This window comes from Nelumbo lutea, chromosome 5 (genome assembly GCF_056320005.1).
Source record: "Nelumbo lutea isolate HS-2025 chromosome 5, American lotus-T2T, whole genome shotgun sequence".
In the NCBI taxonomy this organism is placed as follows: domain Eukaryota; kingdom Viridiplantae; phylum Streptophyta; class Magnoliopsida; order Proteales; family Nelumbonaceae; genus Nelumbo; species Nelumbo lutea.
In genome coordinates, this window is record NC_142688.1 from 15581959 (window position 1) to 15704923 (window position 122965).

Here is a 122965-nt window from a genome sequence, read left to right on the forward strand (position 1 = left end):
ATATCACTGGCAATTGGTATTAGTATATCCATATTCACCCTTTCCTCTCTTTTCTTCTTTATATCCATATTCATCCTTTCCTCTCTTTTCTTCTTTCTTCCCCTCTCCCTTATCCCCGTCTTCTTCCAAAATAATGTTGATCGGTCGAGCAACGATTTGGAATCCACCTCTTTTCTTCTTTCTTCTTCTTCTTTATGCAACTGACTACAATGTTTTGTTTTGTAAATCCACCTTTGCAACCATTAATAGTGGTAAAATTCAAAATTTCAACTCATTCCAATTCTAGCTTACGTATCAAAACTCGATAAAGGGTATTGATGCTGCTCAATCTGAGGTAGTGTACGAACCAAGGAAGGTGATCAGATAGTCCTTGTTGGAAGGGCAGGGCCGAGCTATAAGGACGAGGCCGCGCTTCAAGATCAGTGATCAAGAAAACAGAAGTCAGAGACCTGAGGAGTTATCCTCGGGTAAGAACTCTAACGCTCAAGTCAATAGGTGGTGGAAGGATGGTCGAACCGAGATATGAGGATGCCGGTCCGAGCTAAGTAGTTGTGTAAGTCTTAGAAGTTCAATCCCTTACCTTGAGCATGGAGTACCTTTTTATAGCCAAAGATCCGTGTCCTAGTCGGATTGGGCTTCTAGGGTTGCCAAGATGAGGTAACCGCTGAGGTATTTGGGATAAAGTCTCATTCCCTGGTAGAGTCGTCTTCCTTATTCCTCTTTATCCGTGGTTCTGCTCGTCCACGTTACATGTAGTTGATGTGGCTGAAATGAAAAGATGGGCGGCCACCACAATAGTGTAGATCGGTCGGGCTATGCCGACGTGGCTGAGCTAGCTTAGCGTGGCCAAGTTATGCCAACATGGCCAACTTAGGAAGATGTGGCAGGGCGATAATTGGGTGGCCACATGTCTCACATGACTAACTCAGCCATGACCCGATCACCACTCCCCTAGTTCTGAAATTGAGAAATGAAGTCTCCTAGGTTCATTGCTTGGCTAAAGAACTCCCAAGCATGCGTATCATCTGTGTCATGTTGGTTGTTGCCGAAGAGTCCTCCGATCGTCAACTGCAGAACTTAAATAAGAACCAAAATTTCGATTCCCGAACCACTCCCCCAGTTCTGCTATCGAGGAGGGGGAATGCTCGGCCAGGCCATTGCGTAGCCTAGCCGAGGATTTGTGTTGGAGGCTGGATCGGTACGGCGGGTCTCTGCGACGAAGGTTAGACTGGTGCGGTAGTTGAACTGGCACAATTAATGGGTGCAATTGTTGCCTGTCGAGGGTGTCACTTCGGTTTGTGAGGCTTCCTCATGCATGTTATTGGTTGCATCAGTTGGCATTCCGAGGCATTGCTAGGAGTGCTTCATCTGTACCGTTGATCTCTCCTCGGTCCGTTACACTGATTGCTATAAAAGGGAAAAGGGGTCCCTCCCCCTTTCCATCCTTAGTGTCACTTGCAAGAGTTTGGCATCCACTTCGCGGCAGATTCGTCGGTCACATAGCTCGATAGACAGCTCGGCAAATAGCTCAGTAGTTTTTGCTCTTCAGCTCCGCAAATTGCCCGGTATGTCCTCATCTCGTCGGTCCTCTTCCTCGTCCAGGGACTCCAGTAGTTCTAGTTCCAGCTCTTTTCGTGGCTCGACTTATGAGCCTGAGCTGAGAGAGTTCATGGCTGCCAAAATCGAGGAAGCCGAGGCTGGTCCCTCTAGGGTGGAGATAGAGCTTCCTCTTCTGGTAGGTCGCCAGTTTGGTACCATGCCCAACATCTTGACGGCCAGGGATATGGCTCGGATCCGAGCTACGTATGTCATTCCCGCGGAATACCAAATGAGTTGTATGCTGCCCAGGGAGATGGCTACTAATGCTCATCCTAATGAGTTGTGCGTTTATGAGCACAGCTTGGAGGCTGGGCTGAGGTTCCCGTTGATCGAGGGGTTCGCCGAGGGGCTAAACTGGTATAGGGTGTTGTCGGTGCAGCTGATGACGAACTCCTTTAGATTTTTGCTCGGCCTGATGTCCCATTGTGCGGTCTGCGATATTGATCTGACCCTGGGGATGGTGAGCTTTATGCTTCAGGTGAAACACCACCAGCAGGGGTACTACTACTTCTCCACCCAACGGAGCATTCAGTCATTGGTCGGAGCCCCTTCTTTTGTAAAGCACCGAAAGGAGTCCTTCTTCTTTATGCGAATCTCTGGTGTCTCCCTTTTCCTGCCGAGCTACATAGACCGAGGACGTCTTTACCACAGCCCCAATGGTCAGCGCTTACTTAGGAGGAGAGGTCGGCCCTGAGCATGATCCACGAAATCGATGTTATCCCGTGTACATGCTCAGAGATGCTGATGCTCGTTGGACTGATGGAGAGGGTGGTCTGTCTGTTTCCTTTTACTTCTATTTGCTGATCTGACTTTATCTTGCCAATTTTGCATTTATCTTAGACCTTCTGTGTTGCAAGTGTGAGTATGGCTAGCGAGGATAACATTGTTCGTCAGATTAAGGTGCTCTGACAAAGGCAGGAACAAGTCGGTGTGCAACCGGAGGCTCATCCCAAGGCGGATGAGTGGCTACATCCTGTAGATAGGGCGGCCCGTTGGCAAAGAAGGGTTCAACAACGAGAGGCCGAGGAGGACGATGTTGTCATGATTAACCCTCAAGGGGTCTGTCACCTTGCTGGTACACGAGTGACTGAGGTAGGAAGCAATTCAGGTCTGCACATGCCGAGGTGGTCAGTTCGCATGGACGATAATCTAGAGACTCACAGGGTTCCCGAGCAGTTGCTGCAGGGAATCATGACCATGTCTATAGCTCGGGGATTGGCTGGGGTCGGTAGTGGAGCAGTTGCTGCAAGGAATCCCCTTCCTTTTGTTCCTTGTGCATTGCTCTCCTTTTCGATGTACTTATCATATTATATTTGTCTACAGAATGCTTGCGCGGCAGTTGCTCTGGTTGATCGCCTCCAGGATGTTCGACCAACGTACAAGCGAGAAAATTCTAAGTATCTGTGGCAAAAGGCCCAGTTGGCCAAGCTCCAGGCTGTTGGGGAGCGGTCGGCCACACTGGAGAGGGAAGTAGCTAAGCTAAAGGTGCAATTGGTTGAAAAGGTTGGTCTTTTCTGAAAGTTGAAGCGGGAGATCGCCGAGCTCAAGGCTGAATGGGACAAGCTAAGACAAGAGGCCTCCGAGGAAGCCATCACCGAGTACAAGGCGTCTGAGGAGATGCAACTGCACATGGATGAGTACGTTGAGGCTTCCTTTGCGGCTGGGTTCAACCTTTTCTTATGAAGGATCCTTCGCCGTCACCCGGAGTTGGCCAAGGAGTCGCAGGGCTGGGATGCTTTTGACCAAAATTCTCCGCAAGGGTCCACCGAGGGAGATGAGGATGAGGCCGAAGCCGCTGTTGACGCTGTTGATTTTGCCGCCAAGGACTAATCGATGGCTTCATATGTTCATTATTCATATTGTTTTGGTGCTGTGCTGCTTTTTTTTTTTTTTTGGCTTGGTATGTCGGGCTTTAAACAATTGTAATAGACCGTCTTTAAGTTGAATATAAGCTCCTCTTCATGTTGGCTACATATATGCCTCTTGTTGTTGTTGTTGTACTTGTGCATATGTTTTTTTTTTAAATGTAGTATGCCTAACCGGGCTATTATGCGTGTCGAGCCGAGCTACGCTACGGCCTCTTGTTACTTGTACCATTTTTCTTTTGTTGGCTAGGGTGAGGCCGGCTAGTCTACTCTATGGGCTGAGTCGGGCTGTGCCTCAGACGTCCTCTTCGTACTTTGCGCTTCTAGTTCGTTAGTTGAGGTATAGTCAACTGAGGTATGGCTGACTGAGGAGTAGCCGGCCAGGCTATGCCTTGGTGTCCCCAGTCTTGTGCTGATCGAGGTTGTCATTGACCGTCGTGTAGCTGGCCTGGCCATGCCTTGGCGTCCCCAATCTTGTGCTAACCGAGGTTGTCGTTGGCAGAGGTGCAACCAGCCGGGCTATGCCTTGGTGCCCCTAGTCCTGTGCTGGTCGAGGTGTCGTTAGCCTAGGTGTAGATCGACCGAGCTATGCCTCGATGCCATTGCCCAATGCTAACCGAGGTGTCGTTAGCCGAGGTGCAGCTCGGTTGGGCCATGCCTCGATGTCGTTGTCCTATGCTGACCGAGGTGCAGCTCAGTCGGGTTATGCCTCGGTGTCGTTGTCCGAGATCTTTCAGTTTCTGAGCTCTCAGCTATGGGATGCTCAGTTTCTGGTCTTGGGAGCCTTTGAGGCCCTTCTAGGGCTAGTTGTTTCTCAGCTAGCTCAGCCATTAAGTCGGTAGTAGTGCGAAGTTCCTCAACCGCCCTCAAGCCTTGGTGGGCAGGGGCGTTCTTCCTCCACGTTTAGGCTCAGCCATTGGCAGCTGAATCAGGTAGCTTGCTTGGTAATGTGTTGTCAAGCTAGGAGTAATAGGCTCAGCCATTTCGGGGATTGACGGAGTCAGTTCGGCTGGCAGTGTGACTTAGCATGTGTGTGTAGTGTGTGTGGTTGGTTGTGGGCGCGCTTCTGAATTGAAGAAGTAACGTAAAAGAAGACTTTCATTGCTTATGGGTCTACTAGTAATACATCCTGAGGTTTCCGAGTTCCAACTCCTCAGAATTGGTCAACCTTCGATGTTTTCAAGTCTATAATTGCTCGGTTCGAGGACTCTGGTGACCATATATGGCCCTTCCCTGTTCAGTTCGAGCTTCCCTTCTCCTAGCTAGTACATCTTGAGTTTCTCGAGTTATAGGTCTACTCCTGAGGTTTTCCAAGTTACATGGTTACAATGACTTTGCGCAGAACGAAGTCGCCTATCTTGAATTCACGTCTTCTTACCTTAGAATCGTAATGACGTGCCATCTTCTGTTGTTGTGCAACCATCTTCACATGTGCTCGGTCCCAAGCTTCTTCTACTAGGTCTAACTTTGCACGTAGATCTTCAACATTCTGTCCCTCATCAAAGAGCTCGGTCCAAAGAGTCAGGATACTATCTCCATGAGAATGATGGCTTTGGCCCCGTAGACCAGGCTGAAAGGGGTCTCTTCAGGGGCAGTCCGCGGGGTCGTCCTATAAGCCTAAAGAATGCTTGGCAGCTCTTCAACCCATCTTCCCTTGGCCTGATCTAGGTGTGTTTTCAGGCCATGTAGTAGGATGTGGTTGGTTACCTCGATCTACCCGTTGCTCTGAGGTCGGTGTACCGCGGTAGTCGGGTGATCGATCCTTAGGTCGGCACATAAGGCCTTGAACTTCTTGTCGGTGAACTGGGTTCTGTTGTTTGTGATGAGCATGCGCGGGATGCCGAAGCGGCAGATGATTCCCTACCAAAGGAAGTTCCATGCATTGTAGGCGGTGATGCGTGCCAAGGCTTTGGCTTCTACCCACTTCGTGAAGTAGTCCACTGCTACAAGGAGGAACTTCTTCTACACAACCACAATGGGAAAGGGGTCGAGGATGTCCACTCCCCGCAGGATAGTGATGTATATTAGAGTGATGTTGGCAACTATTGCACCTTTGGACTAGTTGGGTAGCATCCTGCTTCATCGTCGGCCAAAAATACCCCTGTCGGAGTGCCTTATGGGCCAGTGTGCATGCACCAAGGTGATCCCTACAAATGCCTTCATGTATTTCCCTTAGGGCATAGTCTGCCTTGGCTGGGGAGAGGCACCTCAAGTAGGGAAGCGTGTGGGAACGGCGGTAGAGTTGACCCTGTATCAGACAATACCTAGTTGCTCTGTGTTGGAGTCTTCTTGCTTCTACCCAATCTTCCAGGGAGGTGCCCTCTCGAAGATACTCGATTATGGGGTCCATCCAAGATGAGCCATGTTGCACTAGAAGGATGAGGACGGCTAGTGGCGCGATGCTCGGGTGGGCCAGCGTGTCTTGCCGGACAGTTGAGTCGAGGTTGGACTGCGGCGAGCTAGCGAGTTTTGAAAGGGCGTCGGCTCAAGCGTTTTCAGCCCGAGGGATCTTTTGGATGTCGAAGTGCTCAAGCCACTGAATGAGCTCCTACACCTTTTGTAGGTAGCTCGCCATAGAGGGAGTCCGAGCTCCGAACTGGCCGTGGATTTGGTTGACCACGAGCTGAGAGTCGCTGAAGGCCTCGACCCGTCGTGCCCCGAGATCTAAAGTAAGGCGGAGCCCATAAATCAGGGCCTAATACTCGGACTCATTGTTAGACGCCTTGAATTCGAATCTGAGGGTGTGTTCCAATACTACGTTGTCTGGTCCGAGGAGGATAAGGTTGGCACTGCAACCCTGCTTGTTCGATGAGCCATCAACGTGGAGGGTCCATGCTAGGGGCAGTGGAGCAGGTTCCTCCATGGTAAACGTACATTCCGTGATGAAATCTACCAAGGCATGGGCTTTGAACATCGGTCGGGGTGCATACGTGATGTCAAATTCACTCAGTCCCGCGCTCCATTTGACCAAGCGGCCCAAAACTTCTGGTCTTTGTAGCACCTACTTGAGGCACTGGCTAGTAAGTACTTGGACGCCGTGGGCCTGGAAGTAGGGTCTGAGTTTCCTAGCCGTAGTGACGAGAACTTTTCAAGATTAGAGTATCGGGTTTTTGTGCCATTGAGGACCTTACTGGTGTAATAGATCAGCTTTTGTACTATGTCTTCTTCTTTAACTAACAATGAATTGATGACCTCATCCCCAGCCGAAAGGTAGAGCAATAGATCGTCTCCCGGGCTCGGCTTAGTCAGGAGGGACGATGAGCTCAAATACTACTTTAGTTCCTAGAAAGACTACTCAAATTTCTCTATCCACTAGAAGTCCTTTAGCCGTTTAAGCGCTTTGAAAAAGGGGAGGCACCAGTCCGCGGATTTGGACATAAACATGTCAAGGGCAACTATTCTCCCAGTGAGTCGTTGCACTTCTTTGTGGGTCTGGGAGAATGGCATGTCAAGGATGGATTTTATCTTCTCTGGATTTGCTTTGATTCCTCTCTATGTTACCATCAATCCCAGAAACTTGTCGGAGCCAACCCCGAAGGCGCACTTGGTCGGGTTCAACTTCATCTTGTACTTTCTAAGTGTGTTGAAGACTTCGCGGAGGTCAGCTAGGTGGTGCTCGGCCTTTTTGCTTTTTACAAGCATATCGTCGACATACACCTCCACGTTCCTACCGAGCTGCTCTCTAAATACCTCGTTCACCAGCCGCTGATAGGTAGCGCCAGCATTTTTAAGGCCAAAGGGCATCACCTTATAGCAGTACAAGCCTTGGTCAGTGATAAAGGTCGCTCGCTCTTAGTCGTTCAGGTCCATTCAGATCTGGTTGTAGCCTGAGAAGGCATCCATGAAGCTTACCAGCTCATGTTCTGCTGTTGCGTCGACGAACTGGTCGATCCGAGGAAGGGGAAAGCTGTCTTTGGGACAAGCCTTATTTAGGTCAATGAAGCCGATGCAGATCCTCCACTTTTCGTTGGCCTTCTTCACCATCACTACATTGGCCGGCCAATCAGGGTATTTGACTTCCCTAATGAAGTCGACGTCAAGCAACTTCTGTACTTCCTCAGCGATCACTTGCCACCGCTCCAGGGTGAAGTTTCTCTAATTCTATTTCATAGGTTGGTAATGTGGGTCAACGTTCAGCAGATGTGTGATAACTTCGAGGTCGATTCCAAGCATGTCCTCTGCCGACCAAGCGAACACATCGGCATTGTTCCTCACTAATGAAACAAGTTCCTCTTGGAGTTGGTTGCCTAGCAAGGAACCAACTTGGACCGTCTTTTCGGGGTCTTCCTCAACCAAGGGGACTTGGATGAGGTATTCCACGGGTTGGTCGCGTTGTGCCTTTACCTCGTCGCGTAGGTCATATGCTTCTGCCATCAATGTCTCGGTCACTAGATGTGGTCCTCGGCAGAATAACTGATAGCAATGTCACACTATTTTTTGATCCCTACGCACCACCCCTATGCCATACTTGGTTGGAAATTTCATGGCAAGGTGGTATGTTGAGACTACTGTCTGTAGGGCGTTGAGGGTCGGCCTGCCGAGGATCACGTTGTAAGAGGGGAAGCGTACCACGATGAAATCTACCATGGCCGTCGCAGTTATGTCGTTGTCCCAAATCAAGAGGGAAGGGTTATCCTCCCAGTGAACCGGAGGGACTCTCCCGGAAATCTCATCAAGGGAGTGCTAACTGGTGCAAGCTGACCTCTGGCAATGCCGAGCTTTTCGAACGCATCTTCAAACCACATGTCAGCGGAACTCCCTGTGTCAATTAGGATCCACCGTAGCCCGAAATTGGCCACTTCGGCGGTGATGGCCAAGGCATCGTCGTGCGATGTCTGGATTCCTCAGAGGTCGTCATCAATAAAGGTAATAAATGTGTTGCGCCTCCTCCCATGACCTCGGTCATCGATCTCGCATAGTCGAGCATATCTCTTCCGTCCCGAGCTGCTTTCCCCTCCGGAGGCACTTCTGCCCAATATCAAATGGATAACGCCGGCTAGGGGGCCACAGGGCGGAGGCTGTCGAGCTTCATCTACTCTTTTTTCCTCTTGGGATGACTTCTTCGTTCTGTCTATGAAGCTGCTGAGATAACCGCGCCTAATTAGATCTTCGATATATTTTGCAAGTCGAAACAATTCTCCGTATCGTGGTCGTGGTCCTTGCGGAACTCATAATATTTGCCTCAATTCCTCTTGTTGCTTTGCTTCTTTATCTTCTCATGCCATCTGGCATAGTTGCGGTCGCGGATTTGCATAAGGACTTCAAACTACAGAACATTAAGCGGCGTGAAATTCCGATAGGTCAACAGAGGGGTGCGAGGCCTATGGTCGGTCCAGCGATCTTGCCTCTTGGGATCTCTGTCTACTTTCTTTGACTTGCGCTCGTCATTCTCTCTCCTTTTTCTGTCGGACTTCTCATCCTCGTCTTTGAGTTGCACCTGAGCCTCTTCAGCGTTGATATGCTTCTGCGTGTGGCTCATTAGTGCAACTAACGTTTGAGGATGATTCTTGGAGATGGAGAAGTTGAGCGGGGAAGGGAGAGTCCATGTTGTATGGCCATCACCGCAACTGATTGATTTAAGTCCCTAACTTGAAGTGCTTCTTTGTTAAATCTCGCCAGGTAGTCCCTAAGGGACTCCGCCTTCCTCTATCAGACTTGCATGAGGCTGGCCGAGGTTTTCCAATGCTTCCGACTTGCTATGAACTGCACTAGAAACTAGGTCTCCACTTGTGCCCATGACGCTATAGACCTCGGCGGCAAGGAGGAGTACCATGCCAAGGTCAGGCCTTGCAACGTGGTTACAAGGGCTTTGCACACCAATCCCTCCGATGCACCATGTAGCATCATCTGAGCTTGGAGCACCGCGATATGGTCGAAAGGGTCAGAGTTCTCATCGTACTTGTCGAGTTGGGGGGCTCGCCATCCGGCAAAGGGTACCTCGTCCACGATGTCTTGGACGAAGGGCGGCTCCTTGGTGATATGTGCGGTGGCCTGCACAGGTTGATCCGCGGCGGGGATTGCGCTCTTAGGGGCAGAAGTACACTCTAACTCTTCCAAATGTTGCCGTAGCTCCTTAATCTCGACGTCTCTGTTGCCTAGGGTTGTAGTGTGTGTGGCCTCCCCTTTGGGTCTTGTGGGGTGATCCTTGACTGAACTTGACTCGACGACGGAAACCACAAAGAGCGTTGTCCTTTTGCTGAGCCTTTCTTTTGCGGGGATGCGCACTGACTGGTGTGTCTAGCTATGGCAGTCCCATCCACGGGAACGGGTTGTGGCAGTGGGACTTCGGGTCTTGTTCTGCCTCATATGCTCAGATTGTTCTCCCCTTACGTCTGTCCCGTGCGCTTTGGGGCCCTCAGTCCGAGGGTCGTCCTTCGTGCGCGTCGGGGCGTGAGGGGCAGAACGGTTGAGCAGTGCAGCAGACCCTAGTGTTTGCATGAATTCGAAGATCCTGTCAACATTTTCCTACATGGCTCGGAAATGCGCTTGATCTACCACGACTGAAGGCTGCGAGACTTCTTGGTGTGGGGAGTGTTGGTTCTCCCGAGTCGGGGAATGGTCAGTTGATCGCTCAGGCTAGTTTTTAGGCATATTGATTGCTTCCTTAATTGTGCGTGGCGAGGAATGAGATTTTTGGGAAAGGCTTTTTGTGTCATTTCCACAAACCGATGAAGGTGATCATATAGTCCTTGTTGGCAGGGTGGGGCCGAGCTATAAGGACGAGGCCGCACTTCAAGATTTGTGATCTAGGAAATAGAAGTTAGAAACCCGAGGAGTTATCCCTGGTTAAGAACTTTGACACTCAAGTCACTAGATGACGGAAGGATGGTTGGGTCAAGCTATAAGGATGTTAGTCCGAACTAGGTAGTTGTGTAGGTCTCAAAAGTTTGATCCCTTACCTTGAGAATGGAATACCTTTTTATAGCCAAAGATCTGTGTCCTGATCGGATTGGGCTTCAAGATAGAGTCTCATTCCCCAGCGGAATCGTCTTCTTTATTCCTCTTTATCCATGATTGTGCTCGTCCACATGACGTGTAGTTGATGTGGCTGAAAGGAAAAGATGGGGGGCCACCACAATAGCGTAGCTCGACCGAGCTTTGCCGACATGGCTAAGCTTACCCAACATGGTCGGGCTACACCGACGTGACTGACTTAGGAAGATATGGCAGGGTAATAATTGGACAGCTACGTGTCTCGCAGGACGAGCTCACACATGACCCAATCAGGTATATCCAATATGATCCAACAAGAAATCTGATTGATCAACAATATGATAAAAATCTGTTGGATGTTTAAGAGCATGATCAGATATCCGATTCGAATCCAATTTGATTAGAGCTTAATAAAAAATATGATATAATATAAATAATATATTGTATTATATAATTGTATAAATAATACATAAAATATCCACATGTAATATATAAATAATATTAGTATATAATATTTTATAACTAATGGATCGGGTCTGATCGGGGTGGACCAGATCAGGGTATATCCGAATCCCATCCGTTGACTAAATGGGTTGAGCTTTCCGATCCAATTTATTACAACCAAGGGAGTGATCAGAATCCGATTTTTATAATCGAATCTTATCCAATTTATTTGCAGCCTTAGTTGAAGCCTTCCGAGCACCCGGCAGCCCGGCACAGTGATGGACACGTAATCAATACTTTGGATGGTTGGATTTCTTTTTAATGCTTTAGGATCCATCTTGGAAGGTAGAGTTTCAGCACACGTGACCCGAACGCCGATTTGGTCAATCTACAGTTCCACTTCCAAACACGTTCATGGAAAGACCCCAAGTAGAGGGAGCGGAAAAAGTCCACCAATTGTCCTGTTTTCGTTTCAGTCACCCTAATTGGCTGACTTTTTTGTCGGTCCAGGAGAGTTCTCAACTTTGATTGTGGGACCTCCTCACCTCCACCTCCACCTCCACACCGTCTCTGTCACCAGCTGTGCTGTCATTCAAACTTCCAAACTCACGCCGGATCCCTATGCTCTCATCCACTCAGGCTCAAACAAAAGAAGCTGAAGACCAAACATGAAACGACAACAAAGGTTTATACAAGAATAAAAGGATAATCAAATCGTACGTTGGTTTAATCTGAAGTGATCTCTCCTTCTCATTAATGAAGTTTCAACTTTCGACTGGAATACAGATTACAGAAACTAAGAAAGCTATACACCAAAAAACAGGTCGTTCATCTTTAATCTTCGATTTTCCTGTTTTGTTTTCTTTCTCTCTCTCTCTCTCTGTAAATGTAAACGAAAATACAGGATGAACTCAACTAAATTAATAAACGACGCTGGTGGCCCTCTCCCTCATCGTCCTGGAGTGCATCATCACCACATCCTTGGTTCTCTTACCAGTCGAACGAAGGAACCTGGACCAGAACCCACCTTTCTTCTTCCCGTCCGTAGCTTCTGCAATACGGTTTCGGGTAACAAAGGCCATAGACCTGCTCCTCACGAGCCCATCGTTACCACTTACCACGAAACATATCCGACCCTTCAGTTCCGAACCATTTCGTTGAGGAATTGGAGAGGAACAGGAAGAAGACCCAGAAGAATATGGTGAAGATGATAAAGAAGAAAAACAAGACGAAGCTGCGGTTGTGCTGCGTGGAGCAGTAGAGGAGAGCTGAGAGAGCCTCTCTGAAAGACAAGACGAGCATACTCCTGGGGATTGCCTGTGATTGGGATGCTTCCTGCACCGAACCCCGGCCTCAGACCAACCCATTTGATGCTTCTGTTTTCTTTGATGATCTGCTGCTGCTTCCCTTTCTTCAGTGATCGATCGATCGTTTCCTTAAACTTTATCTGTCTTTTGATATTCTTTTGGTTGTTTGCAACTTTGCACTTTGCACTTGTATATATAATATATATATATTGAGAGAGAGAGAGAGAGAGACCGTCTTGGCTTTTAATGTGCTTCCACGAGAGTTCGTGAGTCGTGACTTCGTGAACGGGTGAGCTACCGCCTTCTGGGTTTCGGTTGTGCTGTGTGTATATACTAACTAATAAATACTAAATCGCCGTTTGGGGCCACTAGTTTGAAAAGTCGTCGTTTTCAGGGACCAGTCCGGATGCACGGAAGCTCCCGTGGGACCCAACTTTTTTTGATCATTTGACCCGTAAAGGGAGAGTTTGGAAAGCGATATAAGACGAAAGAGGTTTCGACTTTCGTGAGGCGGAGATGCACGTGGAAAGTATTTCATCTCGAGCCAATCAAAAGAAGTCTTTGCACGGGTGCTTACGTTGGGGCACGAAGAAGGCTAGGTTCGTGGCACATGGGTGTGTCTCAAAAGCAGATGACCACGATGTCTTGGATAGATGAAAGTGGACCGTTGATACCGAATTTCTAGATGCACTGATCTAATGATTCTCATCCTGTTTTCATGCCTTTGTCGGTCTGTATATCTCTGTTCTTCAAAACTCAATCAAAAGTAAAGTAAATCCAAGCGCTTCGTTTGTAATTTCTATGGCGATGGAGATGGGAGAAATCCTAGCCGTGGATCCTGGAGCGCCCATCAAGGGACGGTACCGGCCCTACCAGCGAAGAAAACCACGGTGATCATTAATGACGGTGGGTGGGAATCGGGAAGACGGTGAGTGTACTATCCACAAACGGATATGTGAGTCAGACAGAGTCGGACCACGGCAATTACACGTGGAAGGTCGCACGCCACGAAATCAAAAAGACACCGACCCTGAGAAGTGAGAACAGGTTGGGTTTACTTGACACGTGTTAAATTTATAAGGTATCCCTTGACGTACGTGTAGGGAGAGGATCCAGCTTTTTACCAAAAAAAAATTGTTCACGAGCCGTGGCCCTGACAGCCCCCACCCCACCCTCCTGGATTGTACACGTAACCTCTTTCTTTACACGTGTACGTAAAATGAATAGGCAGGGAATTAAGTTGGGACAAAGCGACAAACAAACGCGAGTCTAATTGGCGATACGGATACTACATACGAGGATAGGACAAGTAGATGCCGACTTCACCAGTTCACCCTAGGCCTACGTGGATGTGAGATTGGTGAAGGATGAAAATTTGGACCGCGTCGGAGCCAATCAAGCCGGCATTTTGGCAAAGGTCCACGTACAAATTACTGAATTGGTATGTGCGGGATGAAGTTTAAAAATTATAACTTTCTGAACCAATACTATTTTTATACCAAATTGCCCTTATAAAATAAAGAAGAGAATTTTCTTTCCTTTTTCTAATACCATCTTTGAAAAAAACGAGACAATTAAGAAAAAGAAAATTTTTGAGAGTTCAATGAAAGTGATGACGAAATAAACGAATAAATTGTGCAGGAATAATTTTGTCTGAAAGAGGGTATTTTGGGGGGGTGTCTTTTTTTTCTTACAATATAAATAAAAATTGAGAATCTCAACATCTAACACAAGCTTGCAAAAAGCATGGTTCTAACAAACAACATGAAAACAGAATCGTTTTGATGACCGATTTTCGGATTGACAGTTTAATTATCCTATTGGAATGGATGGTTTATTTTAATAAAAATTTTAAAAATTAGTAATAAATAATCAAAACCGTTAAATAGATTAATGACTAATTCAATAATTTTATCAAAAATTAAATTTGAAATAAAATAGAACTAATTGATTGAATGATTCTTAAGCCGAACAGTCTGACCGTCTGAATCAAGGGTGATTCAAAAACCATGGAAAAAAGTATGACAAACAATGAAGCCATGGAAATGGGCCTGACATGGAGTGACAACTTAGTCCTTGATTACATAAGAGACGGGGCCAGCATTCCCTACATATCCGGTGATAATAAAAAGGGGTGGTGGTCTCGCACATCGCCTATTTGTTTTTGTTTGTGGGTCATTTTCATGACTAGTTGAGTTAAAGCCATTAAACCAACCATTTGTACCATCTATGATATATTAATATATTATATAATATAGTATAGATTTTTATAGTAAATTTATTGGTCCAGCAGGTCTTGACAAAGAGCTACAGCTTCCTTGCAACAAGAGATCGCCACATAAACAAACAAGGAGTTTTCCTTGTATAGTTGTCATTGCCTAATATCTGATACTAAGAGCAAGAAATTAATAAGGTGTCGATGCCCGGCTCTGCTGGGCGTAGACCAAAAGTCCAAAAGCCAGTGTTAACACTTTACAGCTTATAGACTACAAGTTCCAGGCTGCATCTGAGGTCGGAAATTCATAAAGAAGCCAATAAACCATAATCAAACATATGGCGCATTGGATCTGGTTTGAAAAAATAAAATAAAATAAGAAAGGTGGTTGTTACTTGTTAGCCAGTCGACAAGCGGTAGTGGAAAAACAGACGCATGTCCTCTGCAATCTACGAAATAAGATCCGTACCAAACGCTAGTACAACACCTCCGATCGAGGTCACAATGTACCTTTTGGCTTGACGGAAGCGCGTCGAAATTCGATTCAGCACCTTGTTTTGTTTTGTAAGAGGCAGCGGTGCATCAACTGCAGTAGTTCAGGTATCACCATTTTCACTCGATTAACACACAAATTACTCTACCTATGAAATAAGCAAGACTAGGTTGCCCTTCTATTTTCTCGATTTCTTCTTATCATGGATTGGTTTGAGGAATTGATAGGGCTCTTGTTAAAATGCTCTCTACCGAGAATTATAAATTTCATGTCAATCCGCTGAGATGCTACACCCAGTACCTGTAGCCAGTAGGGACTTCTTTGGGTCCATAAGCAAGAAAACAGAAAACATGTTAGAGTTCAGGCTCTTAACTCCCCCTCCCCCCACCCCCCACACACCCACCACCAACCTCTCATAAAAAATAAAATCACTGCTGTAACTAGGAAGGAATCGGTTTATTGGCTGTGCGATCTTCAAAGCAGTCCAGATCAGGTAGGCACAAAGTGATAAGTTCAATGAATATTTAGAAATTTTTTTGACACCCATCTCTTAATTGGGGGTGGCCACGAGTCGAGTTTTTCACGAGTTGTTTAAGCTCAACTCGTGAAAAGCTTGGCTCAGCTCCATCTGAATTGAACTTTAAGCCAAATACAAGCTTAGTATATAGGCTTATTTGTTAATCGAACTGAATTCAAGCCTAATAAAACTCAGATCATGAGGTTCGCACGCCTAATCGAGCCTTTACATATATAAATTTACATGCATATATACATACGTATATATACACACATAAAAATATTATATATATATATATATATATATATATATATATATATATATATATATATTTTTTTAATTTTATATATAATAATTATTTTTTTTGTAATTCTTAATTTTTATATGTCAAATAAAAAACAATTATATATATATATATATTATTTTTATAAAATATTTAATTCATAATCGAGCTCGAGCCAAGCCGAACTCAAACTTCTTAGCTTTTGACTCAATCCTAATAGTCTATAGCGAGTTGAGCTCGAATAGCCAAATATTCAGTTTGGATCGGCTCGAATCCACCCCTACCCTTACCCCAGCCAAAAAGATTAAAAACCACTTTTGACACTTGTCAAAATATTTATCAAGTGCTCATTGGGCATGCTTACTATATTGTGCATATTAGATCCAGTCCCCTTAGAAATACTTTTGGCCTCTTTCATTTTCTGGTAAGTCTTTATCCGTGTTCTTATGATCAAAAGTTCTCTAAGTAAGTGCTCTTTTAATCATTTTTATCCATATTTGCTCATAATGTTTTGCTAATTTTTCCCTTGGGTGGGCAAGTTGCCCACCTGAGAGATGAACATAAAAATGATAATTAGGAAAAAGAAATTTACCATAGAACCCATAGTTTATCGAAAAGTAAACATTGTTATCTACCATTAACCAACTGTCCCCCTCCATTTACCAAAAGGCCTTGATGTTTCACTAATATCCATGCATTCTTTTGTTCTAGTTATATATTGTTATATATTATTGGTGGATGTCATCGAAGAGTAAATATATTACACATACTTATATGGAGGTGTGCCCAACCCCTACCCTTGGCACTCCTCCTTATGCAGTCATGCTGGCCCATTTACATTTTACTAAACACGGAAAAGGATTCATTTATTGGCTCTTTGTGGGCCTACATAACAGCTGATTTGGGCGGCTATTGGGCTTCTGTTCCTCGTTCCATATTCCAAATTCTTGGTAAGAGAGGCTGACCCACTTTGGAGGCACCGTAGCATCTCGAGTTACCAGGCAGGTTAGACCTGTTTTTAGAAGATTGCAAAGGTCCAATCTGGACTAAATTCATTAAATTTGAATCGGCTTAGTCCAATTCTAACACAACTGTTAATTTAACAGTATATGGTATATCATCCTGAATCTCCACTTCCAAAAGAAACGAGAGCAGCATTATAAATGCTGTATTAGGACATAAAATTAATTTCAGCTTGTGGGTACAAGGGTGGGACCACATTCCTCTTAGCCTTAGCATTTTCACCAGCCATTGCAACGTATCTGAAAGTGTTGATTGTATAGATCATAATCCTTTGTCCACAATAAGGTCCTGCACCAGACTCTCTTTGTAAGAGGGCATTTAGCGCAAGGAACGCCCTTCTACATTTTGGGTAGGAGTCTGCCATGGATTCCAGTTGCTTTGTGTAACCTTACACAAGCTAAGAGAGTCTAGGATTTGGTGAGAATCCCCAAGAAGAAAAACTGAAACCCTGGATTTTCACTTGTTACAGGACAAATGAAAAAGTATGCCAATATCCAGAACAGATTGATCTTGGCACAAGTAATTTCCCACCCTTAAGTCTTTAACAAATGCAGCAAAACATTGAACCGAGGATCGCCACCCCGACTAGTTTGTAGTGGAACATTGCACATGGAGTCTTGGACATTGGTATTTTAATTGGCTCAAGGGACATCGGTATTATGATATTACTTGATTATGCAACACATTCCTCAACTACACAGCCCACAGAAAAATAAAAAAGAGTAAGAAAATAGAGTTAAAAAATGGTCCAGACGACCCTTGGATCGAGCTGCCTTGGGCTCCTGAAAATGCCAAATTGGCTCCAGTTTAGTTTTTTGAGAAAAAGGGTGTGATTCAAGTTTGCAGCCAAAAGAAAAGTTTGTAGAACTACGTGATTCAAAAATGAGTTGCAGCTAATACAAATACAAATACAAAAGAATATAAATGGGACAAGTACATGATTCACTAGTTTCTTTGGGTTTTTTTTCCAAATTACATTTAGGTTCTCCTTGTAATTTCTAAATAGAATTTGAAAATACTGGAGCAGTCACTGAAATAAAAGAGTGGGTCTTTCCTCCCTTCTTATATAGCTGTATCAGCGGCCTCAGTAGTTTTAACTTCTCTGGGACACTGAGATACATATGGCTTCAGCTGCATGACATAGAACGGATAAGCTAGCACATGCAATTATAGATGCAATAACATAATTTAGGAAGCCATTATCAGCTCCAAATATCCAAATAAGTAGAAAATTAACTTTAACTTTAAAATAAGTGAAAACTATGATCTAAGTAAAGCAAAAACCAAGTTAAACTTCCAATATTTTCTTTTTCTATTCATCTTTTTCAACAACAAAGAGATTTGTAAAAACAAGCAGATCAAAAAGAGAGAAGTAATACAAGGCTCAAGATCCATTAGAAACATGACCCAATCCCAGACCTCAGAGAGGCAAAACCAATCCACCAAAAAATAAAAGCAAAGCAACAAATGGGAAAAAGCATTTGCTACCCTAAGAGTGAAATCCCCCAATACAATTCAGGTCTCCCAAAGCTACACAGACTACCAGATTTCTTGCCTCCCTAGAATGCCTCAACCTCCAAAGACCAACAGAAAGATTTCTTATCCAATTAATAATAACCTCAGACTTCCTCTACCTGAATCATTTCAAATCCCAAAGATTACACAAGTCTAAGCCCCAATAACTTGCAATTTTCTCATTTTACACTCAAGATAGTATACAACCAAAAGCTCAAAGTTTCTCAGTATGGCTCATAATCTTTATCATAAACTCTTAGTGCTGTCCTTTTTTTTTATCAATAACAGGAAACTTTCATTAAATTATAAGAAGATTAAAATACAAAGGTGGGGGGAGGTAAACCCTCTTACCACCCTCCCCCCCAACAATAAAACTACATAGTAGCCCAAAACAAATGGCTTCTTCCCACCCCTTGTTTGGCCAAAGCATCTGCAAATGAATTAGCACATCTTTTAACCCACCGGACACGCACATCCATTTCTTGGGTTAGACACTTGAAATGCCTTCTTTCATTAATGTAAGCCCATTACCTGTCATTTGCCTTCTCTATCCAACCAATTACCACTTGCGAATCACCTTCAATAATCAACTTATTTATATTCAACTCCTTAGCCCTTTTTACCCCCCTCCAGGAAGGCCTGAATCTCTGCTCTCAAAGAATCTCCAACTCCAATTGGTCCAGAAAAAAGAGATATAACTGAACCTGCCTCTGTTCTGAACACACCACCAACCCCTGATGGCCCTGGGTTTCCTTCACTGCTCCCATCAAAGTTGAGTTTGATAAAGCCTTCCATCAGAGGGATCCACGTCGGAAGGACATTCTACTGGGAGCTGAGACTGCTATCTCCTGCCAATTATTCATGATGGTCTCTATTGAAACATCCTCAAAGAGATTCATTGTTTTTACCCATTGTGCTACCCTCAACGAAATTACTTCTATAATTGTGTCCCTACTTCTTTCTTTTTCAGCAAATATCCTTTGGTTCCTTTCCTCCCAAATCGTCCAACAAACTACTGCCTTAGTACATCTCCACAAGAATTTTCCCCTCTTTTTGATCCGGCAACCAACTGTATAGGTGAAGAGGCTACGAATGCTTGATGGAGTCCACCTGCAACCAAATAAAGAGAGAAACCACTCCCAAATAAAAGAAATAAAAGGGCAGGATATAAGTAAATGAGAACAAGACTCGCCATCAGCTTTACAAAGGGTACACCAGTGCAGGGACAAGCACCAAAAAGGCTTCTTTTTTTTGAAGAAGATCGCAGGTATTAATTCTTTCCAAAGCTATTTCCCAACAGAGTGCTCCAACCCTAGGTGGAACTGGTCTTCCCCACACTTCTTTAGAAGGAAAGGGCGAGGCAAGAGCAACAGAAGAGTAGGCCAGGGCACTGAAAAAGGAGGCACAACTGAAAGAGACAGAAGAAGAGAGGGTCCAAATTCGGGAATCCCCCTTAATCAAATCTAGAAAAAACCTTTTGGAGAACTTGAATCAAGGACCACACCAAATCCATCTCAGAATCTCTAAGACCTCATCTGAAACCCAAATCCCAATTAATCTGAAGTCCTGGGCCAACAGAATACACTAAAAAAGAGGCAGTTAAGTTTTTGTACCTAGAAAGGGAGAAAAGAGAAGGAAATTGATCTTTAAGAGGTGTCTCCCCCACCCACACTGTTAGTGCTGTCCTTTTCTAGTATATAATCTTTATAATCTTCTTGAACAGCCATAAGCCAAACATAATAATCTAATCCCTTCTCTAAATTTTTAAATTAACTATTAGAATGCAATCTGGTTTTCTCATGCAATCACTTTTATCAATTCTTCTTTAGAATCTAGACAATCTAATTCTATGAAGATGTATAATGGCATACAGGTTCATATACAGCAAATGCAAAACATAGGGATTTATTTTAGAGAGATTCAATTCAAAAATCATTATTATCTAATTCTGATAATTTCAACTACTCCCCAGAAATGAAAAGAATAGCATGTTCAGAAAGCATGGTAATTCAAATTATTCATGCAACTACTTATTCCTTTTGTGACACAGGCAGTTCAAGGTAAAATATTTTTTGTAAATGTTCACATTTTATTTATAATTAATAAAAGAATGGAGTAAAAAGATTTGTGTCAGGCACCCTTAATTGTCCATATCATGTTATATACAAAATTACGGATTGAATTCCCTTGTAATCGCCCCCAGTACAGTCTGTTTCTGTTTGCCCCTTTTTTTTATGGTAAAAGAGAGAATTCATTAAGGAGAAAAAAGAAATTCATTACAAACCCTTCTAACGTGCTAAGGTAACACCTTGAACAAAACACTCTCGACATCCAACAAGACAAAAAAAAAAGAGAAAAAAGAAAATTTCTTTCACATCCAACTTAACAAAAGCTTTCCAACAAACTATCAACTCTAACTAAAAGGCAAAATATACCATACTCCAAATTGCCAGTATTGGTCCCCCCCCCCACCCCAACCTTCTTAACCTCTTTCAACACCACCGCCGCTACTCCTCTCCATCTAACATTTCCTCTTGCCCGTCAGCAACCTTGTCCCACGATCCTCTTCTAGGCTTTTTTTTCCTTCTTTCTCCTTTCAAATTTTTTCAAAATCTCTCCTAACAATTGCCTCCCCCCCCCCCCCGCGCGTGCGCACAGGAACCATAATCGTAACTTCTTTCCAACCTCCACCTCCCTATCAACAAATTCATTTGAGCTCCACATTTTCATTTCTCTCCCCCTTTCCTACCAATGAAACCTCATCAGCCTTCTTCTCATCTCCATTTCCACCCTTCTTACCTTTCTCCTCTGTAGCTACAGAAATCTCCCGCTCCCCTACAGAACAATCCAACGACTGGTCCTCACATCTCCAGGGAACCTGAAGCTCAAAATCCACCCCATTAGAGACTGCTTGATTCAAATCCTTAAATTTCACACATTTTCTTGTATACTATTTTTTGTATTTGTTGGTAGGACCTGCTCCAACCAAACCTTCCTTTAACCTGGAAAAAAACTTTTCTTTTATACTATTTTTTTTGTTGGTAGGATCTGCTCCAACCAAACCTTCCTTTAACCTGGTAACATGCATAATATTTGTCTTGCTCGGGTTTCTGCTTGCCCCATGCTTAGCTAAGGCATCCACCATGCTATTAGCTGATCTTTGTCTACAGAGAAACTGAACTGTCGATCTTTGTATACAGAGAAACTGAATTCTGAATTCTCTAGCTAGCTGCCTTACACTTACTTCTCTCACTATGTATCTGTACTGCCACATTCCAGGGTTATTATGTCCAAACCAGCTTATCTCCTTCCAGTATGAGGTTTCCATGGTTTAATGATTTCCTCAACTTCAGTTCCTGATGTAGTGCTAATAAGTAATAACTCAACATTTATTGAGTCTTTTTATCTTCAGGGACATCTGATAAGACATTTACCAAGTCTCCTTGGCCTAAAGTCCTATAGTATAATGCCATAACCACACCATCACAGTCCTGAAGACACCACCAATACCTGGACCTTCCTAGGTTCCCAGACTGCATCTGTCATAGTTTAGTTTTATTTGGTTTAGGTTCAATGAGGACCAATAACATTGTATGGTTCAAGGTAAAAGATCAAACATATATTTATAAACAGAATGTGAAAATCTGGTACCATAAACCCATACCCAGGCAAGCAATAAAAGGTAACAATATCAATGTTGAAAACCTCACAATAGGTAGAAAAATAGATATGCATGGCGTTTTGATGTATGAACCTCTGCTCAGATTCTATGCTACTCTACTTGTGTATGCCAAAATTTTAATAATAAATTAAATTATTTGCTGTGAGAAGGAGTATGAGTACCTTGAAGTTGGTCAAATCAGGGACCACATAGTTTGGCAATTTCTCATTCATCACAACATATCCACCTGCACCAAAATGCTATAACACATTATAAACAACAAAATGATATTTACTTGCAACAATTGCTAGAAAGTCAAGAGCTAACTCAACAAACATCCAGTATCACAAGCCAAGACTTAGTGTCCATTTAATAATTGCTAAGTTTGACTAAACCGAATTACTCATTACTTTGTCTTTAGTATATACAATATCAATATAATGAAAATACGAAATAATTAATGGTAAAGTAGTTACCATGGCATGTCATTCGGCAACTAAGGAACCAACCCCCTATGTAATTGTGTATTCACTAAAAAGACAAAAATTATAAGTAATAACCCAATTGGAATGCATATGGGAATATGGGCAGGTGTGATTCCCTGGAAATGATGGGAAAGTTTCCATTACCAAGAAAAGTACCATTCAGCCCTTCGCATTACCACCTCAATGGGCAAGGTTTTGATTTCAAACACATGAGCATTCCTTTGAAATTGCTTAGTAAATAACTAGTAGAGAGGCTCCAAAGAATGTCTCTGTTCCTGATAATAGCTACAGATTTCCAAGCAGAAAGCAACCCAAATTCCATGGGTGGTAAGACTTTCCCACAGTAGTGCCAGTTGCCACCACAGTCATGGCTGCATGATTGATAACATTAAATAAAATATTCAATTCTCCCATCTGATATCCTGTGAAACCTTTTTTGACAGTGTCAACTTGTCCACCGGTTGAGGCAACTATTGGGAACATTTTGCATATGCATGTAATTGACTGAGATAACCTGGTTAGTGCGTACTTTGGATCAGCACAAAATCAAGTCCGGTTATGATCATATAGACCAGAAGAACACAGAATCCCACAAACCCCTCTAATCTTGTCAGGAAATGCCCTCTCTAATTTCTCAAACTGCTTCTGGATGGACTTTTTTCAGTCCAAGGAGTATTATGTGAAAGTTCCCTGTCATGAATCTTGGGAATTTCTGCTACTGGAACAGCTGAACATTTTCTGCTCTTTGAGTCTTCAATGAAGCTTCTATCAGGGATTTTTTTTATTTTTTGATGAATGATAATAATTTTATTAGACCAGTAAGAAATATCACAAGGTTACAGAATACATCCAGGAGAGGTGCGAGATGCAACCCCAGCTGGAAACAAGATTACAACCCCCCTCCCCCCATTTTGCAAAAAAAATCAGCCATCCCATTAGCTGAACGCCTTTCCCATTGGACTGAAATTGTCTAACAGGGATATTTTGGTCCAAAGCAACCTAGCTTCTGCTTGCCATGCTTCCTTTAGAAGGTCAGCATGCACATTACATTTGACAACAGGATATTTGACCCAGGCCAGAAAATATTCCTGGACACCAGTGCCACTGAAAAGACCAGTAATGCGACTCTTGCATATGATGTTGTCCAATTTCAGACCTCTATTACGTGAAACTAGTTCCTGCACAGAGTATGGTCTGATAGTTAAGACCACATCTAATTGCAATATTTCAGCCTTCATTTAAATAATTTTCCTCTCCTTCACAGACTTAACATGGCTCAGAGCCACTACTTCTATTTTGAGCTGGTATGATGGTAAGTAATACATACCCATGAGTCTCAACTTCTGTGATATTCATCTAAATTTTCTAGTTATGGCTTCTTAGTACTTTTGTGATTTCTTGCAGTACTAGCGAAGCAATTTAGTGGTTAATCAGAATGCATGTCAAGAAGTTTATATATTGAAAAGAAATAGTTATTGCATAAGTATAGGTCCAGATGTAAAAGGATAATATTCATTCCATGTGCTTCCAAGAGTGATATAAACAGCGCTACAAAGAAGCTACTTCAGTGCCTTCTTTTTTTTATGAATTTCAGTGCCTTCTTTTTTGATGAACAACAGCAAAAACGCCACTTATATCAGAACCAAAAGCAAAAGAAACAAGGAAAAGACAAGACCATCAGAACAAGATTGTCACAAATTGACGCCAAACATAATAGATCAAGCTCGGGCAATACAACAAAAAATCCAAGATACCCAAATAACTAAACCGGAAGGAGCAAGCTCCAAAAAAAGTTCATTCTTGTCCTTTCCATCCCCTAGCTGGGCTGTCTGTAAGGGTGTCAATTGACCGGTTTTGGACTGGACCCCATACAGTCCAAAATTAATTTGGACAGATTGGACAGACCAAAAAGACATATTGGATTGGACCAATCCGGTCCAAAATATTTATTAGATTGGACTGGATCAGGTCCGTCCGTAATAAATTTATATTGGATTGGATTGGATTAAGCCAATATCTGGTCCATTGATGTAATATAAGAATATAGGTGTTAATGGACCGGGCTTAGGTTGAAACCAATCTAAATCAAAACGAATTTGAACAGACTGGACGTTCCAGACATTGAATTGGACCAATCCAAAATGGTCCAAAATATTCAGTGGATTGGATTAGACCTGGCCCATTTATAATGGACTTACATTGGACTGGATCGGATTGGAGCAAATCCAGTCCAATTGGCACCCCTAGCTATCTGCCAGCAAATTGGCCAAGCCCTCAATAAAGCTTACTTCAGGTTCAGGATCTAGCATTGTCTGCTTGAGAAATGACTTATTATGATACGTAGATGAAAGTATAAGTCAAATATCTTTCCATAGTTGAGAAATGGCTCACTTATTAAAAAAAATAATATCAAGGAAACTCAAAAGTTTACTGCTGTATGTATTCTAGACAAATTTGTCAAATATCTCAAACAAAAATAATGATAAATTATTTAAGGATTATATTAGTAGGGAAAGTAATAAAACCTTTGCGAGTATGGAAACCAGTTGACTTGCAATTTTTCCCCTTGTAGTAATCACGTGGGCCCCGTTTTGAAGAGAGAATATCAAGGGATGATGTTCGTTTTCTTCGCATTGCCCTTCCTAACCCTAATATCAACCCCAGTGGCATCTCTGCTTCTTTTAACCAAATGAGATAATATCCAAACCTTGAAGGGGAAAGCGAAAAGGATCAACCAGCCAAACAATATATTAACTCCACAAAGTAGACAGCAAAAAAAAAGAAAAACCTTATGGCTTATATAAAGTAGACCATTCACTGAAACTAGTAAAGTGAGTATTCTTGGAATGACATTTGAACTTTGATAAACTGATTGTTGAAAGAAACTTCAAGGTGGTAATAGGATAGCTATAGGAACCGGAGGTGGCAATTTGGACTTATAAGGGAGAACTTAAAAAGGTTCAATCAAATGGTACACTAGTAACGTGACATTAAGAATTCAATGGGAGACAGGAGAGGAGGTCAGCCAATGGATTGGCAGACACTTTAGCTAAGCAGGGGGTTAATGGGGACCATTTGTTCTGGGCTCAGTTATAAGCAGCTTTTTGTTGTTTTGGGGGGTGTATGCACCTCTCAGCTCCTCCTGCTTCTTTGTAACATTACCGGCTGTTTATCTAGAATAAAATCTTTCTTTATCTATCAAAAAAAAGTGCCTTAAAAATACTACCTACAATTACCTTGTATCAGGGGAGTGGAATAAGGCTCTTGTCCTCCTCGTCAGGATGTGATTTCTGATTTGTATTAGTAAAATTTAAGTATAAATATTTGGAGTTGAAAAGAACTCTCCATTCAGTTTCCTCAATTTGTCATAGTAAAGGAGTTGGGACAGCGAATATTAAGTTGGCCCTCAAAGAGTGACCTGTAAATATCCAAATCTCCAAATAACTCGAAAAAAAAAAAGGTGGTTCTCAACTCACCCAGCCTAAAAACACATTAGCTGGACTTGTAGTATTACCGACATGGAAAAAGTAGCGTTGTTGTATCACCCTTTCCTTATTACTGATAGCAGGTGATTTTTTTTTTTATGGGAAACGGTATAACAGGTGAAATTTTATTGATCCTTTATTTTAAGTAAAGAGAAAGAGGGGAAAAAATTAAGCATTTCTATTCTCATGTTAATAAGAAAATGATCTCTACATGGGGAAAACAAGGAATTAATTAAGAAGGTACATAATAACACATTCGTGCCATTGCCATTAAAGATAGGTTTTATCCTAGGATTTTCGTAAATAGAATATATTTCGCTAGGGTGATATCAGTTCTGTGACCCAAGTTTTAGATGAAGTTTCGTCTTTTAGTTAAGTTTATCCTCGCTAAACAAGCAAAGCCGTTTAACCCTATGCAGATAAGGGATGTTAATTAGTATTTAACAGGAGCCTTCCCATGCTTGGGGTGTTCCTGAAGCACGTCGCTTTCCGTAGATGGATCTCTTCTGTTAATAATGCCACCATTGTAATGGATGATAAACAAGTAAAATACAAATTAAAGCCCAGTTATCAAAATGTGCTACTCATGGTGGCATAATGTTCACGGTGCAAGATGATATAGAATTATCAAATGAAAAGTATCACATGAAGAAGAAGAAGAAGAAGAAGAGTTTAACCAGTAAACCGCAACTACTGTTTATAAAATCTGGATACAAAAGAAGTATATATCATCTAAGTATAAAATTGAAAATCAAGCTTCAAAACACTCACAGCGTCACAGTTCTGGGTATTTTGGACTTTCTTCTTGGTTCGTTTCTCCGGTCGGCGTTTCTGCTTCTCCAAAATTCGACCCTGAGATGTAAAAAGATACATCGATGTATGGCAGATCACGCGGTCCGATGAACTCAGATTTTCTCAGGCTGCTGCATAAGTGTATATGCTACCCACTCCTACCTACAAGATACTACGGCCGTATATCGAGAACATCTCCCATGAATGCCAGTACGGGAGATGTTCCCGATGTGTGATTGCAGCGTCTCGTAGGTAGCATATCAAAGCACGTTAGCTGGGGTTACAAGTTGCAACTTCGGCGGATCCATCCTTAGCCCGGCTCGGCCGCTCGAACTGGGCATAGATTTTGGGTTCTGGAATTGGGGGTGGGGCAGAGGCAGAGCACGGTGCACGTAAGGCTCCCACGCCGGCAAGCCATGTCACAGAGTTTGCTGGTTCTGCGGGTTTGATCCCGCATCTTCAAATTGAAGAGGTGTAAGTGGACGAGCCACATCCGGTCCGAATCACCTGCCAACAAAACACCTCCCAACCCTCTACCAATTTGATCTAACACCACAAAGCACACATCTCATAGCGTGTTTCACTTTTACGGTGGATCCAGTCTCAGGGTGAGATGTGCTGTATTAGATCAAGTTTGGTTGAGGGTTATAACTATTTTGTTAGTAGAATATCCCAATTCTTCACATCCACCTCACAACATATATCAATCTCACATCAATTGCACATTGGTAACATCTTTATGGTTTCTTATATCTCTATGGGTTTCTTAAAAATAGGGTAAACTATAGTTGAATACGCTATACTTTGGGGGGAGTGATAGATCAACTTTGAACTTTTAAAAATAGACACCTGAGTCCATTTCCGCTAAGTAAAATTATTGAAATATGAACATTTTTTAATTATTAAAATCATAAAATTTAAAATGACCAAAATAGCCCTGATTAAAAGTTGAGTACCATTAGCCCATTAGGTCTGGGCACCATTTTGCTCATTGTGGGGAGAAGAAACCATTGACGCCGCTTACGAAGAAATCTTGCTGCCGTTGGAAGAAGAAACTATTAACGCCGTCTGAGAAGAAGATCAACCATTGTTGCCGCTTGAGAAAAGAAAGCAGCACCAACCATTGCTACTGCTTTTGAGAAGAAAGCAAGGTGCCCCCCTGCCCCCTTTTCGTGTTTCGTGCGAAGAAGAAAACAAAATCGTTGCATAAACAACACTGTGTTGTCGCCCCTTAACAAAATCGTTAACAAGGCTAATTGCACGTTATCCGTCCTCCATCGACTTTCACACTCCATCTCCTCTTCTACAAAGGCACCACCAACCTGACGCAACGAAGAGAGCTTCAATAATGCCATTTACATGAACAAAATCGTAGAAATAAGCCCATTTCGTCCTTTTGTTTTTTGTTTTGTACATCCAGGAGAAACCCACCTGAAATGCATCAGCCTTGTTAGATCCACAAGTGGGATAAGATCTTATAAGAGTTGAAGCTGCTGATGATGTTAGATCCAAAGGCAGTTTCATATGTACACTTCCTGGGAAGTCTGGAGCACTACGCCCATTAAAGAGTGCACTTTTTATAAAACAGGTCCCATCTCCATTTAACCTCTAAACAAAACCCTCGTAAAAATAGTTTATATTTATCAAGTTTTATTTTGTTTTGATATGGTGATTGCATAATTTAGAGGCAATTAATGTTTTTGTAAAAAAAAATAATAGTTTATTTATATATATATAATGTTGTTTAATTATGATAACATAGGTTGACCCATTTGAACTAAAAAGTTGAATTATTAACCCACTTACACTTGGGAATTAGGTTGATAGGTTAGGTTTGGGTTGGGTTAATACATTTCCGGTTAATTCCCATGTTGAGTTGAGTTTCAGGTTGGCCCGACAAATACTAAACCCTGACCTTAAATGTTCAGGTTAGAGTTGACCCATGGTCAAATTGGGTCATCCCAAAAAAAAACGAATTAAAAAACAAATAAAATAAATGAAAATGCTAAAATTAAAGAAATTAACATTAATCTTAAAACTCCAAATATAAAATAAAAACCTTGAATATTCAACAATTGTTGAATCAAGGTGTAGACCACAAAGAGTAAAGACTAAAGAATAAATATTAAAGAGTGAAAACTTCCAACAATGCATAAATACTCCTAGCTTGACATTACAATAGAGTGAGTGGAATAAAAATTTAACTTCCTTTTACAGAATTGGCTTTTTTGACATCACGCTCGAATTTGAACCCAGGAAAGGCAAGAGTTGTAAAGGGCTCGTCATCTGATCAACACTGGCAAGAAGCCGATGCTAACCATGATATAGTACTAGTAGTAGATGGTCCGGACGAAGTTGTTCATCCCATAGAATGTAACCTTGGATATACCAACGGATGTGGAGCTGTGTTGGCGACTAGCAAGGGATTGATGGATAGATGGAGAATTTGCAGTGGTGGTGAAGATGGTAACAGAGGCATTGTTTTGGCGTTTTTCCATACCATGCCTTCTTATTTCCAAAGTGTGGTTTGGTGTTTCCCCATACCATGCCTTCTCCTCATAGGCAGCAATGAGTTCCAAATTGAGAAAATGTTGAATTTGGCGTTTCCCCATACCATACCTTCTCATTTCCAAAGTGTGGTTTGGAGCATCGCTTTCTTTTTTGGAAAAATGGTTCCAAACATGTTATTGCTTTATGGAGCATCGATTTTTCCAAAGTAGCACTGATGTGTCACAATTTTATGGAGCAACGGCATTGATGCCAAACACTGCCCTAGTAAGGTCAAGGCAAAGGCGAAGCTATAACCGATAAGCTCCATGTCTGATACTTCTAGGAATGGCAATGGGACAAGTTCAGGATGGGGATCATATTCCCATCCCTGCCCCAATTCTGAAATCCCTATTGGGATAAAAGTTGTCCTCCATCTCAGATCCCTGACAAGGACGGGTTCCCCATGGGGACTCAAATCCCCGATTTTTTTTAGTCAATAATATTTTTTTGAATAAATAAATAAATAATTTAAAATATAAACAATTTTTAAATTGTTTTGATATATAGAAATAATATAAACAATATTGTATATATAATAATATATATTTAATATAAATAATATTTACTATATAATCGGGGTCGGGGTCAGGGTGGGATGGGGATCCCTGTTAATCCTGATCCCCATCCCCACCCCACCAAAGCAATCCCCATGGGGCAAGGTTTTAAAAACCAACCCGGAAGTGGAACCATTCTAGCTATTGGTTTCTAGGTTAGTGGTTCGATAGTCTAGGTCGAACAGTTTGGACAATTTGCATTATAGAGGTTGTTGGCTCATAAAGAAAAAAGAAAGAAATAAAGGAAAAAAAAATAAAAGGAGAAAAAGGAAATGAAAGAAGAAAAGAGGCAGCGACAACATATGCAAATATTAAATTTGAGATTTGAGAACTGAGATCTCAAATCTGAGATCGATTTCTCTCCAACCTCTACAATCTTCTTCTTCTTCCTTATTCTCTATCTTCTAAATTTCTGATATGAGTTTGTGCCTCGGTTTCTCTCATCTTTTTATTTTTGTTCGAGCCAGCAGTTCTCTAATAAAGTCAACAGTTTTTACTCAATAACGAATTAAGGGTAAAACGAAACTGATTGTCTAAACAATTTTCAGGCCAAATGATCTGACCGTCTATTTCAACGATCATTCAAAAAACATTGCCATGGGATCGGGGAAGTCGAATCCCCGTCAGAGACGGGGAAAATTGCTTAAAGAGTAAGAATGAGTCAACACGAAGCCAAGATCGGTAAGTCATTTGTGCTTCTCAATTCACTCACCTAGTCAAACCGAACAGCAACATCCCATTTGGCAATCATTGTCTTCGTCTATCGTCTTCTTTAGGTTGGATGACGCAACTTCTTTCGGTGCTTCCTCGATAGATTGTGCAGGAATTTAATTTCTTTGTTTTTGTCCCGCTCATTGCTTTTGCAATTAATTTCTTAATGTATCTCATTTTGTGATTTTGTCAATTTATCAAACATCCTTTATTTTTTTTAAATCCCTATTAAAAGTACATCTTATTTGTCTTATTTGATTTGATTTAAATATAATATCTTTCTCTCTCTCTATATATACATATATTAAAACATTTTTTCTTTTTTTTGAATTTTTTATTTTTTTATTTTATGTCATTTTTTTTAAACAACCAATGAGATGCACTTTCCCAATAACTTTCTTTTCCTAAACTACCTCCCCACTATCATCCACTTTCTCCAAAATTATCTATAATTCATATTTTTCTTCTAAATTATCTCTAATTCCCTTTTATCTCCAAAATTATCTCTAATTTAGTAGAGAGTTTCTCTCCTAAATTATCTCTAATTCCTATTTACCCTCTCCCATACTTTTTATCTATATCTATCTAAATAAAGTTTGGATTAAAAAATTTAAGAATTATTTAAATATTCTAACAAAACTATATAATAATTTTAAAATATTTATTAAAAACATAAAAAATAATTTTATATTTTTACAAAATATATCACAAAAGTATGTTCTAACAATTAAAATTATGTTTTTTGGATTATCAATTTAAATGTTTTTCAAATATTTAATAATATATAATAGCTTTAAATAAATAAAATTCAAATGACAAAAAAATTAAAATATTTTATAGATTATTTAAATATATAAATAACTAGATTTTAAATAGTTAAAATAACGAAATTACGTATTAAATTTAAATAATTTCCTCAGAGTAGAAAAATAATTATATCATAATATTGAAATTAATAATAATTTAATATATTACAAAATTAATAGTGAAATTATGTAATAATAGTATAAATTATGATTTTATGGATAATTAAATTCAACAAATAATTAATACTTTTAAAATATAAATAATTTACATATTATTTAAGTATTTAAATAACTAAATATTTAAATAAACAAGTATTTAATATAACTAGATTTTAAATAGTTAAAATAAATAAATTATGTAAAAAAATCTAAAAAGTTGAAAAATAATTATAACATAATATTGAAATTAATAATAATTTAATATTTTATATAATATTGTAAATAATTATTTTCACTTATGTCAAGTAATAATTCAAGAAAATAAATTTCAAAAAGTTAATATTTATTAGTAATAATTTTAAACTCTTAATCTGTATTTATTATATACTATATATACTAAAATTAATATTTATTGTATTTCAATAGTTATTTGTTGTTTTGTGATAAATGTATTTTCAATAATTATGTATAAATTTATTTTGCTTTGTTATTTAACAGAAAACTTTCAATAATTATTGGAGATTAAATTACTATTATTGAAATTTTAAATTTAATTTATTGTACTTATTGTATTTTTGTTTTGAGTTATTGATTAATATTTATTAGAAATTAAACTATTATTTGAAATTATACTATTTATTGACTAAGTTAATATATTTTTAGTACTTATTGTATTTTTGTAGTTTTTATAATTGTTGTATTTTTTATTATCAATATATTTTCAATAATTGACTTGGTCGGGTTAGGGAGTTGGTCAGCTAAAGCCGACTAACCTTTTGTGAAAACCGACCTACTCAAGTTGTATTAGTTTGAGTCAATTTTTTGGTTTAGTCAGTTGGTTCAAAAGATTTAAACTTAAAATTTTAATTTAATTTTAAAAATTAAAATAAAATTATTAAAAATTATATTTATGATATAAAATATTTTAGACTATGAAATATGAGAAATTTCCCACTTTTCCATATTAAAAGTTATATTTAAAATATAAAATATTAATAGATACCCATGGTTAGGTCATTCGATTTTGGTTGGTTTGCAACTGGCCAAAGTGAAATTGATCCAATTTGGTCTAATTGATAAATTTTTTAACCAAAGTCAACCTAAAATACTAGAATTTTGACCAACTCATGTCGAGTTAATCGGGTTGGTCGGTTTCATCAATTTAATGGATAAACCTAATTGAAATTAATTATTGTTATTTTTGTATTATAAATATTTCATTAAGAGCAGTATATAAAATATGAATGATTATTAATTATTTAAAAAGTTTAAAATATAAAACAATTGTATACTTTTGTGTGTTTCTATTGGGTAGGGTTGTTCATAAGAATGCCCAACCCGACCAAGCCAGCCAACCTGGACCGACCCAACCTGAGTCGGCTGGGTTTTCATCCGTACTGGTCGGTTTCGGGTTGGGCACATACATAAACCAAAATCTTGGGTCCATTTTGGTTTTTTTGCATGAAAACCGAAACCAACCCGACCCGAACTAAACTAGTATTCTACTAGTTTGGTAGTTCCTACTTCCTAGTTTGAGTAGTTTCTTAATTCTTAATAGTCTTCTACTTTTAGACTTCTACTAGAACTAGAACTCTAAAAGGCCCATTAGGCAATTACAATTAGAATTCAATTAGGTGTCATTTTTTAGTTTTTTACCTATATTAGAATTAGAAGGTTTCTAAATTTTTATTTTATTGATTTACCTAGTTTTTTACTCTATAAGGCCCATTATTAACACTTGTTTTTACATGAAGAATTTATTGATTTTATTCTTTACTTTAATTAAATTTAGATTTATCTTGGACTCTTGAATATTAAATTATCAACTAATTTAGATTTTATTTGGCTTTGTACAGGAGCAAAACCGAAAACCGACTCAAATCGACCAAGTCGGTTTGGCCTGTCAGTGGGTCGGTTTCGGTTCCCACCTTAGCTAACCTAACCAGGTCGGGTCGGTTGGGAAAATCCCAAGAAACCGACCCAACCCGACCCGTGAACACCCCTACTATTAGGGTCATTTACTATAACACACCTTTAGACATGGCAATTTTCCCCATCCGCGATAGGGACCCGACTTCCTTGACCCAATGGGGCCAGGGATAGGGGCTGTTTTGGTGGGGCGGGGGGTAAGGACGGAGATTAGTAAGAATCCTCAGTTGGGGTTAGGGTCGGGGATGGGGATCGAGGTCCCTGCCTTGCCTCGACCCTAATTTTATATATATATATTAAATGTTATTTATATTAAATATACTATTATATTATTTATATTATATATATATATATATATATATATATATATATATATATATATCAAAACATATTTAAAACATTATTTTATAATTTATAATTTATAATTATTTTAAATAAATTAAAAAAATACTATTATCTAAAAACATTTTGGGGATTTGGGTCCCCACAGGGAACTCATCATCGTCGGGGATTGGGGATGTGGGTTAATTTCATAATCAGGGTCGAGGACAGGGAATATGATCCCTGCCCCGTTGCCATTCCTACACACCTTATAGTTTTATATATTTACTTAAACCTACCTTATAGTTTTCCTTTTACTAAAACATCCCATATATTTTACAACTTATTTACTTAATCAACCTTTCATTAAGGAGAGTATGTTTTGCCATTAAGCCCATGATTTTTTATTCAAAAAGTACCCTCAACACTTTTTGGGTATAGAAAACAAAATTGACCAAATATAGCCAATAGAGTGGTTGCCTTTGTCTTATTAAGGGCAAAAAATGTTTTTTTACTTTTATTCTCTTTTGATTAAATTTATTTAAATGAACATTAATATCAACACTATCATTTTCTAGTGTCCTGGAAGATTGATTAAGTCCATTGCAAAATATAAGTGGTGTTTTAGTAAAATGTTAACTATAGGGTAGATTTTAATAAATTTATGAAACTATAAGGGGTATTTTAGTAAATGCCTCTTTTTATTATTTAGCTTTCGCTTAATAAATTCCATACATCGCACGGGTCCCCATTAGTAAATATATAATATTAAATATATATCTATTTTTACAAAAATTAGTTTTTTTAATCATATTTTTAATTAATGTTTAAACATTCGTCATTTAAACGTAACATCATGTATCGACCCATTTAATCCCAAATGGATGAAGTATTTACCCACCACTGGAACTGGATGATGGATTCATTTTTATGTTGATAAATACATAGTTTTTGTATTGTAAATTTATTAAAAATAAATTTAATTGGTATAATTTACTAATAACCTTTTTAGGAACCAAACTCAAGTAGGTTGAATATCTTCTTGTGTGGTGGGAACCAATATGGTGACTGCATTCTACTTGTGCCAAGTTTACGTACTAACCGAATAACCGAGTTGATCTCTTGGTTATAGGACTATTAAATAGAATGAACTTTTTTCTCCTTATTGCCCTCTTTAAAAAATAGGGGTAGTGGGGTACTCGGAAGAAAGTACAAAATTGAAAAATACGTAAAAACCCGGAAACTAGAATACATTATGTATTTATACATCCCATGTAATCCGAGTTCGGTTCGAATACGATGTATGACACCTCACTCGAATTCGAAAACTACATATATCCGATTCGATTCGATCCTATCCGTTTGCAACCCTACTTCCCCTTCCCGCCCAATGCTCCATCGACGAGTGCGAAGTGCGAACCAGTACCTCTGAAACTCAGAGAAGTGAAGTGCGGAAGCTCACAACTCCATTATCATTTGTCTACATCTCATTTTAGTCTTATATACTGTATTCATCGATGGATAATTGTCAAGAACATGAAATGGCGGCCGAAGATCACATACATGCTTTTGCGAGATTTATCATTCGCCACCATACTGACGAGATTCACTCGATTCTGTTCTCCCAAGATTCCGTGCTCCATTATCCTCTCATTGTAGAGTAAGCCCCAGTAATTTTTGTTCTCTCATTCTTTCACCTCCAGTTTAACAACAGTTCTTCCTTTCCCTCTCCCTCAGTTTCGCAGAGTTGACTGAAGAAGATCCTCGACTAGCACACCTCCTCTTCTCCCGACCTACTGAATTCTTGCTGCTATTCGATCATGGTGCTTGCCAGGCTCAGGTATTGAATTATCGAATCTATCGCCATGACATTCAAATACCATCAAATGCACTGAAGACTTCATACTATTTGAATGAAAATAATAGCGTGTCATTCTGGACGAGCTGAAGTACCCGAAGGATGCAGTTCTCAAGAATTTCGTACACGTCCGGATCAACATCAGTGGCTCTCCTCTGGAGTTCCCAGGTTTAGCTCCACTGACGAAGCATGGTCTTTTGCATTCTATTATTCAAACTTGCCTCTCTGTTTGATCCGTGGCAACTTGTATGCGTACAGAGACTTTCCCGAGCATTGGACGCGTGAGAGTGAAACATCGGGGTGTTCTTCTGACTCTGAAAGGGACTGTCATCAGGTCCGGGTCCATCAAGATGTTTGAAGGGGAGCGGGAATACGAGTGCCGTAAATGCAAGCACAGGTGATTTGATTTTCACTTTCATCTGTAGCTCAACCATTCTATCTTATTTATTATTATTATTTTTTTAATCTAGAAAACTGAGGATGGGGCTACTAGTGCATGAGCAGAAGACATGGTAATTTTTTATATTCCAACCAAAATGTCGAATCCTTTTCTTTTTCTCCCGAATGTCTGTGCTTTGTGGCTCAGTTAGCAAGTAACACAACTACATCTACTCTCGCTACTGATATCGCTAAGGCTGGTTTTTGAATCGTAGTCTTTACACTAAACTAAGTAGCCCGACAACCTCTTAATTCAGTAGCCGCCCACAAATCCTCTTCTCGTCACCACTAGCATCAGAACACATCCCCCATGTCCATACCTCACCCCCCCCCCCACCCACCCCCCCCCCCCCCCCCCCCCCCCGGTAATACTTGTCATGTCCTCTCACATTATCTAGACTTGAAAGGTCTTTAATTAGGTTTCACATTTATCGTTATCAACTTAACATGGAATGATCTATCCTAGAAGGAATTACATGATCTTTCCTGGACCCAAGCAATTCCAATTGTATTTCTCAATTTAGGGCATTGCACTTATGCTCCCATTGGTGACTCTCAACATGTGATTGTGTTGATCTATAACATTTATTTCTCCTAGTGGTGCTACTGAATAGCATGCTTTGTGTTTAACTGTTTATCATCTAGTATATTGGAGTAGGTATTGACTAATTCTGTTTTCTGTTTGTCATCAGCTGGACTGATAATATTTGTATTTAGGTTTAAAGTCTATCCCGAACTAGAGACTGGAAATGCTGTAAGGCTTCCATCATCTTGCCCTTCCCAGGTATGCTTCTTCTTAATGCCCACTGATTTATACATTATTAGCAAATAATCTTTTTTTTTTTTATTTAGCAAATTATCATCATCATCATCATCCGTTCCTTATCCCAACTATATGGGGTTGACTACATAAATAATGTTCTGCCAATCTTTTTCTATTTAAAGCCAATATCCACCTGTGAACAAACTATTAGTCTACTTTTTTTGGTCCTGCCCCTAGCTCTTTTAGCCCCTTCCTTGTAACAGATACTTCTTTATACTGGTTATTTGGATGGTATTCTCAGCATGTGAACAGACTATCTTAGTCTACTTTCCTACTTTTTATCACCTATTGGAGCCACTCCTAGGTTCCTTTAAATAAGTTCATATCTGATCAATCTTTCTATTTTATTTCTTACTCATCTTATAATCTTTATTTGTATCATGTGGTTGTAAATGAAAGGCACAAGAAGCAATGGTGAATCAGAGCTCCATACTAAGTCCTAGAACTAAAATCTTTAGCCCACGAAGAATTGACCTTGATAAAAAACCATCCTCTTTATCCAAATCTAGGATTCACCTAACTGAGCAATTTTTTTTTTTGAGAGAAAAGTAAAGTAATATATTAGACAACAAGCAAACCAGATCTGAACAACAAGGAGCTGTGCAATGCCCAATCAAAAGCTGTACTACATCTTCTAAATTGTATACCCTGTGTGCATAGATACAAAAAGAGCTATATGGTCTATTCCTGAATTGTTTATGTGTTCCTACCCATGAGTACATCCTACCCCAAAATCATTTACATAAATTTTCCTCTGTAACAAATTTATTTACAGTCTTTTTTTTTTTCTTTCTGTTCATATTGTCCAAACCACTAAAGCTGGTCTTCTCCCCAGATAACCTTGCCTTCTTTAGAGAGACCTTTCAATTGCCAACTCTGAAGCACCGCTAATAGATTTTCTGGGAAACAGAACTGAGCTTCAAACAGACCCAAAAACTTTGCCCAAAGGATTTGAGCAACTCTACAGTGGATCAATAGATGATCTGAATCTTCAGAAGCTTCCCCACACATTATGCACTTACTAGGCAGCACACTCAGCCCTCTCCTAGCCAAAATCTGCACTGTCAAACACTTGCCCACACTGCCACCCATAATAAAAAAGCAGCTTTTGGAGGGGCTGCTGTATTCCACACTTAGGCTTCTGGGAAATCCACCATCTCTGCCTCCGTGAGTTTATTATAGAAAGACATCACTGTGAAAATTCCTGCTTTATCCCACTTCTGAATTCTCTTATCCCTACTCATGAAGCCAGGAGTTATGCCAGACAGTTGCTGCATCAGCTTCATCTACTGTCCAACCTCCCAGTCATTTAGATTCCTTCTAAATACCGGACACCAAACTTCTGTATCTCCTACCCAAGAGAAAGCCTCAGCAACCAAGCAGTCTTTGCTTTGAGCAATCTCATAGAGGTTAGGATAGCTCTGATTAAGAGGATGATCTCCACACCAAGTATTAGTCCAGAATTTGATTCTTGTATCATCTCCCACTGTGTACCTGATTCCTTTTCTGAACTCCACAAGAGCTTTTTGAGTTCCTCTCCACAGTCTACACTGCACACCCATAAGACATTCTTGTCTAAGCTGGCTCCCATATTGAATCACCTGCACCATATTTAGCTAGAATAGTCCTTCCCCATAAAGCATTAGGTTGTTCATTCCACCTCCAAAGTCACTTGGCAAGACAAGCTATATTGAACTTCCTCAGCTTCCTCACACTCTGGCTGGAATGAGGAACAGTGATAGTAGGTAAGTGGGAAGAGAGGAGAGAACACTTTTAACTTAAACCACCTTCCCTCCCTTTGACAAATATCTTCCTTTCCAGGATGCCAACCTAGAAAATACCAAACATGTGAAAAAATTGGTTCATAGACCCTGAGAAAGTGAACAGTGAAGTAGCAAATGAACTCATCTCTGAGCCTGCACAGCGTAATAATTAACCCTCATCATTGTATATAGAATTACCTTAATTTTATAATATCACATATCTTGTAATTATGAGATCCAGGTATTAATTGGTTCTTTTTTTTTTGATTGATGTATTAGTTGGCTCTTTTTGGTTTGTATTAGAAGTTTGATGAACAACCTGTTGTCTTCTGTAACAGAGGGCTAGATCATGCGAAGGCACAAATTTTCAATTTATGGAAGGAACCATTGTCTGTCACGATTATCAGGAAATCAAAATCCAAGAAAATACACAAGTTTTAGGCATTGGGTCTATACCTCGCTCAATACCTGTTGTTCTGAAGGATGATCTTGTTGATATTGTTAAAGCTGGAGGTATGTTTTGCATGTTAATAACTTGCTTTAATTCCAACTTTTTTACTTTTCTTCTTTTTTCTTTTTTAATATTCTTTTTTCTGGACCTTCTTTTTTTTTTCTTTTTTTTAAGTAAAACTATTGTGTATATCTGATTGACATTCGTGCTTATTTCCAAAATGATAGTTTTTCTTTGTGAACATTGTTTTTTTTTGTCGTTCTGATATATAAAGCAATTTCTTCAGTTCTTTTCAAATTCCAGTAGATTCTTTTGTTAAAATATTCACTGTACATTATCTTTCCTATTTTTAGATAGTGGGATAGTTATTTATTTATTTTTTATATTCATCAAGTTGATTGATATATTTTTACTCTAAATCATGTATTTCTTGTGGAGTTATGACTCCAAAATGACTGCATATGCAAGGTTTAAAATGTCGATGTCGACGGAAATGTCTCTTACCAAAACATAGGACATATGTCGGAAATGTCGAGGGGAAATATTGTAAAAATTAGAGACATTGTGAAAATATTATGAAATATGTGGAAATATGCAATGATATTTTGTAAAATTATAAAAAGAGCATTAATACATATTTCTAGACTATTGTCTTATTCCCAACCATTATATAAAGCTAAGAAACTAAGATCAATAACAAATTAGTAAATGACAATTTACTGATTTATTATGCATTTTGATGTTTTTACAAGGTTATCTGATATTTTCTTTCTTATTTTTAATTCTGATTTATTATAAATTCTAATATATTTATTCCACATTAGTAAATAGAAATACATTTATTCTGATTTTTTAAATATTAAAGTTATAATACATTATGTTTTATTATAAATTTAATAAACTGATTCTCCTTTTTGTAGTATTAAGATTATGATAAATTCTGAATTCTTATAAAACTTAATGAATTTATTATGATTTTTTATGCTAAATTTATAATAAATTATGATTTAGTATAAAATTTAATAATTTCATTCTGATTTTTATATTAAATGTAGAATATGATTTATTATAAAATTTAATAAACATTTTCTGATTTTAGTAAATATTTAAAAAAATACTAGCTAGTTAATATTTTATTACTTGAAAAATATTTTATGTTTTATATTATAAAGTAATTAATTTTTTCTTTTATTTTTGTATTTTGGTTAATTATTTTTTATAAATATTTTATTTGAAATATTAAATAGAAATTATTAATGGAATAATTTATATTAATATACTGTATTATGTTAATATAATATACTAATATATTATATTATTAATGTACATTAGTCAACATCCTGTCGACATAATAGGAAAAAGTGTCTTCTTTGGTTATTTGAATCGATTTTTATATTATCATCCATTTTCATGTCGGTAAGCCTCGACATCAACATTTGGCGACATTTGAAACCATGTGCATATGCCAGTTGAATGGTGACCTTGGTAGCAAAAAGATGGATCATTTTCCCATGACGACTAAGAATGAGTTGGTCTATTAATGACTGGATTTCAATCGTAAAACTTTTTAACACCTTCCTAAAATACGCCGCTAACTTTTTATTCCCTTAAATAAAATCAAATGCTCTAGAGGCAGAAAAACTTCAGTTCATCTTTCCTTGCACCTCAACCAGTGCCTTTCCTACATGTACACTGATTGACAATGGCCAGGAGTCGACTTCTGCTATCTTAGATGTGCACAAGGCCTAGGTATAAACAAAGAGTATGCCCTATGTATCACAACTTCAAGATTTATGAAGGGTTAATCCAAGGGTCAATACGGGTCAAACACTACATTCAACCAACTATTGGGATGGATTTGGATACATGGGTATGATCCCCTTCCCTTCAAGCCTGACTTGTTGGAGGAACTGGCTACACTTTTTAGCAGATCAAGATATTTATGGATTGATTTTTGTCTGCATGCTTTGGAAGTTGAATGTTCTCATTGACAATGCTGTTCATTGAGGAACAGTAATTCATTTTGTAAGCCTGTTTTCTCCAGAAGTTTCTCTGTGCTGCTCAGATTTTCTAATACATATAACTTTGTCTCTTCTTGCATTCTATGCTTCTTGTTTGAATTTTGATTTGGTTCCATTAATCTTCTGGTTGTTCTAGATGATGTGATCGTTACAGGGGTTTTGACTGCAAAATGGTCTTCAAATTTAAAGGATGTTCGATGTGACCTTGATCCAGTTTTAGTTGCCAATCATGTCAGGTTGGTGAAGTGTTTCTTTTACATTGATAAGCCAATTAATGCTTTACTTATACCTAGAACACGAGTTCTAGTTTACCTGATGGCTTTTAAAGATGTTTTGAGGTGTTGAATATCCTAGGATTTTTATGTATACCACCTTCTTTTCAAGTTGACACTTAACTATCACCATGCTTTTTTGATCAGCGAAGAAATTCATTTATTAATTTAAATCTGAATTTAAGATACAATAATTCCCAAAACAAAGTTAGTTTACAAGTGTCCAAAATAAGGATGGTCTATTAGCTCCCTGCTTGGCTAACATATCTGCCAACCCATTAGCTTCCCTTTTAACCCATTTGAAGGTAGAGTTAAATCTCTTTGCAAGTTGGTCAATCTGTCTAAAAGTGAATCTTAGCTTCCAAGGTGCTGACTCAATTTGCTTTGCCCATGTTATAATCAGAAGCGAGTCTCCTTCAATTTCCAGCTCTCTTGCCCCTAATTGTTCAGCAAGCTTCAATCCTTGCAACAGGGCTTTTGATTCAGCTTGAATCAAGTCCAGCTCTCTTGCATTTCATGTTTTACTTAAATTGCTTGAAGCAAGTAGTACATGTACTTCAAAAGCATTTTGCTAATTTTGGCATTCATGTATTTCTCTTGTAGCCATTTTGCCCTTAATGACATGCATGTGGAAGAGGAATTATGCAAATACATTCACTTATAGTATTTTCACTGCCCAGGAGAACCAATGAACTAAAATCAGATATTGATGTTCCTGATCATGTAGTCAATAAGTTCAAGCAATTTTGGTTGGAGCACAAAGATACCCCATTGAAAGGTAGGTAACCATGTATTCTTGCCTTCTTGGTACCCATGTATTTAGTTTCTTTAATAAAAAATATAAAAAAAGAAAAAAAAAGCTATGTAACAACGCTCCTTTTGCTTTTTCTATGCTATTTATATTATTTATTTTGTGTCAACTTTAATACAAACTTAAGGGATATCATGCTGTAAAGAATTATTGGATATTTGTTGTAGTAGCAATTAATAATTCTATTTAAGAGTAAATACTGTCTTTCTAGTTATTCTCAAAGCAGTCAAATTTATCACAGGGAGAAATGCCATTCTCCGAGGAATTTGCCCACAAGTTTTTGGACTGTTTACAGTTAAGCTTGCAGGTATATGATGTTTCATTTTCAGTTTCTTTAACATTTAGTTTGAAGATTGAAATATACGACTTTCTTTGCTAATCGAACAAAGAAGAAGACTAGGTAACGCCATACATGAAATGCTTTCTGTTTCTTCTTTTTTGAACCTTACCAACAGAAGTTATATTCTTACACTAATGGATTCTATTTCCATTTATCTTATGCATTGCTACTTCAACCTTTAGTTGCACTAACATTGATTGGAGGTGTTCAACATGTTGGTGCTTCTGGGACAAAGGTCCGAGGGGAGTCACACTTGCTTTTAGTTGGTGACCCTGGTAATCTTCTTTTTCTTTTATGATTATGCAAGTTCTTGATATTCTAGATGTCTACTTTAGGTGAGGCTGCAGATTTACAAGTCATGGCCTAACACTTCAACTCTTCCCTTTCTAGCCATGCCAACTATGGGTATAGTTGGATTACATCCTAGAGGAACAATTATAACCAAGGATTAAATAACTGTACAGTGGGGCATATTGATAAGTCAATTTTAAGATATTGATATGCAAACATTTTGGTATGCTGGAGAAAAATGCTAAGAGAAAGAATACAACTTATATACATAAATGTTTCTTGTTTTAATGCCTAAATAATTTTAAGGGAAAATTGCTAGGATCTTCTTTGAAAGTTTCTTCCACAGTTGCCACAAAGTTCAGTAATTAGCATAAGTAGCCTTCTTTTTAAAATGTAGAAGGAACTTAACATGACAAGAAGGCAATAACCTAATTACCATTGTCTAATTTACTATATCATTTTTTATGGGAAATGGTAACCTTTGTTAATCTTAAGGAGACTTATTTCAACTGTCACCTTCATAATCAAGGTGACCCTCAACAAAAAATAAATTACAAAAACACCTAGAAAAGATTTTCCCTACTAATTTCTCGTTTTGCTAAAGTATTGGCCATTGCAAATTTACTATATCAATTTGCAAAGCTCTATATATATACCCTAATTACTCTATATACCCTAAATCCCTAATTACCCTAATTACCATTACCTAATTCACTATACCAATTTACCCTAATACCATTATCACTTATCAATTTGCAAAGCTGCCACTTATTCACTATTATCATGATCTCCAAATTAAAAGGTTATAAGGCACCAATATTCCACACTCCAGCCAATAGAAACACACTAAAAAGCACCCATGGTGATCATTCATTTGGCCACTCTTATGGTAATAAAATTTTTCATTGACAAGATGTATAGGCCCCGTTTGGCACATCTTTCTGCGTGGGCTGTCGGCTGTTTAGAAGCCCGGCAACCCATGTTTTTGTCTTTTTCTGTTTGGTTGGGAAAAGATCTAGCTGCCAAAAGATGATGCCCCGAAAAGACGTGTGAAGCCCGTTTTGGGCTATTTTTGGGAAGCTCCAAATGGAGCTTGTCCACTTTTTTCATCACTTGTTGTGCAGAAAGACGTGCAGGAAGACATGCCTTAACCAAACGGTCTTCAGGCTGCTAAGATCTTAATGCAAAAGCTCACATCGTCTTTTGGCTGTCAGGTATGCCAGAAGATCTTTCAAAAAAGACTTGTCAAACGACACCATAATTACTTAATGTCATGAAGGATTTGAGAATTCCTCTCTTCCTAGATGCTCCAAAAGGTTCTAAAGAACACATTTCCACATAATCTTCCACCTGGACCAAAGGGGCACTCTGCAAGCTCCAACTTAAATCTGATGGTTGACATAGAATTGACTCGCTGTTTATTCATCAGCCATGTACATAATCAAGTGTGAGAAATAAATTTTATTGATTTTAGCCTTCTAAGGATCTTGTATCAAGTGCTGATCATTTTATTGGCTATCACCAGCTAAAATCTCACTTTATCTATGCATGCATGATAAATGAAAAATTTATTAAAAAGAAAAAAAAAAAGAAATTCCGTGGTTAAGAATAATCTTAAAGCAGTCAGTGTACAAAGGTATACCCTGTAAATGCACAATGTCCAATACACCCCCAAAATTTTCCCCCAAGGAAAATTCTAATTAATGTTTTATTTCCTGTATGCTTCTTATTGCTAATAAATATTTCGTGTTCCATTAGCATAAAGAACTATCTGAGGAAGAGGGCAGTTGGATTTTCTGAAACTCCTAATACAGATGCAGAGTGATAATGTTTGTTATTTTATGAATCTGACAGGGACTGGGAAGTCCCAATTTTTGAAGTTTGCTGCTAAATTGAGCAATCGATCTGTTATCACAACTGGCTTGGGAAGCACCAGTGCTGGATTAACTGTTACTGCTGTCAAGGATGGAGGTAGGTTTTATGGTTTCCCATACTTCCAATAATTATGAAGTTTAAAGTTCTGTTGAACTGTAATAACATTTGCACCATGAAGCTCAACCTTCTGACACTGTGCATTTATGAATGTCCACATGCATTCTAGGTCTAGCAAGGCACAAACTTATACATTTAGTATCACTTTTCATTCAAACAAACTCTTTTATTTTATTAATATGGAAATATTATGGTAAAGGTGAGAGTAAGAACAGAAAATTGTATTGCCGACTCGCAAAATAAAGGGTTTACGGGGAACAACTGTATTGAAGGCTATGTGTAAAAACAAAGGGAGGGGTAAGGTAGTTAAGTCTAGCCTAATGAAATGAGAAAAGTACATTATGCATAACTGCATACCATTTAAAGTCCAATGTTAACAATCCACAAAAAAAGGACCTTTGTGAAGCACTGTAGAAGGAATATCTGATGGGAGCTAGAGTATGCTTTTTTGGGCTACCTTATAATTGTAATTTCAGGCTAGAGTTTGCCTTTTTCTCAGTGCTCAGCTCCAAGGGGAGTTAACATCTCATGCCTCCTCTTAGGCTCATTGTACACTTTTTCTATGCTTAATAAAATACCAATCGTTTATCAAAAAAAAAAATCTGATGGACTGGCTGACCTACTAGAGAAGCAGGGGTGAACAGGGATCAATTGTAATTTTACTTTGTTTTAAGACAGCAACTCATGCCTTCTGGGAGAACTCAGTTTTGTATGTATTTGTCAGTTTACTTTTACTATTATTAATAAAATACTTTATTACTCATCAAAAAAAAAAAAAAAGATGGGAGCTATAGATTTAGGACTCTACACATAGGAAGGTATTCTTGAAAGATATTCAATGCATATTTTGTGTTTTTGTTACAGATTTTTAGGACTTTCAGAATAAGAACAAAGAGAAGACAATTTGATAAAGCAGAAATTGGGTGAAGAACAAGGGAAAGCCAAATATGATTATTGAACACTAGAGTTTATGGACATAGAATTCCATAAGGTACAAAAGGTTGATTTTGTAAATTGATCCTCATGCAAAGTCCTTTTAAGTAGTCAATAAACAAATAATCAAAGAAATCACTTTAACATGACATAGGTCAGCAGTTTGCAGCTTTTCTGTGATTGGAAAATGAAGAAATTGTATTGTTTTGCCCAACGTTAAAAAATCTGACTGGGGTAAGCCACAATGAACCAGGGAGTCTATCTATATATTAAATATATATTTCTTAAACAATAAGATTGGATAAAAATAGGAGTAAGAGAGAGGTTGGAATTTGAATATTGTAAAAAACTTCTACAGGTTAAGAAGATCTAAAAGATACTAAACAAAAAATTATGATTTCAAACCTGAATAAAGAAACCAAAGTTTCTTTGAAAGTGTTTCTCTTATTATTGTCTTGCTTTCAATCACTATCCCTAGCTACACAGTGCATAGAAGTTTTGAACAGAAAAACCAAAATTACCCAAACCCAGTATTCTCAGAACATTAAGAACCAATTATTTTTCACATTCTCTACATATTCCAGTGTGATGGATTGAATATCTAAGTTTGATACTTGATCATCTCATTTTTCTAAAATAACCAGGTGAATGGATGTTGGAGGCTGGGGCCCTTGTTTTGGCAGATGGTGGCCTTTGCTGCATAGATGAATTTGATAGGTATTTTCTTGAAGATTTAACTTACATGGCACAACACCTATATTTTCTTTATATCTTATTTCTTACATATTGGTCTTTCTTTCTTTTCTTTTTGGTTCTGACTTCTGAAATCTCTTATATTCATTATAAATATATTCCTCATCTCTTTCTCTTATTAACATTTTTTCATGCAAACATGTCTGCATGACGCTATTTATCTGTTTAGCATGGTGTACATGACTTTCACATTTTCATGTATGCTGATTGGTTGGTTGTGGGATGTTGTGAATCTTGTCGCAATATCCATGATAATAGGTTGGAGTGATATGGATATAATATTTTTACCTTATCCTTAGTCTGTTCTTCAACCCATCATACAAGGGCTAGTTAGGCTAGCCATCTTGGCCCAGATCACCCTTGATTTGCTTTGGAGTCTAAATTTCTAGGCAACTGTACATTTAGCACTGACTATCTGAAAGCAAAACTGGTTAACTTTGGAGGTGAGTTTCTAGTTACATTTGGCGCAGACCAGCCAAAAGCAAAACCTGTTGTTCTAGCCTGTTTGCACCCTTCTGTAATAATTTGTGGTCTATATTAATTTTAGTTAAGATTTCATCTTCACTGTATTGTGTAACTGTTATATCTCTACATATATACTTTAGCCTTCTTTATGTTATATTAGTAATATTGTCTCTAAAATATCTTATGAACTTTTGCAAATAAAAACAATGAAAAATTTTCCTCAGTTATACATCATGCATGACCAATTCATGTTATAGGTGACAGAGTGATTTATGAAAATGCATATTGATAAAGAAAAATATAATTTTGATTGTGAAAGCTACTATTCACAATATCGGTTCATCAGAGAATTGAGAGAAGAAATTGCCTTGTCCATTTCCTAGTCACATTTTGTACTTGAGATGCCAATTGTTTATATGTTCATGTCTGTTATTTCAGTCTCGTCAATGAGGATATAGAGGCCATAGATTTAAGCCTCAACGAGCCTTTTATTTTTCGTAGCTTATGTGGCTATACATTTATTTATTGGTAGCTATTAATTTTTTTTTTGATTGGCAACCCTTATCTTTTATTAGATGATACAAGTAATAAATTATATAAAAATATTCCAAGCATATCTTAATAGGCTGGATTAATCCATCTAACCCTTTATTTGCCATTTAAGATTACATAATCCACAAGAGTTCCCCAATATAGATAAACCCTATTCACCCCTTGTTTAGCCAAGGTGCCTGCCAAACAATATGTAGATCTATGGATCCATCAGAACCTTGCTCCCATTTCCCTTACTAGCGCTCATATTTCTTTTTAATTTGCCACAAACCTTGAATTTTGTTCTTTGACCAGCCCATAACTACTCTAGAATCATCTGCCACTAGCAAGTTTCTACCATTTAGTGACATTCACAATCTACTCCTTGAAACACGGCTAGTACAGTTTCATTTATGGAATTTCTATACCCTATAGATCTCAAGTATATGGACAAGATGGGTCCATAAACAATCCTTAATAACCCCTCCTATGCCTGAAAGTCCAGGGTTTCCTATTCTGCAGCCATCAAAATTTAGTTTAATTTGGTTGCTGACTGGTGGGTGCCACTGTTATGAGGCTATAGACATTTTAGTTGATGAAGAAGCTATTAAATTCCATCCTCTGATGACGCCATTCTTAGTAAACAGATTAAACAAACTCAAGGTCTTGATCCAATGCACCACTCTTACTGTGATAATTTTAATGATTGTTTCTCTAGAGTGTGCCTTTACATTGATTTTTTTTTTCTCCATTCCTTTGTTCCCATATAGTCCACAAAACAGATGCCCTGGCGCTTCTTTTTTCCCCTTCTTTATAGGTACTATGAAGAATGAGCTCTTGAAGAGAGTCTTGCACATCAGAAGGCCATAATATGTCTGCAAAAATCTGTTTCTGGGCAGAAGCTTCTAATCTCTCTCTCTCTCTCTCTCTGTCTCATAATTAGCATACTTATGTTAATTTTGTGAATGCTATTATACTGTAAGTCACTGTATTGCGAAACCTCCCACTTTTCTCATAATACAAATATACTTTGCCTTTTCCATTAAGGAGAACTCCACCTTCACCCAGAACAAGCAAAGAACTATTCCCAAATATTAGCAACATATGGACAGGAAATTAGTAGGTAATGAGTAGATTTTCCTTTTGCATAGTAAAGAAAGCAAACATGTGGTGACAGATACTAATGAGGTCTTCTCCTTTGTAATGTTTTGCAGGTGTTGAATTTTAAGTGAAAAACCTCCTCACAAATGGCTCTAATCTTTAGTGGCACCATTTGGTACCAAATGTCCTTCATTGGGGAAGTCTATGAGGCAGAGAGTAGATGGATAGGGTATTAAAGAAAGAAACATAGGTGAAGGAACCTGGGGAGTTGGCAGTAATTGCCAACTTTCATTAGATAATGAAAAAGAACTAGTTATTACAAGCATGCCGAAGCATCCCTTAAATAAGCTGGAAAAGCCCCCTAACTCTTTTTTCTACTGCTTAGGTTACATTTTTGAGCAAGGTTCCTCAGTAAATATGTGCCCTGTTTATCCCCTGTCTTGCCATGGCATTAGCCAAACATTATGTTTCCTTCATAATGTTCCTAAATTGCCGTGATCCTTGTTGTTCTTCTTTAACCAATCCACAACCACTCCAAAGTCACCTTCTACCAACATGTTTCTCACGTTTAATTATCTTCCTAGCCATGGCCCTTGTAACACTGCAAGCACCTCAGCCCTTGTAGAATTCCCATGGCCTATAGGTCCCAGGTCCCAAGTGTATGGCCAAAATAGACCAGACAGTTTCTAATGATCCCTCTTATTCGCTATACTTAACTCTTCGTTCTTCCCATTCATCAAAAGTAGATAGCCAATTGGACTTGTTTTGATAAATAAATGAGCCATCTTTTCATGCATCTATTTGACAAGTGGGACATTGCAGCATATAACCAGAAAACTAGAAATACATAAACTTTTTACTTCTGTTTTCTACTTTGCTTCCTTTTGATATATAACTCTGGAGGGGATGCTTATATACTGGGGTTGAGATGTTGGAGTTTACACACACACACAGTTGTTAGGGGGTCATGTACAAAGTTGGTTCTTTTTGTATGACACTAACTGTTAGGATTTTGGTTCTCTTTTTTGTTTAGGGCTATTTGCTTGTATACTTTATACGGATCTTGTGAAATTTACCATTTATTATTAAGCAAGAAATATAGGGTTGTTTCTATTCTTTTCTAGGAGGCTCTTTTTCAAGTGTTTCTTGACATGTGATGCTGGACTAACGCTTCTTTTCTTTATTTTTATTTTAATAGCATGCGAGAGCATGACCGGGCAACCATACATGAAGCCATGGAGCAACAAACTATAAGTATTGCAAAGGTATCAGACATTTCCTTTTACTTTACATGTTTGTTCAATATGATGGACGAATTTAGTGATTAATGATATCTTCTTATATTACTTCCCCTTATTATTTACATTTTATGTAGATTCATTCATAAGCCATTCAAATAGTTGAGAAATTCTTCATGGAAATAGTAGGAATAGTAGGTGATATATCTTCTTTTCCTCTTTTATTTTAAAGCTCTAATGGTATTAGTGTTGCATGTACACAAATGCAGGAATTGTAATTTGACTTGGAAAAATTAAGAAACAAGGACTAGCGGATGCACATATAGAAAAGTATAAACTATTAAAATAGTCCATATATATTTTCTTGAATACCAGCATTATATACTTATAAAAAAAGATCTAGAAGTTTATCTTTGTTACTTAATTACAATCTATAGAAAAAATGACATTCATAGTGTGTATTTGCTGGGAAGTGTACCACGGGAAGATTAATACTTGCAAAAAAGGCCTAATCAGACCTTATCTCCACAAACTAATCTCTTGTTACCACCTACTAATCTCCTGTCAATTTTCCACTAGTATTTGGAATATTTTTTATCCCTTATTGGTTGCAAATGGGCCTCCCCTCTAGATGTGGTTAGTTAGTTTGCTTCCTACACTTTCAGGTGGCCAAGGAAGAGGGAGAGGAATAAGTGGAGATGCACAAGAGCAGTGATGATATGGTCATTGTAGGAAGAAAGGAATACAAGGATCTTTAGGGATTAAGGAAAAAAAAAAACAAAGGAAGCCATCATTGAAACCATAAGAATGAGAGTGGCTCATTGGGTAAAGTCTTTGAGTATCTACTCTTTCTTTTGATGACATTGTGTGGAAGGTGGGGGGGGGGGGACTGGCCCTTCTGGAGTGGGTGTTGTTATTTGGGATGAAAATGGAGAAGTTAAGACAGTATTCTCAGGTTCAATAGGAGTAGAACTGCTAGCAATGCTTCAAGGTATCAGATTGGCAAAGCAAATAAACATTTCTAATTTGCTTATTGAGGGTGATCCAAAGACATGTAAGCTGTTATCAAATGAAGAGAAGGCATTGTGGACTTACAGAGAGGAACTTAAGGAAATTAAGTGGTTGGATTTGAATATGGGAGTTAAATTTCAGTGGGTGCCAAGATCTGCCAATTCTTTAGCTGATTTTATGGCTAAACAATGGGTAAACAAGGGCTAACTATTTTGGGTTGTTCTGTAATTTTTCTTCATTCTTCTTTGGAGGATAGGTAGTATGTGTGGCCAATCCTTGATTGTACGGTGTTCTGTATATTTATGCCCTTTTAATAAAGTTTTCAGTTATCCATCAAAAAAAGTATCCAGTTGGGATCCAACACATGTCCTACACAGACATTTCATCCACTTGGGGGAATCCATGCAATAGTAGATGGTATTTGAATTTAAGATTTTTAATAAAATATTTCTCTAATATTTGGAGAAGTGTTTAATATAGATTATGTGATTGCATATACTAGAATTGTTCATAATTGGGTTGAAGAAGGCAGTTGATCCCCTAAAACAGGCCTAGGCTGTTTTGTCTGTTCTTTTCTTTGTAGTAAGGTCGGCCTTCTTTTCAAAGTACACCCCAATTGCTACAATTATTTGATATCAGAACAAAATGATACTCCGTGATCAGGAAACCACAAGCTAGAACAATGTATCCTTAAATGAATAATGACAACTAAATGCTGGATTTAGAGCTGAGATTGTTGTGCCAATGTTTAGGGAGGACTCTACTGGCTTATCCAGTTAGAGGATTGAGATTACAACCAAACATCAAAGTACACCCTAAATGCTACATTTATTTGATATGTCAACAAAATGATATTCTCACTTATCCCAATTGGGTCAAGAAACCACAAACAAGAATAATGTATCATTATCAATGTGAAGTATGACAACTAAATTCTGGATTTAGAGCTGAGATCATTTGATGTTGTGTCGGTGTTTAAGGAGGACTCCACTGGCTTATCTGGTTAGAGGATTGAGATTACAACCATAGTTTTCAAAGTGCCAAGGCTAGGCGACAGGGGGGGCGCCTTGTCGCATAGTCGCCTAGGCGATGGATTTTTTCAGTAAAAACATGTATCCTAGGGTAGTTTCCTAGGTTCTGTAATCATATTTCCTTAACAAATATCTATAATTTTCATAAGAAAAGTATAAATTTCATGTTAAGTATAGAAATTCAACATATTCCAACATATTCATGAGAAGAAAAAGAGGAAAGAAAAGAACACTCAAAAAATATAGGGGCTGAATCCCTATTTCTGTTATAGGAAAAGAAAAGATGAAAAGAAAATGTTGATTGGACAACATTTTATGTTGTTCAATACAGCATTTAGCAATGTTTGTGTTGATTAAACCCTAACAAATAAGAAAATAATAAAAAGAAATTAGTATATAAACACACAAAATGAATATTTTTATTTAAAAATGTCTATTTTATAATTATAACCTCAAAAACTTAAGAATATAAAAGTTTTTTATAACACGCTATATAAAACTGCTTGGCGAGCCTCCAAGGGCACCTTGTTGCCTAGGGGTCGCCTTGACAACTATGATTACAACCAAACATCAAAGTGGCCTTGCTTAGAAATGAAATTTTGAAAATCCTTCTCTCTTTGCATCCCTCCTCCGTTTCCTTCAGTTGGTCATTCATAGTAGTTTTCCCTGAAAAGACTGATTTTCTTATACCTTAATTCACCATTGGAAACCATATATTAGGAAAAGTAGGTGGTCACTTTTTAAGTAAATCAGAAAAAAGAGGAGGTTTGTCCTTATATTTGGAGGAGGTGGGGGGATGTGAAGATAATTTGATTGCAACCCGGCTCAGTAAGTTTCATTGGAGAACATTTGCTCATGACAAAGTTATGGCTTAGAACCATTTTGGTTTAATGCAAAGTTGTATGTTTTATATTCCTTGATTAATGCATAGTGTATACGAGCATATGAACATAGTTTCATTTCTCTTGTAGATTTAATTGAGATGCTTCACTGTTTTGCGTATTTTTTCCTTGGAGTTTTAAAAGTTTGAGGTGCAAATGAAGAATATGCCATGCGACAGATTAGCAATCTTTTCATGCATATCATTAGTAGATATTTCTGTACCATCTTTAATCAATTTCAATGAGTTTGTGTTTCTTTATTTATATTCTACTTAGGTAATTTTCTTGCTCTTCCCAGCATTCTGATTTAAAATTTATCTCTTCTATCACCATTGATTGTTTGTTAGATGATAGGAGATTGGTTCTGTGCTTGTTGTCAGTGATGCAACTATAAAATGGACATTTCTTTCTCCCTTGGCAATTTATCATGCTGTTTTCAATTTCTGGTAACTAATTCCTAAACAACATTGGCTGTATAATTACTATTATTTTTTCAGGCTGGTCTTGTAACAACTCTTAGTACTAGGACTATTGTCTTCGGTGCGACAAACCCAAAAGGGCAGTATGATCCTAGTCAACGTATCACTTCTATTTAGCTTTTTTTTTTTTTTTTTTCAATCTTAATTTCTTCTATGAATTAGGTTATGATAAATCATGTAAAGGTCCAAGTTACAGTTTTATTTTTGGACAGTAGTTATGCATCCTGAAATTGCAATTGGCTATTAATCACCCTAATGTTTAGGGGCATGTTGCAATACCATGCCATCTTCATCTGTTTCCCGCCTTTTTCCTCGTATTTCTTAACCTATTTTAGCTTTATCTGTCAACACTGCACTCTCTGGACCCTTGCTTAGCAGATTTGATATCGTCCTTGTCCTCTTGGATACAAAGAATCCGGAGTGGGATGTAATTGTCTCATCTCACATTCTGGCTGAGGTAAATATATTACTCAGTTTGATATAATTGGCTCTGTTGCTGTGGACCATTTGTGCCAATGTTGATGACCATGTGAATCTAATCAGCAAGGAGGACAAGAAAAAGGAAAGAATGATGAAGATCTTATGAGCATTTGGTCACTTCCCATGCTTAGGAGGTACCCGTATCTTAAAAGCATTTACTGGTTTTCAATTCTTTGAGTTTTTTGGAATAACCTTAATGATGTGAACAGCTACATTTTTGACAAAATTATTTGGATCTACCAAACTCTAGTTTTAGTAAAACTGAGTTCACTCTTCATGACTCAAGATGCTTATGTAGCTTGAAGTTGCATTTTGAGACAATTATAACTATTTATGGGTTATGACAATTTTGTTTTTCAGGTACATTCACTTTGTAAAGGGATATTTCAAACCTGTACTCACAAAAGAGGCAGAAAGAGTTATTTCAAGCTATTACCAGCTTCAAAGAAGATCAGCTGTCCAGAATGCAGGTTTGAATCACAGGACCTTTCTAATAAGAAATTTACAGCATTATGGAGGGGCCATTGCTTGGTGCAATGGTAAAATCAAATGACAAGTTTGGGCCCGGAAGTGGCTACTTTGTGTAAAAAATGCTGGAGGTTAGGTCTGAATCCAATCCAACCCTTCCTAACTCCTAAGATCCTGGTTGGTGGGGACAAGCACTGGGTAATGTACTAATGGTCCTTTTGCTCAATGTTTATGGCGCTTATTTTAATTATGCAGCAAGGACAACTGTGCGCATGCTTGAAAGTTTGATTCGACTAGCCCAAGGTATGTTTTAAATGTTCATATGGAGCAGGTACCATACAGTTGAAACAAGGCTTAGATGATGATGATGGAGCCTCATCAGTTTTTAACTTCCAATTTGTTCCAAAGATGACATTATTTATTATTGATGGTACAGCACATGCAAGACTCATGTTCAGAAATGAGGTTAATCGACTAGATGCAATCACTGCCATTTTATGCATTGAATCATCCATGACAACCTCAGCTATAGTGGACAGCATTGGCAATGCTCTCCATTCCAATTTCACTGAGAACCCAGATCAGGAATGTATCCTGGCAATTTGATTACTTTTAACTACACGTTCATTTTCCTCTACATGTCAATATATACAACCTTTCCAGCTGTGCAGGCTAGATACTAAAATCCTTCCATGCTATTTTTCAGTTAAATGTTTACTTTGTAAGGTGTAGCTGCTTTACTAACTGCTTCTTATCTATCCTCAACAAATCTAATAGTTAGTAATGCATTTGTGCTCCCATCCCCACATGCACTCTGTTATTTATTTAATTTTATGATTTACAAGTCCTTGATCATGTGCACCACAGATTCTAAGCAGGAAAGGTTGATCCTTGAGAAACTGAGATCATTTGGTCAATTTCCTGATATAAATAGCATGGAAGAATCAATTTGTCAATAAGGGAATACAGGAAAAAGGCATCTAGGGCGATTCAAGTGCTGATAAGGATTTTGATAATGCCCAAACTTCTAAAGCTACCGATTCAGTATATCATACAAAATAAGTGCTCAGAGGTAGGTTTATATTGTCAGTTCCTAGCATTATGGTAGAGTTGTTGAGCATTCTCTGATTTTTCCAGGTGTAGCTAGATAGATGTTTCACTGATGTACATGCCTGCTTTTTGACTTGTATATTAGTTTAAATTCCTGTTTCTTTCAACATTAGTATATACTAAATTCATTTTTACACCCCACCCCTGAAAGGAAAAGTGATTTTCACATTGTCTTCCTGTGTAAAATCTATTTGTACATGAATCTTCTAAATGCAGTACCTGGATGACGTACAACCTGAACAGTACGTCAGTACTGGTTATGAATCTTCTAAATGCAGTACCTGGATGACGTACAACCTGAACAGTACGTCAGTACTGGTTATGAGATCTATCCAATGGTTGCTTTCTATTAGCAGATTTTAGTGTAAGTGGGTAAATAATTTATTGAAGTTAAACTCCTTGGCAAACAAGTTTGGGCCATCCTATAAAAAATGAAAACAACGTGATGCATTGGTACCTGAAGACATTACTACCTCGAGATGCATTCAGCTTCCTAGGACATTGGTGAAGTGTGATATATAATTGGATATGAATATTAACATTGGACATCCTTCATATTATTTATGGTGCATGGTATTCTTGTTTGGTGGTGGACATCTTTTCTGTTACATTTATCCTCAGACAATGTGTAATGGGGGAGCCAGAGCATGAGAAAGAATTTGTTTTCCCCCCTTTACCATTTGAGGGCTCGTTTGGGAGGGTTTAACTTTATAGGTAGCTGCTTTAAGGACGTTATTCAAAGAGGCTTGTCAGCACTCAGCAGTCTCTCCTAATTTTGTGGATCCCACCTTTCAAGGCCAAAAACCACAGCGTGAAAGTGCTCTGATACAGGCAATAATTGGATTATATTCACCTTGGCTTTTGGCTTTGCTAGGTGGGCCACACCTGGACAGCTTATAATCAATGATGGTGAAATCCCAGAAAGCCTAAATTTGCTAACCTTCAGCCCGGAAAAACGGATTTTCGTTGAATTTTCTGTGGCTACTGGCTTCTCCAAAGTAATTCACTAATTTAGTGCTTGTTTGGGAGGGCTTTCAGGGAGCGGCTTCTGGCTTTGTGAGGTGGGCCTCACCCAGACGGCCCATAATCTGTATTCGGCAAAATATTGGAAAGCCACAAATAGGTGTCTTAAGTTTCTTTGGATAGCTTATCCAAATTAGTGCAGTGAAAACAATTCAACCAAAGCTTCAGCCCGCCCAAACAGAACCCCTAATTGGTTTGTTTAAATTAAGGGTGTTAATGGGTTCCACACTCCTAGTTCCTGTTGACATTTGCGTGTAAGGCTCTCCACGTTTTTCCAGTGGGTTCACACTCCTTTCCCTAACTCTATTAATAAGAATGGCAGCGGGAGGGTTTGGGGTGGGGATTATACTCTCCATCCCCAATCCCAATTTCTTAAGCCCTGTTTGCCATCAATTTTGAAAATTATCATTCTCAGAATCCTTCTAGAAAATAATGAATACTGAGAATTTTCCACATTCTGAGAAAACATCAGCGGTGTTTGGCATATAATTTTGATTCTTATTTTTCAAACTAAAAATGGTGTTTGATCACCACACATCTTATTCATTGTTTTTCTGCAACTTAATCGAGGAAACACAACATTGCCATCTTCCTATTTTCTCACCCCATCTGGCGTATTGGCAGGAGCTACCGAGGCCAGTCATTCAAGCCAATTGCGTTAAAGGCCAAGGAGCCTTGCGAAACCGAGAGGAGAGAGAGAGAGAGAGCTTGGCCTTTATCACTCTAAAGGCAACTGCTTCAGCAACGTCTTGACGAGACAAAAGGACTGCATCCACTTCAATCGGTGAAATCTTCTCCCCTGAAATAGTGAGAAGACAACAGTGGGGAATGACAGTGAGTTTTCAGAGCAACAATGGGGAATAGAATGGAGAAAACGCTAACACCGTTCACCTTTTGGCAACACCAGTCATATAAAAGCAGAAGGTTCAACCCATAAAGAAAATAGAGCATTTGAAAATATTAATCATAATCAGGAACACTCTATTCAGTCATCATTGATGAATCGACCAGCAACAGAACCCCTGGTTCTTTTGATGAACATCTCTCTCTCTCTCTCCCTCCCCTTCCATACAGACCACCTTTTTTCATTCAACACAAACCATTAATCACCAATATTTTATTTGAACATAGACTGAGCACCACTCCTTAGGTTGAACATGGACCAATGGTGGTAATGATGACTGGTGTAAATCAAGGATTAATGTATCGGTATCGGACAACTTAGATATAGATACGGATACACTTTGAAAGCATATGGATACAAATGAAAGATATGAAAATACATACAAATTTCATAAATACATCAATTACACTAACTTTAAGGTCAAAGTAACTATAAATAAGGTATGTATACATAAGAAATGTATATTTTAATAATATATATAAAGAAATATATTATAATAAATATAATGGAATGTATAGATATCATACAATTTTGTTGATAACCCATCAATCAAGACTTATACTATATGGATCTTTACAAATTATCACATGCATAAAACCATTATTATGTTATATTTTACTAAAGTCCAAGAAACAAAACATATACAATTATTATATTTTAATTACTATATCAATTATTTTTTATTTTACTACTTTTACTTTTCAATATTAATGAAAAATGTCAACTAAATATTAAAATTTGAAATATTTGATAAACAATATATATATTTTTTGTAAATAATAAATTTTATTATAAAATATAAATTAAAATATCAATTAATAATTTATAAAATATATAATCTTAACTTAAAATATTTCATATCTATATATTAAAATTTTTAAAATACATATCATATACAAATTCATAATTTTTAATTACTAAAATAAGTATTCTATTAAAATTTTTATTTCAATAATTTTTTTGAAATAAGAAATCATTTTTATATAAATTTAAATTAGTGTATTTGATAGATTCAGTATAATATTGTATGCTTGAATATTTTGTAAACAAAGTTTTTAATTTTTATAATAATATGTTATTATCCAGTGTAAGTATATATATATATTTCATGTACAAATGTATGAATTTTAAGTACTAAAATAATTGTTCTATTACTGATATTTTTAATTATATAAATTTATTGATATATATATTCATGTACAAATGTATGAATTTTAAGTACTAAAATAATTGTTCTATTACTAATATTTTTAATTATATAAATTTATTGAGAGCGAAAAATCAATTTTTGATATAAATATAAAATTGGTAAAAGTTTTAATTCATTTATAATTATAAATATTATTCTATTTATTTTTAAGTTAAAATTGTTGAATATATTAATATTTAATATGACATTTCTTTAGATTGTTGCTTACAATTAAGATAATAAAATTAATTTTATTTCATTTATAATCACAAATTAAAGGGTGGCTTAGCGCTTAAACCTAGGTTTGAATCATGTTAGCCACATTTTTAACATTAGAATTGTGTGGGTATCCGTTTGTACCGACACGTATCGGTTGATACGATGCGATACACACCAATATGGTGCCGCATGACTAACACGATACAATGCTAGTCCTAGTGTATCCAGTACTGTTTATTAATAATACCGATACGATATACCTCGTATTGGACGTATCGTATTGATATTTTAATCCTTGGTATAAACTCAAAAAAAAAAACACATAAATCAAGTAAATCAAATGAAAAAGTAGAAAAAACAGAGACAAACCACTCATGACAACAGTCATCATCATTGTGGTTGCTGGTCTCGACAATCGAAGCTTCTCCGGTGAACAACAATAACAGAGCACCGAGGAAGTTATGAGAAGAAGAAAGGGGTTTTAGTGCTATTGTTTGTTCGATAGGTGTTATAAATGAAAGGGTATTTTACAACTTTGCCCCCACTTTCACGTGTAATATGAACCCATGTGTTCATTAATTTAAAAACGTAGCGAGAATTGAGAGAATGGCATTCTCAATTCTCAAAAGTGAGATTTTTTCATTTCTGAGAAATAACTATCTATCAAGAAATGAATTGTAATTTTGGAAATCTTACTTCCGAAGGAGATTCTCATCTAAAGAATAAAGAGAATCAGCAGAATTGATTCTTTGAATGATGCCAAACAGGGCCTAAAACACTCATCATTTCTGTCCCCGATCCCCGCTGAGAAAAAAGTGGTCTTCCATTCCCGACCCCAATGAGAATCACTTCCCCAACCCAAATATCCAAATTCAGACTCGCTTTCCGAAATGAAAACAAGCTTGTAAAGTTCACCTGCTATGGATTCAACAATTATTTTGATACGAAAGGGGAAAAAGCATAGCTTGTAAAGTTCACCTATTTATGAATTCAAACTAATACTGTTCCATGGAGTAATTGATCAAAGCTTTCTACAGTAATGTTCCTATGATTCAATGGTACTCGTATTCTCCAAAAAAAGTTTTCCAGAAAGAAATTAACAACTTGGAGTTCAATAAGAAATTAGGCATTTGCATCATCACCATTATTAAAATTTAAAAAGTTCTTGAAACTTGGGTTTTAAATTTTGTTAACGGAAATGCTAACAAGCATTCATTGGACAGAAATACTTACCGTTTTGGTGTTTTTTCACTCACTTTTTGTTAAAGTTTTGAGAGAATACAAATGCTATGAATCCCAGTTGTTTGTGATGCAAGATGTCATTGTGCTTGATGTTGCTACCATTGGCCGTGGGTTGTGGGAGCTGGGAGGTTTACGATTTCAGATTTTGATTTGGGGAGGAAAGAGGAAATACAAGAAAGTAGGGTTAAGGCATAAGGGTTTGTGGTGGTGGGTCTGTGGGGTTAATTAGTTAAGATGTAAGATAAAAGCATGGTTTTTGAAAATTCGATCAGAAATAGAATTGCTTTGACCACCGGTTTTTGGGTCAAATGGTCCAGCTGTTCGGTCTGAAGTCTGGTTGGATGTTTTTGGGTCCAAAACAGGACCCGGACTCATGACCTTCTCTTGGCATTTTTGTCTATTTCAGAGTACCATTCCTTTTTCTTTGTATTTTTCCTTTGATCTTTTATCTATTCTATTTTCCTCATCCATCTTTATCTGATTTAACGAGAGGGTATTTGTTGCAGGTGAAAGTTCAAGTGGTATCTGTCACTGCCCATAACATGTTATGAGGGTTTTTGTAATTTATTCTAAAAAATGGCTCTAATTAAAATGTCATATTTTTTTAGAATTACAATATCACCCAGGAAAAACACTATATTACAGCGTCACCATATTTACTGTTTTGTCTTTGGGACTCCAGCTAATCTCTATTTTCAAAACCGAATCGGACGGTCATCAAAAAAATCGGGAACTGGTTACTGTTTTCCTCTAAAACTGTTTTTTCTTCCAAAAATGTTGATTTTGGTCAATAAAACACTGAATCGGCCGATTAATCATTTGAACCGTTTGAACAGTTTTGACTTTTTTTTAAAATTTTAATATTTAATTTCTTTTTTATTTTTTTAGTCAGAATGGGCCAGCTGTTTGAATTGAACGGTCAGTCTATTTGAACCAGTAACTGGACCCCTAACCGGTTCAGTCACCGGTTCGTTTTTAAAAACCATGCCTCTCACCAACGAAAAATATTCATTAAAAAGAAAAAAAGAAACATTCATCAAGAGGGAAAGAGAAAACAGGTTTTCGAATTCAGACGAATCCCTCTCATTTTTCCCTGATTTGGTTACTAAGTGGTGTGTTTACTTTCAACAATTTACCTGACTTCATGTGGCTGGAGTATACTATTACCCTATTCTTCTTACTAGTATTTTAGGCAAATGTTAGGATTGCTCATGGTTGGATTATTTTTCAAACTGAACTGATATAATCGATTTTTAGAAAATCAATAACTAAAATCGATAGTTAATTTATTGATTGATTCGATTTATCGATTTTTTTTGTTTTTATATTTATAATATATGTACATACATATTAATTTATAATATATAAATAATATATATATATATATATATATATATATATATATATATATATATAACCAGTTGATTCAATTAACCACCAGTTTTTTATATTGATTAATCAAAATCAAACTGATACTTCTACCTTAAATTGTTGAAAGGGGTCAAATTGTATGGTAAGTAACGTTCTTTTCTCTACTTAAAACGACAATACAATGAGGGCGACAAGACTACTCAATTTTTTATAGGTGGACAATTCTTAAATTTGAGCCTTTTCCACCAAAAAGATTGACACTTTCACTTCTCTACCTCTGGGTCCTCTTATACTTTACGTGTCCTTAAAGAGGACCAGAGAAGCTGAGCCAATCAAGATACGACACATCTGAGATGTAGGACCCACACATATGGAATGGAGCTGACGGCCCTGACGCCGTATACCATTATTGACCCAACCCAGTATTATCCCGTTGAAGTAGATTGCATTTTGCAGATCTATTTTAGGGTGAGTATTGTTTGGTTAAAATAGAAAATTTCGATTTTGATTTTTGGTTACTTCAGTTCGGTTAATTCACTTTTCTTTTCTTTTCTTTTTTAATTTAAGATCTTCAGGTTTGCTAATTTGAATTTTGTTTTCAGGTTTTGGATTTTTTATTTAAAATTTTAGTTTTAAAAAATTTTAATTTATTAAATTCAGTTTTTAACGGAATACCATTTGTTCACCCCTAGAGCAAGCTATACCTGACAACTAGGGATAGACATGAATTAAGATATGTGATCCATTTGAGTTTGATTCAGAAAAAGCGCAATTTGGTTTGGTCCAAATTAACCTTTGAGTTGAATTCAAACGTATGAGATTTTGAATCGAACCAAATCAGGAGCCAGTTATTATTTCTAGCTGGAATCAAGCTCTGGCGTTATGCTTTTCTTGTCAAGCCCAAAGTTAAAAAAAGGAGCTTCAATTAGGGCCCTTGAATTGCATTTTATTTACGGCTTTGGCCTCAACAAAGGAGTTCGACTTCCATGGGAGTAACACCCGTTTGAATATTTATAGCCTTGCATTGGGAATATCACTGTATTGATGATGTGCTTTATTTCATAGAAAGATATTCCTAATTCAAGGTTGCAAAAGGCTGTTGGGATGGTGTGAGCACGGACTTGTCTTGACCCAAGCCGATCTTTCAACAAATGATTAGTCCACCTCCACCTCAGTCCTTTTTAGCCATTTAAAATGATAAAAATCAGAAATTTGCAGCTTTATCAGAAAAAAAAAAAACATGCTAGATCATAAAGAAAATTAAATCACTTTCTAAAGTCATTTGTCGATTTTTATTCAATGATAAAAATATAATGCAAATTTAGAGTTAAAAAGAAAACAAAAAGTGAAAGAGAAAGTAAAAATTAATTCTTTAGACTCAATTTGGAAAGAGTACAAATACAAATATATACAGTACAAAAATATATATTTTTAAGCCTTGTTTTGCGTTATACATATTTGACCCTTACTCTCTATCTCCCTAATTCTCTCTTTATAATAAGAAGATAATATTGCTAACAGTCTAACAGAAGATCCTAGCTTAATAAAAAATGGAATGAAAGAGTTCATCAAAATGGGTAAATCCCACAGGCAATGCTCACCCCTACCCAGCTCCACTCTTCTATGCATACATATCTGACTACTTCTCTATCTAGCCATTTTTTATTTTATTTTGTACCCTTCAAAATATCCTTGTTTTCACCAAATACGTTTCTATTTTAAGTAAATTGGATAAATTAATTGGGCATAATGGGTTATATGCACAGGAATTCTTTTAGCTTTAATATTTAAAAATGCAATGATTTTTGGACATTTTTGTTTACTGTGTTTGGTTTATCAAGAAATTATTGAAAATGGGAAGATTGTGGGGGAAATCCTTAGCCATTTAATGAAAATTCTTTAAGAAACGTTCCTATGAGTTTCAATTCTGTTCCTCTAAGTAATCAAATACAGCACAGAATAATCCTACAATATAAATTTTCTCTTTCTTAAAAGTTAGGTTACGTTTAACATTACAAATATGAAGTTGAGAATCCAAAACATCAAGGCACACAGCATACACAGTCATTCCATAACAACACGAATCGCAGTCGTTAAAAAAGGAAAAAGATAGGGAAAGGTTTCTTTCCTTGCCCTTTCTTTCCCTACTTTTTCTTTCAAACCAAACACAAGGATATTATGAATTCTATCTTTAGGGGAAAAAATCATGGTAATGATGCTTTTTCTTAATAGTTGAAAACAGCTTGAGTAATTCTTGATATATTAATTATTAATATATTAATATACAAAAAAGGCATTCTCTGTGAACGAACTTTTCAAAGGTTTATCTAATACATTCAGGATTAGACCTCTTCATGGACCGTGTAGCCCAATGGCCCGGCCCGGATCGCACCCCGGTCGGGCTTAGTCATGTAATTAGGCCCACGGGCCTGACCTCGGGCCTAACACAATAAGCCCGATTGTGTTTTAAGCCGGGCTCGGGATTTGTCAAAAAAGCCTAGCCCGGCCCGACTCAACATTATATATTTTATAAAATATATAATATGTATTTTATATATTATATAAAATATATAAATAATATAATATTTATTAAAATATATATTTATAATTTAATATATACATTTTTTATTCTTTTTTTTTATAATCTCTCTCTCTCTCTCTCTCTCTCTCTCTCTCTATTCAGCCGCAAACAGTATGGGCAAAATTTTGGGTTTGGGCCAAGGCCTGGGCTTCGAGCTTTTTATGAGGGCCAGGCTCGGGCCCAGGTCCGGGCTTCAGGCTTTCTATGAGAGCCAAGCTCGAGCCTTAGAAAATTGTGTTAATCCAGAGTGAAAGCCCGACCCGACCCATGAAACATGTCTATTCAGGATACAATTGATTTATACACATACACAGAAGCTACAAAAAGAGAGGACGAAAAAATGGTTGAATACTTAAAAAAATTTAAATATGATAGGATTCTGATCTAAATTAAGAACAACTTTTATTTCATAGAACAATGGTTGATAAGATAAGCTAAATTGAGTCTTAGCATGGCTTAAAAGTGGTCGAACAGTGGAAGATTATAGAGTATGATTAAGGTTCTTATTTAGTCGCAAAAAAATCATCGTTAAATTATCATTTTTCTCATCATGCTCATCCGTATGTATTGATATTCACAAAAGTGAGTTTTGATTTATGCCTGTACTAACCATTGGGGGGAAGATTCACTTTAACGCTTCCCCCAACAGTTGAGCATTTATTCACTATTCCATTGATGTGGTGCCTTCTTGTCAATAAATAGTTTATTAGGTACTTTTTTTTTCCTGGTTTTGAAGACAAATCAAGTACAAAAGTTTATTTAATAAATGGAAGCTATATCAAACACATACTTTATCTTGGGCCTAGTCCAAGTTTGGGCCGTGGACCCCATGTGATTTGATTCTAAACCCTGTCCAGCTCGTCTAAGTTGCACCCCTAATTGTTAGTTTTAGGTGCAATAAAATTTACAAAATTGATGAGGGCAGATTTGACCCTCCATTGACCTAGCAACACGTGGCACGATAGGACCACTACATGATACCTCAGCGTCGAACGAATAGCTATGGATTCCACTAAGTCAAGGAGAAACACCTCGGAACTAGTTAGAGCACCTCGGTAGGGTGGCTAACAACACCTCATCTAGGGCTGACTTGTGGTACATCATCGTTATTGATCCAATGGGTCTCAGTGTGAGGAGTGACCTCCCTTGAGGACTTGCTAACCTGGCTAAGGTCCAAGTGGTGACTTACGAGATGTGCACGCCGACCTCCTTTGCATGCATCATGTCACTCCCGGGTCTCTTAGAAGTTGGCTCCCACATTGAATGTTATGGAGGAAACCGAATAAGGCACAAAGCTTGGTCTATGTGGGTGACTACCTTCGATGACTTCGGACCGGTCAAGCATGTCTTCTCGAATATCTTGGATGCGATGCGTGAAGCCCACGCCAAACAACGCATATATAAAGGTCTCATCTCCTCCCTGAGAGAAAATGTATGCACGATTTAGCTCTCAAATACTAGTAATATAATCTTGCTTTTAGTTCTCTTTAAAACCTCAAATTCGTTAACTTAAGCATTAGAGTTCCCACACCGGATAAAGCACCTTATACACTTTGACCTATCTTCTTGTAGTTCGACTGGACAACCTCACTAGCCTAGCGTCTAAGCTGTCCTCTAGTAGGGAGCACCAGATCATGCATCATCAATTTCATTTCCTGTTTTTTTTTTTTTTTTTTTTGACAAGTTATCCAAAACTTCAAGCCATTAATAAAGGTCAAATATATTTTTGTCTTGCTAGAACACCGACCATCTAATATTGTTTAAGTGATTCATTATAAATTCTCGATGTTGTGTTTGGTTTGATAGAAAATAGGAGAGAAATAGGAAGTTGATATAAAACAAACTAGGGTCATTTATTAGAACACCCCTTATAGTTTTCTCAGATTTACTTAAACTTATCCTATAGTTTTGTTTTACTAAAACATCCCTTATTGTTTGCAACCAATTTATTTAATCAAGCTTCTATTAGATGAAAGTGGAAAATGATAGTTCTAATCCTAACGTCCATTCAAATAAATTTACTTGAAAGAAACTAAATACAAAAATGTCATTTTTGCCCGTAGTAAAACATAGACAATATTCTATTTTTCTCTATTTAGTCAATTTTATTTTCTATACAAAAATGTATTCAGGGTGCTTTTGGAATAAAAACATGGATTCATACCCTTGAACATTTTTCACTCAATTTAGGGTACTTTTTGAAATAAACAGGCATGGGCCCATGCTCTTGAACATTTTCCACTTAGTTTAGATGATGATATTACCATTTTAAGATGATAAAACAAATAATTCTTAATAAAAGGTTGATTAAATAAATAGATTAAGGTGTTTTAATAAAATACAAACTATAGGATAAGTTTAAGTAAATCTATAAAACTATAGAGGGATGTTGTATAAGTTTTAAGTTTCGGAGAAGGTATAGGACCGTCACGCCATCCGAGATGAACAAAGCAACCACTCTCACATATGACTCATAAACCCACTCTTGAGAATTTCAAACCAGTAGGTATGTGCAATCACTAGGCCATGCATATGTTGGATATATCGTCTTATGAGTCTGGACCATATTTTCTAATAAGGACTTGGAAAGATAATTTGCAAAATGCAAATGGAGGGTTGAAAAGATAAAGGATGCAGCTGAACAACCAGGCGCTAATGATTATTAGGGTTAGGGCGCTAATGGCACTAATGAAAGCCATTAATGATCAAATAATAATTTTAGTGGAGTGAATGGGCATTTCCTTCTTTACTTGAGAAATGTTTTTTGTCCCTACAAACAGGATTGTGCCTCCCCATTTTGTCAAAGAAAAGAAAAACAAGTACCCATATCAATCCCCTAATCTTTGTTTCTTCTAAGAAAAAGCCAGCTATTCTCTTCTTATAATTACCTTAACCTGCCTGAAAAGAAGATATTTCTCTCGCAAACTTTTGCAGAACGCTTAGCTTTGTCCATCTCTGAATTAATTCTTGTTACTTGGTTCATTTTCTTTTCTTTTCTAACATAATCAAGGTTTTAACATTAGATCAGAGGGGCACAATTTGTTGATGACAATTAACAGAAGGGTATTGTTCGAAATTCAAAGTCTTGTTCAACAGAAAAACAAACATCATATCGCTGTTTCGTTTGTGTATACGGGAAGATAAACGTTCCAACCCTAGTTTAGTCATCTAGAATTAATGCAGAGAGAGTTGTGTCCCTCTCCCCTTGCACCCATATCACTCACAAGTCACAACACAAGTTGCTTATTATTAAACGGCGGATAGCTCACATGGAGATCGATGGAGTGGATAGCTGTCTGAAAATTTTGGAGAATAAACCTAGGATCATGTGCCATTCTGGGTTTCAGTTGAGGTACAACTCACAGATTATACAAAAACTTGTCCAACTTTAACATATACCTCCCTATGCAACCTTAAAATAAGTTAAACCCGGTCGATCAGTTCAATAGCTGAAGCACTAAACCCAAAACAAATTAAAACCCCAAGTCATGATCAGAAAATTAAAAACAAAAAATTTCTATTTCTAATTACATCCAGTTGGTGTATTAGTATATATTTTAATAAACACCTACGCTGCAACCGTCTGTTGCATATAATATATTGTATGTCTCGTTTGGCTCAAGGTTCCAACTTTTGATGTTTAATTAATCAAAACATCTAACTTGCATCATCTCCCCATTAGAGAAATAGAATATAATCTGATTCTGATCCTCTGAAGATGACTTATATTACATGTTAAGACAAGATGCACATGCATGTCTGGTGTCCTGAATAATGGTGCATGTGACACAGAGACATAATTAAGATCCCCTATAATTAATTAATTAATTAATTAATTAATGGGAATACTCTTCTTACCTAGCTACCATATCCTAAACATGCATACAGCTTAATTAAACAAAAAACTAATATAGAAGGAAGAAGCTGCTTGCTTTGTTAACTGGTCTCCTGTGTTCCAACACCCTAAATTAATCCTGAAAATCCACAAAATATATATATATATATATATATATATATATATATATATATATATATATATATATATATATTGAATGCATGTTAACATATTATATAACATAGTGAAGGGATAAAATGTTGATATATGGTTAGAATTTAAGTCACCATTGCCATAAGCAACAGAGGAAGTGGCCACTGGCCATCAGCACTCAGCAGCAGGGGTGATGGGGCTGGTGAGTGGTGATGGCTGATGACAGTTGATGAGAGGGTGGTGGTCAAACGTCTACAAGCTAGCTACATGCGTATGGGCGGGCTAAGTCATCTGGATCGAGACCACACGAACGATCATAAGCGCATGCATAGTGATTTGTCGTGTAGACTGTGCACCTGTGACCACATCTCTAGCTAGCTCTACACTGATACACTCTTTAATTTGTCCCGATTATCGACCATCAACGTCGCAATTTTTGTAAGTCTGGTTAATGGCGTACAAAAGCAGTTAATGACTGAATAAAAGAAGAATCCATCAACCACAGACATGTCGTTTTCTATTGGAGTAGAAATGGTCCAGATTACACAAGATGATCAAGATCAACCCCAACTAAAATAAGCGGCAGAAAACTACAAAATACGTCACCTTATGAATCAAGTCAGATGACACAGCCCTTGGCCTACATGTCCCCTACTCAGTATCGATACATATCAATCACAAAGACAAACGCCTAACAAGGTTTTATTATTATATGACTTGTAATTAGAAAACCAACTTTGACGTGCAAATTAAAAGAAAACGGATACGTTTTCTCACTACACAATAATTCAAGCCTGGAAATTAAACTCAAAGATGTGGAACAAGCTTTTCAATCAGCTAATAACAATAGGGTTCTAATTAGAAATTATTATCAAAGACGACCATGCAGGTAATGCTTCTTTACAGGGACAAATTTGCACGAGTTTCATTCTCAGAACACCAATTTTATATATAATCTAATTCTATATATGACAATGATGGTTGCCCATAGCCCATTAATGGCTATGTTTGGTTTGAAGGAAAACTAAGGAAAGGAAGAGAAATGCATGCAGGAAAACCTATACAAAATTTATAAAGGTTTTTCTTCATTTCCTTTCCTTTCCCTACTTTTCCCTTCAAACGAAACATAACCAAATTTAGTGTATAACTTAAGTCTACAGAATAATTATATTAATGACTCTTCTGTATAATACCTAGTGTTATCTTTTTCTTTTTTCAATTTCACATTATCATGGCAGGTTGCAACATCTATGTTATTAATTGGAAGAGAGGCGAAGAGGAATGTATGACATAACACCACTAAATAGAAGCAAATCTGCTTCTATGAAAACACAGTTTTATTTAAACGCATCCAGTGAACAGTTTGAGTGGTTGCTTAGCCGGCGCAAAATGATTATGTAGCCAACTTGGTTTCTCATTCCATGGAGACCTGAGAGCTAATTAATAGTACCTTTGCTTTTAATTCCTTAATCCATGATCCATTTCTATCTCTAATATTATGACATAATTTGTGTGTAGTGAACTTTTCAATATATTTAGTACCAAAAAAACTGAGAGAGAGAGAGAGAGAGAGAGAGAGAGAGAGAGAGGGATAGGATAGGTACCAAAATTGAAGTTTCAAAAGTTGAAAGAGAGATTGTCCCCTGATAATGTTTTAGTTAAGATGGAACCAGCAAGAGAAATCCCCACCACAGGTGTCATTTTTGGAGGTTTCAAATGCCCCTAATATGGCAAAGGGTTTAAAGAATGAAAAGGACATATGGTAGAGAAAGAAACCTCCTCCTCCCGGCCAGCCACCCCAAATTTGTTTGCAAGCTTGAATTGAAACAACTAACTTTCGCTCATTTTATTTCTCCCCTACTCTTTCCCTCTTATTAATGAATGCCCTACCTAGCTAATTGCCGTGCTTCACTTTGCTACACTATCTGCCTTAATTAAGCATGATATCTAAATTAGTATTAAGAACTACCCACTTAATGCAAACAAAGCAGACTATAATGCCCCCATAATAATAATTATGATTAACAACATATATTCCCACTTTGTTCTGATCGAGCTTTAATTAAATTTCACTTTCTTTCATTTTCGTTCCTACTTTTTATAAAGCATCCATTTGTGGGTTCTCACCTTAGATTACTACAACCGTTACATATATCAAGAAAAATTCAGGTCTTACCGTAATGGTGTTGGTCACTGGTCAATATATACTTTTTAATTATGCCCCACTGTGGCAACCTGAAAGTGAATGATCTTAAAGGTTGTCACTGGGTTAGAAGATATGATATATAGGCTGCCACTTTATTCCTAGAAAAATATTGGTCTTAATTTCATTCTCATGTTTTTTAAATGTATATTCTCATATCATAAATAAATTCAAAACATCATATATAATTCAGAAGCTCTTGCTTGTAATTATTATAATGGTTTTGTAATCTACTAATCTTCTAATTTGTTAACCGTTTTCTCTTTAATCTCTCATGCAAATTACAAAATAACTTGAGAAAAACAAAAAGAAATATACATAGTTGCCTAGTTGGGTTCATTAATTACAATTTTCTTCTTTTTGATTTTCGCTTTCCCTTTTTTGGGTGATGGGGGTGGGGGTCAATCAAGCGTCAATGTATATTGTTTAGATAAGCTTTTGTGCTTTCGATACCTGAAGCATCCATTATTGTGAGTCCACATTAACACCCATAAATATCAAAATTAGTTTGTAGAAAAGTGTTCTTACATATAGCAACTTCTTGCTTGTTGCTTGCTTTACCAAAAGCTGAACTTGTTTTTTCAATACAGGTGGAGAAGTGGCCCTCAAAAGCAAGATAAATAAGAACATGGAGGACATAGCCCACTTTGCCCCAAATCCAGATATAATAAGGGGAGGTCTCTCTCTAGTTAAACCATTCAAACTCCTCCAAAAAAAAAAAAAGAAAAATAATATATCAAACAAACCATAAAACTAATCAATACGAAGCATACGGACATTGATTAGTCCTCACCAGTGTTTCTGAACTGCTGTTGATTTCGACGGTCGAATCGTTTGGTCTGTGAATCATTCAGGTAACTGGTTTCATCCTTAACCTGATTTTTTGGCTAAAGAACATTGACTTGAGCAGCAACCCACTGATTTCGGTGGTTGAACCATCGAACCATTCAATCCAAACAATGATTTTGATAATTTTTATTTTTATTATTTTTTTAAATTGAAACAAATCATCTGTTCGAACCAGATGGTAATTGAACCACTGACCTAAAAACCAATGGCTAAAGTGGTTCTGATTTTGGGTCGAGTTTTAAAAAATTGATCCTCACAAATGAAATTAGAAAGCCGCCTAGGTAGTTGGGATCCACTAGCATAAATAATAAGATAATCCTCATCATTCATCAACAACGCCTTTGTTCCCCAAGAAGCCTGCACACCAGTTAGGATATCCATGCTGTTGTAAAAGTATTTGATTCTCTTAACCGTGTAGGTTAAAAGAAGGATGAGAAAGCTGAGTAGTGCTTTTATACAATTTTTAAGTACTTTTTTTTTTTTCTTGTGATGCCCTACTAAATCCTAATTCACATTTTGTTTATTACCCTTTTTTTTTTCTTGAAAAGAGAAACTTTGTTTTGTTTTATTTTTTCCACATCAACAAAAAAAAAAAAAACATTTTTCAAAAGCTTATTAAACAGCATTCAGGCATTAAACCTCGAATCATATTAGTGGGACAATCAGTTCAATCTTGTTATCAGGAAGGGTGATGAGATGGCACAGGTCAACAAGAATAATATAAATTTGAGTTCTAGCTATTTCCATATTCTTATGGTTTACCAAAGTGGAATCAAAAAGCTTGAATCTAGAATCTTGAGGAAATGGATCCATAAATTTGGCCATGGCCATCAATTCCATTTCTGTCCTGATTTCAACATAGCCGCCCCACTAGGATTTCTAGGATTGAATCATGAAGCACTAGGACCACCAAACTGGTTCGGTACTAAAAATACTGTTTAATTGTGGTTGTACTCCTATATATAAGGGTGCCAATAGATTGGTTTTGGATTGGATCCTGTCCAAATCAAAATTAATTTGAATGGATTGGATGGATCAATAAGGCATATTGAATTGGACCATTCCAGACTTAATGGTCTAAAGTAGTTTTTTGGATTGGATTGGACCTGGTTCATCTATAATAAATTTAAATTGGATTGGGTTGGATTGAGCCGATATCTGATCCATTGATAGAAGATAAGAATATGAGTGTTAATGGATCAGGTTTGGATTGGGACTCGGTCCAAAATATTCATTGAATTGGATTAGACCTGGTCTATTTGTAATGGATTCACATTGAACTGGATCAGATTGATTGAACCACATCCAGTCCATTTAACACCCCTACTCCTATCGATCGAAGACAAGAAGTCACTCCATCATGTGAGAGAATCCTCACTGAACCACAATATAATCAACAATATTAATTTTTGTTGAGTGGTTTAACCAATTGGTGTTGATATTTGGGTTGATTGGCCCGACTAGTGCAGACCCATACATGGCTCCACTTCTCTTTCTTTTTTTTTTTTTTTCTTTTTTCTGGCAAAGCTCCGAGTAGTGATAAAAAAGAAGGCGGTTGTTGGTAAGGGTGTCAATGGACCGGTTTTGGATTGGACCTCGGTCAGTCCAAAATCAAGTTGGATGGATTAGACGGACCAACAAGATATATTATATTGTACCAATCCGGTGCAAAAATATTTATAAGATTGGATTGAACCTACTCCGTACATAAAAAATTTATATTAGATTGGGTTGGATTAAGCCAATATCTAATCCATTGTTATAAGATAAAAACATAAGTGTCAATGGACCAGATTTGAATTAAAACCGATCTAAATGAAAACGAATTTAAACAGATTAGATGGTCCAAACATTGAATTGAACCGACCCAAATTAATTTAAATTATTCATTGAATTGGATTTGACCAAATCTATTTTTAATGTATTCACATTCGACTGAATCTGACTGGACCAAATCTAGTCCAATTGACACCCACCCGTAATCATCTTCCCCTAATTAAATTGCAGCTTTTCGAATTAATAACATAAGTGTACTGCAAGATTGGACGACTTGTACTATCTCTCTAGTACTATTACTCTCGCTACCTCAAAAAGGCATCTCTTTGAAAAGATTTGGATTTTACAGTAGATTCACTGTGCTAGTTTCATACTCCACTTCCTTAAAAAAAACTGTATTATGTCATCTATTTAACAAAAAGCAGGCCTTCAGAGAACTGGTCCTCTATTACTCTGGGCTATGTGGGTAGCATACGTGCCCGAAAAACTGGATTTGATTGGCCGGTTTAAAGTTTTTATTTGACCCGGCTGACAGATGGGGTGTTGAACTGTTGATTAGATTTGGGTTCAACAGTTTTCTAATGGAACCTTCATATGCAAAAGGTCTTATTGACGTACTCCTCCACTCAGCCACTGAAATGGAATTATTATTATTTTTTTTTATCAAAAAGGGGTTAGTTTACAAAATCTTCTTTTCAGGTTTTATGTTTACAGGTCTCTTTGGTTTTTGAAATATCCCAAACCGAATCAATCAGTTAATTAGGGGCGTTTTACAACACCAATGTTTTTTATTTTCATTTGTTTTTCAAATTGTCCTATCAGGAAAAAACACAAAAATATGTTGTTGGGCGCTGGTTGTGTTTTTTAAATTAAGTGAAAAATAAGTTGTTTTTATTTTAAAAAATAATATATATTTTTTGAAACTAATAAAATATAGGTTTTTACAATAAAAACATTTTTTTGTATAGAAATTATATGATATATGGAACCTGATGTTGAATAATCAATGAAAACATCTTATTCCAAACATGTTTTTGATTTTAGTTTTGGAAACAAAAAGTGCATACACAACCAAGACCTTGTTTTTTTTTGTGATTTTGTTTTAATAAACAATTTGTTTTGAAATAAGATGGTTTTGATTTGTTTATAAAACCCATAGCAAGAAAACAATTCACCTTGTAAAATGCCCCCTAATCAATCGATTCAGTTTTTTGGTTTTGTATATTTGTATATATTTTTTTTTAATTTTTTGATTTTCATGAACACCACTAATTTGAGTTCATTTCTATTATGCCAGAAAGTTATGATGCCTGAAAAAGGCTTTAGCCAATCTGATACAATTTGAATGAATGCAGTTTGATTGAATACAACTTTGATGAATACCAGTGATTGTTTATCAGTATACCTAACCTCTTATCTTCTTCGGTACTGCAGTAGAATATTTAATTGGAGGAGACTTTCCGTTGTTCACTGCATAAATATTTTAAAAGAGAAAAGGTTCTGATTTCTTGGATTTAGGCCATGCATGGGAGTGTTTAAAAATAAGTGTTTATTCACAATAAGCACTTATTCAAATTTTTTTCTTCCAAAATTATCTCTAATTGAATTTTAAAATACCACTTATAAAATTATCCCTAGTTGAATTTTATAAAAGTACTTTTATGAAAGTAATTTTATGAAAACACTTTTATCAAAGAACTTTTATGAAAGTACATTTATAAAATTACTTTTATGAAAGTATTTTTACGAAAGCATTTTTGTAAAATGCTTTCATAAAAGTGTTTTCAAAGGGTATATTTTGAAAATTTGAAAGAAAATGAAGGACAAAATAGTCATAAATGATTAATTAAGTGCTTATTAGAGAAAAAGACTACCAGATGCCCAATATAAAATAGGTGTTTATTTTAAGAAATAAACATCTGAAAAAGTTGGATGCCAAATGCAAATAAACACTTATTTTTAATTTAAGCACTCCCAAACATGAGCTTAGTTAATAACTAGATTAACTGGACATACAGTGTTACGGTCCATGTCAATTAAACAAGTGGGTTTCCCAAATTAAAACAAAAGAGACCAAATCAGCCCCCCACAACTTCCCACAGCACATCCCCGCTATGTATTGGGAACATCTTCCAATGATAATCCCAGAAGTGATGATGTCATCATTGGAAGATATTTTCAATAAACGGCGGGGATGCGCTGTGTGGACATTGTGGGGGGCAATCTTGTGGGCGCTGATTTGAACTCGAAACAAAAGGCAGATTAAAAGTTAAAGCACGTGGCCCTTCTCTACTCGAATATCCATTTTCTAAATGAAAATCACGTGTATATTTTCTTCAATCTTATCTTTTTGGAATTTTTGTTGAGGTTAAGTTTAAACTCCACCAAACTTGATTCTTGTTTAATTGGTCGGTGCCACAGGTTTAAGGCATTAAAACTAATTATTTAAACCCACTGACAATCAATCAAATCCTATTGCTGAGACAATTTGATGAGCATTGAAAGATAAACGACTGAAAAATACTTACCATATTGGAGGATAGACGGATACCGCATCTATTTTACACAACAATTTTATGGTTTAGGTTTTAGGATTTAAAGGTTTAAATTTTAGGGTTTAGGGGTTTAATATTTAGAAATTTAAGGCTTAAGATTTAGGGTGAGAGTTTAAAGCCAAAGGCTTTAGAGTTTAAATTTTAGGGTTTAGGACTTGGATATAAAAATCCAGATGTGAAAAAGGATGCATGTTCTCTAATGTGTGGTAGAAGTATTGCCCAATTGATGACATATAATTCTTATTAAAACGTTGGTTATTTCATTCAATTACCTTATTTTTGTTGTAAATAAATTAAGAAAAAAATCTTCAATTTAGAGAGTACACAAGCTGAGCACATCAGATTAGTGAAAAATGTTCATACATTTTACTACATTATTATAATTAATGATTCGATGCAAACCGTGCAATGAATGATTTAGCTAGCCTATGAATTTTTTTTTTTAAAAAAAGAAAGTTAATAGGAAATCCCGTTTGCTAATGGAGTGGAGAGGCCCATCAATATGAATGGGTTAAAACTTACTACCCGATGTTTTTTTTTTTATATATATATATTCATATACAAAAAGAAACAGCACGTGGGAAAAATGACCATCATGCTAGGGTATGCGTCCCTCGTGTGCTGTAAACGTGTCCGCTTTGCTGTGGACTGGATATCTCATCTCATCTCATCTATTGGAGGAAAATGAAGCATCGGTGTACGAGTACGACCCACCCATGAGCCGAGAGACGAGACCCCACAAAAGTTGCTTTCTTTTGTCTTCAACGGCAATGCCACTTTCGTTCCTTGAATCCATCAACCACTATCACTATCAAGCACTGCACAACCTGTACGCCTACGCCAAATCTGGACCATCCATTGTTTAGCTCTCCTTTTGTTGAGGTGGCAGGTCAACAGATTCCAGTCTCACGAGTATCACGAGGTCTAATTTTTATATGTCTTATTTTTCTCTCTTAAAAATAATTAAAATAAAGTGTGAACGAGAAGACTGTATATGCATTCATCTCATTATTCTTTGGAGATGGTTTGAAATTTATGGAATGTCCATTCATCTGTTTTGGCTTACATGATATTTTTTCCTTTTTGTAAATTGTAATGTAAATGTCCACGACTTTTTTTGTCCACGTGGAAAATTTACAGGCTTTTGGAGAAACATTCCAACTGGAATTGATGGTAACTTGGAAGAAAACTTCCAGAGATTTCGAATTTGGAAGATGTGCAACTTTTCAAGAGCAACGAGCTTGAAAATTAAATTCATTAACTTTGAACGTCAATTAATCCAGGTCCAGCATAGTTGGGTCAAGTATTAATTATGTACTTATGTTTGTTTGTAGTGTAAATTTGAATCGGATACAAAATTTGCATCCAATTCAGTTTTTACATTTGTTTGCCTGTAATTGTGATTTGTAGTCTTGCCTGATACAAAATGTGTACGATTTTTTTATATCTTATTTCTATTCGTCAGCAATGCAAATTATGCATATAAAAACAAATGCAAAATTTGGATTACCTTCATCCTATCTCAATTCTCTATCATATAAAGTGACCACCGCATTATCTTGCTCCCATTTCACTCCAAAACTAACAATCCTCTTCGAATACGAAGCAAAAGCAAACCAATTTACATAGCCTTCCCCTGTTTGCACTTCTATACATTTACACCAGTGCAAATTTCACTGCAAGTAAATTAAAACTTTACCAAATTAGAGTTCCAAATTTCAATTATGTACCGAGATCGATCGTGAGAAGCCCCAATAGAAGTTTCTAATAAGGAAAAGGGAATTCATGGGGCAGACCCGTTAGGGATGGTATGATCGGCTCCACTTTCCTTCTCCATACCAGCATCCTTACATCATATTCCTCGAGTTACCATGTAGCTCCATTTTTTTTTTTTTCTAGCTATTCTATTTAAAATTGAATATGTTTGTTTTTTGTATTATGAAAATGTCTATTTCACATTGGAGGGAGAGGGACTAATGGATTTAATGTCACGTTTCACTAGAAAGGACGGTGTGATTCCTTGTTCCGTTCGTTTGAATTGAAGCCTGAGTATTTTATTATTTTATTAAACCCCTATTCAGCACAGAACAGATCACTCCAAAGGTCATTTGTGCAGAATAGGGGTATAAATGTAAACAATAGAAGGGCAAAATGGGAAGTAAATGGCAAAGTTCGGAGTAATGATGGCATATCCAATTATCTATCCATCCATCAGTCTTATTGCTGAAAGTTGTTAGCAGCTGAACGCTCTTTGAGATAAAGTGGGTTTAAGAGGAAATGAAGATTGAAGAGACACCACTCAAGACCTCTTCCACTCTTCTTGTAGGAGTTAGCTGAGACTTTGTTCTCACTACTCAGCCACGTGGACAATTGATATGTCTAAATTTTGTCCAATTAGAGACAGCTCTAAATTGTTGATACGTCACACATCTTCAGTCCATCTCGGCTTTACTTTATTAATTATGCATTGATTTCTTTTTAATTATATATTTCTCTATAGCGAATTAGCAGTGAAAAATACACCAGAACAACTTTACCAAAGGAAGTTGGAGCCTATTCGGGCACACCCAAGTTGCCTTGTGGGCCCACGTGCTGATCTGATAGTACGTGACCCGCCATATCATATGTCGCGGCATGGAGTGAGCTAGTAGCTTCAAGTGTCTAGTTTTCCCATCTTTATGTGGCTAGGAACAATGGGTCCATTTGCTCGATGAGTTTTGATTGGGGGACAGATTACTTCATGGTACAGTTGAGACCAGAGCTCTAGGTTCATACAGACCCGGCAGGTCTGGCCATTCCACGTCTGGGCTTTGCTCATGGAGAATTTAATTCCTTTCCATCATGGACGAAAACGAGCCGGTGCATAGTGGGGTGTGTACCGTGTAGTGTAATCCAATCCAGGTCCCACAATTTGATCCCATTTTCTTTGTAGAAGATGACTTGGCTAGAAATTGAATTTCGACAAGCTATATGGACCCTATCGAAGTGACGGATTCATCGTTATCTCCATTCTCTTACAACCACCTCTTCCTCTTCTCTTCTGCACACATATTCTATTGCTCACGTATCATGTAAGGGTCAACCAACCTTCTAGTCTTCTACCAAACTGAAGCACCGGCCGGCTTCAACTACTTGACGACGCTTCAGTCGACTTTTTTTTACAACTTGACTTGACCAGTTTAACTATAAGCATCAACGACGACCTACATTATATAATCCTTCAGGGAAATTGGTTATATTGATTATCATTCTTTCCAGAGTAAAGTTTTTTTTTCAAAATCCATAGCATCTATCCAACATTCAATTCTTAGACAGTTTTAGAATTAGGATTTGCATTTCGGTGCCAGAAAACATTTATTAGTTCATCGAACTGGCTTCTTATATTAAAAGGCAACCATTCTCTTTAGTTGGCAGGGGCATTTAAGTTGATAATTTCCATTTGGTTTGGGTCTCATTCAAGCCTTAATAATCTTGTCTCTCACACAGTTGTGGCCTGTGGGGTCACTCATTTCTCATGTCAGCTATGTGCTCAATCCTTCTATCGTTTAGACTCGCAAATACAAATATCATACAAAATATAAGATTCTGTATTCTACATATTTATATTTATACTCTTTTCAAACTGAGCCTTAAGGGCAGTTCAAATGTTCGTTAAGCTCCTTAACCGTTTTCCGCAATACTCTATATGATTGCCCTTTCTTCAATTTTCCTTTTTTGGGCCCTTAAGTCCTTAGTCCGATCATGAAAAGTATTTTTATACACACACGCGCCACTTTTCTTTTAGAACAGTTGAAAAAAACATATTACCAAATGAAAGTGAGGCTGGCTTTGAGACGCTTATTATATTATTATATATCTATATCATTATCTACTTCGAAAATATCAATTGAACAATATATTTATTTAAAAAAAAATTGACATTTGAGATATCAGGCGTCTCTAGTCTCACAAGTTGCATGAAAGAGTTGGATGTGTGCCATAAAAATAAATAAACCATAAATCAGTACTATAGTACTATGACGAGATCATTGAACCGTTAGAAAGAGTTAATTGAGTTTTTATTTCAATTTGAGCTAGCTCCAAGTGGTCTGATTTGTTCATGGATTGAAGTGGTTTCTAACACCTAAATTTTGGGGAGCTAGCTAAAAAGCGCTCTTAATCTTAGTACAAATTCAATGTGATTCTTTCTTGATTTGGAAATATTTTGGGTCTGGACTCTGGACCATGTATGTTCAAGTCAAATCGTACCTCTTGATGAATATTTCACCTGAATCAACCTAACCCAAAATCCGATCGATTCTATTGCAACTCGGGTGAAAAAACTTTTTATATTTACAGCCGTACAGAGGGTAAGGTTACACACATTTGTTCCTCCCCAAATCCTAAATCAATGGATATCATAAAAGAGGTGACCAAACAGAAGGTATTTGTCAAAATTCACGGGATACTTTGATTGATCAAAACTTTTCTAATGCCATATATTTCCAATATCATGAATTTTCCTTATTTAAAATTAAAAACCAATAATTTCATTTCATTTGGCTTCCAAGCAATGAACAATTGAAAATTAGCCAATCAACTGATATTCATAAAAATTCACGGAGGTTTTTGATCCGCCAAAGTTATTCCGATATCGATCGAACCTTGATAATGGCCTAGAGATAAAATGGATCAGAATTTGTTCATGAAAATTAGCCGCCTTAGAGAAAGGGGAAACCAAAGTAAATTAAGAAAGCTAGACATTATATATAACAGCCGGTTAGCTGGAGCTTAGAGGCAAGAAGCATTTAACTCTAGCAACTGAAGTACTGCATATATATCAATAGTACCTGAAACCTAGATAATTAGATATAGGAGAAAGAAAGAACAAAGTAAGCTAAGGCTACGATTAGAGCGTATCCTTTGTGCACCCTTTTTGGATCCTCAGACTGACGTCCCATGACATCGTCAACGTTCATACTTTTTATTATACTATACTATTGTCTATTACTAGGCTAGATGGTAGATAGTATTATAGGAGTAGACTAGAAGACAATCCTCCAGCCCCTTTAAAAACACATCGCAACTTGCCGTTTTATATAAATATCCTTAATTTTTATATAAATTAAATAAAACAGGTTCAAAGATCTAAAATCACTAGTCATTCATCACTCCATATGAGAATTGGGGCCCGCTCTTTAATCATGATGAGACGTTAAGATATGGAGTAATGTAATCAGATATATATATATATAGAGAGAGAAAGAGATTAGAATGGGGGTGTGAGTTGGGGTGTCCCATCTTATTCATGTCTCCAATTCCATCTCATTGTTTTTGTTTCTGTGTTTGTTTGTTTGTTTGTATTGGAGATGGAGTGTTGCGAGGTCGGATCCAGTTACATTTACATGCCCACGCATTACTCTCTCTTTGAACCTTGAGATAAAGAAAGCAAACGAGGCACGTAACTAACTGGTGGGTTGGGGGTGGGTGGTGGGTGAACGCAGAACCGAACGAACGTACTACTGCTAACTATGCGTGGTGGGTGAACGCAGAACCGAACGAACGTACTACTGCTAACTATGCTGTGCTGCCTACATCTGCATATGCATCTGCATGCCCACTTGATCCATTTCCAATTAATTTGTGTCCAGTTGGTGTGTGTCACGTAGGACCATGGCTTGCATGCTTCCTGCTTGCAGTTGTAGTACATCACATTATCTCAAATCACACGCTCTCCTCTCCGCTCGACTCGATTTTGTGTCAATCGCTAGTGGGGCCGGAAAGCTTATGTCATTCTCACGTTCGGATGCAGGTGGAGCAATTTATTTACCCCTTTATTTATTTATTTTAATACATTCAAATAAAAGCGAGACCCCAACACCAGATGTGATCCGAGAAACTGCTGCTTCATCAGTACAATTTGGCCTGGTCTATTCTAGTTGCTGTAAATAACCACGCTCATGTCATAATATAACTGCATGCACGCTTTGAGGTTAAAAGTAAATGCACTTTGGAGCGAGCTACGGGGCAGTCGAAGCTAACTATACAAAGTAAATGCACTTTGAGACCCTCTCTTTGCTATTAATATATTCTAAACACTTGCGGGTAGTGTTTGGGTTCGATGCTGATTTCTTCTTATAAATTAACAACATCAATTATCTTGCTATTTGAGAAATCGGCAAATGGTAAAAAATCGATTATTAAAACTGGGCAAAAAAAAAAAAAAATTCATGATTCCCCTTTTTAGTCCAATTCCGATTATTTTTCGGATGACTAGACATCTGATATGGATAAATAGAAGATAATTACCATAAATACTAAAAATCATTATTAATAATTACTACAAAACAAATTTATAATCGATTTATGAAAAGCCGGTTAACATGACAACAATTGTATCAAATACGTAAATTCTCTGATTTCCAAGAAATCAGCGACCTCAAAAATCAATGACTTTTGAAAAATCTCATCAAAAGGAATCAGCATCAATCCTTCTCTCCTTAGACTCAGTTTGGAAAGAATGTAAATACAAACATATATTACAAAATACAAGTTTACATATTTGATTTTGCACTCTTTCCAAACTGAGCCCTAATATTTGCTTTAAATGGGACCGGTGTCTTTATCTTTTGAAATATACTCAGAGCCAGAGGGATATGCCATCGTGCCTCACTTCACTTACCTGTGTGGCTGTGCCCCGTGTCCGTGTTCACCCATTAAAGAGATGAAATGATGTTTCTTTTTGCTCGCCATAGGGTCCACATGATCCCTTGTTATTTTTATGTTGATTCCCATCCATAGGATCCTGGATCCTTGATGTAAACCATGCATGAAAAGAAAAGGATAACTAATTAAAATAAAGGAAGAAGAAAATTAATAAAAATATATTTACATCTTGAGTAAATAAGGCCTGTCTTATAAAAAACGAAAAAGAAAAATTTCAACAAAAAGCACCAGTGCAGTAGTAGGGGGAGGGGGGGGGGGATGGCAAAAAGGTAATCCAATTTTCCAAACTTTTGAATATCCCACATCATCCAATCTCCATCTCCCCGCAATTCCGCCATGATGACGATGATGACTTGATGATGCATCCTTGTTCCCACGTCACATCCACCTTATATGAAAATGAGTAATAGAGGGCCCACCAACCCATAGTACATATGTGTAGGGGGACCATACTAGAGACGGACAACTGTAAGGGAAAAGAAGAAATAATAATACTATTTTTTAAATTTAATTTAATAAAAACATAAATAAAGCAAGCGGAATCTCTACTTTCCATGTATGAACACCTATATTTAAAAGATTCTGATATAAAGTCCTACAAAAAAAAGAAAAGAAAAGAAAAGAAAACCATCCAACCGTGGGGACGGTATCGAATTTTTATATTTGAGGGTAGGACCCACCATTAAAGACGATGTGTACCTCCGTCTACTGTGTCACTGAAGATAAGACGCTGAAGTAGCAGCGGATTTTTACAGTATCCCCCTTAATTCCTGGTGATCTAGAAAGATGTGATGGATCAAGTGGGTCTCAAGACAGTTTTACGGACGGAGGAGCGGGCCTCACTCAGAGGTAGGTGGGTCCTGTCTCTGCACGCAAACGCCCTACACACCATAGACTCTGTAGACTGTGGTTGTTTGCAACTTGCAAGGTTAGATCAGAGTCTGCTTGATATGGATGTGGACGGTGGATGGTGGACGGCGATGAGAGAGAGATAAGACCGTAAGAGTAAGAAGTAAAGAGTGAAGAAGGTGCCATGTGCACTACCTGCGTCTGATATCAGAGTCCGCTTGTTGCCAAAACGTACGAGAAAAGAAGGAAAAGTAAAAGACGAGATGCTTTAGTGGGATGGGCCGAGCGGGGGAGAAGAGGCGGTTCGGTTTCTGGTGATACGGGGTGTGTGATTGGTGCTTGTTGCTAACTTTAACCAAGAAAAGTTAACGATATCGCAGTGCGCCAAAAGCTGCGGCTGGACAGACACGTATGTGGGATCCAATCATACGGCGCATCTTTTCAGGCCTTGGTTTGCCTTTTTTAAATGTTTTTCCTTTGTTTGGACTTTAGAGAGAGACCACTCTCTGTGTATGTCTATGCGTGTGTGAGTGCCTCTGACTACAGTCTCTGTGATGAGAGAGAGAGAGACTTTGGAGTTTGGATTTTGGTTGGTCTCAACCTTTGGTCTGTTAAAGAGGAGTGGGGGCATGAAAGAGAAAATGGCTTGTATTGATGTTTGTGCATTCTTCACTGAATTTTATACAGGTAGTTCAGTATTCCAATACGTACCCATCTGGTTAGGGGACTTTAAAGATTGTGGTAGCTCCATAAATGAAATCCTGTTTGTATCGGGTACATATTGACCCGACCCACCAGAACAGGACCCACTGAGCACTGACCCAACTTAGCTACCCTTGATGTCCATCCATGATGAAGCATCCAAAAGCCCAAAAATGTCCATGTGCGGTTTACAGGGCTTTTCAGTTATACAAGTACAGTATTTGTGATCTGATGAATGACAATTTTATGTGTTTTAGAAACAATGAATGGAATGGATTATCAAGAATCAAAGCTAGCACGGTACAAATTCAATGGTCTCTAAGTACTGACCCGACCAATGGACCACCCACTCGGAAATGTATGCCGGCGTCCAATCCATCTATGGTGATAGAGACGGCTTAGTACTTTGGATGACAAAGACGCCGCTGTACTTGACTCTCTCTCTCCCTCGTTTTAAGTCTCAACATGGTTGAGGTTAAAATTACTACATCTTCAGACTCCATCTCTTTAAGGTGTCGGGACATGGATTTTCGTTTTAGATTTGCTGGAGCCCGGAGGTGAACCGCTGAGTCGAGTCGAGTTCCGTTCGCCTGTTGTGTTGTATGTATATCAGTGATTATGGAAGATGGTTCTTAAACGTCTACGTGAACAACTGAATCGCGCAAGGCTTTCGTTAACCTTTTCGGGATTCTCTATTTGGAATACAGATTTTTCTTAAAATAACGACGGTAATATTGTCAGGGTTTCGCTTGGCCTGATAAAAGAAGGAAACAAAGGGGAAGCTGATCAGAACAGCATTTCCACCGTTTCGATTTTGGCTGTTTTTTTAAACAGAAAAGAGTTTAATAACGAGCTAATGATTCCCGCCATTTTCCTTGTACGGAACGGTAAAGGGCAGAATCAACCACCAAGACGTCACCATACTCACCCTGACCACGACCCCACGTGAAATCTCTCTCTCTCTCTCCCTCTCTCTCTCTCTCTCTCTCTCTCTCCCTCTCTCTCTCTCTCTCTCTCTCTCTCTCTTTCTGACTGATTCTTTTTGAATCTCTGGCTTATACCGCTCCTTCGTTGATCGACCTATGAAAATCTGCAACTTTTGTTTTGTACAATGGGGATTTGAATACAGTGCCATTTTACAAAATTTTCAGGGCCTTTTTTCTCTTTCGAGTCTTGATTTTTCATTTTTTCCTTGGTTTTCTGATCCGGGTTCTATTTAGTTCCACTGATCGGGATAGTACCATTGAAGACTCGGAGCTTGATCTTCAGAAAAGAAATTGCAGGGCTCCTCAGCATTAAAGAAGTTGTGCTCTTCCATTCTCATTAACTGGTGTTGGTACGCTTTCTGGGCACTCGCTGAAACACCCCTTGAATCCGCGAACTGAAAACAATTTATTGAAGAAGGCGAAGACGAGGAAGAGCAGTTGAATCTTAGTGAAGATGAAGTCGGGGAGACCAGTATTTGGTTTTGCTGAAAAACCCCGGGCGAAGATATTGCTGCATTCGGGCTGTTGTCTTCGTTTAAGATAGCGCTGGAGTCGCTGTCAGATGAACCGTCCTTGAAATCAGTGAACCCCGAAGCACCTACTCCGTTGTTGGCGTTGCTATTGTTGTAGCCTTCCTGGTTTGGTTCGGTAGCCTCGGACCCTCCTAACACCCCAGCGGCAGGGATCTTACTCTGTCCAGTAGCTACGTTATCGGACTCCGACATCACTGCCTCTTGTTTAAATGAGATGTTGCTTTCGGTATTTTCTTCTCCGAGTTTCGACTTCAGCTCTCTTATCTGCCAGACACCACCCAACATTAATACGAGCAACAAAACCCAAATTGATTAGAGTGAAATTCGATCAATTGTTTCGTGGAAAAACTACTTCTAGCTAGCTGGTTTGCCACCACGACGAATATGTCGATTACCTCAGCAAGTAGAGCTTCTTTGTCTTGTTGGAGAGCGTTGTGACTCTCCTTGAGAGTCTCGTAATTGGATTTGAGAAGATTGTAATCTCTCTCTAATTGTTTGGTCTTCCACCTGGCTCGTCGGTTCTGAAACCACACAGCCACCTGTCGTGGTTGCAAGCCGAGTTCTTGAGCTAGTTTGACTTTCCGCTCCGGTTCGAGCTTGTTCTCGACCTCGAAATTCTTCTCCAAGGCCTTCACCTGATCCACGCTCAATCGCCTTTTCTTCTCGGAGATCTGGCCCTGTTCTTCTAAACAGTCCTCTTCGTCTAAGCCATCCAACATGGATTGGAAACTCCTCCTATATACGTGGTTGCTTGCTCCCAAGCCCTTCTCTTCTGGAGAAAAGAACCAACAGAGAAACAGAGGTAGAGAGTTAGATCTAATTGCTAAAAACGGGAAGGAGAAGAGAAAAACATAGAACAGACATAGAGATTAAAAGCACTAAAGAGTTCTGATGAAAATTTATGTTAACGGATTCAATCAAGTTACATCGAGGTCCCAGAAGCAGACCCTAGCTACTATATATATATATAGATGGGCATATGGAAATCTGCAACTATATATGCCTTCAAAATCTGAGCTTTATATGTATATAGTACATGAATTTACCTGCAGATGGGCATATGGAAATCACAGCACCAAGTGATTCTGAGCTGCCAAGCCTCTTCATGACTGAAACGAAGAAGCTATATGGATGGTATTATATCAGACTGTTTTCTATGTGCTCTTTGTTTTCAGTTTCTATCTTAAACACTACGGGGTGTCAAAAGCCGCGGTTTCACTTAAAAGAAGACATGGAAGAGTAACTGCAATGCTTAAAGCAAGACCTAAGTGGCAAAAATTGGGCAGGAATTGAACCACTGAACAATACGCAATCTCTCCTGACTTCCTCATCTTTCTCCTTTTTCACTATTTCTTCTCCTCCTGAACCCATTAAAACCAGGAGAAGAAAAGCGAGAACCCCTTCAACCAAACTAACAAGTAAAACAAAACTAAACAATCAAACCAACTGAGAAGGTAATCAAAACCCCTTTATCTACTTCATCATAACTCAATCAATCTAGTCTAGCACAGATAATTTCAAATCGAATTTCTCTGATTGTTCATCTGCAAAACCATATGAATGAGAGAGAGGGAGAGGAAACGAGGAATGAAAAAAAAATAGTAGTAGTAGTAGTAAACTAGTTCACAACACGCTGGCCGCACTCTTTCTCTTTAAATAAACCAAGTTGGGTTAGACAGGAAGTTAGAAATTTACTCAGGTTATGTAAACTCAAATGAAATGAACCCAAATTCAAGTAAAATGCAATCCAAGGTGTACAGGCGATAATAGGTCGACCTCCTGTTGTTCGACCGTTTGGGGAGATTTTTTCTTTTGCCCTGGTCGTATGAAAAGAAACAAAACTTCTGTTCTTTTTAAAGCGAAGAAAAAAAAAAGATGCTTTTTAAAAACCAAAAAGGGACAAGAAAAATAAGGTGGTAGTATGCTTCGGCTCGGCTTGGCTGGTTTCAGCGTATCTCTGCCCTCACATCGGCGTATTCGGTGCGGAAAATCGCGATAAATTGGCGATTACTACGTATTTTACGGAGAAAAGAATGGTATGTGTGACGGTGCCACCGAACCTGTCTAACTCGTTTCATCCATAGCCAATTCTCATATGGTGGGAATGGACATGGGCATCTAAGCAAGCCCATCAGGCTTCTCATATCGGAAGTCGGAACTACTTATTCCGGGTGGCTGGGCCGCTGGAGGCCCACTCAGGTGAGAATCTTCATAACTCCCCAGCTAGCCACGTTCATTTCCCCTCTTCAAAAACAAAAACATCTCGACTCTGGAATAAAATTGATGCAGGTAAAGCTCAGTATTTAGGCATCGTGTCTCACTTTAAAATCGTTGGGCCCAAAAATAGTATAGAAGGATCATTTAAGAGTAGATGCCTAGATGGGCCAAAAATCACCATAACGCAACCAGTTTAGACTATAGAATCCGAAGATTCCAGCCGGGCGTATGGTCTAACCATGAAAATATTGAAGTCGAAAACCCTAGAGTAGAAGTTCGATACTCGGCCGGTCTGTTCTTCAACTCCGAAGCATACTATTAGTGTGGTGAGCAAGAAAAATTGAATCAGTTCAGTATTTTTAAAAAATTAAAGGTACTAGTTCGGTTTTTGTTAACCAACATAGAAAACCGATAATTGACTAAACTGACCGTTATACATATATTTATATATATTATACATCATATATATATAATATATATTATTTAAAATATAATATTATATATCTTTATTTTTTATTATATATTTATATCTTTTTATAATATATATTATAAATATTAAAAAAAAACAAAAACCTAAAACCGATATCAAACCAATCAACTGGTTAACCGATAAACTTCGGTTACTGATTTTCCAAAAACCAATAACCTTACTTTAATTTCAAAAATAGGCCCACGAACCATGAACACCCCTGATTAACTATTACAGTTGAAACTCCTTGAAGTTAATTATATTATAAACTTTCACTAGGAAATAAGTGGCGAGATAAGCATACAGATAGGGAAAAAATAAGTGGATTTAAGTTGTTTATATGATCGTCTAGATGTGAAGCCAAGGCAAATATTGGCATTATACAATAAAATAAAAATGAGCAATTTCAATCATGGAATCTATTGGCAGATGAATCATGGGACCCATTCGGACTCCTTTGATCCAATCCAAGGCGCTTTTTATTTATTTTATAATTTGCAAGAAAATGTTGTTAAATATAACATTTTTTGAGCTCACTTTATTTGCACTTAAAGCAGTACTGTTATCAGACTGGGCCGGACTAAGAAAAACCCACTAGTTATTGGGCCAATTAACTAGGTGAAGCTCAGACCATGAAAAACCGTCAATAATACGGCAGGGTCACCCTAACCCGGTTCGTTGGAGTATAGGCATTGTTTATGCTCATTTACTTGGGATCACCTCTTGTCCCAGGAATCTCTCCTCGTTTCTGAGTTCTGAGTCATGACACCCAGAGTATTGTTCACCCATTAAATTTGGTTACAGATGAAAGTAAGGAAACTGTCTGATGAAGCCTTTCAATAACACAGATATTAGAGACAATTATTGTGTAAGCAGATGAAGGAGAGAAGAGAGACCAAAAAAAAATACTGCTCCTGTAAGAATTCATTTAATTGATACGTGACAAAAATCTACATCCACCGGGCACTCGGCCAGATGGGCAGGGGAATCCCAAATCCCAGTGCAGAGCAATCCTGATGAAAGTTTACATCGGCAATGGAGGGTGTTCTTTCAGTAAGCAAAAGACCTTCATCATCAGATGACTCATCGCTTTCTTTCATTCAGGAACCTTGTCTGTAGACGATCTGAACTCAAAACTCAAAAAGTATGAGAACAGGTACAATGGAAAAGGACTCCAAAGTAGAAAGTCCAAACAAACTTGCTAAAAATTGAAGTAGCTGTATGGTAGCAAAAGTTGAAGATAGAGAGAGAGAGATAGAGAGATGTGGAAATGGGGGACAACCTAAAAGGAGGTGCGACTTAACAAAGGAAATACTGCACTATCTGTGGTCCAGTTGGGTTACATGAAATTGGTCCGTCCGTGCATCTACGGACTGTTAAACCCGTGGGTGGGCTGATGGTATACTGCTGGGGCTAAACCCGTGGGCGAACCAAATTACCAAACCTCGCCCAGCTCTGGAGTCTGGAGGACCACAGAAAGTCTCTCGTGTCTGATCAGAAAATTAAAAAAAAAATAATAATAATAATAAAACAAAATGTGAAAATGAGCAGTCCTCACTCCTCAGGTGATGGGGTAAGAAAACTACGTTGCATAGTAGTTTAATTAAATTTGTTGTGTAGTTACCAAATTAAGAAACAGAAGAAAAAAAAGTCGGAAATGTAGGTAGAAATTCATTGGATAAAACACACAGAACAGAGCTAGATTAGGTACAGTACAGTATGATTTTGATACTCAATTAGCTTGGGCCAGAATACTTCGTGTTTAAAAGTGTTTTGCAGTACAAACATCTGGGCCAAGTAGTCGGTCTATTTTATTGTTTTATGTATAGATATATGTGAAATATTTAATATTTAAGACAAATGGGTAGAGAGGGGTTCTAATCATTCTATGGTGCCATTGCATTTGGTTCCTCAGTAGGTTGTGTTGCTTTATCTTGATATAATATATGTAAGTTTTTAGTTTCTAGGTAGATTAATTGATTTACTTAAGCAACTTATCAAAGCAATTTTATAGATGGGAAACAGAACGTACATCTTTTTACTTTTCTACTGACAGTGAATTAAGAAGTTGGTAACAGACAGTATAATTAGGAAGAAGTTAAACCAAAATGTGACGGAGAATCATGAGTGCAATTATAGAAATTTGGAGCATTGTGAACGATCATCGACATAAAGCTAGGACTACCTGGTGGCGAATCTAGGAATCGAGGGAGACAATGCCTTTTAAAGGACGAGGACAAGATAAGAGAGTGTTTGATACCAATACCATTGCATTAATTTGATTTGTAGAGGTTTTAGGAAGAACTAGCTAGCTATGCCTCAGTAACATAGCTATCTATTACAATGTAGCGAAACAAAAACAAGTCCAAAGAACATGTTCCTTGTTTGTACTGCCTTTCAATTGTTCAATGTATCATACATTTTTTATAAAATCATTAAGGCTGCATGCTGTTGCAGTGTAAATTTTAATTTACTTTTGCTTCAGATTTGACCTTTGCCTTGTTGGTTTTTGAAAAGTGGGATAGAAAGTAAAATGGTGTGGTCTCACCTTATATACAAGGTGTGAGGTAAGAAACAAGATGATTTGGTCCTCATTCCCCCACTTTATATGAAAGAATTGAGCTAGGAGGAATATGGTGCCAATTTTGCATTAGTTTTTGAGATGCAATATTTATACCGCTGGCTAGTAAGTGCAATTGAGACAAAAAAAAAAGTACAAATTTTGCATCAAATAAGACTATAAATCGTAATTATAAACAATTAGATGCAAAATTGAACTAAGTGCAAAATTTGTACCTATCTCACATTTGCGCTGCAACCAAATGTAGCCTAAAAGAAATTCATGCATACAAAAATTAGCTACGTGGGCCCTTAAAGTGTATATGCATAAAGAATTATCACGTAATTGTTTACCCTAACAATTGCCCATAACAAACACCCCATGGTTGTAAGAGGAAAGGTTGAATAGATGCTTCAAATGAAGGTGGTGTTTGGCATCAATGGTTATTTCTCCTTGATCTTATCCAGAAATGGTGATTCCTGTAATCAGTGGTTTTTGAAAATTCATCAAAAATTATTGTTTAGTATCATTTATGCTATGTAACCTGATTTTTGAAAAATTGGCTTTAAGTCTTGATGATGGGTGATTTGGCCCGACCTATTCATGCATGGACACATGGAGGCGGCCTGCTGATTGAATATCTACTTGGCACTTTGTGCCACCTCAACAGGCCAGGTCACCATGAGTCACCTCGGGCACCTCGACTAGAACCGAGGGCCGAGCAGCTCGTGGTAGCCTAACCTTCCAAAGTGACACATAGCCGACTTGTAGAAGCTACTTAACTATCTCTGAGCTTCATGGAATCACGCCGCACGTGTTTAGGCCTTATCCTCATCCCGCCTAGATTGGACGGATTCGATAAGCCTTATCAGCTAGCACGAAGTTCATCTCCTGGTGCAAAACGGACTCTTAATTGAACGCGCGGAGATCTCGAAGGTGTTTCATGAGACGCACGACATCTCATCTATATAAGGACATCGACCCCAACGGTACAAGGTACGCACAATTATTTGCTCACTATCCTACTTGCCATCAAGTTTACAGCTCGCACACATTGAATATTAACTTAAGCACCCGAGCGACCACACTGAATAGCCACCCCGAATCCTCTGATCCTTATTTCCTTACAGTTCAACTTGCCAATTAAGCAACTGATGTCTGAACTACCCTCCAATTAAGAGCATTTACATCGCTCACCATCAAGTCTGATTGGTGCTAATTTTCAAGGGTTGATTATTTTTATATTAGAATTATTATTCGATGCCATGCTTGTGTTAATTGGTTTGTTCCAACATTGACAATGGAATCCCCCAACCATCAAAAAGAGGATATGGGAAGTTATTAATGGTGCATGGCACCGAATACCAAGAAAAAAAAAACTAACAATAAAAAAGAGGTTGGGTTGCTTCCTTCAATGAGTCATCACTCATACACTTAAAGAAAAAAAGTCTTTTCACTGTAAAAATATTACTTCATGCCTTAAAAGGTTAAAATTGGACTTGTTCTTATGCCCTCCTTGTCCACATATAGTGAAAACTACAGATTAGTATGACCGGCCAAAGACCAGAAACAATCGATTGGATGGCATCATATCATCAAATAAACTTGAGTGAGATGTGGGTTAAGATGAGAATATGTGACATCGATTGAATTGGGTTAGAAATGACATTTCATTCTTGTTTTTAATTCTATAGGAGACACAACTGGTCATTTCTACATTGAATGTCGTTCTTTTATAATGTCAACTAAAATAAAAATTCTTATATATATATATATATGGGAAATACATGTTAGGATCTAATATAACAGATGGAGAACTCCTAACTACTATATAACTAGACATTACAAAATATTAATTGTAAAGCAAGGAAAAAAAAGTTGATTCCTGAAAATTTTATTAGATTATAAGAATTATTAATTTAAAAATGAAGTAGAAGACAGGTCTCAATTAATGCATGTAATGAGTAGTGGCATATATCAAGCATTGCCCACTGGTCAAAAAATAAATAAAGGGTGACAAATTTCTCAGCAGACAAATAGAACAAATATGCAAGAAAAAAAAGGGTAAATTTGCATGGTTTTCAAAATTGGACCAGATCGGATCGTTGGACTGGAAAACTGGGATTCAATCACTTGATTGATTCTGTTTCCCCCCAAAACCGGATTATCTCAAAAAAAATGTTGATTTTGGTCAATAAACCATTGAACCGAGTGATTAATCTTTCAAATGATTTTAATTATTTTTTATTTTGTTTATTTTTTTGTCAGAATGGGTTGAACGTTTGAGCCGAATGGTCGGACCATTCGACCTAATAACTGGACCCCTGACCGGTTCAGTTTACGGGTCGATTTTAAAAACCATGTAAATTTCAATAAACCTCCCTTCAAATTTATGACCTTATGTTTTCTTGAATACTAATAGCCTACCCTAACATTGTGATTAATTATAGTGGCATTACGTCCCAATTATAAAATAAATAAACAAATAATAAGGTAATAAGATAAAAGAAAGCCTACTTCTATTGTCAAACACTGTCAAGAATTAAAACAAGCTCAAAATTTGTTTTTAATTGTACAATCTTTTAATACATCTAATATTTCCTAACGTGAAAGTAGTGAATTTTAAAGATATACATGCGTATTCGGAGAGAAGGTTTTTGAAACTTCCTAAGATCTTAATTTTCAGAAACTCAAAGGGGAAGTCTGCGAAATTCACTGACCCACAGAAGAGTGTTCTTGAGGGTGGGAAACAAAGAAAAGAGTATCATTGTTTGGGCATGTTTTTGTGATCCATTCTATATGCTTTGTCTAACGGGATTAATTTCAAATAATATGGACATATAATAATCTGTAGTTGTATAACAACAGAAATCTTGAGAATTATCTAATAATATTGCCGAACCCAAACTCCACGCAACATTACTGGGTTGGATATTTGGGTAATTGGCTAGGTAAAGGTAGATATCCATACAATACGGCGGGATCATGTTCATGGTGTCTAACTGTGCCGACCATTCAGGTTCAGCCCGGCTGAAGTCGTAATAATGGGCGTTAAATCCGCAGACCAGCTTTTCTTTTTCTTTATTTTTTTATTTTTTGAAAACTTCCCATAATTATCTTGTACATTGGCGGTTTGGTTTGAATGACAATTTGGTCCCCAATCCTTAAAATGCAATAATCCATTACCTAAACTTTTGAAACCCAATAAAATATCAAGTGACCTCATATGTAATTAAGACTTTTAAAAATATCAAAATTATCTTTGAAAATAAAATATACTGTTCACCATCTTCATATGTAATTAGGACTTTTAAAAATATCAAAATTATCTTTGAAAATAAAATATACTGTTCACCATCTTCCTCCTCAAGAAGATGTAATAGATCCCAAGCTCTCTGTTACAAACACCAAAACCCTTGCAAAAGAGGCCAAACTCTTTAAAAAAAAACCTAAGCTCTCTGTCACAAGCACTTGCAAAGATTTTGCCTTTCTTGCAAGTCGCCAAGATCAGAAAATTTCAGGTTTTAAACAACTTATTTTATTTTTTTAACTTAACACAATAATATTTTCTTCTTACAGGTAAAAGAGAGGAGAAGAACTGAAAGCTTTGTTTTGATACTTGAGAGAGAGAGAGAGTAGTGTTGGTCGCCAGAGACTTTTCTCTTTTTCCGTTTTTATCAGATAAGATAATTACAATAGTTAAAAGAAAACTTTTCTTCTATAAATTGCTTTGAATTTGGTTTAAGAATGACAGAATATTCAAGAAGAGAAGAAAAACAAAAATGTTGTTGGATGGATGAAAGTTTTAGCAGATGATTGATAAAAACAATTAGATAATATTTGAAAGACATTTATATCTTTTTACTACTATTTAACAGTTACAAATAATAAATTGTGGCATTTCAAAAATTTAAGAATTGAATTATCGTATTTTAAAATTTGGGGACCAAATTGTCACTAAAGCCAAAGTACAGCATAAATTTTTCCTCTAACAAGCTAAGTGACAAACGTAGTTGAAGCATGGCAGGCAGCTTTGGCCGGACGAACTAGTGGTTGCTTACCTTGCCATGCTTGGAAGGATGCATGCATTGCCCCATGGTGCCAGGTTGTCATGTTCCCAGACCTAGACCTAAATAGTCTCCAACGTGCTCGTGGGTCTGTCTAACCCTATCTTTTTTTTTGGGGGGGAAGGTGTCTAACCCTATCTATAATATCCCCTTTCCCCCACTCTGATGGAATTGATGATGTCTAGCCTATTTCAGGGGTACGGATGCATTGTTGCCCCCATGTAATAGCCATGCGATTGGCATCTTTTCTTATGTTCTCAGAAAATTGTATACATAGATATTTCATGGTGGACCTAAAAAAGAAATAAATTGATGAGTGTTCTAGACGCTTCATCAGTCATTTGCTGGGGCCCACTCAAAAGAGAGGAATAGCCAACGTGCAAAGTGTAAACTACTTACCTGAAAATTGAGATCGATGCTGGTAATGGTTCAACTAGTTCCAGTTGGATAGCATTGAACCGATGTTATTGATTATTAGGCCTCTCCAGAACTAGTTCCAGTTGCTGGTCCCTGCAAGCAGAATTGATCATCCTAAGACCATGCATTTGTGAACTTACACTGTAGCACTCGATTTCAACAATGCCCTTGTTTTTTTTTTTTTTTTTTTAAGAACGAGGGCACCTCCCTCCCCACAAGGCCACAACCACAAGCACCATTTGAAATGCTGGCACAAGTGGAGATCTAGGTTGTGACAGTGATATTAATTAAACAATCAACTCACCATTCTCTATATGGGACCCGACTTGGAATTTGTATTTCTACTAACATCTCTCTGTACGTGTCTGTGTTGGGCTCTCGTACACAGCAGGTTTCAAAGGAGGGGTGAAATGAGCATGTGTCATGTAGGGACTAGAGAGGCATTTGTCAACTTATTAATCACAGACAGTTCCAGACCCCGACTCTTCTATTCTATGGGACCCGGAGGATACTGGGCCAACCATGATGCTTCACGTCCGCTTGATTATAAACAGTTTTCTGTTTCTGGAAGGACTCGGAATCCAAATATGTTATGAGAGGCCAAAGTTGATCTGGATGTGGCAATTCTCTTTCTTAGACGGGATGGGGCAACCAGCCAACCACCCAGAAACCTGGCCTGCTTTATCATTGAGATTTGAACTGGAATTTTTCAGCCCGGCCGGCTGAGCCAACGGGACCCGGCATATAATCTCCTCCGAAATACCTGTATCATCCATTTCATTCGCACACAAATCAAGCAAACAGAAGAATATACGAACTTGGATGATTTCGACCCAATTTCAATGTTCCAATCCCCGCTTTGATGTTTTTTTTTGTTTCTTCATGACAAAACACAAAAGAAAGCGAGACTGTGACAGGACCTCCTTAGCATGGTGAAATTTTGATCTGGACTGATTGGTCATTCTCCAAAAAAAAGGTACAACCACTGACCACCAGTAGCACCGTTAGTGGTTTCTCAAACAATTTCACTACTTTGCTTTAGTAGAGAACTCACATTGGTGCCCACAGTACATCCCAACTATGTATTGGAAACATCTAATGACAAATATGGGAGATGTTCCCAGTGAACGCTGACATGTGCATGTGGGGTGCACTCTGTGGGGTGCCAATGTGAATTCTTAGGCTCAGTTTAGAAGGAATACGAATACAAATATGTTAGTGCAAAACCTTGTAGTTTGTATGTATTTGCACTTACATATTACTGAAACTTAGGAGAAGGGGATGACCAAGGATTTTAAAACCAAACTGGATAACGAATCATTCAGGGGTCCGGTTTCTGGTTCAAAACAGTCCAACCATTTGAACCAAACAGATGGCCCATTCTGACAAAAAATAAAAACAGCCAAAACCGTTGTTCAGATCAACGGTTCAAATAGTTCCGTCAGTTTGACCAGTTCGACCACCTGGGTCAGCAGTTTACTGACCAAATCAACAGTTTTTTGCCAAAAGACGGTTCTGGGGTGAAATGAAACCAGTCAGGCGACTGGTTCCCGATTTTTCCAGTCTGACTGTCCAGTCCGATCCGGTTTTGAAAACATTGGGGATGATAATAACACTTCAGTATCCAGAAAAATCAGAACCCAAGTACCCAACCAAAACCTATGACTAGATTCGACAATGATTACATGGGCTTTTACTGAGCGGCCCATCTCCTTTCCAGAAACGGTGAGTTGGTCTAAATTGTGAATCAGATGTCTCGAAGGTGATGGAAATTGGAAAATAACATTCTTAGAAGGCGTCTAAAAAGAGCTAGGAAAAGTGGCAGCTTTTTGTTTTTTGTTTCTTGCGAAGTGATTCCTGCTCCCGCTTCCTTTTCTAAAATCCTAGTGGCAGATTTTTTCATCTCGCTTGTTATTATTTTGAGAATGCTTCCCAAAAGGTAGGTTGAAAAGTAGAGAAATAAGGACTTTCGCTTCTCTTCAAATCGCAAATTGTAAGTTGATTTAATATCTCTTGCAGAATTTCCTCCTCTTACGCAAGTCTACAAAGATGGAACTTAAAGGTTGTTTGTAGGGGCGACAATATCAAAAGGGCGAAAAAAACGAAATCAAATACACAAGAAAGTAAAGCTTAGCAAGGCTCCCTCCTCGCAGAATTTTGGTACAAAATATCAGTAGTGATATTTCGAGTTTACTTCGAAGTTTGAACCCATACTTTCTTCTTGTCGTGGATAATGCCATAGATTTCTTCTATCGCACAGGGCCAGGGCATCAGTCATCAGCTTCCTTTCACGTAAAGGAAAGGTTACGTGAAACTAGGACGCAAGTTCATGGATCTGGAATATCCAACTGATGGGCAACTGAACAGTTATTGCTAAAAGACTGAACAGTATATAGCACCTCCCTTGGCCGGTACGTTAACACTCCTGGCCCTTTCCTTCATAGGGCTACCAACTGAACAGTGAGTCAGTGATTATTAAAACTTGTTTTTTTCTTGGAAATTACCAAGAAGCTATAATTTTAATTCTCTATGTTAACCAAGGACAGCAGGAAATTCTTGGAATTGATTTTCTTTATTTATAAAGTTATCCCACTACTAAGTCATGATCCGGCACAAATTCATTTTGTATTCCTGCAATATTTTATCAGAACAAAAGTAAAAAAGATATACCCATTTATATCCCCCCTACTAATTCCAAGAAAACTCAGCTTTTGAAATTCAAATTGTTCAAAACCCAAATGGATAAATGATTAATAAAAAATTATGATAAAAATGCATTTATCAAAAAAAAAAGTGATAAAAATGGAAATAAAAGAAAAGCAATTTTTATTTCAGCACTATAACAAATATAAAAACAAAAGAAACATAAAGCTAAAAAAGTACATATCTGGTTACAGGATGTCTCAGAGAGCCACTTAGAAGTAGGTGGCTAGGAGATGAATAGACAACCTATTGGGTATAAGCTTCCGCCGGAGGAAAACTTTTTTGCCAAGATTTTTGTTGCACATTCATAATTGTAAGTGAAAATTTAGAATGGTTGTTTTGTCACGTCAACTTCTTTTGGTGGTTCTGCATGCTTTTGTTAGGCTCCAATGCTCCGTTCCATTTGTTTGTAGTGCAAGGTGTAAAAGCATGAGTTCAAATTCTAGTTTGTTTTTGGTTGGGTTTGACTTCTGATTTGTTTGTTTGTTGGGGGAAACGGGAAAAAAATGCAATACCCACTTTATATGAAAGAGAACGAAGGAAAGAGGAAAAATATTATCTATGAAAAGATGATTTGTAATTTGAGATGTTGAGATACGGGCCCAAGGGCTATTTCCCAAAATTACGAAAAAAAAAAAGGTAAAAACAAGACCAATTTTGCAAAATGAGAAAGAATTAAGGTAGGAAGGTGGCGCAGATTTTGCACCTGTTTTTAGAATGCAAAATTTGTGCAGTACAAAAATGCAAAATGAGACCAAAAGTGAAAATTTTGAACCAGCTAAAATACAAATCACAGTTACAAACAAACATATGCAATTCTGAACTAGGTGCAAAATTTGCATCAAGTTCAGAGTTACACTGCAAACAAATAGAGCCTAAGACCCTTTAAAGACAGATTAGATGCTCAGGCATACAAGCCAGTTGTTTCATGGCACGTTTCTTGTCATATTTAGACAATATAGATGAAACTCCACTACAGTGTATTGAAGCATAAAAACCTGAACCGGGCGCAAAATTTGTATCCATTTCAGAGTTGTACTGCAAACAAATAGAACCCAAGGTACTTTAGGATTGCTTAGATATTCAGGTAAACAAGCCAATTGTTCTATGACACGTTTCTGCTTAGATGGATGTACCATTCAAAATCTTGAAAGTTGCAAAAGTTTATGGCATGGAGTAGATGGGGTTTTTTTTGGGGGGTAGAATGTAGGATAAAACGTTCACTCCAAAGAACCTTAGTGGCTTGCAAGCTAGTTTGCCCAATTTGAAGGATTTCAACCACATTGGGCTCAGGTTACAGTTTGGGCCCATTGAAAGTTTAACAAATTCCGAACCCAACCTGACCAAAAAGTTGCACCCCCTACCTAGGGCTTGGGCCTTCAGGAAGTGAAAGGCTGAAAGCCATGAATAGCGAGCTTGGCCAAAGCAAGGACAGAAGGTCCCTACTTACCATCAAAGCCTTTGATCCACGGTCATAAGAAAAAGTGCCTGAACCATAGCAATTTTTTGAGGTCCAAAAAACAGGGAGAAACTCATGGGCATGGAGAGAAGTCCGAGACAGCAGAGGTCTAATAACCAAAGGAATTCAATGGACGGGAAGAATAGATAATAACATCTTGTTCTGGATGGCCAATTAAGTAACTCATGAGCTGTTGACTAAAAAGAACAAGTCCAAGACGGAACTTATCAAAAAAACAAGTCCAAGACGGGGAAGCAGAGAACATTGATCTGAAAGTTAAAGATGTAATCAATCCAAGCAGCAAAACATAGAAAATGGACTTGATTCATAAGGTGGTTTTGGAAAATATCAGCAATGAAATCAAAGTCATCCCTAGCCCCCTAGTAGAAAAAGAAGATAAGATTTGATGGGGAGGAGACCCTAAGGCAGATTTTCAACCAAATCAGCTTAAACCTAATCATGAGGATAGACAGCCAAGGTGGCACTCTAGAGAACTGTGCATAAATATATGAAAAATTGAATCACCCATAAATAAAGATCTTTTGTTGGTTCCTCATCAATAATCAATGGCAAATTGCCAACGAGAAAGAGATTAAGAGATAGAAGTGTGAATATTCACCAGGACTGCCAAATATACAGGGGAATGGAAAATGAAAAACACATCTTTATGGACTGACACATAGGTAAGCAAATCTAGATGGAGGTTAGTTTGTCTTGCCCAGGGCAGTAAGAAAATGATATAGAAAGGATTGGTGGGAAAGATCCTAAAAAAATAAGGTAGGTGCCAACAAAGAGAAATACTAAAAAAGTTGCTTTCCTCTTATGGTAAATTTGGAAAGCATGAAATGCAAATTCATTTTAGAAAAAAGATACGCATCAGCCTGTGGTTACTGAAAGGGCTTAGAATATGTTATCAGAATATTATAACAGAGAGGAATTAACTAGATATAGGGCCACACAATATGTATCAGCCTGTGGTTATTGAAAGGGCTTACAATATGCTACCAGAGTATTATAACAGAGAAGAATTATCTAGATATAGGGCCACAAAATACCAACTATTGATTAGATGGAATGCCCCTCCCCTCCTATCAGAGATGAGATAAAAATGGCAAGGCAACTGCCGGATGCAATGATGCATAGAAAGGGATAATCAAGAAACATCTGTAGGATTGATTTTGATAGCACTTCTATCAATGTGGCTGAAGCATGGGTGCCAAGAGAAGTGAAAAAAAATGGCAATTCAGAGAGAGCTACAGAAGTGCATATAGAAGCTGATTCCAATATTGTAATTTAAGGCTAAAATCTAAAAACACAAGACCAACCCTCCTAGGAACTTAATGACCTTAGGGGGCATTTGGTAATGGCTTAATTTTTTGAACTGAATGACTTATTGCTTTGTTTGTTGAGAGATATATTGTTTTTGGGTTGTTGGAGGTTACAGGGATATTTATAATATTGATAAATTATGGGGACCTATATGTATTTATGGAAGAAAAAGGGGCTTTTGTGTCACTGTAATTCTGATATATTTCAGTACGTTGCTTATTTAAGGTAGTGGTTGTGTGAGATTAGGGTTTGAGGAAGAGGAGTGAGAGTGAGTGAGTGTGAGTGAGTGAGTGAGTGAGTGACTGAGTGAGTGAGAGGGAGAGAGAGAGGAGAGAGAGAGAGAGAGAGAGGTGTGTGTGTGTGTGTGTGTGTGTGAAGCCATGTATCTCTTGTTCTCACAGTGGATATTTTTCCTCTCCTCCCGTGCATGTAGGCTACCAAGCCAAACCACGTTAAATCTTGGTGTTCTCTCTATTTCTTCTTATTTTTTCCTTGATTTTCTATTCTATTTTATGTTAGTTGACATGGTATCAGAAGGGGTTGTTTTATAATCTTTGTTTGCTCCATGCTCACTCACGAATCTCTCAAGGGATGCTGATTTTTGGGTGCAGGAGATGTGAAGATGTAGTAGGGTTTCCTCTCACAGTCGATCTTTCTAGGGTTTCTTTTTGGAAGATTGATACTCACTTTTACAGGGGATCAAACCAATTTTAGTCTCCTTTCTTGGTGATTAGTGATGACTTCTTTGACCATCACAATTGCTGTGAAGGTGTTCCGGTTGCTGTGAAGAGTTTAATAGTGGTATGATAAGGTGATTTTGTGAACCGTGAAGGTGTCCCAGTTGTTGTGAAGAGTTTTATAGTGATATGATGAGTGATTTTGTGAGCTGTGAAGGGGTTCCGATTGTTGCTATTTCATGTTCAGTTGAGGTAGTAGTCGACTACTATGAAATATCTGTGTAGTAGTTGACTACTAGGAATAGGGTGCTAATAGTAGTCGACTACTACAAAATCTCCTCGTGTAGTAGTTGTCTACTAGCCTCAGGTTGCAGTTGTTTGTTGGTGGTGGTTTTGTGAGTTGAAAAAGGGGCTTTGATGCCTCAAGTTGTGGTGGTTTGTAAGTTGGTGAGTTGGAAAAGAGGTTTTGATGCCTCAAGTTGTGGTTGTTTGTTAGTTGAAAAAGGGGCTTTGATGCCTCAAGCTATGGTTGTTTTTAATTGGAAAAGGGGTTTTGATGCCTCAAGTTGTGGTTGTTTGTGAGTAGAAAAAGGGGCTTTGATGCCTCAAGTTTTGGTTGTTTGTAAATTGGAAAGGAGTTTTGATGCCTCAAGTTGTGGTTGTTTGTGAGTTGGAAAAGGAGCTTTTGTGCCCCAAGTTGTGGTTGTTTGTGAGTTTGTGAATTGGAAAAGGAGTTTTGATGCCTCAAGTTGTGGTGGTTGTGAGTTGGTGATGATTTGTGGTGTGGTGATAACCTTGTCGGTGAACGTGTGAAACTCCCTTGGTGTTAGAGAAAATGCAGTGATGTGATAGTTTGTGATGCATTGGTGAATTCTTGCTTCATAGGTCCCTTCAACATCTCAAGGTTCATGGTTGTTGCTTCAAATAATTAACCTATTTCCATGGAAGTTGCTTCAACATCCTTACTTGCAAACTCAAGCTGGTTTTCCCACCTTGAGCTTCAGGGGGTGTGTTGAGAGATATATTGTATTTGGATTATCAGAAGTTACAGGGGTATATTTGTAATATTAATAAATTATGGGGACACCTTGAGCTTCTGTGTAATTCTGATATATTTCGGTATGTTGCTTATTTAAGTTAGTGGCTGTGTGAGATTAGGGTGAGAGAAAGAGAAGCAATGTGTCTCTTGCTCTCATAGTGGATACTTTTCCTCTCCTGTGGATGTAGGCTACCAAGCTGAACCACGTTAAATCTTGGTGTTCCCTCTATTTCTTCTTATTTTCTCCTTGATTTGCTATTTTATTTTATGTTAGTTGACATAGTTGATAATAATTAAATAATAAATGATTCAATGGTATAGTAGTCTACTAAACTTCAGCTTAAGCCATTAAGAATTCCACATGCTAAAACTCAAAGCAATAAGCTTTTCGGTTCAGTCATTTCAGCTATTATCAAACAGCCTCTTAATCAAAGACTGTCACCACTTGGTTTCAGATACAAATATTGAGATTATACAAGCATTTACAGAAAAGCAAATCATGCAGACACAATATGGTTATATCAGGGGGTGGGGGTAGCCCTCCCGAATAGTCTTTTCTTAATCAAAGACTGTCACCACTTGGCTTCAGATAGAAATATTCAGGTTATACAAGCATTTACAAATCATGCAGCGGACACAATATGTTTTACATCAGGGCATGGGGGTTGCCCTCGCCAATAGTCCATGAAATTTATATACTTAGAGTAAGCATTACATATGAAGAGTAACTATAATTGCTGGAAATATCATAGCAGCATACTCCAGACCTATTGGTTGTGCCAACTCCACAAGGGCAGAGCTGTTGGCGGTCCAACAAGGGCTGACCATAGTTGTCAAGGTGACGCCTAGGCGACAAGGCGTCCTTGGAGGCTTGCCTCACCTAATCGCCAAGCAGTTTTCTATAGCATGATACAATGTTTTTGAACAATCGTTGACCCGTCCAAGCAACCAGTTCCCTTTCACCCCCAACCCGTTCTTGGGTCAAAAACCGTTGACTTTGTCAGAAAACCACTGACCCAGGCGGTTGAACCGTCAACTCGTTTGACCCGAACAGCGGTTCGCAGTTTAAGAAAGTAGCAGAGAAGGAGAAAATGATAGTCTGAGACACGAACTCGGATCTGAAATCCAGCAAAAAGAGAGAGAGAGAAGAAGAAGAAGACTACAGATCCAAATGTTGTAGAGAAATCGATCTCAGATCTGAGATCCGAGAAATCATATCTCAGATCTCAGATCTGCATCTGTTACCGCCGTCTCGCCGTTGCCGTCGCCATTATCGTCACCGGTGAGTGCCAAATCATCATCCTCCTCTTCCTTCTTCCCTCCTCCCCTCCTCCTTTTACTTCCCTCCTCGCTTCCTTCTTTTCCTTTCTCCCATTTTCTTTTTTTCCTTTCTCCTTCCTTTCTTTCTTTCATTCCTTTCTTCTTTCTTTTTTTCTTTCTCAGCCGACAGTCCCTTCTCCAGTTCTCCTTTCTCATTTATATTTGCCCTAACGCAAACCATCTGAATCGTTCGACCTGGACGGTCAAACCACTGACCCGGAAACCGGAAGCTAGAATGGTTCCATTTCCGGGTCGGTTTTTAAAACCTTTGCGTGTTATAAAAAACTTATATATTCTTAATTTTTTGAGGTTATAATTATAAAATATGAATTTTTAAACTAAAATATTCATTTTGTGTTTTTATATACTAATTTCTTTTTATTATTTTCTTACTTGTTAGGGTTTAATCAACACAAACATTGCTAAATGCTGTATTGAACCCTCAAAGACTACAAAACCTGAACCAATAAGCAAGGAAAAACATAAAATGTTGTCCAATCAACACATTTTCTTCTTTTTCTTTACTAATTTTGTGTGCTTATATACTAATTTCTTCTTCTTCTTCTTCTTCTTCTTCTTCCACCTTTTCTTTTCTTCTTTTCCTATAACAGAAATAGGGGTTCAGCCCCTATATTTTTTGAATTTTTTTTTCTTTCTTCTTTTTCTTCTCATGAATATGTTGGAATATGTTAATTTTCTATACTTTGAAATTTATACCTTTCTTATGAAAATTATGGATATTTATTAAGGAAATGTGATAATGGAACCTAGGGAACTACCCTAGGATACATGTTTTTACTGAAAAAATCCATCGCCTAGGCAACAAGGCACCCCCTGTCACCTAGCCTCGCCTTGGTGCCTTGAAAACTATGGGGCTGACATTGGTAAAAACTTCACATCTTAGAAACTTATTGGTGGAGGGTGACTCATGGGTGGTTGCAGACTGGCTAAGAAAAGATTATTCAGGATCTTGGAAGCATAGTTAGAGGGATAAAACAATTGGCAAGGGAGTTTGGAACAAGATTTAAGTTGAGAAATACAACTGCATTAATTCAGAAAATGCAAGAAAAAAGAAAGAGGGGAAGAGAAAGAAGAAGAAAGAGGTTTCAGCAATAGGTTGTGGAAGAAGAGAAGGGAAGAGAGAAAAAGAAGAGTTCGATCTCTTCTCTCTAGCCCTCTTGATCACCTTTTATTAACTTAATTCTAAAACTAAGTACAATTACCTGGATGGCCTTAATGAGGCGGCCAGCACTAAAGAAATAATTAAAAAGAACAAAAAAAAGCCCATAGCCAACAACTTAAACACTACTTAAGAGAAATAACAAAACATTAAGGCCCATTCTCACTACACTCCCCCTCAAGCTGAGCATAGATGTCAATCATGCTCAACTTGCTTACACAATGTTGAAGCCAATGGTTTAAAACGTGGAGGCGTGACACGAGGCGTTCCACTACCTAGAGGCGTGAGGTGTAGTTCAAAACATAAGAGGCATAAGCCTCCTGAACACAAAGAGGCGTAAGCCTACTTAAGAGGAGGGGGATGAGGAGGAAGGAGGATTGGTCATTTGTCAATGAAGAAAAAGACAAATGACCCAGACAGTTATGACGTAACATAATATGACTAGTGGACTCTAAAACAAATGCAGTTCTGTTCTCTTAGGTTGTACTTGGCTCTGCTCAAGCATGTTGAATAGGTAGATCCCATTTGCCTCATGGCCACTCCCAATCACCTTTTCAGATTTCATGTCTTAAAAAACACAATATGAAGGGAAAAAAGTCACATTGCAATTTAGAGATTTAGTTAAATTACTGACTGAAAGCAAATTGGTATTAAGTTTAAGTACATGAAAAATAGATGATAAGGTCAGGGCATGGGAGGTCTAAATGTCTCCCTTTCCTGTGATAGGAGCAAGAGAGCGATTAGCAAAGGGATATCTTATCCCGGCCAAAAAAGAGTTGGTAAGAGGTGAATAGCTATGAAACACTAGTCATGTGGTCAGAAGCACCAGAATGAATTATCCAAGGGGTTTTATGAGTACCTGAATCAAAAGCATGATTTGTAGTGGCACGAATACCTAAATGAGCATATGCAAAGGAACAATCTCTGAAAAAGCTGTAGCAGCGAACTTCAAATGACTAATGATTCAGCCATACTTCTCATACTCAACCCTGGCAGCTACAAATTGTTCTCCCACTAACTTCTCTCCACCCTGTCTTTGTTCACCTTGTGAGGAGGTGGCTACATTAGCATTTCCACCTTTTCTAGTTTCAAACCTTTTTCCACCATTTTTTTCTTGAGTCTAGCATAAATGAGCTCTGGATGCAGCTTCCAACAAGTGTCTCTAGTGTTTAGGCTTCTTGCAATATTCACAAATAACATCTTTCTTCCCCGTGTTAACCTTTGGTTCCATCCCGGCATTGGCATAGTGATCAACCTATGACTCGACAGACTAAACAATGTCATCTACTCTCCTCATTGCTCACCATAGCATACGCCTGGGACAAAGTCACCTCATTCTTTGCTAAAACATTTTGCCTCACAACATCATACTTTGGTTTCTCCCCTGTCTTAGATTATTCACATCATGCTTCAATTTGTAAGATCGAGCAACATTAGGTTTTTGGGAATAGGTCTCCATGACACTATCCCACACTTGTTTTGCAGTTTCCATCCACAAGTAATGTTGACTAATGTGTGGTTGCATAGAATTCACTAAACAACCCACTACTATGTAGTTCTCCTACATCCACCTTTCATAGGTAGGATCATCCTCCTCCGATTTCTTCCTACTCCCGGTAATGTAACCCCATTTCTCTCTACTACATACATGTATCTTTTTGTCCCATCTAACTTCACAGTAGTCACAAGCCCAAAAAGATTCTCCACAGACCCCCCATGTCCAAACCCGAAATCTGTGGAATATTTGGTCTCTCCTCCAGTTTGCTCCATTGAGTGAACAAATGCAAACAAAAATCAAATTAGGGTTTTACTAGGCTAGATTTATTGCTCTAAGCAAAGAACAACCCTTCAACCTTCCAAAAACAAGGTTTCACAGGACCTCACAAGATGGGGAGGAAGAGAGAAACTTCAACCTCTCTTACTAGAGGTTCTAGAACTCAGTCCAACTAAAACTGCTGTTATGGGCCCGGGCGTAGGATCTCGTCACGGGTCGGTCCACGGGGAGAACCTCTAGTTTCCCCTTTCCCCTCCCTTTGCGTGTTGACCCTATCGTGGCGACCTAAGGGGTGATTTGTCCAAGAGATCACCCTAACTCTCCTTTACTCTTCTCTTTGACTGAAAGTTTGGATGCCTTTATTCAATAATAGTGGCTCCTTAAATAGGAGATTACAAGAGTCCTGCTCTTAGGGAGACTCCTTGCTGAATAGGGAGACCTCCAACTCTATCTTGATAAGATAAGACTGATAAGATAAGATAAGTCTCTCATAATCCTAATCTAATAAGATAAGATAATCTCTCTTAATCCTAATCTAATAAGATAAGATAATCTAATCTACTAACTTAATAAGATAAGAATAACAAGATAGTCTAATCCAATATGCTGAATGGATAAGACTGTTGCTGTCGAATTGGATAGGATGAGAACACCGGATCATTGTTACTGCTACTCCCAATACACGTCCACATCATTACTCCCCTCTTGGACTACGAGCCTATCCTCAAGCTCGAATTCAAGATGGGTGTCAGGAAACACTGTCAAAGGAATCCCGGATAGGTAGAATGACTTTGCCCTCCTGGATTGGGTTCCAATGAAGAGGGTTCATCCTCATCTTCCTCTTGTTTCACCAGGAGGCAAAAAAGTCTCTTGCACTTGTGCCCTGCTGAGTAGAGTTCATCGCAATTAAAACATTGTCCCCTCGCCCTGCGTTCTGCCATCTCAACCCTGGACAAGTGCTTAATAGGGGGTGCAACGACGCTGCTCCCCACACTAGATGCTGATCTGGAATTGTTGCTCGTTTGTGGCTTCCGTTCTTGGCTGGCTTCTGAATATGGAGCCATTCCGAGTGGTTCCGGGGATGCCCATGCTGATGGAGGCCGCCCCTTACTGAAGGTTTCGCGGCTGAATTGTAGTTTGCGTTCGAAGGTGCAAGCTATATTCATGGCTCTAACCAGGTTGGGGGAATTCTGCATTTCCACGTCCACCCGCAGGGGTTCAGCTAACCCAGCGGTGAACATGTCTACCTGCTGGTCCGGTCACACTGAAGATGCCCTCGCGAGGAGGGTCTGGAACTGGCGCTGGTATTTTGCCACCGTGCCGGTTTGTTTAAGGTTAATCAGCTCGCCTAAGGGGTTGCTTATCAGTGGGGGCCCAAATCTAAGAAGGCAGTAGGACTTGAACTGGGTCCAACTGAGCCCAGGTTCTTCCTGTTCTAATCGATAGAACCAGAGTTGCGCTTCCTCTGTTAAGTGAAAGGCAGCTAGGCTTACCTTATCCCAGTCGTCTGTCCGTTGATTTCGAAAAAACTGCTCGCACCGGTACAACCAACCCAAGGGATCTCCGTTGCTGTTGTACGGCGAGAATTCTAACCTGCTGTACTTGGGGATGACTACAGCCCCCTGGTTTCCGAACTGCTGTTCGTCGGAAGACTCCGGCAGATTTGGTCAGCGGCCGCTAGTGGCTGTCACCCCTTCTATGTTCCTCTCTTTGCTAGAAAGGAATAACTCCATCAAACGCCATAGCTCCCTGACTTTGTCCTTGATTTCCCGTACTTCCGAGCTGGTCTCCATGAGCCGGTGCTCGAGTTCATGGACCCTGGACGGCAGCTGCTCCAGATCACCCATGACGCCTTGCTCTGATACCAAGTTGTTATGGGCCCAGGCGTAGGATCTCGTCACGGGTCGTCCACGGGGAGAACCTCTAGTTTCCCCTTGCCCCTCCCTTTGCGTGTTGACCCTATCGTGGCGACCTAAGGGGTGATTTGTCCAAGAGATCACCCTAACTCTCCTTTACTCTTCTCTTTGACTAAAATTTTGGATGCCTTTATTCAATAATAGTGGCTCCTTAAATAGGAGATTACAAGAGTCCTACTCTTAGGGAGACTCCTTGCTGAATAGGGAGACATCCAACTCTATCTTGATAAGATAAGACTGATAAGATAAGATAAGTCTCTCTTAATCCTAATCTAATAAGATAAGATAATCTAATCTACTAACTTAATAAGATAAGAATAACAAGATAGTCTAATCTAATATGTTGAATGGATGAGACTGTTGCTGTCGAATTGGATAGGATGAGAACATCGGATCATTGTTGTTGCTACTCCCAACACGTGTCCACATCAACCTCCCTCAATAGAAATCAAAAGTCTTACCTCTAATCCCCAAGCACCTAGTTCAAAAAGTCTCTACAACCTGTAATAGGATTTCATCAGTTATCTAGGGGTTTTGGGAAAAAATCTCCAAGAACTTGCCTTGGGCTTCAACTAAGGATGAAAACCTCCACAAAAACTCTCCAAAAACCCTCTAACTGGGCTGCATAAGTTGTTGATTGATCACCCGATCAGTTCTCCATACACACTGCGTATGGGCAAAGAAAAGAGAAAGAGGTCGAAAGTGAGAACCCGCTCTGATACCAAGTTGAGAAATACACTTGTAGTAATTCAGAAAATGCAAGAAAAAAAGAAAAAGAGGGAGAGAAAGAAGAAGAAAGAGGTTTTAGCAATAGGCTGTGGAAGAAGAAGAGAAGGGAAGAGAGAAAAGAAGAGTTTGATCTCTTCTCTCTAGCCCTCTTGATCACCTTTTATCAACTTAATTCTAAAACTAGGTGCAATTACTTGGATGCCCTTAATGAGGTGACCAGCACTAAAGAAATAATTAAAGAGAACAAAAAAAGGCCCGTAACCAACAAACATAAACTTAAGCACTATTTAAGAGAAATAAGAAAACATTAAGGCCCATTCCCACTACAATTTAATTGGACATCAAGACCAAAAACAGCTTTGGTCACAGAAGAGAAAAATTTTGGCGGTAAAAAAAAATCCATTAAAAGAAAAAAAAAAGGTATAGGAACAGATGATAAGAAATCGCACAAAAGGACAAAACACCATAATAAAAACATAAATCAAACACCCCTCATTCACAAACCGAAAATACTCCACTCAAATGCCAAGTTATAAATCTCAAACTGTCAAACACAAAATAAATATGTAGCCCTTATTTGCAAATAATCAGCCCAATCTCCCCCCCCCTCTCCCCAATCCTCCAAAGACAAACAATAATATTTTACTCTATTATCTTTGTATCGCTTGGTTATTACTCCTCTTCCCCCACCTCACTAGGCAAAAAATATAGTTTACGAGTCGCATCCCAATCCCACTCCATGTAAGGCTGCATACATTTGTCCCTTCCCAGACCCCAGTTGGTAGGAGCTCTATGCACTAGGTTGCCCTTTTTTATCCCAATCCCACTCCATGAAAGATCTTATAGCAAATTCTTCACCTCCCAAGAAGAAAGATCAATATCTTACTAACATAAACTTCCTTTCCAATTATCTTTTCCAAGTCAAATTTCTACTAAACCTTCCTATCTTTGTCAAAGCTCACCCCTTCATCTACATCTTGCATCTAGGAGTCATCCCCATTACCTTACAAGTCTTTCCTTTGAACTTCTACAACTGTCTTCTTATTAGAATCCAAATAGAATTTTGAATTTGCTCCTTTGTACTGCATGCTCATTTAACCAAGACATTATATCCAAATAATTTTGCATATGATCAGATGTCAAGCTGTCAAGTTTTTTTCCTTCATCTTTCTGATGTTGTATATTGTCCTTAAAGCCCTCCGCTTATACGCCATCTTGAACATATTACACATGCCTGCCACATAAAAACCATCATTCAAATGAGTGTTTTTATCTCTTCTCCTAGACTCTCTGTGGTATTCAGCATTGCCATTTGCAAGCCTTTTTTAACCCAAATTACGCCCACTATTTGGCAAACCAGGTAACTATCATCAATATAAAAGCTTTTCTCCCCCTCATCCTCAGCCATTTTTTCTTCCACTTCTGCTGGCAGCCATGCCTAAATGTCCCCACAACACCCTACCACTTCTTCACCTTCACTAGTAGTTTTTTCACATGAATTTGGATCTTCATCATCAGGTTTAGAAACTACTTCTCTATTTGATTCTCTTGTTGAATCAAACTGTTGTACATCATTCCTAACAAACTGAAAAGTTTTCTCCCTATTTTTCTCTAATTTGAAAACAAAATCAATTCTACATTCTAATGCAAACCCATGGAATTGAAATATACATCTTTAATATTCTCATATTACAGAAGTTATTCCATTTCCTAGTTATCTTCTGGAGGGACTAGAAACCATATATATTCTTGTATCCAAAGTATATTCTGAACATTATGATATTAGGACACTATGGATGTAGCCAAGGACCAAAGTATCGGTATTGAGTATCGTATCGGACAGCTAAGATACGGATACGGATACACTTTGGAAATGCATGGATACGGACAAAAATATGGAAACACTTGAATACATTAGGGAAATGCATACAAATTCCATAAGAATATTAATAATACTAAATTTAATGTCAAAATAAACACAAGTAATGTATAAATACATAGAAAATGTATATTTTAATGATATATATATATATATGAAGAAATACAATACAATTAATTTAGTGGGATGCATAGATATTATACAACTTTATTTATAATACATTAATCAAGAGTCTTAAGACACATTATATAAATTTCTATAAATTAGTACATGCACAAATCAATTATTATTTATTTTCTATTGAAGTCCAAAGGAAAAACATATGCAACAATTATATTTGAATTATTATATCAATTATTTTATATTTTACTATTTTTAATTTTTAACATTAGCAAAAAGGTCAACTAAAAAATTAATTCTTAAATGCTTGGTAAATGATATTTTTATTTTTGTAAACAATAAATATGTTATTATAGAATGTAAATTAAAATCTCAATTAATAATTTACAAAAATATATAATATTAACATATATCAAATCTATTAAAACTTTGAAGATACATATCATATGTAAATTCATAATTTTTAATTACTAAAATAATTATTCCATTACTAATATTTTTGTCTTTAAATTTTCTAAAATATATGATCAATTTTTTTATATAAATGTAGATTACTGGATTTGATAGATTCAATTTAATTAATAATTTATAAAGTTTTTAAGACACATATCATGTAAAAGTTTATAAATATTGAGTACTAAAATAATTATTCTATTGTTAATATTTTATTTGTATAAATTTCTTGAGATTAGGAATCATTTTTTATATAAATGTGAATTTAATAAATTATTTATTTTATTAGTTTATAAAATATTAATTTTGAATATTATCATTTTTAATTTGTTGTTGAAGTTATTGAATATAATATATGTTATTTATTTGAATTGATTGTGAATGTTAAAGTGGGTAAAAGTTGATGTATTTCATTTATTATCATAGAACAGGCAAAGGCATAGTGGTTAAGAGCATGTTTAAGTCTTTGGGCGCTGGTGACTTGGGTTCAAATCACACCAGCCCCTTTTTTTATAGTAAGCGTGAATCTAACATGTGTTCGTCAAAATGTCAGATACACCTCTATATCACTGAATTATTAGACCGTATCTATCGATACCATACGATATGCACCAATATGGTGGCATATCGGACCAATACACACGACTAGAAGGATACACCTCTAGTTGTAGCATATCCTTATCAATGCCTTCCAATACCAATTCAATGCATCCAATATGGGGTGTATCGTATCAATATTTTAAACCTTGGATGTAACACTCCTATGACAACATGACATAACAAAACCATCACGAAATGCATTGTAAACCCCAAGTCTCTCATCAATGCATGCAATTTGCAAAATACCTTCAATAACTTAGTGCAATATGGCTTAGCAAACTATGGAACAATCATCCCCAAGTGAATAGGAATCAAGTCTGAAGAAAAAGGATTCATGTCTTGTTTGGATAATCATATCATATTATATCAAGCCAAGTGGTAAACAAAATAATCATAAGTTATCAACGCCATGTATTTACTCAATGTTACAAATGGCATATATGCTTTTGATTCCTGTTTGAATTACAATATTAGTGCAGGGTTAAATGGGAACAAACTTTGGAAGTCAAACAAAACTTAAAAAATTTTATTCAAATGAAGTCAGTACTCAAAGTTTCAAATTATGCTCAGGTACAGTGAAACATCATCTAACAAGTGAAAAAATGAAGTTAACTTACAAGGCCAAAACTCAATAAAGGCCCAAAAATTTCCACCAGAAACTTCCAACAACTCCCCAGATCGCAGAATTGATGAGGGCCATTATAAAACCCAGTCTGAAAACATCAGGAAGGTCTACATAACCCGCTGTTAAAAAAGGGAAAAGAATAGTCATCAGTTGATGTGAAGCCACAGATGCTAAATATATAAAGGAACAAAACGAGTATAAAGTATGAAAACAAAGGCAGTCATGCTATCTTCACAATTTTAGACCACATGTACATAAAAGAAATTATTTTCTGAACATAAAGACTAACAGTTAAATCACATTCAACTTTTGAACCCAAATAGGACTCCTGAATATTGAAGGAACCATAAGACAAGCTGAAAGAATGAAAGAGATGCAATGATGGAGTAGTACCTCCATAATAAACTGCTGCCTGACCACTGCTATAATGTGTTAATGCACCAAAGAGATTGGTGTTATATGCCAAAGCCAGTGCAGCCAACACACCATGTACTCCAGATGCCAAGTGCATGGCAAGAAATGCAGAGAACAGAGCTCCTACATGACCAGTCTGACTTGCAAATAAGTAGTGGATGAAGAAATAAGCTGCCTGGAGAACACCAAACGCAGCTGGCCAGCTCAATGATAATGACTGAAGGGATTTGGCCACACAACTAGACATCCATGTTACAATACCAAGATTTGTCAATTGACCTGCCATGCCAACAAGAACCGCAAACCAAGCTAAAGTATCCCAAGCTGATTTTTCACTTAAGCAATCATCCCATTGCAGAACTCCCAAGAGCAGGAGAATGGATAACCCAAGCATTGCTGCAACTACACTTGCTATACCAAGAGTATCTCTACACACAGAGCAAGCCTTATCAGTATTCCAAGACCCAGATAAATGTGCACATATTATCATTGAGTGTTTAAGGAATTCAAGAACATAGTAAGCACCTGTATAATATGCATAATATATGTCAAATTTTGTATTTTAAACAGAAATGAATTGAATGACATAATTTAGTGTGGGAAAACTTATGATTTATTTTCATAAAAACATGTGGTAGATGGGTAATACAGATTTAAAAAAAAAAAAAAGGATGTTTTATTTTCAGATATATTTTTATAATAATATAACCATAGTTGTATTTATAGATATTAGTATTCTTAAAGATTTTTTATCAGAATTAATATTCTTAAAGATCATACCTACATTTAAATATAAATTTACCATTTTTACCAAACGTGAAATCACCTTTAACTGATCTTTTTTTACCATTAACCTTGAATTTCATTAATGAATAAAAGAAAACTTCCCAATCTCCAGATAGGATAGACAAAAGACAAATACAATCAGCCCTTGTCTGGTGTCTAGCCATCTACCTAGCAATTTTTCCAATATTACACTAAGTTGGAATTACATTGGCCCATTTATGCCCGACCAAATGCTTTACCGTACTTTTTACTTTTGAAACCTAACTATAAATAGCCCCTTTCCAGTATTATGCTCATGGCATATGAATATTTACTAGACAAGCTCAAGAATGCTATGTCAGTATGTTGGAGAAACTAAACTGATAAAAAGATGCAAAACCATACAACTATTTAACAAGTATTATGTAACTTGGAAACAAACCTCTATTGATAGATGCAATTTCATCATTCAAATTAAAAGGAACAGTGAACATTTTTTCACAAAATGAACAGCAGGCACTGCATGGATGGGTGAAAAGCAAAGTCATTTACTCCAGAGGCAAGAATCCAATAGGGTGAACTAACTACATTATATAGATTCCATGCATGAAAAATCATGAACTAATTCGCATAAAAATAAGAGACCTTAAGACAGTGAATGGTCTGAATTACAATTTACAGTTAAACTTCATTGAATAGTTTAATTAAAAAATAATCTCAAATGGACTGAAAACAATGAAGAAGCAGGGGAAATGGCCGTGAGGCAAAGCTCTAAAGATTTTGCCATTTTTCTCTGAGCATATGGAGAACATTTAGTTGACTATTCTGAAGTGGTGATTGAGAATATGATGGTTAAATGTATACGAGTCAATAACAGAAACCAGATGATTGAACCATTGAACTCTGAATTTCTAGTCACAATGGTTCACATGTCTTCCTTTTGGTAGAAGTTCAACATCTGGTCTGGGTTTCACAATTTAATTAACCTATATCATGGCATTTGCAAATGCAAATGAGCTAAGATTTTCCACTTTATCCAAAGAATCAAGTGATCATTTGATCCCCATAGACACAACAATAAGTGCAACACCACTTTGTATCCTTAGCCACCATTTTCACATCCATCACCCTGAAAATGTTGATAGGCCCATTAATCAAGTTTTCTCAAGCTTCCTGAGCCCAACTTCACAATGTGCATTATGTTCCTACTCCTAACTCCAGAATTTGTATTTAATCAACAAAGTGAGGCATTCACTTAAGAGTTGTCTATCCAATTAAACAACACTGAAATTTAATGGGCATCAAGAATGGAAAGGAAAACAGATTGAAGCATCTATTCACAGAGGGCCACAGAAGCATCAGTTCTATGATTTGAACCTTAAGGTTGAACCAAATGACAAAATTTCCCATCTTACAATTAATTGGAAAAAGTTGTTCCTGGAGTACAGTAGCATGAGAACCAAATACAAACAGAAAAATTTATGAGTATAATCTTAATTAATATATTTATTCATGTAGGCCAAAATAGGTGATTTGCATTGTTATTCCACCATAATCTATCAACAAAAAAGGTGGATTTGCATTGCTAAATGATACTTCAATAATATGAACCAAATGCTGAGAGGTTGTTGTCAAACGTTATGACAAAATAAATTAGGCAAACAGATCCAGCCAGAGACTGTAAGGAAATTAGGAATTAAAATACTCGCAAAAGAATAAAGCATAAGAACAAAAGTAGTGCTACTTACCCAAATACCCACAAGGAAACAGCAAGGAGCATTGTACAGATCATCACCCATTCATTCCTTGTGACAGGACCCATCTGCTCCAGTTTCTTTGTAGCCATAGCAGGAGCATCTGGTGTATCTTTGATTTCAGGGGGGTAGATCTTATACAGGACTAAAGGAGTAACCAGAAGAGAAACAAATGCAGGCAAACTAGCAGCCTTGAACCAGGAAACCCATGGACTTGCAATTTTCACCCCAAGTTCCTCAGCCAACTTGAGGCAAAGTAGGTTTTGAGCTGCAGCAGTTAGGAAAAGAGCACTTGAGTTACCAGCGGACTGTCACGCATCAAACAAGAAGAAATAAGTCATAAAGATATCGCTAAATAATGCTAAACCAAGAGAACAAAAAATATGAAGCTCACAAAAAATAATCAAGAGTAGAAATAAAGTTTAACCACCAGAAAAAAAAAAAAAAAACGTGACGGTGCTGAAAACATGTATGTGTCGTTAGCACAATTTGTTTACCTAGAAGAAACAAAACAAAGTCTTGCCCTCTTATAGATAATAACTGGAGCACCATAACTATCATACCATACAGACCAACCATAGCATTCCAATTGCAAACTAATCATACTATACATGAAACCAGAAATTCAGAAAAGGAAATTTTTCTTCTTTTTTTTTTTTTTTTGTTTCTTAAAGTATCCATGTATCTGTTTGACTTTTCAGAAAATTCAATTAATCAAATGGTTAGGATCAAAACAATGAACGGTTTGAGCGAGGACATTGCCAAGCTACAGCCCACTGATTGAATTGGTTGAATGGGTACGCCGTCTGGAGTTTATATTGCGTCAAGTGAAGAATAGTTCACCTTTACAGGTCATGAGAAGGATAAAGGAGGCAAATGAAGAGGAAGAATACGGAATGATCTTGAAGCAATTGAAGCAGAATAGAATGCTAACCTGGAATTGGGACTGAACCAGATAGGAACCAAGCCTTTTGGAAGAGGGATCCCCCGGTTTACTGCCGGCAGAAAGAGACAACGACTTAATAATCGGCAAGAACACTCCTCCAGCTCTTGCAGTCGTACTCGGCATCGCTGGAGCAATAAGCGCTTCACTAAGCGTCAATCCGTAAGACAATCCCAACGTACTTTTTCCAAGCCACTTGACGAAGTAAGTCGCAATCCTATCACCAAGGCCCGTCTTGACGAATCCCCGAGCAAAGAAAAACGAAATGACAATCAACCAAATAACCTCGCTGGTGAATGCCCCAAAAGCAGTTGAGAAAGATAGGGTTTTTGTAACAATTGAGGTCGTGAGACCAAGAAACGCCCAAGCACCGACTGGAAGAGGACTCAAAACCAGTCCGGCTATGGTCGACAAGAAGATAGAAAGCAACTGCCATGCTTGCGGAGTGACTTCAACTGGTTTTGGTACGAAGAATCGAACGATAACTCCAATGGCGACTGATATTACGAGGGGGATGAGCTTCGCTCCCTGAGGACCAGGACCAGAGCCAGAAGCAGCAATCTGTACCTTCTTGTCTGAGGAAGAGGAGGAAGCTTTAATGGTTTTATGAGAAGTGTAGGGTTTAAGAAGAGGTGCAAATGGCTTCGGTTTGAAGAGAGAGAGTCGAGCATGAGAACCGAGAAAGGAGGTTGAAAAATATCTGAAATCATCGATAGGTCTGATGGATGGTGCAGGAGAGATTGACGGGAGATATTTGCAACAAGGCGATCGAGATCGCCGGGATAGAGAAATACGAGAGGAAGAAGCGAAGGCCTTGACGGAAGGTGGGTGAAGAGCGAAGCTCTCCATCGTTGAGATGAGGTTATATGCTACCTCTTCCTCTGTTGTTCTCTGAGACCCTCGAGAGGAACGCCGGATGGCCCGGAACCTCCAATTATGAAATAAGTAGCAATCGAATATTGACACATGAGGAGGAAGATTGATAGCGGAGCTTAAGTAGTGTATGAATTCATATATAAATAATGATGTTTGTATAATCGCATCTATAAAATCGTAGCCATTCGATTTATGGACTGAAACAATGGGACTCAAGGAATCCATCAATTGAATGAGCGGTTTGATACGAACTGTTCCTTTTTATCCCTTCGAGAATTTAAGCCCTCTTCTTGTACTCTTTTTTTTTTTTTTTTGTCAGCGATTTTGCAAATTACAACTCTTCTCTTTGGTGAATCACGACCCTTTTGTTTCTGTCAATGGAACGATGACACTTGGAACAAATCGAAAACGCCACGTGGATATATATCTGACGTCAACATTCGGGCAGCCCGTCCGCTTAACCACTAAATCATTTATTTGCTTACAAAATTATTTACTTAACCCGATGATCCGATTGATTAAACCATTGAATCATTGACCTGCTTAATAGGTTATGAGTTAGCCTTTCTTTCATTAATAACAATAATTCACATTTATCTTGTTTTTCTTTTTGTTTTTTTTAATTGAAAAGAGAAGTAACAACTACCAGCGGATTGGGTCGGGTTTATGGTGAACCCGGGCCCGATCCTAAACCCAATCTTTTTAATTATAGCCCAATCTATACTATAATTTGATGCATTTAGGTTGGGTTTGGGCCTTGGTCAGGTTAGGATTGGTCGATAAATCCATTCTAAAATTATACATATATTTATGTATATATGTAAATATGTATAGTTGGGTCAAGGTTTTTAAAACTGGATTGGACAATGAACTGTTCATGGGTCTGGTTCCCGAGTCGAGTGGTCCAATCATTCGAACTGAATGGATGGCCCATTCTAACAAAAGAAATAAAAAATGACCAAAAACCATTGGATGATTCAAATGGTTCAACCGCCTAGATTAGCAGTTTACTAACTAAATCAACAAATTTTAGCTAAAAAGACGGTTTTAGGATAAAATGGGTGGCCGGTTCTCAGTTTTTCCAGTCCAACCCTCCAATTTGGCCTGGTTTTGAAAACCATGAGTTTGGGCCAGGTTCAGGCTACCTAAGGACTAATAGGCTAGGCCCAACCCAAAAATAAAATAAAATAAAATAAAACTTGAATTATTCAGCCTAAATCTGACCCGATGACCAAAAATCAAAACCTAGCCCATGTAAAAATTTGGGCTGCAGTTTAGGCTCAAATTGAACCGCCTAATTTGCACCCCTATATGAAACAAGCTAGGAGGAGAGTTCCAGACTTAGCCTCCTGGCCGGGCGATGATATGTACTGGCTTAATATAGGACCTATGCTCGTGGACAAGTTTTACAATAGAAAACAACTTGGTCAAAATTTGTATATTTTCTTTATAGTTGTAGTGTTGTACTAATGTAGTAGAACACTTATTATGCACTTGTGCAAGTATTAATCAAATTTATCAAAAAAAAATTAAGTATTGATCAGATATATGGTATTTGAATTTTAATTTTTATGAATTGGGAGGGAGATGGAAATTAAATCAGGTCGAGTTAGGAATATATTAAATTTTCAATGTTCCCAAACCCTAACCAAGTTCCATGTAATTGAGGACATGTTCGGAACTGATATGCTGATTGTTCTAATAAGATTTCTCAAATAGAGTTTTTTAAGATCAATGATTTTTCTCATAAAGCAGAGAAATTGTTTGTTTGGAACTAACTGCCATATCAAACAATTTCTCATAAATTTGTTATGAATTTATTTGATAGCGATGTTTGTGTTTATGAAAACTATTTCTCATGTTCATGTCAGATGGTACATCATAAAAAAAAAAAGGATCGGTCTTAAAAAAGAAGAATAATTGAATTTGTTGATTTTTCTTAAATCATTTTCTTATCAATTGACGATTTCTCAGAAATTAACCAACCAAACACCAAAATAATCACCACCTGAAAAAATTCAAGTGAGACAACCTACCTTGCAGGGAATGGCTAAACTGTTACCCACCAGTTTAGCCACCATTGGTGATCACATAAGCCGATCAGAAGTGAAGCACAGATATAGAGTTACCGAACTTGTGTAATGCCCTATTACAAGGGGGAAATCACATGATTTTATGTTTTGCTATGCATATATAACGCATAAGGCACCTGTTTTTCCTAGTTTTTCCTTCAAACCAGACAGTACTTAGGTAGTAATGTTTATAACCAATGGCCGGGTTGCCTCAGCCGATTGGATTAGTTGATTCATCATCCGGCCCAGGTTTTGGGGTTCTAGCTCCAAACCGCTAATTTTCAAAGAATGTTATTCACTTATTTGATAAGTAACCCAAGATGAATACATAACTTTAGGCTTCAAAATTGGGTTTGTATCATATAAGGACAAATTTTAGGGTTTAATATCAATAAAAGTAATATATTTAAAAAATAGGTTAACTTTTTTAAAATAACATCAATAAAGGACAAAAAGACTATTCATCTTCTTCTTCTTGTCATTTGTTCATCAGAGCTGTCGTCCGCCGTCCGCTGCTACCTGTCGCTGCCTCCACCCCCGACAACATTGTCGGAGGCAGAAGTGGTTGTAGCAGCACTGGTGGTTTCTCTGTCCAACACCGCCACCTCCGCCCACTTCCGCCTCTGATAACATTGCCGAAGATGGGTGGAAACAAAAGTGGCGGTGGCGGCGAGCAGAGGAATGACCACTAGCACCGCCGCCACCACCTCTGGCAATGTTGCCAGAGGAAGAGGTGGGCGGAAGCGGTGGCGAGCAGCGACGGACAGTGGCTCTGATGAATAAATGACAAGAATAATAAGATGAACACTGTTTTGCCATTTATTGATATTATTTTTAAAAAGTTAATCTATTTTTTTAATTTTTTTAAATATATTATTTTTATTATATTAAACCCCAAAAGTTGCCCTTATATTACCCCTTCAAAATATCATACGCATTGACCCAATTGACCGTTAAGCCGCTGATCGGCCTTTTTTTTTTTTTCCAAAACTTCATTAGATAGTGTTGCAAAGGCTACATTTGTATGCGTGTAAGGTTTCGATTATTAGTTTACGATTAACAGAAAAATCACAATTTTAGAATAAACGATTTTTTTATCAACCATGTCCACGAGGCAAAGAAACACTACTCTTTATCATGCTAAGATGTTAAATCACGATTGACTCTCAATATCCTACACAGAATTTCCAGAAGACTCTGACACGTGATCCGAGAGAAGAGACATGGGATCGGCTCCTGTGGTTGTCAGTCGTCACCTCTTAATTCTTAAATTGCAAGTTTGCAACATACCAGTAAAACCAATCAAACCTGAAAAACCTGTGGTCCCCTTAAAAAAAATAAAAAATAAAAAACTGTGGTCGTCGGTGTGGTTTTTGGGAAATGACGAGTTGCCACCGCTTACAGTTGGTTCCGTGGCAAATGCAAAATAAATTACGATAAACGATTCACATTATTTTAAATTACATTTTAAAATCTCTTGTTATTTACTAAATTTTAAAACGAAAAAATAATTCAGTATCCAAAGTGTTAATCTAATACATGCCATTAAACAATATTTGAAAAGACAAATTAATTTTCTTTATTAATCGTTCAAATATTAAAAAAAAAATGATGAACAATCCCAAATTCTTTTTTATTCTATTCAAAGAATTTGAGGTCACATCTAAGTGGACATTTTGATGATTTCAACTTTTTTGAATGGAAGAGGCAAGGATTTAAGATTGTTGATTTTTTATCAATGTTTAGATGATTGATAAAAAAAGTTAGATGACACTTAAAGAATATGTATGTCTTTTCAAGACAATTAGTTAACCGTAGGTATTAAATAAGTACATTTTAAAAATTTGAATATTAAATTATCTTATTTTAAAATTTATGAACTAAAGCGGCACTAATCCTAATATAGAGGGTATTAATTGAAAATTTTCCTTTTTTTGTAAAGGTTTCAAATATAATTTCTAATACACGCTTCATATAATTGTATAGGAATTAGGGAGTGGTCAGTGGTCACTGCTCAACGAAAACAAATGTTTAGTTTTGTATCTAATTTCTATAATCAATTTAGAGTCAACTCTTTCAATCAACTCAACCGTCTATGAAATGCACATTCCGTGGCCACAGAAAAGTGTTATATATACAGTGGAACATTGTGGTTTGGATTTAGAAAATGCCAAGGAAACGTAAGTCGTGCGGGCATTTTCGTCAATAGTTGACTTTACTCCTTTTAATTTTATAAAAGAGCCTATTCCCGGTGCATATTATAACTACGTCATTGCAAGTAAGAAAAAAGTTTTCATAAGCAAATGAGGCGTGAAGTTGTCGTTCATGATGAAACGAATAGGATAGAACCTATACTCTTTTTTAAGGAGTGTTTTTTCTTTTTCTTACAATTCCCATGAGCAAAAGATTTTCTCTCATATCAATGCATATATGTAAAGGACTTTAGCTCGATTTTGTTAACAAACTCGCAAGTCATAAAGGTTCATATGCACTTATATGCAATTATGCATCGAATCGGCCACAGAGAAGATTTCATGTTTCAATGCCAAACAAACTCTCATTAGATTTCAATACGCAACTCTTTGTAGCCTCTTTGGTGAAGAGTTGATACGGTTTGAGCCCCGCTATCGGCTCTCACCAGTCACCACTCACCACCACCAACTCTTTGTAGGATGTAGCCTTTTTGGTGAAGAGTGACTCTTTAAAGAGGTCAAAGGTTCAAAATTTCAAATCGGCTTCCACCACTACATTTTCGAAAAGAGTTAATTAATGGTTGCTGAAAAGTAATGGACTGTGCCAAGAAAAATTGAATACGGCCCTGTGGGGGAAAATTTTGGTTGTTCGTAAAATACAGTCTAGACTGCTTTGGAAGCTTGATGTGAATATATCTCGTAACCAGTGTGGGTAAAATAGTATTTATATTCAATACTTGTTTTAGTTTAAAAGATAAATGAGAACTTGAATTAGTTAAGGTGTTATGTGTAGAGACTTTCAAAACAGCCCAAGCTGTTTTTTTTCCAAACAGGCAAAGTGATCTCTCCTATGGGGCACAAAGGCAAATGATTCAATACCAACAAAAAAAATAAAAAAGCAAGGAAAAGAAAACATGATGAGAAAAACTTTGATTGTCTATTTCTGCATGATACATTATCCCATTCGGTATGAGTGCATTGCTGACTTGAAATTCCCTCTAATTTCTTTTTTTTTCTTCTCATCCTATCTCTTATTTTATCTTTTTCTTGAAAACAATTGCAAATGAAAGAAATAGTTAAAAATAAAAGCAATCTACAGACGTTCTATTAAGCACAGGGACCTTAAATGGGCCACATTATATGATAAGAGTTAGGAATGGGTTTTTATAAATTTTTATTGATTTGTACAGTTGAAACATTGACAATGGGGGATTCAATCAAAATTCAAGGGAGTAGTGAATCTTAGGTATAGGTATTGATAAATTAAAAAATATATATATACTAAAAAAATGGAACAAACTATAATTTTTTTCAATTAAGGAATACCTATCCATAAACTATTTTTTGTTGGCAAAATAAAGGAACCACTCAAAACAATAATGATACATCACCAGCCCCTTATATGATTGGAAGGCTAAGGAAACTTTAACAAAAAGAAACAAAAAGCCTAGTTTTGGCAGTTTTAGCTATTACATGTGCAGTTCTAACTTCACTTCTATTTACATAAAACAGTTTGATATCAACAAAAAGGATAAAAGATATTGTATGTTCTC

The 122965-nt window shown here is 37.4% G+C and overlaps 4 protein-coding genes and 2 long non-coding RNA genes across 9 annotated transcripts; 2 read left to right on the top strand and 4 right to left on the bottom strand.

Moving 5' to 3' along the window:
- Positions 1-14769: 14769 nt before the first annotated feature.
- Positions 14770-24276, top strand: LOC148850573 (uncharacterized). Its single transcript, XR_016099456.1, has 3 exons — positions 14770-14963; positions 23605-23652; positions 23745-24276. It is a non-coding gene; the product is annotated as an uncharacterized LOC148850573 (long non-coding RNA).
- LOC148850574 (uncharacterized) lies at positions 17519-28168 on the bottom strand. 2 transcript variants are annotated; one of them, XR_016099455.1, is made up of 6 exons: positions 28049-28165; positions 27574-27939; positions 26597-27235; positions 24866-25047; positions 22038-22102; positions 17519-17810 (listed from the first exon to the last, which is right to left on the bottom strand). XR_016099455.1 is itself a non-coding variant. In XM_088945908.1 (5 exons), exons 3-5 carry the CDS (start codon positions 25008-25010, stop codon positions 17742-17744), a joined length of 279 nt encoding a protein of 92 aa, XP_088802034.1. In that variant the 5' UTR covers positions 25011-25047; positions 26597-27235; positions 27574-28168; the 3' UTR covers positions 17519-17741. The 2 variants fall into 2 exon arrangements, 1 of the variants encoding a protein (XP_088802034.1); XM_088945908.1 differs by having other exon boundaries at positions 27574-28168.
- Positions 28169-34939: 6771 nt separating this feature from the next.
- Positions 34940-57046, top strand: MCM9 (minichromosome maintenance 9). 3 transcript variants are annotated; one of them, XR_016099865.1, is made up of 21 exons: positions 34940-35307; positions 35385-35487; positions 35574-35673; positions 35764-35902; positions 36661-36727; positions 38868-39042; positions 41138-41237; positions 41954-42051; positions 42326-42391; positions 42607-42699; positions 44570-44686; positions 46285-46357; positions 49689-49755; positions 53149-53230; positions 53466-53587; positions 53674-53744; positions 53971-54080; positions 54334-54381; positions 54515-54667; positions 54946-55150; positions 56836-57046. XR_016099865.1 is itself a non-coding variant. In XM_088947570.1 (20 exons), the coding sequence occupies exons 1-20, from the start codon at positions 35165-35167 to the stop codon at positions 55035-55037; spliced, it is 2019 nt and encodes a 672-aa protein (XP_088803696.1). In that variant the 5' UTR covers positions 34940-35164; the 3' UTR covers positions 55038-55374. The 3 variants fall into 3 exon arrangements, 2 of the variants coding, with proteins under 2 accessions (XP_088803696.1, XP_088803698.1); XM_088947570.1 differs by lacking the exon at positions 56836-57046 and having other exon boundaries at positions 54946-55374; XM_088947572.1 differs by lacking the exons at positions 54515-54667; positions 56836-57046 and having other exon boundaries at positions 54946-55374.
- A 24851-nt stretch (positions 57047-81897) lies between these two features.
- Positions 81898-82918, bottom strand: LOC148850576 (uncharacterized). The gene is made up of 2 exons (XR_016098970.1): positions 82474-82918; positions 81898-82259 (listed from the first exon to the last, which is right to left on the bottom strand). It is a non-coding gene; the product is annotated as an uncharacterized LOC148850576 (long non-coding RNA).
- A 1193-nt stretch (positions 82919-84111) lies between these two features.
- LOC148850577 (homeobox-leucine zipper protein ATHB-16-like) lies at positions 84112-86690 on the bottom strand. Its single transcript, XM_088943474.1, has 3 exons — positions 85910-86690; positions 85259-85635; positions 84112-85127 (listed from the first exon to the last, which is right to left on the bottom strand). Exons 1-3 carry the CDS (start codon positions 85968-85970, stop codon positions 84561-84563), a joined length of 1005 nt encoding a protein of 334 aa, XP_088799600.1. The 5' UTR covers positions 85971-86690; the 3' UTR covers positions 84112-84560.
- Positions 86691-112268: 25578 nt separating this feature from the next.
- Positions 112269-117377, bottom strand: LOC148850578 (dicarboxylate transporter 2.1, chloroplastic-like). Its single transcript, XM_088946584.1, has 4 exons — positions 116264-117377; positions 115324-115637; positions 112790-113238; positions 112269-112515 (listed from the first exon to the last, which is right to left on the bottom strand). Exons 1-4 carry the CDS (start codon positions 117371-117373, stop codon positions 112400-112402), a joined length of 1989 nt encoding a protein of 662 aa, XP_088802710.1. The 5' UTR covers positions 117374-117377; the 3' UTR covers positions 112269-112399.
- Between the last annotated feature and the right edge of the window lie 5588 nt (positions 117378-122965).

Bases quoted from the DNA above. Each gene is read 5' to 3' on its own strand.
- LOC148850574 (XM_088945908.1), bottom strand. From the start codon at position 25,010: ATGCCACTGGGGTTGATATTAGGGTTAGGAAGGGCAATGCGAAGAAAA. The intron at 22,103-24,865 runs GTTTTATTACTT...ATTTTGGTGCAG, and splicing joins TGGTTTCCATACTCGCAAAG to GTGGATATGTTGTGATGAAT. The intron at 17,811-22,037 runs GTACTCATACTC...TATGTCATGCAG, and splicing joins CTGATTTGACCAACTTCAAG to CTGAAGCCATATGTATCTCA.
- LOC148850577 (XM_088943474.1), bottom strand. From the start codon at position 85,970: ATGAAGAGGCTTGGCAGCTCAGAATCACTTGGTGCTGTGATTTCCATA. The intron at 85,636-85,909 runs GTAAATTCATGT...TCTTTTCTCCAG, and splicing joins TTCCATATGCCCATCTGCAG to AAGAGAAGGGCTTGGGAGCA. The intron at 85,128-85,258 runs GTAATCGACATA...GGTGTCTGGCAG, and splicing joins AAGAAGCTCTACTTGCTGAG to ATAAGAGAGCTGAAGTCGAA.
- LOC148850578 (XM_088946584.1), bottom strand. From the start codon at position 117,373: ATGGATTCCTTGAGTCCCATTGTTTCAGTCCATAAATCGAATGGCTAC. The intron at 115,638-116,263 runs GTTAGCATTCTA...GATGCGTGACAG, and splicing joins TGGTTCAGTCCCAATTCCAG to TCCGCTGGTAACTCAAGTGC. The intron at 112,516-112,789 runs GTACTACTCCAT...CTTTTTTAACAG, and splicing joins GGCAGCAGTTTATTATGGAG to CGGGTTATGTAGACCTTCCT.
- MCM9 (XM_088947570.1), top strand. From the start codon at position 35,165: ATGGATAATTGTCAAGAACATGAAATGGCGGCCGAAGATCACATACAT. The intron at 36,728-38,867 runs GTATGCTTCTTC...CTTCTGTAACAG, and splicing joins CATCATCTTGCCCTTCCCAG to AGGGCTAGATCATGCGAAGG. The intron at 53,588-53,673 runs GTAAATATATTA...GAATCTAATCAG, and splicing joins CATCTCACATTCTGGCTGAG to CAAGGAGGACAAGAAAAAGG.